The sequence below is a fragment of the Balaenoptera borealis genome (assembly GCF_965194805.1).
Source record: "Balaenoptera borealis genome assembly, chromosome: X".
NCBI lineage: Eukaryota > Metazoa > Chordata > Mammalia > Artiodactyla > Balaenopteridae > Balaenoptera > Balaenoptera borealis.
Genome location: NC_138881.1, coordinates 66,691,985 through 66,836,163, shown reverse-complemented (window position 1 = coordinate 66,836,163; position 144,179 = coordinate 66,691,985). Strand labels below are relative to the sequence as shown.

General features: G+C 34.9%; 1 protein-coding gene and 1 pseudogene across 7 annotated transcripts; one reads left to right on the top strand and one right to left on the bottom strand.

The window, feature by feature from the left end:
* Window positions 1-23,192: 23,192 nt before the first annotated feature.
* BRWD3 (bromodomain and WD repeat domain containing 3) lies at window positions 23,193-143,838 on the top strand. Of its 6 annotated transcripts, none has more exons than XM_082376965.1 (42): window positions 23,193-23,430; window positions 23,558-23,616; window positions 23,819-23,848; window positions 24,251-24,310; window positions 35,819-35,969; window positions 37,332-37,430; window positions 73,998-74,158; window positions 75,459-75,680; window positions 79,593-79,693; window positions 80,196-80,266; window positions 81,232-81,332; window positions 83,577-83,617; window positions 86,994-87,098; window positions 88,128-88,281; window positions 92,068-92,202; window positions 93,234-93,362; window positions 94,673-94,898; window positions 96,676-96,843; window positions 98,910-99,093; window positions 102,430-102,523; window positions 104,303-104,452; window positions 105,329-105,364; window positions 107,144-107,220; window positions 107,811-107,979; window positions 109,177-109,290; window positions 113,812-113,919; window positions 117,221-117,345; window positions 118,999-119,081; window positions 120,179-120,290; window positions 121,238-121,299; window positions 121,403-121,558; window positions 122,228-122,348; window positions 123,360-123,485; window positions 123,572-123,650; window positions 127,985-128,041; window positions 129,132-129,272; window positions 130,152-130,226; window positions 131,571-131,720; window positions 133,040-133,203; window positions 133,909-134,006; window positions 134,559-134,711; window positions 139,385-143,838. In XM_082376965.1, the coding sequence occupies exons 1-42, from the start codon at window positions 23,400-23,402 to the stop codon at window positions 140,137-140,139; spliced, it is 5,433 nt and encodes a 1,810-aa protein (XP_082233091.1). In that variant the 5' UTR covers window positions 23,193-23,399; the 3' UTR covers window positions 140,140-143,838. The 6 variants fall into 6 exon arrangements, with proteins under 6 accessions (XP_082233091.1, XP_082233090.1, XP_082233092.1 ...); XM_082376964.1 differs by having other exon boundaries at window positions 134,553-134,711; XM_082376966.1 differs by lacking the exon at window positions 23,819-23,848 and having other exon boundaries at window positions 134,553-134,711.
* On the bottom strand, window positions 113,927-117,275 carry LOC309620585 (tubulin alpha-1C chain pseudogene; annotated as a pseudogene). The gene has a single exon. The product of its transcript is annotated as a tubulin alpha-1C chain pseudogene (transcript).
* Window positions 143,839-144,179: the final 341 nt, after the last annotated feature.

Genomic DNA, 144,179 nt, shown 5'->3' with positions numbered 1-144,179 from the left:
GGTGTCCACTCTCACCAATTTTATTCAACATAGATTTGGAAGTCCTAGCCATGGCAATCAAAGAAGAAAAAGAAATAAAGGAATCCAAATTGGAAAAGAAGTAAAACTGTCACTGTTTGCAGATGATGTGATACTACCCATAGAAAACTCTAAAGATGCTACCAAAAAACTTCTAGAGCTCATCAATGAATTTGGTAAAGTTGCAGGATACAAAAGTAATACACAGAAATCACTTGTATTCCTATGCATTAACAATGAAAGATGAGAAAGAGAAATCAAAGAAACATCCCATTCACCATTGCATCAAAAATAATAAAATACCTAGGAATAAACCTACCTAAGGAGGCAAAAGACCAGTACTCAGAAAACTATAAGATAATGATGAAAGAAATCAAAGTTGGCACAAACAGATGGAGAGATATACCATGTTCTTGGATTGGAAGAATCAATATTGTGAAAATGACTATACTACCTAAAGCAATCTACAGAGTCACTGCAATCCCTATCAAACTACCAATGGCATTTTTCACAGAATTAGAAAAAAAACTTACAATTTGTATGGAAACACAAAAGATGACGGAGAGCCAAAGCAATCTTGGGAAAGAAAATGGAGTTGGAGGAAATAGGCTCCCTGAGTTTAGACTATACTACAAAGCTACAGTCATCAAAACAATATGGTACTGGCAAAGAAACAGAAATACAGATCAATGGAACAGGATAGAATTCCAGAGATAAACCCACACACCTATGGTCACCTAATATATGACAAAGGAGGCAAGAATATACAATGGAGATAAGACAGTCTCTTTAATAAGTGGTGCTGGGAAAATTGTACAGCTACATGTAAGAGAATAAAATTAGTACATTCCCTAACACCATACACAAAAATAAACTCAAAATGGATTAATGACTAAAATGTAGGGACTTCTCTGGCAGTCCATTGGTTAAGATTCTGTGCTTCCACTGCAGGGGCCATGGTTCAATCCCTAGTCAGGGAACTAAGAACCCATATGCCAGGTGGCGTGGCCAAAAAAAAAGGGGGGGGACACACAGTTTCTGGGGCAGGAGACCACTGTGTCCCCCTTTGCTTGCCAAAGTAAGAAAGCTATTCTATTCTACTCAAAAAAAGACCTAAATGTAAAGTAAAGCTGGATACTATAAAACTCTTAGAGGAAAACATAGGCAGAACACACTCTGACATAAATCACAGCAAGATCTTTTTCAATCCACCTCCTAGAATAACGAAAATAAAAACAAAAATAAATTAATGGGACCCATTTAAACCTAAAAGCTTTTGCACAGCAAAGGACACCATATACAAAATGAAAAGACAGCAATCAGAATGGGAGAAAATATTTGCACATGAAGCGACCAACAGAGGATTAACCTCTAAAATATACAAATAGCTCATGCAGCTCAATATCAAAAAACCAGACAACTCAATAAAAACATAGGCAGAAGATCTAAATAGAGATTTCTCCAAAGAAGACATATAGATGGCCAAAGAGCACATAAAAAAATGCTCAACATCACAGTTATTGGAGAAATGCAAATTAAAACTACAATGAGGTATCGCCTCACATCAGTCAGAATGGCCATCATCAAAAAGTCTACAAACAGTAAATGCTGGAGAGGGTGTGGAGAAAAGGGAGCCCTCCTACATTGTTAGTAGGAATGTAAATTGGTACAGTGATTATGGAGAACAATATGGAGGTTCCTTAAAAAACTGAAAATAGAGCTACCATATGATCCAGCAATCCCACTCCTGGGCATATATCCAAAGAAAACCATAATTCGAAAACATACATGCACACCAGTGTTCATTGCAGCACTATTCCCAATACCCAGGAAATGGAAGCAACCTAAATGTCCATCAATACAGAAATGGATAAAGAAGTGTTGGCACATACGTACAATGGAATATTACTCAGCCGTAAAAAAAAGAATGAAATAATGCCATTTGCAGCAACATGGATGGACCTAGAGACTGTCATACTGAGTGAAGTAAGTCAGACAGAGATAGACAAATATCATATGATATAGCTTATATGTGGACTCTAAAAAAAAGTTACAAATGAACTTATCTGCAAAACAGAAATAGAGTTAAATATGTAGAAAACAAACTTATGGTTACCAGGGGGTTAGGGGTTTAGGGATGAATTGGGAGATTGGGATTGACATATACATACTACTATATATAAAATAGACAACTAATAAGGACCTACTGTATAGCACAGGGAACTCTACTCAATACTCTGTAATGGCTTATATTGGAAAAGAATCTAAAAAAGAGTTGAGACATGTATATGTGTAACTGACTCACTTTGCTGTACACCTGAAACTAACACAACGTTGTAAATCAGTTAAAACATTTTTTTAAAATAAGTTACCTTTTTCCACTTGTGTTTAAAAAAAACATGTATCTGAAGGAAAATGTTTATGAAGATAGCATCTCAGTGTGTCAGATAACGGAGATTCAAAAGAGATAGTATGAAATTTCAGATCTCAGATTCTGATAGTTTGGCTTTTCAATGTCACGAATCAAATGCTTACTATATAGGAAAAAGAATAAAGGGGAAATTGCAGTGATAGAATATATTCTTGTTTACTCTAATCAAATAACTGGTAGGCTCAATTAAATAGAGGGTGCCTACTTTACTATTTACATAAAAATAAAGATAACCAGTAAACAATATCATACCAGAACTATACGTTTCAGAATAATTCAATTTCCAAGTAATGTCATTTGGTTCCATAGAGAGAAAACTTCCAAATTTCTGTACTCTGTAATGATGTCGGGTGTTCACATATTCATTCTAAAGCACTAGAATAACCTCAGTCATGTTTATTAAGGTGTTTTAGTATTCTGTGTTTTATTGTATTTAATTCTTGAAAATTTACATCAAATTCCACTCCAAAATTCTTGGCAACCAAAACAAGGAAAAAGGACAAACAGAATGCTAATTTAATACTTTATTTTAATTTTACTTAACTTTATTGTTTTCTCTGAACATAGTTCTTTAAAAGCATTCCATTTAATTATATTATATAACCCCTATAATAACTGCAATATAGGTACTCTTTTGTCATTGCTACTTTATTGATAAGAATGCTAAGATGCTAAGATGTTTAGAGTTTCAGCAGCATGCCCAATGTCATATACGTAGTGTGTGGCAAAAATATCCACTATGTTTTATGTTCACAAAGAATAAAAAATGAAGAAAAAGAATTTAAGAACCAGGTTTCTAATAATGTCATAAATTATTAGTTGTTCAGGTTCACACATTTTATTGTCATAAACAACCTTGTGTGAGTTTCCTTCCCAAAAAAACCTTCTAGTAAATCAGAAAGAGAAAAACAAATACCGTATGCTAACACATATATATAGGATCTAAAATAAAAATGGTTCTGAAGAACTTAGGGGCAGGACAGGAATAAAGACGCAGATGTAGAGAATGGACTTGAGGACATGGGGAGGGGGAAGGGTAAACTGGGAGGAAGTGAGAGAGTGGCATTGGCATATATACACTACCAAATGTAAAAGAGATAGTTAATGGGAAGCAGCCGCATAGCACAAGGAGATCAGCTCAGTGTTTTGTGACCACCTAGAGGGGTGGGATAGGGAGGGTGGAAGGGAGACGCAAGAGGGACGGGATATAGGGATATATGTATACGTATAGCTGATTCACTTTCTTATATAGCAGAAACTAACACAACATTGTAAAGTAATTATACTCCAATAAAAGTGTTAAAAAGAAAAAAAAAGTACCAAAATAAATTAATTAATTAAAAAAACATTTTTTGTATATTGATTTAATAGTGAATTATTGAGTGGAGACAATGTATTTCATGCTTTCACTGCTCATAGACTAATGCATTTTTAAATTTAAAATATAACTCTTGAGGAAACTCAGATAATCTTTTTACATATTGCCAAGAAAGCACAAGACACACGTAAATAATAGAAGCTCTAAACATGGGACAAATAAAAATTAGGCATAATATTGAAGGTCTGTTACTCAATGTGGAGTTGATGAGAATTCTCTAGAGTCTTACATTACAAAATAAGCCCAACTCATTTACATCTGAAGTACATAGAATCACTTAAAGTCAGTTTGTCCTTATACAGGTTTTCTAGCTGTGTGCAAAAGGGGAGGAGGGAAGGTGTTTAATTTTTTTATTGTGTGCTTGCCAAATAAAATGAGATCAATGTGTCACAAGTGAAAAAAAAACCTTCTATTTAATTTTGAAGTTTATCTTTTTACTGTTCTAATCAGAAGTTGGTCCCAGTATATGAAGTGGCTGTTCTTAACTTTTAAATTTTTAAATAATTATAGATTCACAAGAAGTTACAAAATTAATACAGAAACATCCAATTCACCCTTCAACCAGTTTCCCCCAGGGTAACTACAGTACAATCAAAACCATGACATTGACATTGGTGCAATTCACAAATCTTAATTAGATTCCACCAATTTTATATGTACTTATTTGTGTATGTGTGCGTGTGTGTACAATTTTATCATGTGTAGATGTATATAGCCATCACCAGAATCAAGATACACAACTATTCTATCACTACAAAGACATTTCACGCTATCCATTTATAGTCATACTAACCCCACTTTCTTCCTCCCCTCATCCCTAATCTCTGACAACCACTAATCTGTTCTTCATTTCTATAATTCTTCTAGTAGTTTTCTACTGCATACTCTTTTCCTCTCTTTCTGGGATCCCAATGCTACTAATAGTATATCTTTTTTGTTTGTCCCACAGGTCTCTAAGGATCTTGTCATTTATTTTTTTGTCATTTTCTCTCTGTTGTTCAGACTGGGTAAATTCTATTGTTCTACCTTCAAGTTGACTGATTACTTCCTCTGTCATATTCATTCTGTTATTGAAACCATCCAGTTTTTTTAGTTCAGTTATTGTATTTTCAGTTCTAAAATTTTCATTTGGTTCTTTTTATTTTCTATTTCTTTGGTGAGACTTTCAATTTTTTATGTGTTTCAAGTGAGTTTGTAATTGCTCACTGAAGTATTTTTCAATAGCTTTAAAATCCTTGTCAGATAATTCCATGTGTGACCTTGGTGTCAGTGTCTGTTGATTGTCTTTTCTTACTCATGTATAGTTGTCCTGATTCTTCATTTTGAGATTATGTTGTGAGACACTGGATTCTATTTATCTTATGGTTACCAGGGCATTGGGGTGTAGGGATAAATTGGAAGATTGGGATTGACATATACGCACTACTATAAATAAAATAGTTAACTAATAAGAACCTGCTGTATAGCACAGAGCACTCTACTCAATATACACTACCAAACGTAAAATAGATAGCTAGTGGGAAGCAACCACATAGCACAGGGAGATCAGCTCTGTGCTTTGTGACCACCTAGAGGGGTGAGATAGGGAGGGTGGGAGGGAGGGAGATGCAAGAGGGAAGAGATATGGGAACATATGTATATGTATAACTGATTTACTTTGTTATAAAGCAGAAACTAACACACCATTGTAAAGCAATTATACTCCAATAAAGATGTTTTAAAAAATACTTTGTAATGACCTATATAGGAAAAGAATCTAAAAAAAAAATGTAGATATATGTATATGTATAACTGATTCACTTTGTTATACACCTGAAACTAACACAACATTGTAAATCAACTATATTCCAATAAAAATTTTTTAAAAAGAAATTAATTACACTATATTTAAAATTCTCTAACAATCAATGAACACAAAATTAAAACATTCAACTTTGGTTACATTTAACATTTGCTGAATGAGTAATTCTTTAAAAATGGCAGCTAAATACAAAATCGTATCTGATAAAACCCACACATAAAATCTTCAGAGACAACTCATCTTTCAAGTTGGTACTTTCAATATGTTGAGATACCAAGGAATTTACATCATTGGCATTCAGAGTTAAAGTGAGAAGCAGAGTGATGGTAAGGGATTAGAGTTACAGAAATAATTAGTTCCTTAAAGAGAGTAGAGAACTAAAGAATGATAAAATAGTTAAGAATAAAGACATTAAATGCAACAGTAATTTTTTTTTTTAATTAAAAGACATTTATGACCCTTTTTTAAAAACAAGTCAAAAATTATCTGGTCTAAGATCTTTCCTATGTATGAAGTTTTAATACTTTTGTGAAATAATAAATATTATAATAAGAAATACATAACATATAAGTAAAACTTTGCCTTTAAAATATTCATTATGTATCTGTTGAATATGTGTAAAGAAAATTTAACTCAAAGTGTCCTATGTTTTTTTTTTGTTTTTCTTTTTGTTTTTAAAGGATAGCTTTATTGCTTTGTCAGGCAAAGGGAGACACACCGAGCTTCTGCCTCGAAAAACTATGTGTCTCCTGTCCTATGTTTCTAAAAGCTTCATTTTATTTATTTATTTATTTGGACATGCTAAGCAGCTTATGAGATCCTAGTTCCCCTACCAGGGATTGAACCCATGCCCCCTGAGTGGAAAGGTGGAGTCCTAACCACTGGACCACCAGGGAATTCCCAAAAGCTTCATTTTATAAGTGATGTACACACTATCTAGCAGATCAACAGAATACTAAACACCTAACACCAATTAATGCCTGGCTTCCATAACACAGATATGAGATCAGTACACAGCGCAACAGATGGTACTATTCCATACAGATGGTGCTTTGTGCTATATTAAATATATTTGTAAAACTTAGAAAAATATGTTTATACTTTATAGTGCTGGTATCCTGTAAATTGTGACACTGATAAAATATAATAGAGAATTTGGAGACACAGGGGAGCGTGCGCTTGACTAAGAATATTTCTTAATAGCTTCTAGCCTAAAAGGAGTGATTTTTGGTTATGGAGCACCATCTAGAGGAAATGTGAGGAGAAAAAAAAAGTCTTTAGGCAAGAATGGAGTTAAATAACAATCATATCTAAAACAATCAAATAAAAAACCCTAAGGAACGAACAACTTTAGGATAGTATATAATTTTGAATTTCTACAATCATCCCAATTCCAATTATTTTTTACTTAAACAGTGAAGCCTTAATAGTATTATATATGATATTTATGATTTCTATTTCTTTCAGAGGAGTTTTCTACAACACAGATCTTTTTAGAATGTCAGAGCTATAAAGGACCTTAGAAATCATATGGGCTACTACCCTTCCTTTTACAAGTGAGGAAGCTGAGGTCCAGAGTAGAGGAATAACTTACTCAGGGTCTTAATTACATTAAGAACCAAAACTAAAATCTCTGGAATCTCCTGATTTCCAGAATAGTACTTTCTCATTCTAGCACACTATCCTTTAAACTCTATCATAAGTAAACATACATTATTTTCAACTAGAAAAAAGATCAACAAAACCACTGAAACCTCTGTAATACTACTGAAGTGTTTACCACAGAGTAACTAGATCTTTATCCTTCTAACACCCTTGATTTATTTGCATGTAGTGGAGATCAATCTCTTTTCCCTTCTCGTTTAGAAAGCTGTTATGAGAAACTGATGAGTTTCTGGTAGTTTATATCATTAAACAACATGAAAACTGAGATGGTGGGGTGTAAATTGAGAAAGTTAATAACAGTTTCCCCCAAAGTAAGAATGGAAACTTTTTGATCCACCACCTTCTGCTGGTATTAAATTTTACTCTATAACTCATTCCTACTGGTGAATTACTCAGATGAAAGAAAGGTCAGTAAGTGTGAAAGTAAACTGGTTTTGTTGTCAGAGTTCTGGATTTGAAACTCATTTACACCATGAACTGTATAAATTTAGACAAGTTATTTGAGTTTCCTAGAGAACAAAGCAGAAGGCCTAACCCTCCCAGACTTCAGACAATACTACAAAGCTATGGTAATCAAAACACTGTAGTATTGGCACAAAACAGACATACAGATCAGTGGAACAGAATAGAGAGGCCAGAAATAAACCCACACACCTATAGTCAATTAATCTTTGACAAAGGAGGCAAGAATATAAAATGGAAAAAAAAAGAATATAAAATGGGAAAAAGTCTCTTCAATGAGTGGTGCTGGGAAAGTTGGACAGCTGCATGTAAACAAATGAAGTTAGAACACACCCTCACACCATGCACAAAAATAAACTCAAAATGGCTGAAAGACTTAGACATAAGACATGACACTATAAAACTCCTAGAAGAGAACGTAGGCAAAACATTCTCTGACATAAATTGTACCAATGTTTTCTTATATCAGTCTCCCAAGGCAATAGAAATAAAATAAATCAATAAACAAGTGGGACCTAATCAAGCTTACAAGCTTTTGCACAGCAAAGGAAACCATAAACAAAATAAAAAGACAACCTACAGAATGGGAGAAAATATTTGCAAATAATGCAACTGGCAAGGGCTTAATTTCCAAAATATACAAACAGCTCATACAACTCAACAACCAAAAAACAAACAACCCAATTGAAAAATGACAGAAGACCTAAATAGATATTTCTCCAAAGAAGACATACAGATGGCCAAAAGGCACATGAAAAGATGCTCAACATTGCTAATTATTAGAGAAATGCAAGTCAAAACTAAAGTGAGGAATCAGCACACACTGATCAGAATGGCCATCATTAAAGTTTACAAATAACAAATTCTGGAGAGGGCATGGAGGAAAGGGAACTCTCCTACACTGTTGGTGGGAATGTAAGTTGGTTCAGCCATTATGGAAAACAGTATGGAGGTTCCTCAGAAAACTAAAAATAAAATTACCATATGAACCTTCAATCCCACTCCTGTGCATATGTCAGGACAAAACTATAATTCAAAAAGACACATGCACCCCTATGTTTATAGCAGCACTATTCACACTATCCAAGACATGGAAACAATCTAGATATCCACTGATAGATGAATGGATAAAGAAGGTGTGGTACGTATGTACAATGGAATACTACTCAGCCATAAAAAGAACAAAATAATATCATTTGCAGCAACATGGATGCAACTAGAGATTATCATACTAAATGAAGTAAGTCAGAAAGAGAAAGATATCATATGTTATCAATTATATGTGGAATCTAAAATATAACACAAATGAACCTATCTACAAAACAGAAACAGACTCACAGACATAGAAAACAGACTTGTGGTTGGCAAGGGGGAGGGGGGTGGGGGGAGGAATGCACTGGGAGTTTGGGTTTAGTAGATGCAAACTATTACATATAGAATGGATGAACAACAAGGTCCTACTGTATAGCACAGGGAAATATATTCAATACCCTAGGATAAACTATAATGGAAAAGAATATTAAAAAGAATATATATATATGTGTGTATAACTGAGCCACTTTTCTGTACAGCAAAAATTAACACAACATTGTAAATTAACTATACTTCAATAAAAAAAAATTTTTAATTACTTTATTTTCCTGAACCTCAGTTTTCTCATCTGTAGATATAATACCAACTTCTCAGAGTTGTTATAGAAATTAAAGTGAGATAATACATGTAGAACACTTATCACAATGTATAGCTAATAAACGTTAGTTTTTTTCCCTGAAAGATAAGGAATACCAAAGAATGAGTAAATTCCACATTCATTTCTAAAAATATGAACATTTATTGAGTATAATATACCCTGTATAAAAAGCAACTGTGATTTGTGTGTGGGGAATCCTCAGACTTCTGCTAAAATGCAAACAGAGATCTTATTTTGAATATTGGACTGAAGGTCACCATGCAACTGTTTACCACGAATCTCAGAATAAGGTTGCAGTGTCTCTGAACCAGGGTGATTTTGCTCCCCAGGGGACATTTGGCAATATCTGGAGACATTGTTGGTTGTCACAACTAGGGTAGGAGGGGTGCTACACACATCTAGTGGGAAGAGGCCAGAGATGCTGTTAAACATTCTACAATGCACAGGCAGCCCCCACCCAACATACAAACACACAACAAAGAATTATCTGGCCCAAAATGTCAATAATGATGAGGTTGGATTAATGTAATGAAGTTAGAATTTATCATAAATTAATAGGTGAATATATGTTTAATTGATAAATGTTTAAGATATTTGCTGTGATATGCACTTGAAAAAATGAGTGATCATCTGTAAAGTATTTAAAAATTAGAATATGTTATACCCTAGATAAATGCCCCATTTTCTAGAAAATGTGTCCGTACTACCTAGGGATATTGTTAAGAATGTTACTAAGCTCAAGCGTTTCACCTGTTCATTTTGATTTTTTTTCATTTCTATTATTCTGAGCTCAGACACATTTACCACAAACTTTAGATCATAGCCCTTGACTTCAAGGAGCTTACAGTATAGCTGAAAAGGTAAGACATGCATTCAGAAAACTCTAGTATATTATAATCTCCATGAGGGCAAGAGTCCTGTCTATGTTTTTTTTTTTTTAACTTTTTATTTTATATTGGAGTATAGCTGATTAACAATGTTGTGATAGTTTCAGGTGCATTCAGCAAAGCGACTTAGCCATACGTATACATATATCCATTCTCTCCCAAACTCCCCTCCCATCAGCCATTAAAAATAATGAAATAATGCCATTTGCAGCAACATGGATGGACCTAGAGACTGTCATACTGAGTGAAGTAAGTTAGACATAGAAAGAGAAATATAGTATGATATCTCTTACATGTGGAATCTAAAAAGAAATTATACAAATGAACTTATTTACAAAACAGAAACAGACTCACAGACTTAGAGAATGAACTTATGATTACCAGGGGGGAAAGGTGAGAGGAAGGGATAGTTAGGGAGTTAGGGAGTCCTGTCTATCTTGTTCACTCTTGGGTCTCTTGTGTTCAGCACAGCACCCAGAAATATGTGAATAAAACAATCAGCGAGCAAGGTACAACAGTATATGGTTACATGAAATAAATAATTAATGATATAGGAGGGAAAAATACTACATAAGTATGATTTTGTACTGAAAATAGGTCAGGAAAATTTCCTTTAAAGAGGGAGACAATAAATAAATAATAAAATTGAGTGACTAGAGAGGATGAAAGTGGAAGTTTCAGAGTGGAGGCAATATAGTCAAAGGCAAAGGAATAGCAATGATCTTGATAGTAGAAAAAATGGCATAAAAGGGTATGATTTCTGTAGAGAAACAGAAAAATAAGAGGTTAGAAGTTGAAAGGATGAACTTTTAAGGAAAACAAAAGATGTCGAAATGTGTTTTTTATTACCCATACATAGTGAGTTTGATGTTTGCAGAACATCACAAGAAAAATGTCTAAGAAGTAGACAATTTGAATTTCTGACCTCTGCTTCATTTTAGTCACTCTCCCCTTAAACTTTATGGTCTGGCTAATTGATCTACAATTCTATGATCTGAACTAACTGAAGTCTCCCAAAAATTCTATGCTCTCTATGACACTTAGGCTTTTTCACATACTGTTCTCTCTTCCTGAAATTGTCTTTCTAACCTCTTCCTCCCTTTCAAGTCCCCTCACTTGGTTAACTCCTGCTCATCCTTCAGGTCTCTGATTACATCTTTCCTCTGGGAAGTCCTCCCTGACCTCCTCCAAGATTAGGTTGGGTGTCCTTTTATGCTCCCATAGTACTCTTTACTTCAATTGCAGCACTTATCACACTGTATAATAATATTCTGTTTATTGTTATTGCTCACCACCAGTCAATAAACCTGCTGTGTGCAGGAAATGTGCCTTGTTCACTTTTGTATGTCCAGTATCTACCAATGTCTGTCACATAGTTGGAACTCAGTAAATATCTGTTGAATAAAAGAACGAATGATATAGAATTAAAGTTAGGAGAAATGAGAGGACTACAAACATAGATTGGAATTAATTATATCAGATATGTTAGCTGAAACCATGAGAATATGAGTTATCTAAAGAAGAGAAATAAACAGAAAGTAGCCAAAGGCTAGTCAGACTTTGGTAGTGACAGTTAAGAAGTATGAGCAGAAATTGAGTAAATAAAGAAAATACAGAAGGAAAAAATGAAATTTTGGAAGACAATTCAAATAATATAATATCATGGAAGCCTAGGTAAGAGTTTCAAGAAGTTTCTGCCACAAGCAGCAAAAAGCAGGATGGAGAAAGGTGGTTGGATTTCACCATTTTTCAGTAGCAGTTGGAATAGAAGCCTGATTGCAAACAATTAAGGACTGAATTAAGCTACAAAGAAATAGAATCATCTGTATCAGTCCGGGCCCACACAGTAATTTGAACAGGGAAAGTTTAAGGTAAAGAATTATTAACTACAACTGTGAATGGGAATAAGAGGGGATTGGCTAGTAAGAAGTAAAACCTTTAAAGAATGTAAGAATAGCAGAAATAAGGAATAGCTACTACTCCTAGGGCCGAGATAGAGCACCCAAAGTAAAGCATCCCCACCCCACCCCCTGCCCAGGGCTGAGATCCAGACCTTATTGGAGTGGACACTACCATGACAGAGAAGTCACTGTGGTGTTATGCTGGTACTTGCTGGAAATTTGCCTTCCAAGATTTACCAGAAACCACCCTCTGGAGTACCTAAGACAGCTGATCATGTGGAGGTATCAGCTAGAAAAATGCCCAGGGGGTAAGTGCTCAAGGGAAGCTGTGGGATCTGAGCAGTAGAGAAGCCATCTCTGCTGAAGGAGCTAAGTACTTGGGAGGCTACACGTGCTACAGGAGCCAAGCACTGGAGAAACTGCCCTTATGCTGCAGAAGCTGGGCACTGGGGAAGCCACATGCACTGGAGTCTGCAGGTGAAATCTCCAGTGAGGAAAACTGGAGAAGTTGATGTCCTCTTGTGAGAATGAGATTTTGTTAGGCTGACAAACAGGTTTTAGAAAAAAGTGGAATTTGCCTACAAGCATCAGGGTCTCCACAAAGCACCCTGGAAGAGAGAAAAGGAAAAATGCAGGAGAATTGAGAGCACTATGGAGTAGGGTAGGGATATGTTGGATGAGTATTTGTTATCTTAAAGGAGGTAACAGAAATAAGAGACTTGCATCTTCACTGGATGGATATTGAAAACTGAAATGGATAAAGTAATGGAGTAGAAGTAAAGATTATAGTCACAGAAGTTTAGAGCTAGGAGGAATATATTCATTTTATAGTTTTGGGTTTTTTTAAGCTAAATAAGTTATATGATTTGCCTAAGTTCACACCGTTAATGATTGAGCCAGAATTAGAACAAAATTTTTCTGACACTCACACCATTCATTATTTGTGCTGCATCATGCTGGAAAGAGCTATTTTCAGAAAAATAAAACTACTAGCAAATTCATAAGAATTTCAAAGGACAAAGTGTACTTTGATATCGTTAGCTCAGGTAGAAAGCAAGTTTACTCAGAATAAGAAATTCACATCAGACACTTTTGTAGGGAGTTTTTGTTTGTGATGCACTTTGAAGAAAGAGGTGATATTTGGGGACTAGGTGATTTGACTTCAGCTGTACTATTTAAAAATGTGAAACAATAAACTGAATGAGCAATATGGACTTTAATGTATATAAAATTAATCACAGTGAATTTTCATTTTAATCAGAGAGCTGGGGGAATTAGGAATTATGGCTTATAATGCCTGATTAATCAGAATTCCCCAAAACTTAAGGTGAAAATTTTGTCTTACATTAGTAAATAAGAATGCTGAAATCAACAATATTTCTCTGAAGACTAAAAATTCTGTAGTAGGCTCTTAGATTATCACTGTGTTTTGTGGGATGCCATTCTACAGATTCACTGCATATACAGAGATTGAACTATATATGTCCTGCCTCTCAGATATTCCCTAAAATGTAAAACAAAATTACTTCTTTAAATTTTTTGCTGAAAGTAGAAAATTATATACTTTTTTTTATAATGAAAGTTCTCAGTTAGTCAGATATGAATGCAACTTTAGTATGACTTGTTCTGTTCATATTTGTTGATAACGTCTAATAGTTAAATAAGTGGACAATTTTTAAGGGAGAAATCCTTAAATTGTGACTATTAACTTTTTGAATGATGCTATATAATTTGTACCCAACTAAAGAAAAAAAATAGTCAAAATTCAAAAAAGAAATCCTCTACAGTAAGTTCCCTACATACGAACGAGTTCCGTTCCAACAGTGCATTCGTAAGTCCAATCTGTTCGTAAGTCCAACAAAGTTAGCCTAGGTACCCAACTAACACAATCGGCTATATAGTACGAATAGGTTTATAATATTTTTCACACAAATAATACATAAAAAACAAACAAAATACAAAGAAAAAATTTCTAATCTTACAGTACAGTACCTTGAGAAGTACAGTAGTATAGTACAACAGCTGGCATACAGGGGCTGGCATCAAGTGAACAGGCAAGAAGAGCTACTGACTGGAGGAGGGAGAGGAGGTGGGAGATGGTAGAGCTGAAGGATCATCAGCAATAGGAGATGGAGGGCAAGCTGCAATTTCACTCATGCCTGAGGTTGATGGCACAGTTTCTGGTTCCTTGTTGGATTCAATTCCATCTACCCTCTTGAAAAAATGATCCAGTGATGTCTGGGTAGTAGCTCTTTCCTGGGCTTGAAATAAAGATACTGTACTACTGTACTCTATACAGTACTGTACAGTAAAGTACACAAAAGCACAACCACTTGTAGAGGATGCACACACGTGACAATGTACGCCAGACACATAAACTAACTTATGTAATTGGACATACTAACGCACATTTGCATCTTTGAAAGTTCACAACTTGAAGTTTCATATGCAGGGGACTTACTGTAGTTTAAGAGGAATAGATTAAAAAAAAAAAAGAGGAGTGGAGACCATGGGCATTTGGGTCACTTCTCCATGTCACTTACTTGTGCCTCCAAAGCCCGCTTCAGCCCAATCCTGTATATACCACTTCCACTTGATAATGGTGTGTTGCTGTGCATGCCCAACTTTATGGCTTGGTGTGTCAGACAACACTCAGTTCATGATTGAAAGCTTAGGGCACATGGTAACTTGGTGGCCCACAGTGAAGCATTTAGTCTCTGTTAAGGCCCAGTAGTTGGCCAAGAACTCTTTCTCAAAAGGAAAGTAGCTATCTACAGATGATGGCAGGATCTTCTTCCAAAATCCTAAAGGTTTGTACCATAATTCACCTAGACAGGCCTCCCAAAGACTTTAAAGAGTATCCCTACCTGCTTTAAGCACCATTGAATATGCAGGATCATATGGTCCAAATGGCAGAGCAATTTGCACAGCAGCCAGGACCTGTTGCAGAGCCTTCTCTTGTTCTGGGCCCCACTGAAAGGTAGCAGCTTCTTGGGTCACTCGGTAGATAGGCTAGAGAAATACACCCAAATAGGAATATGCTACCTCTATAATACAAAGAGGCCCACTAGGTGTTGTGCCTCTTTCTTGGTTGTAGGAGGGACCAGATGCAACAACTTATCCTTCACCTTAGAAAGGAATTCTCAACATGCCCCACATCACAAGACCCCTAGAAATTTCACTGAGGTAGAAGTCACCTGAATTTTAACCAGATTTATTGCCCATTCTCTGACATGCAACTGTCTTATCAACAAGCTAGAGTAGTTGCTACCTCTTGCTTGCTAGGTCCAATCAACATAATGTCATCAGTGTAATGGAATAGTGTAATATCTTGTGGAAGGGAAAGTTGATCAAGGTCACTGAGAACTAAATTATGACATATGGCCAGAGATTCCATATACCTCTGAGGTAAGACAGTGAAAGTGTATTGTTGGCCTTCTCAGATGAAAGTAAAATGCTTCTGGTGGATTTTTATGTACAAGGATGTAGAAAAAGGCATTTGACAGATCAATAGCTGCATATCAGGTACCAGGGGATATTTTAATTTGTTCAAGCAATGAAACTACGTTTGGTATAGCAGCTACAATTGGAGTCACCACCTGATTAAGTTTATCATAATCCATTGTCATTCTCCAAAATCCGTCTGTCTTCTGCACAAGCCAAATAGGAGAGTTGAATGGGGATGTGGTGGAATTACCACCCCTATGTCTTTCAGTTCCTTGATGGTGGCACAAATCTCTTCAACCCTACCAAGAATGTGGTATTGTTTTAGATATACTGCTTTTCTAGGTAGAAGCAGTTTTAAGGGCTTCCATGTGGTCTTTCACATCATAATAACCCTCACTCCACAGATCAGAGAACCAAAGTGGGGATTCTACAACCTGCTAAGTATGTCTATTCCAATTATGCATTCTGGAACTGGGGAAATAACCACAGGATGTGTTTGGGGACCCATTGTGAGACAAATCTGAGCTAAAACTCTGTTGATCACCTGACCTCCATAAGTTCCTACTCTGACTAGAGGGCCACAGTGACATTTTGGGTCTCCTGGAATCAATGTCAGTTCAGAGCCAGAATCCAGTAGTCCCCAAAAGGTCTAATTATTTCCTTTTCCCCAGTATACAGTTACTTTGGTAAAAGGCCATAGGTCCTTTTTGGTAAAGCTGAGAGAAAGATTAACAGTATAATTTTCAGGAGTGTACCAGGTCCTTCCTTGAAGGAAGGTGCCCTCCCCTTTATTCAAGGGTTTATGGATCTGTAAACTCTCTCATCTGGGAATTGAGTGATTGTGACTCTCTGTTTCTATGATTTAGGTTCGACTTTGGTTTACTTGACTAAGAACTTTTCTGCTCATATAGATCAAGTAAGGTTTTAGTAGGCTTCCTATCTCTTTCACTTCTAAGAACACCATGATCAGTTAGCCAATGCTCTAGGTCTGGGCAAGTCATACTTTTGTAATTGCAGCTTTAACTCTGCTGTCCATTACAACAATCATGCCCACATTGCCTTTAATGGTTGAGTGCAGCCAATTGGCCTCTGTCACCTGGGGATCCAATTATTCCCACTGCACTTAGGTTTCCCAATTCAGTAACTGTAGTTTCCACTGTGAGGTCTGGCTTATAAAGAAGAGTGATCACAGAGCTCTTCAAGGATGTTGTGGCTCTCCTCACAAATATATGCCTCCCAGCATTGGTGAAATGTATGTCTTTTGGACCCTCCCAATTTGGGTGGGTTGGTCTTAAGTGACAAATCCACTCCACCATTCCAGTCTCCCTAAGCCCTAAGCCTTTGTAGCCCCTCCTCTGTTAAACCAAGGCATGCCCAGCATTTTTAATTCACTCATGCTGGTTACACTTTAGCCCTACCAAACAAACCAAACAAACAGAGTATTTTCTAACTCCCCGGGCTGCAACATTAAACACATAATTTCTGTTTAATGAGCCCATATCAATAAATTTGACCTGATTCATTATGTTCCTTCCACCATTAACCACATCCTTCATATCCATTCCCACACATGTTCCCAGGACTTCTGTTTGTATAAATTAGAAAACTCAAGTAGTTCTTTTGGAATACATACCTCCTCATGGGTCACACATTGTACCTCATCTTTAGGAGCCTGCAGGGACTTGAGTCTAGTTATAGGTCTAGAAGCAAAGAGTGGTGGTGGGGGTGGGCCCTGAGGAGAATCACCATTGTCTTACATGGCAACTGCCTTAGGGAAGGTCTTTAGTTTCCTTGGGCAATGTATGGTTAATCCACTTAGGTGGAGGTAGAAAGCCTGATACTGCTGTTGGTGGAAAAACTGATACCAATCAAGGTAGAGATGCCCCTGCCACCTCGCTGCCTCTGCTGGAGGTGAAAGGCTGCTTCTGATGGGGGTTGGGAGGCCAATTCTGCTGGGATTGAGGAGGACACTTTCCATTGGTGGTGGGGAGGTCTCTTCGACTGGTAAATAAGATTAATCAGAATTTAGGGGCCCGATGTCCTCAGCCTCATCAGGATCTTCCCACAATTTATGGGATCTCATTCTTTCTCAATCCATGCCCTCACTTTAACAGTAGACACCCTGCAAGGCTGGGAGTTCAACTTGCATTGTAACTCAACCAGTCACAGGATGGAGTTCTACATTTGAATTTTAGCAATTTCATCTCTGCAGCTACAAGCGATAAAGTCTCCTTCATGACACAAATAGAAGTTCTTAGGTCATTTTTATGCCTCTTGAATTTGTGAATTTGAATCCCTGATCTCCTTTTCTTTCACCATTAGCGACATTAGGAACAATCAACCAACATCATTATACTTATTAGTTTTTCAAAAATAGTGGAAATTATCATATACAGAGTTACCTAGCTCCTTGCTCATTAGTATCTTTGAATCTAATCGGATTAGAGAGTAAATTCCCTGAACCACTTTAGAAAACACACCCAAACCACAGCAAGATCCTTTTTGACCCAGCTCCTAGAGAAATGGAAATAAAAACAGAAATAAACAAATGGGACCTAATGAAACTTAAAAGCTTTTGCACAGCAAAGGAAAGCATAAGAAGAAAAGACAACCTTCAAAATGGGAGAAAATATTTGCAAATGAAGCAACTGACAAAGAATTAATCTCCAAAATTTACAAGCAGCTCATGCAGCTCAATATTAAAAAAACAAACAACCCAATCCAAAATTGGGCAGAAGACCTAAATAGACATTTCTCCAAAGAAGATATACAGATTGCCAACAGACACATGAAAGAATGCTCAACATCATTAATCATTAGAGAAATGCAAATCAAAACTACAATGAGATATCATCTCACACCGATCAGAATGGCCATCATCAAAAAATCTAGAAACAATAAATGCTGGAGAGGGTGTGGAGAAAAGGGAACACTCTTGCACTGTTGGTGGGAATGAAAATTGATACAACCACTATGGAGAACAGTATGGAGGTTCCTTACAAAACTAAAAATAGAGCTATCATATGACCCAGCATAAAATATATTTTTGATATGACTGAGCCTGTGCTCTAGAGCCCACGAGCCACAACTACTGAGCCTGTGTGCCACAACTACTGAAGCCTGCATGCCTAGAGCTCGTGCTCTGCAACAACAACAACAACAAAAAGCCATCGCAACGAGAAGCCCATGCACCTCAACGAAGAGTAGCCCCCCACTCACTGCAACTAGAAAAAGCCCGCACAGCAATGAAGACCCAACACAGACAAAAATAAATAAATAAATAGATAGATAGATAAATAAATAAATATTTTTAAAAAAGTTTTAGTAGATTTCTTCAACACGTGTTTTTAAAAAAAAATTTGTTTTATGACATTAGGACCATTTCCAGAAACTTTAAATGATTGTTTATATTTTATAATTTTTACTAGGTTCACTGGAGAACTGGTCTACAAAGCTCTTCATGATGTCTGTCATGCCAGAAGTGAAACCTATCCATTCACATGTAATGTTGTTATTGATATAGTTGGATTTATGTCTGCCATTTAAATTTTTGTTCTATATAGCTCATGTCTTTTTTTGTCCTATTCTTCCTTTTTTTCCCCTTTCTTTTGCATTAAGTAAATATTCCTTAGTGGAACTTTAAAATTTTTTTGTTTCGTTTTTTGAACTTTTTAATTTTTTAAATTATTTTTTCACTCTTTTTAAAGTTATTTTCTTAGTGGTTCATCTAGGGTTGATTGTATACCTCTTAACAGAATGTAGTTCGCTTTTATACTAAATCAGTTCTTTTGAGATATACAAATGTTACTCCTATATAGTTCTATTCCCTCTTCCTTCTTTTTTTTCCTATTTTTGTTATGCATATCACACCTATACAATGTATTAAAATATGTCAACATATTATAATGTATGTGATATATTTTTAATCTAAGAATACATTATTTTAATAATTACATTATATAATTTTGTTATTTTAAGAAACCGAGACAGGAAAAGAGAGCAACTATTTATTTACAGAGTTTGGTATATTAATCTTTTTTTTTAAACTGTTTTTTTGTTTTTTGGCTACTCTGAGTGGCTTGCGGGATCTTAGTTCCCTTGCGGGACTGAACCCGGGCCCACGGCAGTGAAAGCATGGAGTTCTAGCCACTGGACAGCCAGGGAAGTCCCTTAATCTTCTTATTTACTACTTCTGTCCCTCCATCTCAGAATTTCCTATTTTTTTTCTTTCTTTCTTTTCTGGCCATCCTGGGGAGAACTGTTAAATTTTCAACTTTGATCTTCCCTTAAAATGTGATTTTTAAAGAGTCAGAATAAAATAAATGATTTAGTGGGTTTAGTTATATATCTTCCAAAAGATATGTCCATGCCTTAACCCCTAGTACCTGTGAATATGACCTTATTTGAAAATAGAGTCGTTGTAGATGTAACTAAGTTAAGGTTCTCAAGATGAGATCATTCTGGATTTGGGATGGGGCCAAAATCCAATGACTGTTGTCCTTGTAAGAAAAAGGAGAGGGAGATTTAGCACAGGGACACACAAGGAAGAAGGCCATGTAAAGCTGGAGGTAGAGATTTGAGTTAGGCTACCATAATTTCCAGGAATGCCAGGAGCCATCAAAAGCTGGAAGAAGGGTTCTCCACCAGAGATTTTGAAGGAATTCTGGCCTGGCGACAGTTTGATTTCAGACTTCTGGCCTCCAGAACTGTGACAAAATAAATTTCCCTTATTTTAAGCTGCCCAGTTTGTGGTAATTTGTTATGGCAGTCCTAGGAAACTAATACCTAACAGGTAAACATTCCTGATCTTTTCTATGTAAATCCATATTTGCTTTAGCTTATAAAAATTTCCTTCCCTTCCCAATTAAGCCTTTGGCCACAGGGTTAAGACTGGTGATTTTAATTGCAACAAAATAATTCAAAGCATTTGGCTTATCCTAAAGAACAAATGAACACTTTTATGTTAACACACACATTTTAATAACTTTCCTTTTATCAACCTAGTCCTTACAGTCAAGAAAACAGTAGGGAATTTGTGCCAGTTTATTGATTTGTTGCTCATCATCTCCAAATTCTCCATTATTGACTGCTCTACGAAAATGGATCTGGGCTATCTAAATATTTTTCCTTTGGTCAGTGAGAACTGAAGCTTCGTCAGTAGAGCAAACTGGAAATACAGTATAAGAAGAAAAGGTTTTCCGTCCTGCTTCTGGAGTGCTTATGGAGTAGGCTGCTCCTGCAGCTTGTGCAGCTTTCTCTAGTGCCTGGCTCCTGTGGTGCATGCTTTTGGTAGCACCCAGCAGCCTCCCCTGGCACCTTGCCTCTGGTGGTTTTGTAGTAAAGTGCCTCTGGTGAGACATTTCCCTGTGAACATTATTTCCCAGGTACCCTAGAGGGTTGATTCCAGAAGGTAGGCTTCTAGAAAGTTCCAGAAGTTGGAGTTTCAGCAAGGTACCACAGCATCTTTCCTGCCATTGAATGAGCCTTGGTTGGCTGTGTCCTCTCCAATAAGGTCTGGATCTTAGCCCTGGGCGGGCAATAGGGATTGAGAGTACTCTCAGCTCTAGGGTTAGTGGCTATTACTATCTGCTATTATATTATATATAATGTCTTCTATTCCTATATTCTTTAGAGTTCTCTTTACCCCTTACTAGGTAATTCCTCATTACTCCAATCTTCTGTTATTGTTAATAATTCTGTACCTTAAACTTTCTCTATTCAAATTACTGTGTGCCTTTTCTCTCCTGATTGCACCCAGACTGATATTGAAGCAATCACTGAAATAACAATGCCCTATACAGTTTGAAATATGACACAAATATATTCACATGACTTTTACAGCAATTACTGTGAAGTGGTCATGGCAAGTACTATTACATTTTATAGATGAGGAATAAGGTTCACAGAATTTCAGTGAGTTGTCCAAAGTCATATAGTCATTTTTATAATTTGTAAAATGTGGATAACAATAGAAACTACCTCCTAGGGTCATTATAAAGATTAAATGAGGTAAAATATGTGAAGTGCTTAGTACATTGTAATGGCTTAATGGTAACTGTTGTATATATTATACTTGATCTGTAAAATATATTTAGTCTGGTGTTTGCTAAGCTACTTGCAATGAGTTATCTAGGGCTTATAGATCTTTTCAATATCTAATATTTTTCAGTTAATGGCATTTGTCTTATCAAGTACTACAGCATAATGACCAAAGATAGACCTATCATATCACATCTTGTGTGGTTCTTTCTTTCTGAGGGGAAAATAATGGCCAGAGTGAGAACTAACCAACCTAGGCTAAGTTTATGCCAGTATAATGCAGTTCTAGGCACACTGTGGTCAATGGCTGAACTCTGAGTGAGGAAATCAAATTCCTAAGAATCCAGCCCTAACCTTAAAAGGTGAACCTTCAAATCTGAATATTTCAATGTAAACAGTACATGCAGCTTAAACAGCATTTCTGGTCTCATCAGGTTCAGCTTCTATTAATTACTTTTTGGTCAGGGCTTGAGGTGGGAATATATTACGTGAGGGAAAGTAGGGAAGTAGACTGTTTACTATATGTGTGTCAATTACTCTACAAATCCTTTGATCACTTAAGATTTCAGTAACCAACTACTGAAAGTTGGTACTGTACTAAGAGTTAGGGGTTATATATTAAATAACGAAAGTTGCCCCAAACCTGTAGAAAACTACCTTGAATACAGATATGCAATAATACATAAAAATCCATGGTTAACGTAAAATATTTTGACAGTATTTGAAGACACAATTGAAAATTATCCTATAGGAATGGGACAGATATGGCATGTGTTAAACATTCAGAAGGGGACAAAATAAAATGCTTCATGTCTGACAGCAAATTCTTCCTGAAGATTTATCAGAATCAGGGGACGTTTTGAGAGCTGCTCTTTCTCTATAACAATATGAGCCCTGCCCTCCGGACTGCTAAGTTCACAGCATTTTCATCTGGTGCAAAAATCATTTTAAAGAGAAACAAGTGACAACGTAGTAGGGGCTCCTTTTCTTTCTCAGTCACGAGATCCTTTAGCGGCTAGCCTCCTTTCGGTGGAAGAGAGACAAAAAAACCAAAGCCTCCTCGGTGCCGGGAGGGAATTGAAGAAAGCAGCTGAAGCAAGTCGGCTCCTCACATGTTCCTCACGATCACGCCAGAGGGAAAGGTCCTCAACAGGAAAGGGCCCGATTACCCTCACAGGAAGGGTAACCACTCTGGAACTCGCCAAAGGGAACGTCACCACTGAGTTCTACGGTAGCTGCCAGAGCGTCTGCCATCAGTTAGCACCTCCCCTTCCTTCCGGGAGCGGTAGCTAGGTAACTGTCGGCTGTATTGGAGAGCTGAGGACTGGAGGATGCGTTAGTGCCTCTGGCGGTGAGCAACGAGCGCTGCAGGTCCCTCTCACAGTTTTTACCCTCCCCTCTCCCCACCCCCTTTGCCCCCGCCCACCCCTCCGCGACTTCGGCTCCTCCCTCCTCTTCTCTCCCTCTCCTTCCTCCTCCGCCTCCTCAGCTCTTGGGCTAGAATATCTATGGGTCGAAACGTGATGCGATGAATCCGAGAGAGACCGAAACTGGGACGAGGAGTGCGGCGGAAGCGGCGGGACTCCTGGGCATGGGGGCTTCACCACAATAGAGGCAGCATCCCCACCCGCCCCCGCCAGCCCCTCTGGAGCAAATCCCCCAAACCCCCTCGGGAAAAGGATGGCGGCGGCACCTACCCAGATCGAAGCCGGTGGGTAGCTGTGTCCGGGGGCTAAGAGGATGGGGGCTTAGCGCGACGGCTGTCAGTTTCTTTTGAAAAAGCTTCTATTTTTTCTTCTTTGCCTCCCTCTCAACCTCTTTCCCCCCCTCTTCCTCAGAGCTGTATTACCTGATCGCTAGATTCTTGCAGTCCGGACCCTGCAACAAATCCGCTCAGGTGAGAAGGGGAAGGAGATCTGGGAGTCTTGGGGAATGGTCCCAGTGGGGAAATCGAGGCAGTGGCGTGTGCGGTTCCGCTGTGGGTGAGGGAAAGGCCGGCCTTGAGTAGCCCTGCCGTCAGCGGCTTGGTTCAGTTTGGGGAGGGAGGAATGGGTTGATGGCCCGAGCTGCCCTCATATCCGTGTTTCCCTTTTGCTCAGGTGCTAGTGCAGGAGCTCGAGGAGCATCAGGTACGCAGCCCCTTTGGGAAGAGGTGGGGACGTTTGGGGTGAGACTGGAGGAAGGGCAAGTAAGGGGTGGAGGGCTAGGGCCGGGAGAAAGGTTTGGATCTGGGCACTCATAGCTGTTGTCACAGTGGTGAACCGGCTTCTTCCCTCAAAAGGGGCGGATATCGCTGGGGTCTTAACTCGCCCCCTCTTTATGCCTGTGGGAGGTGTTTTTTTCAGGATTTCCTCCCCCTCGGCCTCCTTCCCCCCACACTCGTCTAGCTCTGAGACAACAGCTATCAGGCCAACAGAAATAAAGACGCCCAAGGGTCGAGGACCCGGACCCAAACTGGGTCGGGTTGATGCAGAGCAGAGGCTTGGCCTTTATCGTTGCCCCCTCCCCCCTTTCTTTTCGCCGGCCCCCAGCTTATTCCGCGCCGCTTAGACTGGGAGGGGAGAGAGCACCGAAGAAGCTTCGAGGATCTGGTGAGTAAAGTTTTCATTTCAACTTAACCCAACTCTTTCTCCACTCCCTCCCCACCTTGTTCCCCCAACCCGCCCCCAACCCTTCAACCTACGCGGCTCTGGAGCTCAGTGCTGAGCCGAAGAACTGTCCCTTCCCCCCTCCCGGCGAGTCAGAGAAAGGGTACCTTGCCCTCCCCTTGGCCTCGTTTGTTTCCACCCGAAAACTTTGAAGAATGTGAACTGGTTATCAGAGATGCCGTATTGTGGATTATGAATATGTTACAAACATCGGGAAAGGCCCATTGTAGGGGGAAAAGGGAGAGAAACCAGGGGGTTATCTTGGGGCACGTACCAAGGACTGACGCTGGCCAATGACAGCGTTGGTAACAGCCCGGAGTTCCGGATTAGTGGAAGAAAACTGCTTTCTGGTTGGTCCTGGCTTGAAATACGGGAACTGAGGCCAGGCTGTTTTTTTTTTTTTTTTTTTGGTCTGGGGGCGGCGGGCCGCACGGCAGACGGGGTTCAGGAGGGGAGTTGACGGACCAGGGACTAGGGAAAATCGGCACAATTAAAAATAATAGCATCAAGCTAATTTCAAAATTTGCCGGGGGTTAGATAATCGACTACGGAATAAAAGCATAATCGTTGTATATCTGAGATTGTAGAAAATAGCTCATCAAATCATTATTAAATCGCGTTTATGCAGTTAACAATTTCACTAAATAAGAACTGTGGATTATGAGCTTTTTGAGAATTGACGAAACACGATTTTGGATTTACAAGGAAACAACAATGGTCATATTTTAAAATAGAATATACTTTAGTAAAGGACCAAAAGCATTGGATTGACTGTTGTTTGTTCAGCAAATATAATTCATAGTGTAAATGCACCTTCTGTTCGGCATTGACACACACAAAAAGGTGATCCTTTTTATTTTTGGGAGGATGTTCCCTTGTGTTAGCCACTGGCACAGTAAATTGGAAGGAAATGAAAGGAGAAAGGGGTGATGTTACTAAAATCTAAGTTCAGCTATCTTTCCTTCCAGTAAGATCCAAACAGAGGAAAATCAGACAAAGTTAAAGAAAGTTGGAGGGGTATGGTAGACTCTAAATATAAATAAAATGATTTAAAATTTGCTTTCAACAGGACTATATTTAAATTACCTTGGTGTTCATTTGATATTTTTCTGTGTATTAAATTACAAGAATGAGGCCATGCTAATTATCACCAAATCTACTGACTAAATTTTTTTAGTTTTGCAAAGCACAGAAAATGGTATAATAATTGTGATAAGGATAAACTCCAGCATCTGTAATATTAATGGTAAAAAATTCTCCGATGATAAAAAATATTTTTGAAAAACGGCATGTATTACCAGTTTAATTTGTAGTCAGACTTTTTGTTGGACTGAAGTTCTTTCAAAAAAAGGGCAAAAACAACAGTGCTTACCAATATGTTTTAATACTTTATGACTAATGTGGTTTTGAAGATAGAGTTTTATACTGAGGTGTATTGACAATATTTTTGTTTGTATTTATTTGTTTCTAAGTAGACCATTTTAAGCAAGTAACATTTTTTAAAAGGAAAAAGCTTTTTAAAAATTAACTTGACAGTGGCAAAAAGTAAATGAGCATCAAAATGATTAAAAATAGTCTCCTAACCACACACACACACACACACACACACACACTCACACAGAGAAAAACAAAAAAAACAAAGCCCAGTTTACTAGACTTCCTTTCCTTATATTGTAAAGGCATATTTTCATGTAATTGTAATCAATGTCCACTTTATGCTTTATATTTTCTTACTTAACACTTTTACATATACTTATCTATATTTGAATAGTCATTGTTATTTTAATGGCAAGGAAAGATTCAGTTGTTTTTAAGTTGCTGTGATTAGAACTCAATTGCTAGTTGAACATTTGGGTTACTTCCAGTTTTTCACTAATATCTTTGCATAGTTAAGTAGTCTTTCTGCTTTTTTCCTTTTTTTTCTTTTCTTTTTTTTCAGTTGTTTTTCTGGGCTATATTCTGAAGTGGAGTTATCAGGTCAAGGGACTCATCCATTTTATAGCTGTTGTTATATATTATAAAATTGCTCTCCAGAAGATTGTCCTAATTTATAATGTAACCATCTAGATACTTAGAATGAATTTTTAAAATATTTAAAAATCTTTTGGTGGCTTTAATAGGTGAAAATAGTACTCAGTTGACCTAATTGGTTCTTTTCCCCATTATTAGTGAGGCTTAAACTTTAACAAGTTATTTTTTTAATTGTCATTAATCCATTTGTATATCCCTACATATACTTGATTTTCACCTTTATCTTTTTAATTTATTGTTTTTATAATTCCTTATACATTTTTAATTTTTATATATACAGAATTTCTTCTATTGTTTGACTGTTATCTATGGTTTAGTGTTATCTTTTTTGTTTTTAATTTACTTTTTGTATTGTGCATATAGGTTTTTATTTTTCCACACCAGGATCCAATTTTTGTAGGGATATTACATTTTCATAGTATGGTCTTATTTTTAGTCATATGTCTGTTCTCTACCTATAGATTTCTTTGTAAGGGAAGATGAGGCAGGGCTGAGAATTGAATGGAAGGAAAAGAAGTGGCTGAGAACTGAGTGTGCAGTGTTTGATTGCTAGATTCATCAGTCGTATTGTTGATACAAATTATTTCAAATCTGACTTGAGATTTTGAGTGGCTTCATTGTAGGAGAGATGGATTTTTTTCTTGGGGTAGGTTTGTTTTGTTCTGTTTTGTTGTGTTGGCCACACCAAGGGGCGTTCAGGGTCTTAGTTCCCCACCAGGGATTGAACTTGTGCCCCTGCCGTGGAAGCACAGAGTCCTAACCACTGGACCGCCAGGGAAGTCCCGGGGTAGTATTTTTTAAAGTGCTATTAGAACAATGGATTTATACAGTGTGATCTTTGATTTAGCTACATGGTTTGGATTGAAATTTAGGGCAAAGTATTAATTAGTATAATTTTATAGCAGCACTTCAAACTGAAGATGTACTGGGATATAAAAAGGAAAGAAGACAAACGCATAATGAAGAGGTGAAGGACTATAAACAAGGATATCAAAATACTGAATTGAAGTTGCATAGTCATGTATGCTACATACTTGAAACAAAAATCCTGCCTTTCTGTCCATATGTATATTTTCATTTGAATTGTCTATACTGCTTAACTTGATTTATCCAGAAGAATATTAAGATAATAACTTAGATTTCTTCAATACTTCATTACTACTGTTACTATTGCATAGCTTAGAAATCCCTATTTTTTCTTTCTTAAATCTGATTTAGTGTTTTACTTATAATTTGGAACACACGGGAAGGTGCTTTTTTGTAAAAGCTGCTTGCAGCCAAGTATTGACATGTCAAGATCTGAAGTGCCTTTAAAAAAATGAGTCTGAACATGAAATGTTTGTCAGTTTATGTTGAACTGTAACGTTTTTGATTATGACATTCAAAAAAATTCTAAATTAATTTTCATAATTTTGTAATGATACAGGGAGAGATTTGAAGTCAGGGTGATTGTTTTTGAAGTTTGATCTGAGTATTTTTCTTTATTTCTGCTTGACTGTTATTCACAGCATAATAGAAATAGATTTGCTTCTTACATCTTAAGGTAGATAATATAAATAAATACAGATGTCCTTTCATTTGTGGTGACCCTGTTGAATTGTTGACTATTTTATTGCTTCCTCCTTGGAGCTTTATTGGGGATGACAAACAGAGCAGTGAGGGGCATGTGTGTGTGTGTGTGTGTGTGTGTAAACAAATGAACAGTTTTGTTAATATACAAATTTTATATATTGGAATGGTGAGTTGGAAACATTTTTTAAAGGCATGCTTTAACATTTTTGAATCACTGTATGGGTACTCCTATCATAAGACTGAACCAAAGACATAATTATCTTTAGGTGTGGTATATATTTTTACATTTATTCAGCATTTTTCACCTGTAGAATTGAAAGCACCAATTAGTGCTTACATTTGGAGTGACATAAATTTTATTACCTTCATTTTATATTCAAAAGACTTGAAGCAGTTTTCTGCTATTTAAAAAACTTTGATCAAGATCGTATGTTAACTGCTGTCTTTAAAAATAGTACATCTATGGTGATATATGTCATTATAAGAATTTACATCTGCATTTAACATATTTGAGTTTAAAAATGTTTTCACATTATCTCATTTGATCCTCACCAACTGCTTTAAAACACTGTATTTGAATTCCAGACATACCTGCATTTTTTTCTTACCTTACCCAGCTCTTTTTCTCTAGTTACTAGTAATAGCTTAAATTGTCTATTAGAACTGTAGAATGATCTTTGAGTGTTGGTAGCGTGGTTATTGCATCTCTAAGTGTGGAAGCAATTTAAGCATGTGTGATTTATTAACTGTTATGTGGACACACAGCCATAGTTAGGAGGAACGGAATGCATCATGGGAAACCAAAAAGCATGTGCTGCTTGACTCCTGTGTGGATATAATGCTAACTGATAGGGCTTATAGCAGGCAGCAGTCAATGTCTGGAAACTGGTATTCCTCACTACTGGTTGGCTTGAGCCACGTGTACGCTCTTGCTGTCTATGACATGTTTGTTTTACCTATTCATCTGGATTGATGACTGGCTTTTTTTTCCACACTTGGGCTCTAGAAACATACTTTCAATGATTAAAATCCTTTTGGAGATTTAGCATCAGTCCTAGGAAAACTGGTATCTCAGTACAAATAAGATGGTATTAAGGAAACGAAGAGAGCTGCTGTTGAAGAGTAAGAATTTGGATTGGGTGAATGTTTCTTATAAAATTTTGTCCAGAAAGCACCTTTGTGACATTTGAATATTAGTTTAGTTTGTGTGTTTTTGTTGAAGTTTTACTGATGTTGGTTATCGACTGATTAATACTTTTTTTGTAGGGAGCAAAATAGTAATTTAAAGTCAACTTAGTGTTTGTGTCATATTTTAGAGATGCCTTTGTTTGACATTTCTCAAATAGGATTTTGTGGGTAGTAGAAAAGGCCATAAGATTTAGTCCGGGAGATAGTCATTACTCGCTGAGCCACCCCGGGCAAGTTACTTAACCTCTCAGAGATTCAGTTTCCTCATTTATAAAATAAAAACCCCTACCTGTTTTGCAAGGTTTTTGTGTGGACCAAATGAGTTAAATATGAAAGAATGCAAATGAGTGCAAATGAGTTGGTTACTACATTTTACTACATTTTAAATATAGGACAGAGAGTTTGAATGGTTAGCATTAAAATCTGAAGAACTATGACACCAGAATTTATGTTTTCTTTGGTAATTGGCTAATTATCACCACCCAATTTTCCTAATATTTTTTATAAGGTAAGGGGAATATAAAATAGTACCATTAAAAAAGCATTTAAAAAGTGTCAGAATTGAGCCCAAAATGAGTGTCTTTGAAGTGCGTCTGTGTTAAGCAAGGAATGATCACTAGGTGAAAAGATATTTAGTGTTATTTGCATTTTTATGAATTACAGAAAAGTAATTCAATATGATACTGGTATAATATTAACTCATTTTTAAGAAGTGGGAGGTATGTTTTTCCCATGTCTTGTTGCAGGGATCCTCAACCCTTCTGACTGATCTCTTCTTATCCTAATCTTATTTTCTATACATTATTGACAATTTATTTCTTGTATTTTAAATTACCTTGTTGAAGATGTTTTCTTATGCCTTTTAGTATCTACCATGTGCTTTATAATTAGCTGGTTCTTAGTTATTACTTGTTCAATTTTCTTAACTTTTTTAGAAGTGTTTTCTTTTTTTTTCTTTTTTTTTTTATAAGTCACGGATGTTTGTAGCTTTTTTTTTTTAATTTATTAATTTATTTTTTGGCTGTGTTGGGTCTTCGTTTCTGTGCGAGGGCTTTCTCTAGTTGTGGCAAGCGGGGGCCACTCTTTATCGCCGTGCGTGGGCCTCTCACTATCGCGGCCTCTCTTGTTGCGGAGCCCACGCTCCAGACGCGCAGGCTCAGTAGTTGTGGCTCATGGGCCTAGTTGCTCCGCGACATGTGGGATCTTCCCAGACCAGGGCTCGAACCTGTGTCCTCTGCATTAGCAGGCAGATTCTCAACCACTGTGCCACCAGGGAAGCTCTTAGAAGTGTTTTCATGATATATATTTTTTAGGCTTACTAATCTGCTAGCTAGTATGGAGTTCTTTTTATTGGATCTTTCTCTACTGAGAAACTTCTAGACTGTGGGTGGGTCCCTTGTTCTTGACTTGATATCATCTGACCTCAGGGTTATAGTACTTTTAGTGCTTTGTTGAGGCAGTATAAACCAGAGAATACTTGAGCCCTAGGTGGATTGCTCTGCCTGTCTCATTCCTGAGGAAAGCTTAAAACTAATAAAAATAAAAAGAAATGCTATGAACAATGATTAATATTTTCAAAAGAAAATGATAGGAAGTCTTAACACTTTGTAGCCCACCCTGTTAACCAGTGGTATTACTACAATGGAAAGGCCTATTTTCTTTCCTTTGCTTCCCAGTTTTTCGTTTCTCCTCCTTCAAATTCAGCAAACATTAAAACTCAAATTTTAAATTGTAAAGATAATATTGGATTATTGCAGACATTTATATTTTACTGAACAGTATCAAGCAGAAAATAAACTTAATTTTTTATGTTTTCTTTCATCTTTTTTGTACAAGTATGAACATTTTTTTTTTCTTCAAAATCAGATGATACTCTGGATAGAGTTTTTTATTTTTATTTTTTTTTAACTTAATGTTGTGGAGGAGCATCTTAAACATTGAGGAGATACATGTACTAGTCACTGTGCAAAGTGTGTTTACTAGGTGGGGGTGCCTTTCTCTTTGCCTGGAATGCCTTCCCTTCCTTTTGTCTGCCTTGTTAACTTTCACTTAGAATTCAGGTGTGAAATTGGACAGGAACCCCTACCCCCAGGCTAAATTAGGTTCTGTACTTTGCTTCCTTAGCTCTCTGTACTAAACCTCTGGGCGCTTGTAGATTTGATTTGTTTCTAGCTACTAGTTTGTTTCCCCCAGTGGGATTATGGATTTTCTTAGGGCAGCAGTTTAATCTTTCCATTATATCCCTATACTTCAAATGTCTGAATGAATGAACGCATGAGTGAATGATTTTGTTTTTGTTTTACAAATAATATGAGGTGGTTATCATTACTCCCTGTTTTGCAGATGAGGAAGCTCAGGCTCAGAGAGACTGAATAACTTTGCAGGTCATATAAGTAGGATCCTGGGGATGCTGGAAAAGATTCAAATCTAAGTCTTTTCTACTGTATCATACTGCCAGAAGGAGTAACAGCTAGTAAATTTTAGAGCCTGAGTAATCCAGGCTCTTAGACTTCAAAGTACCGTGCTTATCTCTACTATACTTATATTGATATATTTAAAGCCTTGCTGTATTTTTCAAAATCTGTTTTGTTTCCTGTCCCTAAATATCAAAAAGTCATGTGACTAACTTTATGGATGTGCATTTTCTATCCCTATATTGAAATCCCAAAAAAATGTCAAATCTCAGATAAAATGTTGCATTTTACTTCTTCAGCATATGGTCTCAGTTTCATTCTTCATTTTACCTGTGTAGTGATTCTAGTTAGAAAACAAAACACACAATTCTATTTTCTTTGTTTTTTAGTTAATTGTCTGATCTTATTATTTCGAAAAGCCAAAGTAAGAATGCTATCATGGCTATCTGAAAATTAGTATTTCAAATGTAGCTCTTGGTGCAGGTCTGGTCCCCTGAGATTAGGTACCTTTTGTATTTTATTCAGTGCCCAGCTGGCTTCCTTTTAACTAATTATGAGTAGTAGGATCATCTCAGTGAGCTCTCTGGTCTTCTCAGTTGTCATAATGATTCTCAAGTGTGGTAATTTCAGTTGTTAGATTTGCTCTTTAGGTCAGCCAGTGTTCCTATCAAGAAGGTTTATAATCTAGGCTTCGTTTAATTTCTTTCAGTTTATCAAATTTATAGTTTTAATTTTTTGCAGTCTTTGTGTTACTTTCATGATTTTTCAGCTGCCTTAATGGGACAGTAATAGAAATAACAGTGGGCACAGAGACCCAGATTCCTGTCCATTCATTGTGACCATTGGACTTCACTTCTCTGGATCTGTTTTTCCTACTGTAAGATGCAGAATTAAGTTGATTGTATATAAGGATCCTTCCAGTTCAAAGGTTCTATAATTTAACTCCTTGGAGCTATTTTACAGAATAATACAAAAGTTTGTATTATGCTCTTGAACTTTGTTTTTAGAGAATGCCTTTCTTCTTCAGATTTCAAAGTGCTTGTTGTGTTACTTCTTGGCCATTATATTCCAGAAAGAAATTTGGTTAAAAAACTGAAATTAGAATATTTTGAGTTTTAATCAAAAAGAGTGGCTTTTAATAAGCCACAAATTTCATAGAATATTTTAATACATACTTTTAATATTACATTTTATTATATATTACATTATATTCACATGTAATCATGTAATTCTAATAATTTTTTAAAAACTTAGAAATGTAATTACTGAGGGTGGATAAGAGTTCTTATGCCTAAAAAGATCACCTTTAAGAAATTCCAGCTTTGGGGACTTCCCTGGTGGTCCAGTGGCTAAGACTCTGCGCTCCCAATGCAAGGGGCCCGGTTTGATCTCCCTGGTCAGGGAACTAGATCCCACATGCCCCAACTAAGAGTTTGAATGCCACAACTAAAGATCCCGCATGCCACAACTAAGACCAGGCGCAGCCAAATAAATAAATAAATACCTATTTTTTAAAAAATAAAAAAAAAAAGGAATTCCAGCTTTAGGCAAAGCAAATGGATTGAAGTAAATGTTTAATACCACTTATAAGTCCTGAAGTTTGATTTAGAAGAAACTATCATTGCCAGAACTGTGCCGATATAGTCTGGAAGCCTGTAAATATTGTTAAAAGGAAAAGAGCACGTTCAAACTCAAAAGTATTGTTATTGCCATTGTGTTGGCACGTTCAAACTCAAAAGTATTGTTATTGCCATTGTGTTGATAGACGCTCTGTTTCTCTAGTGCTGTTTTACAATCAAATTTTTATTGATTTTAGAGGAATGGATTTTTGAATGGGACTGCCTAGAAATTGAGCAATTTTCTATTGCATAGGGTGAAAAACAAACTTGTAAACTTTAATAGTTTATAATACCAATTTTCAAGGGGGAGAATTTGAGAGTAGATGAGCCCTGTTTTAGTTGCTTAATTAATGATTCTGTGTTTTTAAATGATTACTGAGGAATTGATAAAAAATTTATGTAACTAGCTGAAAATCAAACATCACTGTTTTTATAAAATGAAGTAGCCAGGGCGCCTAAGATTTCAGTTTAAGATATAATTCTGACAGGTTTCTTTAAGAGGGTAATACTAAAAATTCATATCAGAGAACTCCCATTTTCTGGATTATATGTTTCTATATATATATTGCAAGTTTGAGGGTAGTTAGATTTGTGTAACAAGTGAATAACTCTTGAGATGGTAATGAAATGAGGAAAAGAAAATTGATAAAAAAGAAAATGCCACTAAAGACATTAACTACCATTGTGTGTAAAGCCTTATAACATTTACTTGGTGAAAAAGTAATGACTGATATCAGAAGCCCAGTTTATACAAGACAGTGTTGGGGGAAAAAAGGCACAAACTATTATAGATGTTAATATGCAGTATGTTAAGGCTTTTTTCTTTGAGATATATGTTTTTAGGAGTACTAACTATATTTGCATGTAGGCCTATTTAGGAATGCCCTATTGTGGAGAGAATGAATTACAAACTAGGATTTTAGGGCATCAGTGTCTCTAGGTAACAAAAAAAAAGTTTTTAGATTGAATCATCACGTACTTTGACTTTAATATTACCTGTATATTTTAGTTCTATGTAGTTAATTGCTTGGAGAACAAAACTAGACATGTGTGAAATAACTGAAAGAATTTGCTTGATCCTTTGTCCCAATCCAGAAGCTAAACCTTGTAGATGCAAATGATCAGGTTAAGTTGCCATTCTTCCTTTTTTTTTTTTTTTTTTTTAATCTTAGTTCCCTGACCAGAGGTCGAACCCGTGCCCCCTGCAGTGGAAGCATGGAGTCTTAATCACTGTGCCAGGGAAGTCCCATTAAGTTGCCATTCTTCCTGACCATCATGACAGTTGCCAGGCCCCAGTGATTTTGGTAGATTAAAATTCGTTTTTGCAGGGACTTACGAAAGATAATTGGCAGGAAATAATTTTTAAAAATCACAATAGAATCATTTATTCCCAGATTCCTAAGTACATGTTGGATTGTAGTTCTTTGACCTGTGTTTCTTAAGAAAACAAAAAAGGCACCCTGATAGGAGAAAGATTTTTCCTCTGTGAGTTCATATGATATTGCTTATAGATAGACTTTGGTTTTTATTCATTCATTGATTCAGTGAACCAGTATTTATCAAGAACACACATAATCTCTTCTGGTGATCATTAGGGATGATTTACAAAATTATTCCTTTGTGTTATATTGTTTTTGACTTGGTGGTAATATATTGATATGTGTCCTATGTGATGGTAGGTATATATATGTATATATATATTTCTCTCTCTGTAGCACTTATAAAAATTGGCATTGTAACGGTAAGTAGATTTTAGGGCCTTTTGTCAAGATGAGAATGTAGATGTTCTTTTTATCTAAGGATTTTTAATATTCTAGTTTACTCTTTACTGTTTTAATAATTAGATATTTATGAAACACATCAGTGACTTTAACATTAGCTTAGATAAAAAATGAAAACGAGTTTCGTTGTTTTATTGTCTCATCCCTATCTACATTTGTTAATCATCTTCAGAAATTTACTTGTGTTTTAAAAATGAGTTAATGTTAAAATAAATAAATAAAGCACTTGGAGGAAAAAAATGAGTTAATGTTTCAATGAATTTTGAGTACATAGCTTGTTTAGAACATGGTATTTAAAATAAGCATTAATTTGATACTCTTTTGAAAACCAATTAACTTTTTTAGGAGAAAGAGTTCTGCTTTAATTAAGCAAATGTGTCCTGTTAATCCTAAAGGGACTTAAGTGAGAGTTTGGTGCAAGTAATACCTTTTGTTTGCATTCTTATCATTTATATAGAATCTAGATTCTCTGATTCTTGATCACTGCTGATCAAGTACTAGTAGAGTTTACCCATCATCTTTGTACTTCTTTGATTTTTAGGCATGCTCCTTTTTGCTGTTTTGTAATGCTTATTGCATTAGATTAGCAGCTAAGCAAATGATTTAATCAAGGCACGAAAAAGTAAGTTAAACTGCCATGTCATTTACATGTTATCATTTGTTTAAATGATGCTTAATTTTTGTAGCTGTTTCTTAAATTTGGTTGAAGTATTAAATATTTAAAATGTTATTTTCCTTGTGTGTTTTAAAATTGTACTTTTTTCCATGATGGAACAGTTTGGTAATGGACTAGATTAATGTTTTTAAACCAAATTTGTTTTCCTGTATTTTACTTATGCTTTTTAGGTGGCAGCCAATGCACACATTCCTCCAGACTACCTCCTTAAAATTTGTGAGCGGATTGGTCCCTTACTAGATAAGGAGATCCCTCAGAGTGTTCCTGGGGTACAGACATTACTAGGTGTTGGTCGGCAGTCTCTGTTACGGGATGCCAAAGGTAAGATTTTTACAGTTTTTAGAGGAAGGAGTCGAGAGTAGTATATTTTTATGTTAATTAAATGTTTCCATGCTTTTCTAAATACTAATTTTCTTTTAGTTTTTCTTATCTTGCCAATCTTGTTTTTATTTTCCTAGTGTACAAGTACATTTTTAGAGGCCTAAATGGAGCCCTTTTCTGTAAAACAGTGAATACTGTAGAGGTAAAGAATATAAAATCTCTTTGTAATCCTGTGGAATAGAAATCTCAAAAGATCGCTGCTCTGATTAGTACAGTATAAATACATAAAGTATTCTTTCATTGCATTTTGATGTTCTTAATCTTTGAGTCTTGATATCATCCTAATCACATTGGGCATTTCATAACAGGTAAATGAAAATTATGATATGTAACTATGTTTATAATTAAAAATATTAAAAAAAAATCAATCCATCAGCGTTCAGTAACAGTTTCTCTACTCCACTATTTTTCATTCTTTTACAGATTTCTCCCAAAGTTTTACACGGAACCACCATATGTAAATTATATAGATAGAATTTTCTGAACATAAAAATGTGAAATTAGGCGTTTAGGATGCCTTAGTGAATTAAATACTTCAGGTCTAGCAACCAATTTATTTCTATGTTTTGTTTTTTTAGCATAATGTTTTAAAAATCCTAATTTACAAATATAAATAGTTACATAAATGATATCAGTTTTTAAATATCTCATTTTATAATTTAAGGAAATTCTTCAATTCAGTTAATTTGAAACCTTTCAAGAGAGTAGTAGAATATTTTTGTTTCAAAGTTGAATTATTAGGAATATTTTGTATTTGCTTGAATTTTTTGACATAAACATTAAAGATAAATAACACAACTATTTTTACTCAATTATCATCTGATATGCAGTGTTACCTGTTATGGCACAGCTGGCAGGCGCTCCATAACATGAGCATACACGAAGTATAAATGTTTCTGAATTTTACCTGGCATACTTGTGCTGTATTCATTTCCTTGCTTATACAGTTTTATATGAGAAGATGTGTATAAGCCTAAAGATCAAGAAGGGGACCAATGTAAACTTAAAACCTTATTAATCCATGACATATTTACATAAGATTCAAATATATGTATAATAAAAGCTTTGGTTCTATATCAGCATGGAAATAAAACATCCTGATGATAATATTAAGGCATTGGTGTTTACCTATCATAATATAGATTATAACACTTTTAAGCATATGCATGTTATTTCTTATTGTGGTTTTAATAGTTAAAAATGTATTTCAATAAATAAAATTGAAAACAGACATTTGCCTCTGGGGTACAGTTAAAAAAAACTGTTCTATGCCTTGACTAACTTTTGAATCTTTTTGTATAGACTGTAAGAGTACACTATGGAATGGCTCTGCTTTTGCAGCTCTACATAGAGGCAGACCTCCAGAACTACCTGTAAATTATGTGAAACCTCCAAATGTGGGTGAGTAATGTCCATATGAGTTATAAACATATACTTAATTTGTTCCTTCCTGAACTCATTATACAGCCAAAAATACGTACCAGAATTAAATTTGAAGAATAAACAAACTGCTTACATTCTTGAAGAGTTTCATGGTTGGTCCAGATTTTTTAAAGCATTTTTATGTAAAGCAAATATAATCATGGTTTTGTAAAAGGTAACCTTTTTTAAAAATTCATTTTCTTTCTTTCCCTTCCCCTCCCCTCCTCTCCTCTCCTCCTCCCCTTCCCCTCCTCCCCCTCCCCCCTCCCCTCCTCCTCCCCTCTTCCTTCTCTCCCTTCCCGTTCCCCTCCCTCTCCCCCACTCCTCTCCTCTCCTGTCTTCCCTCCCTTTCTTTCTTTCTTCCTTCCTTCCTTTCTTTCTCTCTCTCTCTTTCTTCCTTCCTTTCTTTCTTTCTTCCTTTCTTCCTTTCTTTTCTTTCTTTCTTCCTTTCTTCCTTTCTCTCCTTCTCTCCTTTCCTCTCCTTCTCTCCTCTCCTTCTCTCTCTCTCTCTTTCTCTCCTTCTCTCTCTCTCTCTCTCTCTCTTTCTTTCTTTCTTTCTTTCCTCTTAGCAGAAGCATTTCCTTTTTTATATATTTCAGGTGTTTTTTACCATATGGATGTCTATTTACATACTTCTGTGCTGAGCTCAAAGATTTTTCAGGGAACTATGCAAAGATAGATTTCAGAAGGAAGCAAAAGTACATTATGCTTATAGCTGCTTGCCAAACTTATAATGATGTAATAAATTTTATGTCTTTATTAAAAGAAAAAAAATCACCCTTCCCACTTGTAGTTTACTGAAATTCACATGTCCCGTTCATATTATTCCTGGGTCATCTCTGGCCAGACCATTATGAAGAAATAATAGTAGTGGTTTCCGAGGAGATCTAGCTAACAAAACCATTTATACTAAAGTTAATTCTTGCAAAGAATGTATAGAACCAAGCAGCTAGATGAGTAATTGCCACTCTTTTGCTATTTTCCTATTTTCTCACTCTTCTGAAAAATTACATTATTTTATGTAGTGCCTAGTGCCTAGAGAATATGCCTTAAATTCAAATTGAAAAATAAGATTACCTTTTTTAAGAAATACTATTTTATATAATTAGCTTATAGAACTTATTTACCCAAAGAGGTTAAATAAATTTAGACTAGAAATAATTTTTTAAAATATTTAGATGAAGTCATTGATAAAGATTCATAAGTGTTATTAAGATAAATTGGATTCTTTGATATATATTTCTAACACTACTCTTCCATAGCCTGGATATTACTGGAAAAAGTAGACTACTGGGTTGGGTCTAATTGGACATGGTGTTTTTAACTTTTTTTTTTTTTCATTTTCAGGGGCAGTTTATTTACCATCCAGAATTTTCTGGTGTTCACTTTTCCCTTTAGCTTTATTCATAATTAATTTATTGAATTAAATTGAGATAGCTTTTATTTTTCATGCATTTATTTATGTTCAAAAGATATAATAGTCTTAGTCGTACTATCAACATTGTTTATATGCTTTATACTTCCTTCAGTGGTCACATGTGAAGCACAGCCTGTAGAGTATTAGGTTTTCAATATTTCTTTATTCTTTCTTTCCTTCTCTTTCTCTCTTTTTTTTTTAAATATTTATTTATTTGGCTGCACCCGGTCTTAGTTGTGGCACGTGGGATCTTCATTGCCGCTTGTGGGATCTTTAGTTGTGGCATGTGGGATCTAGTTCCCTGGCTAGGGATCGAACCCAGGCCCCCTGCATTGGGAGCATGGAGTCTTAACCACTGGACCACCAGGGAAGTCCCTCTTTCCTTCTCTTTTAAAAAATTCTTTCTACTATGCATATACATTCAAACTTCTGTTGGTTTTGTACAGTAAATGCTTTACATTCTGACTTAATCATTTTGTTATTCATAATGGTAATTGCTTAGGAATTTTAGTGTCCCTGTCACTGATGCTTTCACATTCTTAAATCTGCCATGTTATTTGGGGAGGAGCTATTGAAATAGAGATAACTCAATCATGATGTATTTTCATGTAGTATATACTAGTCAAGATACTTAAGTTCAACATATTTAGAATTCAGAATCTGATAAAAACTCAGGGGAGTTGACTATGAAAGTAAACAAGATGAGTAGAAAATCTTTTAAAATTTGTTATTTGAGACAGTTTTCTCATTGTGGGGTACAGCTTTCCATAGCTACTTTAAAATCAGTTTTATAGTTTCCCTGTATAAATAAAACTTAATCATGAAGGTAAGTCTTGAAGGTTTTATCAAAGAATCTTAGCACTAGAAAGAACTTTTAGCAACACTATTTCTTGATAAAAGGGTTCTTTGGTCAAGTAAATGTGGGAAACACTGAGTTTTAAAAAATACAGAAACAAATGAATGCATGTAGGACTGCTCAGATCCTTTCATACGCTGAAATGCATTGTGAATCACCTTAAGGGGAGCATTATCTAAGTAATTTGACAGTGGAAACCCTTCTTCCAGAACACCTGTAACATTCTGAAAGTTTCCTGGGAACAGATTTGGGAAACTGGGTTGCAAACCCCTGTTTACAGCAGAAAAATCCAAAGCCCAGAGAAGTATGTGACTGGCATACGTTACACTGCTTGCCTTCCAGTCTATTTCTAAACTATTTCATGGGGAATTCCCTGGCGGTCCAGTGATTAGGACTCCACATTCTCACTGCTGAGAGCCCAGGTTCAATCCCTGGTTGGGGAACTAAAATCCCACAAGCTGTGTGGGGCGGCCAAAGGGAAAAAAAAAAAAACATTTCATGGTCAGATGTTACCAATACTTCCTTTTATAACAGATCTACACTTAGAACTCAAAAGATAAAGGATTAGCCAGCCACATCACTTTTATTTTTTAAGTCAAGTATATTATGGTGTATGTATGATTCACATAAAAAGGTTCTCCCCCCATTTTTTTTGGCCGCGCCACATGACTTGTGGGATCTTAGTTCCCCCAACAGGGATTGAACCCGTCCTGGCAGTGAAAGCCCTGAGTCCTAACCACTGGACCACCAGGGAATTCCCAAGTTCTGCCTTTTTAAGTGTGCAGTTCAATGAGTTTTGACAAATGAATACATTTGTATAACCACCACCAACACAATAAAAATATGGAACATTTTTATCACCCCTTAAATTTCTTTCATGCCTCATTGCAGTCAATCCCCTATTCCTCAATCCCTGGAAACCACTTATCTATTACTGTACTTTTGCCTTATTTAGAATGTCATCTAAATGAAATTATATAGTATGTAGCCTTTTGTGTCTGTTTGATTTCACTTAGACCTAATTCTTTTTTGATTCATGCATATCATTTCACCAAGTTGTATTCTGTTGTATAGATACACTGGATTCTGTTTGTCCATTCATCTATTGATGGACATTTGGGTTGTTCCAGATTTTGGCTATTATAAATCAAGGCCTATAAATATTCTTGTACAGGTTGTTGCATGAACATCTGTTTTCATTTCTCTGGGTAAATAGCTAGGTAGTGTATTGTTGGATCATATGGTAAGTGCAGGTTTAACTTTAAGACACTATCAAATTATTTCAAAAGTAGCTATCCCATTTTGTATTCCTACTAGCAATGTATAATTTTAGAATTAGCTTCTCAATTTCTATAAAAAGAAGCAACTGAGATTTTGTTTGGGATTACATTGAATCTGTAGATCAATTTGGGGAAAATTAATATCTTAACATTGAGCCTTTCATTCCAGGAACATAGTAAAATTCTCCGTTTATTTAGGTCTTTTTAAATTTCTCACAGCAATGTTTTGTGAAATTTTTCCCTAAGGGTTTCTGATGCTATTTTACATTGTATATTTTTAAATTTCAGTTTCCAGTTGTTGTTAGTAAACACAAACAGTTTTGTTTTTTTTTTGTATATTGCTAAGCCAGAATTCACTAACTAGATCTAATAGGCTTTTTTTTCTTTTTTGAGATTCTTTGGTATTCTCTACATGGATGATCATGCTGTCCACAAATAAAGACAGGTTCACTTTATCCTTTGTAATCTTTTATGCCTTATAGTGCTTTTTTTTTTTTTTTTTTGCCTTGAACTGCTAGTACCTCAAGTACAATGGTGAATTGAAGTGGTAAGACTGGATGTTATTGCCTTATTCCTGATCTTAGAGGGAAAGCAGGCAATCTTTCACCATTAAGTATGATTGTAGATGCTCTTTATCAGGTTGAGGATGTTCCCTTCTATTCCTACTTCCATTTTTTAAAAAAAATTTATTTTATTTTTGGTTGCGTCGGGTCTTATTTGTGACACGCGGGATCTTTCGTTGCATTGCGTGGGCTCTCTCTAGTTGTGGTGTGCGGGCTCCAGAGCTCGGGGGCTCACTAGTTGCGGTGCACGGGCTCCAAAGCGTGTGGGCTCTGTAATTGTGGTGCGTGGGCTCAGTAGTTGCGGCACATAGGCTTAGTTGCCCCGCAGCATGTGGGATCTTAGTTCCCCAACCAGGGATCGAACCTGCATCCCCTGCATTGGAAGGTGGATTCTTAACCACTGGACCACCAGAGAAGTCCCTATTCCTACTCTGTAGAATTTTTATCGTAAATAGATATGTCCCACGTTTAAAATTTTATTCAGTATAGTTGGAATTGTACCAGTTATTTCTTGGCACTCATTTTAACTGGTATTTTATATAGTATAGTGCTACCCAATAGAAGTTTCAGTGATAATGGAAAGGTTCTATCCTGTGATATCCAAAACAGTAGCCACTAGTCACATGTGGCTATTGCATCTGAGGTCGAAGTTTTTAATTTTATGGAACTTTAAGTAATTTGACATTCAGTAACTGCATATAGCCAATGGACAGTGCAGATCTAGACCAGTGTGGGAATCCGTAAGCAGCCCTCTGGATAGGTGCATAATTTGGTAATAATATATTGCCTAATGATTCACTTTATATACTTAACCTGGAATGTTTCCAATTTTTGTACTTAGAAACTGCCTTTAGCTTTTCCTATTATGATTTTAGTAACTCACTTTAAAGATCACTTTGTGCCACTTCTTTCCAATGAAAGTTTTACAATTGTCTTTGGCCAAAACCAATAAAATTCTGACCTTATCTGGACTCTCTACTATATTGGATTATTTATTCAAATGTTCCCATCTTTTGTGCAGTTAATCAGCAATATTATTTAATAATTTAATGAAATGGAGGAGAGGGAGCATGGGAATGGAATTTGGGAGTTAATTCCCAGATTACATTCTCCAGACTAACAGCTGTAATACTTTAAATATATGTGTACTTAAATTTACCAGGAATGAATTTCCAAATTCCTATAGGGCAAGAGCAACAATGCCTATATTTACATTATTACAGGTCTAAGCTCCAGTCATGCCACCTCATTAGCTGTATGCTTGACTAATCAAGTTGGTTTTGCATTGTGTCAAATTAAATCAGAGGAAAAAAATTGAACTAAATTCAAAACAGTACTTTTCATATTAAGTCCCTGTCTTATTCTTTTTTTTAACTTTTTTAAATTGAAGTATAGTTAATTTTCAATGTTGTGTTAGTTTCAGGTGTACAGCACAGTGATTCAGTAACATATATATGTATATCTATTCTTTTTCAGATTCTTTTCCATTATAGGTTATTACAAGATATTGAATATAGCTCCCTGTGCTATACAGTAGGTCTTTGTTGTTTTTCTGTTTTATAAATAGTAGTGTGTATATGTTAATCCCAAACTCCTGATTTTTCTTCCCTCCTCCCCCCACCATCCCCTTTGGTAACCATAAGTTTTCTATGTCTGTGAGTCTTTTTCTTTCAAAACAGTATTAATACCTAATGCCACTCAAAGAAATCCTAGGGCATATGTAATTAATATTTGTAGTATTGTTTGAGATCTTGCACTATAATCACTACGTATTGTTATTTCTTCATCCCTTTAAAAATTAGTCGTTGTTTTGGAAACTTTGTAGTGGTCACATTAGAACTTGAAAATATAATTTCATACAGGTACAACTCTGCTTTGAGAGTTTGTCAGTACAGAAATAATTTTAAAAATCTGTTTCATGTCTGTTTGAAATGAATATTTAGAAGAACTAGTATTATAGTTATTACCCATCATGGTAAAAGTTTCAGAAATTGTCCTAATTGTCACATTCTAAACAATTTTCATAAAATTATCCATAGAAATGGCAGCAAGATGGCTTGTTCATTTTAGTTTGAGACTTAACATTATACCCAAGGAACAAATGTACATGCTTGTATTTCTAAACTGAGTCAAGGGCATGATGCTGTAAGACTCTAAACCTTTCTATACCCCTTTTATCTTTAGTACAATTGACATATAGCAATGTCCTGTAATTTACATAGTAGGCCTGTAATTTACAACTTATATAACTCAGGAGGCTTGTATTAACTCTGTAGCCAAATTAATATTTATCTGTTGCCATAAGCTTCCATTTAGCATTGATTGGCTCTTGACTTATTGGCCATTGTATGGTTATATGTCAACTTAAAGCCAGAATTCACTTGGAGGTGGGAAATCTACCTCTTGTTAATATGTAAATGTAAATTGAAAGAAAGTACTCTAAGGTAAACTTTATTTGGTTGAGGTTGGCTGGGTTTCTGCCAGGAATATTTGTCATCCTCCCTCTGATTTTATGTAGTTCTCATCTCTTGCCCATGCATCACACTTTGGCCAAGCCTTGCTTTTTGTTGCCTGCTTCCCTCCACTTCACCTTCCTCCTTTTTGTACTTGATAATTATGCATGAAGCAAGTTGCTTCTAAAGTTATTACTTTCTTGTATCTGGAGAGGAGCAAGGGATTCTTGTCACACCTGCAAGTAATTAGAACTGGAATATAAACTCAGAGTCTTTTGTATGTGCTACATTGTGAGTGCTCACTAAATATTAAATGAATGGAAGTGCTATGATTGCTGCCACATGGAAACAGAAGCATCCCTTTTAAAGGCATTTTTATGGTTTTATATAGCTTGTATGAGTTTCTAGCCCCTTGTATCCATTTCTGGAATCAATATTGTATTAATATTAGGATAATAATTTTAGTTCCTTTATTTGAAAGAAAGTAGATTTTGTTGTGTCTTAGTATGATCATGTAAAATATAATGAAAAAATAATTTCTGTTTAATCCTATTAAGAACACTTTTTTCCTTTCCTCATTATTCTTTGTCATTTCTTTAGCTTTTTCTTTCAACATGCACCAGAGTATTCTAAAAGGATCTTTTAGTATTTGTTCTATACATTTTACCCAGTACCTTATAGAAATAGAACTTTATAGTTCACAAAGGGAAGCTGTAAAACAGTTTAGATTTGTTTATTTGGAGGAAAAGGCAGTCTAAAATGTCTGTGTATAATAACCAAATCAAATTAAATGGTTTAGAAGAAGATAGTAAAATAAAAATTTAGGATATTTATTCCCAAATTATATTAAGTGAACTTTGCAGAAAGCCTGAATGGAGTTAGAAATATTGTTTCTTTGCCATATCTTATATGATATTATCCTAGCAATAAGACATTCAATGACCATGAATACCAATAGCCTGTAGGACTTACTAGGTTTACTTAAATTGTACTGTGGATGGGTGTTAAGGGGTGGGAATGACATCAGCCTTAAAGACTGTGAAGCTGTTACTCTGTGTGGTTAAGGTTTCAGAGATATAATTTGATTCATAGTAGCATCAAATCCATGAAAGAAATAATTCTGTTGTGCTTCTACTACAGTTTTCAGGTTTTATTAAAATTCATTTTTGCCCTTTTTTTCTGGCTTCTTTTAAGACTTTATATTAATTTGTTGTTAGAGCTATTTTGGGAAATCCCAAACCAAGTTTCACACAGAAAACACTAGTCATTTTAAATCTGGAGTTAACACTGAATTTCATGAGTCAATTTCCAACGTTCTTGACAGAGTATTTTCTTGGTCTGTTATTGTCCTCTCTACCTATAGGAGCTGATTGATATGTTCAACTGCATTTTAACCAATCATAAGGTCGTATATATGCTATTATTCTATTTTTTAATTAAAATTAAAAAATAAAACTACAAATGTTAATCAATTGACTTTTTTGTAAAAGAGAAAAGACTAATCCAAGAATATTTTAGCCCTCTTTAAATACAGCTTGTTTCCTGAAAAACTGTTTTTGAAGATGATGTTGATGGTGATGGGTGTGGTGTAAGAAGTCTGATCTGTGAACAATAATCCTTTCTGCCTTGTGTGTATAAAGCCTTAAGTCTTTTATTTGGTTAGCAATTATTGGTTGAGCCTGGTACTGTTTTGATTGTCTTAAGCTTTTGCTGAAAGCACCCCTCTCCCTGCTTCATCCTCTACCCTACCCCCACATTCCTGAGGTTTGTCTTTGAGGTAGGTATGTAGCTACTATTTCTTAGAAGGTCACAGCTTTGCTTTATTATTATGAAGTTGTTTTAGTGGATTTTAAAACATTTCTTGATGCTATAGGCATCATATTAGAACATGCTTTTGGTAATAATGTCCTTTGTCCTTCATTCCTCTCATAGGGCTGGCCTAGCAAAGGGGTTGAGATTATTCTTTAAAATAGCTAGACCTGCTATTTCCAAAGCATTACTGGTAAAGAGGCACCTTTAAACTCTCTGGGTTGTTTATGGCTTCTATGGATGTGAAGTTAGCTTGACCTATATTTAAAACAATTAATTCAGTTTATCTATCAATGCCAGTTGCAGAAGAATTGTAAATATTCTACTTTTTATATAATGTGTATTAAAGTTTAAAAATTAAAAGTTAGCAAATTACACAAAGATTTCATGAACACTTTGTATAGCATATTATTAGATTGTAGGTGACAGATAAAATTGCTCAAGAGTTACGTGACTCATTTGTGTTAAAAATCGAATAATATCACCAATTTGTACACATCTGGTTTTTATCTGGAGCTTGATGCCAAGTTGATGATATACTCTTTTTTTTTTTTTTTTAAATATGGAACGCTTCACGAATCTGCGTGTCATCCTTGTGCAGGGGCCATGCTAATCTTCTCTGTATCCTTCCAATTTTAGTATATGTGCTGCCGAAGCGAGCACGATGATATACTCTTTTTCCCAGCAGATATGGTAGTTTCCTGGCTTTGGCAGGCAAAGATATGGTAGATGCTATTATCTCTTAGCATCATTGATCAGATATTTCCTGTGATATAAGCAGTAGAAATCAGTGAGTTATTCATCCTTATTGGCAGTGAAAGTTTCTTGTGGTTAGTGATTTTCTGGTTTAGGTTCAAGTGTTTTCTGTGTTTTTAATTAATTAATTAATTTTTTTTTTGGCTGCGTTGGCTCTTCGTTGCTGCGCACAGGCTTTCTCTAGTTGTGGCAAGCAGGGGCTACTCTTTGTTGCAGTACACGGGCTTCTCATTTCAGTGGCTTCTCTTGTAGTGGAGCACGGGGTCTAGGCGCGTGGGCTTCAGTACTTGTGGTGCACGGGCTTAGTTGCTCCGGAGCATGTGGGATTTTCCCGGACCAGGGCTGGAACCCGTGTCCCCTGAATTGGCAGGCTGATTCTTAACCACTGCGCCACCAGGGAAGTCCAGTTCAAGTGTTTTTTGTTTTTGTTTTTTTTGTTTTGTAGCGGGGAGGGCTTTGGTCAGTATTAAACTGCTGAATGTGTAGGGTAATTCAAAATAACTTACCTTGTGCAAGTCTCATCAAACAAAGACCACCAGGAACAAGCCTGTAGTTTGACAAAATCAAATTTATTGACTCATAGTGAGGGAATGTACTCCTGAGGCACCGTGGAAGGCCTCTGGGCAAGAGGGAGGAGGGAAGTGTCTTTAGTAAATTTTGGCTTACCACTGAAGAATTTTGAGGAGTGTCTGAAGGAAGCCAGGATTAGTTCTGGATTGGTGGCTGATTCTGAGGTAAATTGAGAGAAGTGGGGATTAACTAAGGGTTGGGTGCGGTCATGAAGCAGGGTGGTTTAGGAATTGGGTATCTCGCTCCAGTAATAAATGAAAATGCCAAAGTGAGGATGGGAGCATCATTGGTAAGAAAGCTGTAATCACCCAAAGAAGGGGTCGCTGTGATATTTTACAATTGCTGCATGACCTTGGGAAAAACAGTGTTTCCTGTTAACATTTCAGCTGGCTTTATCTGTGTCTGTCCTCCCAGCCTGATTAATTGCAGGGCCGCTTTTTTCTTTTTCAGTCCTAACTGATATTTACTCTTTCAGTCCCAGATAGGTTTTGATTCTTTCAACATGTGTTCTTATAAATCTTTTAAAAACACATGGTCAACCTACAACAATTTGTTATTAATTGTGTTTAAGGGCTTTTCTGGATGTTCTTAGTCTGTTGAATTGAAAATCTTTTGTTTTGGTCTACAAACATTTTCTAACACCAGTTCAAAATTCCATGCCAGTGTACAATAATTTTAAAACAAACAGATTTTTGTCCACTGTAAATAGAGAATGAGTGGAGTAGAAGAGTGGTTTAACAACTGATGTGGCCATCTCAAACCAACTCTTTGATTCTTGGTGAACTTTCCAGTAAAACCCAATTTAGTAGATACCAGAGTCCCTGCCGATTTTGTTCAGTGTCTTTTGCAGGTAGAGGGAAGATTGAGGAATATAATGTAGAATTTTTGATGTTATAGTAATTTCCTATTTCAGGCTCATTATATCTTTTCTATAATGTCATTAAATAGACAGCATTGAAAAGTAGGATTGTTGAACTAGAATCAAGAGACCTGGATTGAACCAAGGGTCTGCTATGTATTGATGTTAGGCAAGACAGTTTCTTTGGACTTTAATTTCCTCATTTACAAATTGAAGAAAATGCTTGCCTTCAGATCTCACAGGATTACTGTGAACTCAAATGAGATGTCTTTGGAATTACTTTATAAGCTTTAAAATGTTATGCAAATGTAACTTGTAATTATGATATTGGATCACACATGCTGATAATAATGTTGATAGTGATAATAATGACTCATAGATTAAAGATCTGGTATTTGAGTTATCATCACAAAAAGATTATCTAGCTCACATGCAACTGTAGTGGGGTGCTTTTTTAGTATCTAAACTTAAGTTTCAGGACCTGTTCTTTGTCTCCAAATCCAGTGCCCTTTCCACAAAAGTCTCAGCAAAGTAAGTAATATATATTTCCTAGTTGCCATAATAGAACTCCTTGTATAAGCCTAGAGTTTGTGGTGGGAGATGAAACTGGAAAGGGAGGTTGGGGTCCAATTATTCTGAACTGTCCATGCCAGGAGTCAGCAAAATTTTTGGATAAAGGGCCAGATAGTCAATTTTTTTGGCCTTCTGGATCATTTGGTCTCTGTTGCAATTACTCCACTCTGTGGTAGTGTAAAAACAGCTCTAGATAATATGTAAATGAATGAGCATGGTTGTTTTCTAATAAAATTGTATTTGCAAAAATAGGTGGTGAGCTGCATTTGACCTATGAACCCAAGTTAGCCAACCTCTGTTCTACACTAATGAATTTAGATTTTATCCTATAGGTACTGAAGAACCATTGGGTAATTTTGAATGGGAAAATTATATGATTGGATTTTTATTTTGAAAAGATAGCTCAGGTAGCAGAATATAGGATAAATTGGAGAGGAGAGAGAATGGAGGAGGCAGGCAGGGAAATCAGAGGGAAGGCTCTTACTGTAGGTATAGACAGGAGATGATGAGTGTGGGGGTAGTAGCAATAGAAATGGACATAACTGGATTGATTCAAGCAAAATTTTGGAGGTGAGATGAATAATACAGTTTGGTTGGATGTGGGGCATAAAAGAGGAAGAGTAAAACTATTAGTAACAAAATTGAGGAGAGGGAGAATATAGAAAACTTGTGATGGAAGGATAATGAATGTGATTTGGGAACTCTCCATCTGTGGTACATCTAGGTAGAGGGGAAGGATGTCCATTAGGTAGTTGAAAATGTGGTCCAGGAGCTCAGGTGAAAGACGTAAGTTAGAGATAAAGATTTGGCAGTAATTAGTATATGGGTAAGTAAGATTGCAGGGACAGCATGAAAACAGAGAAGAAATCCCAGGATAGAATTTGAGTGAACTGTTAGCATTTCATCAAGGGTGAGTCAAGGTAGAAAAAACAATATAAGAAACTAAGAAGGCAAGGTTTAGAGAGGCAGTAATGATATCTTGAAATGAGAATCAGAAATGATATCTTGTAAGTCATAAGAAGAAAATTGCAGATTTGATCAATATTCCCTATCAAACTTACTATGGAATTTATATTCTCAATGGTTTTGGAAGGTTGAATACTAAAAATAATTTTTATTCAATTCAGCAAATACTTGAACACCAAATATATGCAAAACCTTTTCTAATGTTCAGGGCAGTCCTTGCTGTCAAGAATTTTACTCTTTGGGGAGGTTTAGACAGATGCTGGACTATGATTATAGTACAAGGCATTGTCTCAGTCCTTTTGGGCTGATATAACAAAATGGTATAGACGAGGTGGCTTATGAACAAAATTTATTTCTCACTGTTCTGGAGTTTGAGAAGTCAAAGATTAGGCACCAGCAGATTTGGTGTCAGGTTAGAACTGGCTTTCTGGTTCATAGATACCTCACATGGAGGAAGGGGCAAGGGAACTTTCTCAGGCCTCTTATATAAAGTCACTAGTTTACTTCCCCAAAGGTACCACATCCTAATACCATCACATTGGGTATTAGGTTTTCAATATATGAATTTGGTGGAGGAGGCACAAATGTTCTGTCTAAAGCAGACATAGACTAAGTGATTTAAGGGAAATACAGTAATGGGCATTAAGGAAGGAAGGAGAGATGAAACTGATTAAGAGAAACACTGAGAGATTTTAAGGAATAAGTGACTTTTGAGATGAACTTTGAAGGATTAATTATAACTTGAAAGGTGGAACATTACAGATGAGAGGATATCTGCATAGGACAGAAAAGAAGGCTTCTCTGATTTTAAGTGGAAAATTTATGCCCTGGAGGAGTATGAATTATGGTTGGATATTTTGGGAAAGGTGGGACCAGATTAATTAAGCAAATACTTGAGGGTCTTTTGCTTCCAAGGGACTGAGCTAGGTCAGTACATGATACATTAGATGTTAATCTCTATCCTTAAAGTGCAGAGACATGCACAGATAACTAATACAAGGACCACGATAAGAAGTGAAACAGGAGGATTTAGTTTTAGCTGAAGTGATTGAGAAAGATTTCATGAAAAAGAATGGTTTTAGGCTATGCCTCCAAGGATAAGAAGGATATTGACAAGCTGAAATGGCAGAGGTTAGGCATAAGGCTAAGGGAATAGCGTAAGCACAGGTGCTGGGTTGGTAAACTGGGAGAAGTTTAGGTTTGAAGTTTAGGTGGAAGTTCATTATTTTTTATCAATGGATATCTAGTTGCTCCAGCACCATTCGTTTAAAATGATATCCTTCCTCGATTGAATTTGATTTGTACTTTTTTCAAACATCAGTTACTATTTGTGTGGATCTACTTGGTCCTCTATTCTGTTCCATTGATCTATGTGTTTATCTCTTTACCAGGACCGCATTGTTTTGATTATTGTAGTTACATAGTAAGGCTTAAAGTTGGAAAGAGTAATCCCTCTCACTTTATTATTTGTCGAGATTGTTTTCAACATTCTAGGGCCGGTGCCATTCCATATAAATTTTAGGACAGGGTTATTAATGTCTGTAAAAGCCTTTTGAAAGGAATTGCATTAAGCCTATAAATCAATTTGGGAGAATTGACGTGTTTACTATGTCGAGACTTCAATCCATGGACATGGTATGTCTCTATTTATTGAGGTCTCCTTTGATTTCTTTCATCAGCATTTTGTAATTACAGCATACATATATTGTACATGTTTTGTTAAGTATATATCCAAGTATTTAATTTTTGGAGTGATTATAAATGTGTGTGGTTTTTTTACACTTTATTTTTTATCGAGGTATAGTTGATTTACAATATTACGTAAGTTTCAGGTGTAGAACATAGTGATTCACAATTTTCAAAGATTATGCTCCATTTGTGGTTATTATAAAATAGAGGCTATATTCCCTGTGCTGCACAATATATTCTTGTAACTTATTTATTTTATACAAAGTAGTTTGTACCTCTTAATCCCCTACCCCTTTCGATGGTATTGTGTTTTTAATTTTTGTTTCTGCATATTCATTATTAGTGTATAGAAATGCATTTGATTTGTGTGTGTTGATCTTATTTCCTGTGACCTTGCTGAGCCCACCTATTATTTCTAGGAGTTTTCAATCTCTTTTTTTTGTTTGTTTGTTTGTTTTTTTATACTGCAGGTTCTTATTAGGCATCAATTTTATACACATCAGTGTTTACATGTCAATCCCAATCGCCCAATTCAGCACACCACCATCCCCACCCCACCGCAGTTTTCCCCCCTTGGTGTCCATATGTCCATTCTCTACATCTGTGTCTCAACTTCTGCCCTGCAAGCTGGCTCATCTGTACCATTTTTCTAGGTTCCACATACATGCATTAATATACGATATTTGTTTTTCTCTTTCTGACTTACTTCACTCTGTATGACAGTCTCTAGATCCATCCACGTCTCAACAAATGACTCAATTTCGTTCCTTTTTATGGCTGAGTAATATTCCATTGTATATATGTACCACAACTTCTTTATCCATTTGTCTGTTGATGGGCATTTAGGTTGCTTCCATGACCTGGCTATTGTAAATAGTGCTGCAATGAACATTCGGGTGCATGTGTCTTTTTGAATTACGGTTTTCTCTGGGTATATGCCCAGTAGTGGGATTGCTGGATCATATGGTAATTCTATTTTTAGTTTTTTAAGGAACCTCCATATTGTTCTCCATAGTGGCTGTATCAATTTACATTCCCACCAACAGTGCAAGAGGGTTCGCTTTTCTCCACACCCTCTCCAGCATTTGTTGTTTGTAGATTTTCTGATGATGCCCATTCTAACAGGAGTGAGGTGATACCTCATTGTAGTTTTGATTTGCATTTCTCTAATAATTAGTGATGTTGAGCATCTTTTCATGTGCTTCGTGGCCGTCTGTATGTCTTCTTTGGAGAAATGTCTATTTAGGTCTTCTGCCCATTTTTGGATTGGGGTGTTTGTTTCTTTAATATTGAGCTGAATGAGCTGTTTATATATTTTGGAGATTAATCCTTTGTCCGTTGATTCATTTGCAAATATTTTCTCCCATTCTGAGGGTTGTCTTTTCGTCTTGTTTATGGTTTCCTTTGCTGTGCAAAAGCTTTGAAGTTTCATTAGGTCCCACTTGTTTATTTTTGTTTTTATTTCCATTACTCTAGGAGGTGGATCAAAAAAAATCTTGCTGTGATTTATGTCAAAGAGTGTTCTTCCTATGTTTTCCTCTAAGAATTTTATAGTGTCCAGTCTTATATTTAGGTCTCTAATCCATTTTGAGTTTATTTTTGTGTATGGTGTTAGGGAGTATTCTAATTTCATTCTTTTACATGTAGCTGTCCAGTTTTCCCAGCACCACTTATTGAAGAGACTGTCTTTTCTCCATTGTATATCTTTGCCTCCTTTGTCATAGATTAGTTGACCATAGGTGCGTGGGTTAATCTCTGGGCTTTCTATCTTGTTCCATTGATCTATGTTTCTGTTTTTGTGCCAGTACCATATTGTCTTGATTACTGTAGCTTTGTAGCATAGTCTGAAGTCAGGGAGTCTGATTCCTCCAGCTCCGCTTATTTCCCTCAAGACTGCTTTGGCTATTCAGGGTCTTTTGTGTCTCCATACAAATTTGAAGATGATTTGTTCTAGCTCCCTAAAAAATGCCATTGGTAATTTGATAAGGATTGCATTGAATCTGTAGATTGCTTTGGGTAGTATAGTCATTTTCACAATGTTGATTCTTCCAATCCAAGAACATGGTATATCTCTCCATCTGTTGGTATCATGTTTAATTTCTTTCATCAGTGTCTTATAGTTTTCTGCATACAGGTCTTTTGTCTCCCTAGGTAGGTTTATTCCTAGGTATTTTATTCTTTTTGTTGCAATGGTAAATGGGAGTGTTTCCTTAATTTCTCTTTCAGATTTTTCATCATTAGTGTATAGGAATGCAAGAGATTTCTGTGCATTAATTTTGTATCCTGCAACTTTACCATATTCATTAATTAACTCTACCAGTTTTCTGGTGGCAGTTTTAGGATTCTCTATGTATAGTATCATGTCATCCGCAAGCAGTGACAGTTTTACTTCTTCTTTTCCAATTTGTATTCCTTTTATTTCTTTTTCTTCTCTGATTGCCGTGGCTAGGACTTCCAGAACTATGTTGAATAATAGTGGTGAGAGTGGACATCCTTGTCTCGTTCCTGATCTTAGAGGAAATGCTTTCAGTTTTTCACCATTGAGAATGATGTTTGCTGTGGGTTTGTCATATATGGCCTTTATTATGTTGAGGTAGGTTCCCTCTATGCCCACTTTCTGGAGAGTTTTTATCAGAAATGGGTGTTGAATTTTGTCAAAAGCTTTTTCTGCATCTATTGAGATGATCATATGGTTTTTATTCTTCAATTTGTTAATATGGTGTATCACATTGATTGATTTGCGTATATTGATGAATCCTTGCATCCCTGGGATAAATCCCACTTGATGGTGGTGTATGATCCTTTTAATGTGTTGTTGGATTCTGTTTGCTAGTATTTTGTTGAGGATTTTTGCATCTATATTCATCAGTGATACTGGTCTGTAATTTTCTTTTTTTGTAGTGTCTTTGTCTGGTTTTGGTATCAGGGTGATGGTGGCCTCATAGAATGAGTTTGGGAGTGTTCCTTCCTCTGCAATTTTTTGGAAGAGTTTGAGAAGGATGTGTGTTAGCTCTTCTCTAAATGTTTGATAGAATTCACCTGTGAAGCCATCTGGTCCTGGACTTTTGTTTGTTGGAAGATTTTTAATCACAGTTTCAATTTCATTACTTGTGATTGGTCTGTTCATATTTTCTGTTTCTTCCTGGTTCAGTCTTGGAAGGTTATACCTTTCTAAGAATTTGTCCATTTCTTCCAGGTTGTCCATTTTATTGGCATAGAGTTGCTTGTAGTAGTCTCTTAGGATGCTTTGTATTTCTGCAGTGTCTGTTGTAACTTCTCCTTTTTCATTTCTGATTTTATTGATTTGAGTCCTCTCCCTCTTTTTCTTGATGAGTCTGGCTAATGGCTTATCAATTTTGTTTATCTTCTCAAAGAACCAGGTTTTAGTTTTATTGATCTTTGCTATTGTTTTCTTTGTTTCTATTTCATTTATTTCTGCTCTGATCTTTATGATTTCTTTCCGTCTGCTAACTTTGGGTTTTGTTTGTTCTTCTTTCTCTAGTTTCCTTAGGTGTAAGGTTAGATTGTTTACTTGAGATTTTTCTTGTTTCTTTAGGTAGGCTTGTATGGCTATAAACTTCCCTCTTAGAACTACTTTTGCTGCATCCCATAGGTTTTGGGTCGTCGTGTTTTCATTGTCATTTGTCTCTAGGTATTTTTTTATTTCCTCTTTGATTACTTCAGTGATCTCTTGGGTATTTAGTAACGTATTGTTTAGCCTCCATGTGTTTGTCTTTTTTACGTTTTTTTCCCTGTAATTCATTTCTAATCTCATAGCGTTGTGGTTAGAAAAGATGCTTGATATGATTTCAATTTTCTTAAATTTACTGAGGCTTGATTTGTGACCCAAGATGTGATCTATCCTGGAGAATGTTCCGTGTGCACTTGAGAAGAACGTGTAATCTGCTGTTTTTGGGTGGAATGTCCTATATATATCAGTTAAATCTATCTGGTCTATTGTGTCATTTAAAGCTTGTGTTTCCTTATTTATTTTCATTTTGGATGATCTGTCCATTGGTGTAAGTGAGGTGTTAAAGTCCCCCACTATTACTGTGTTACTGTCGATTTCCTCTTTTATAGCTGTTAGCAGTTGCCTTATGTATTGAGGTGCTCCTATGTTGGGTGCATATATATTTATAATTGTTATGTCTTCCTCTTGGATTGATCCCTTGATCATTATGTAGTGTCCTTCCTTGTCTCTTGTAACATTCTTTATTTTAAAGTCTATTTTATCTGATATGAGTATAGCTACTCCAGCTTTCTTTTGATTTCCATTTGCATGGAATATCTTTTTCCATCCCCTCACTTTCAGTCTGTATGTGTCCCTAGGTCTAAAGTGGGTCTCTTGTAGACAGCATATATATGGGTCTTGTTTTTGTATCCATTCAGCCAGTCTATGTCTTTTGGTTGGGGCATTTAATCCATTCACGTTTAAGGTAATTATCGATATGTATGTTCCTATGACCATTTTCTTAATTGTTTTGGGTTTGTTTTTGTAGGTCCTTTTCTTCTCTTGTGTTTCCCACTTAGAGAAGTTCCTTTAGCATTTGTTGTAGAGCTGGTTTGGTGGTGCTGAATTCTCTTAGCTTTTGCTTGTCTGTAAAGCTTTTGATTTCTCCATCAAATCTAAATGAGATCCTTGCCAGGTAGAGTAATCTTGGTTGTAGGTTCTTCCCTTTCATCACTTTAAGTATATCATGCCACTCCCTTCTGGCTTGCACAGTTTCTGCTGAGAAATCAGCTGTTAACCTTATGGGAGTTCCCTTGTATGTTATTTGTCGTTTTTCCCTTGCTGCTTTCAATAATTTTTCTTTGTCTTTAATTTTTGCCACTTTGATTACTATGTGTCTCGGCGTGTTTCTCCTTGGGTTTATTCTGTATGGGACTCTCTGCGCTTCCTGGACTTGGGTGGCTATTTCCTTTCCCATGTTAGGGAAGTTTTCGACTATAATCTCTTCAAATATTTTCTCTGGTCCTTTCTCTCTCTCTTCTCCTTTTGGGACCCCTATAATGTGAATGTTGTTGCGTTTAATGTTGTCCCAGAGGTCTCTTAGGCTGTCTTCATTTCTTTTCATTCTTTTTTTTTTAGTCTGTTCCGCAGCAGTGAATTCCACCATTCTGTCTTCCAGGTCACTTATCCGTTCTTCTGCCTCAGTTATTCTGCTATTGATTCCTTCTAGTGTAGTTTTCATTTCAGTTATTGTATTGGTCATCTCTGTTTGTTTGTTCTTTAATTCTTCTAGGTCTTTGTTAATCATTTCTTGCATCTTCTCAATCTTTGCCTCCATTCTTGTTCCGAGGTCCTGGATCATCTTCACTATCATTATTCTGAATTCTTTTTCTGGAAGGTTGCCTATCTCCACTTCATTTAGTTGTTTTTCTGGGGTTTTTTCTTGTTCCTTCATCTGGTACATAGCCCTCTGCCTTTTCATCTTCTCTATCTTTCTGTAACTGTGGTTTTTGGTCCACAGGCTGCAGGATTGTAGTTTTTCTTGCTTCTGCTGTCTGCCCTCTGGTGGTTGAGGCTATCTAAGAGGCTTGATGGGAGGCTCTCTCAATCTCTTTTTAAACATATTCTATCTTGCTTTTTTATACTATAGTTTGGGGATTAGATGATTTGGCAGAAGTAATTATGATCTGGGTTGGTTTGGGCTAGAAGGTTTGGAACACAGTTTACCTATTGGTGCAAATGATAATTTTTAAAATTTTTTCTCTCATTTTCAGAAAAACTGTTATACAATATTGGTTAAGAGATCAGCCTCTGAAGTCATATTGCCTAGATTTGAATCCTGGCTCTGTCACTTACCAGCTTGGGATCTTGGAGAAATTATTTAACCCCTTTATGCCTCAGTTTCCATGTCTTTAAAAAGTGGATGTTAATAGTACTCACTTTGTAGGGTTAAATAAGTTAAACATATAAAGTGCTTAGAATAGTGCCTGGCACATAAAAAGTATTAAATAAATGTTAAGTTTTATTATATAACAAGGGATTTTTTTGTCTACTCTGGTTGGCAAAGTATGGATAGTATAATATTTTTGTATATATTTTATTATTTTCTTTATCATAGAGATTACTATCATTAGAGTAACCAATCTAATACCAAATGTTTCCCTCTTCCGTCCACCCTACCCATTTTGGAATGTGAGAGCATTGAAATTCTAGAGAGGAAAGGAAAGGGAAGAAGAATAGGAACTAAGTTTCACAGAAACTAAGCCTACTGTGCTAGATGTTCTACAAAATTCATGTCACTTAGATAGGTGGTATTATGCCTGTTTTATAGATTTTATAGATAAGGAAGAAGCTAGGCCTCTTGTTCTTTTCTCAATACTATGTTGCCTGTTTACTCCATCATTCTGCCAAAATAGGGGGAATTGGTAGAACCCATTCTGCCAACACCTGTTGAGCTACTTGCCTGGCTCTTTGATTTTCCCACAGGATTACTACTGTATATATCCTTTGCCCCGCTCTCCTTTTCTGTCAAACACATGTCCTCATTTATATTAAATAGTGACTTGGTACCCAGAAAAGCAAGGGGGTGAGTTCACTGCTTTGACCCATCAGTATCCTTTATTTGGTGGGGGGTAAACATTGCTGATATGTTTAAACATAAAGCACTAACTGAGAGGTAGCTGTGGTATAAGAAAAAAGAACATTGGACATAAGTTCAAGCACCCTCCTTTTCTGTTAATTATCACCTGTATGACTTTGGAAAATTTGCTTCACCAACCTGGATCATAGTTTATTTATATGTAAAATGAGTGATTAGAGTAAAAATTAATCTTTAAAGTCCCTTCAAGCTCTAGCACAATTCTATAACATATACTAGTTCAAAGAGAGAAAGGTAAATCATGGTTGTGTGTAGATTACTTTCTAGGGCCTCAGAAATGGTGATTAGCCTCTCAGAATCTTCACTAGTGTTGGCTTGCATTTTTCCTTTCTATTTATTTATTTTTGACAAATACATATTGTATACATTTAAGTTATACAACTTGGTGTTTTGATATATGTCTACCATGTGAAATGATTACCACAATAAAAAATAAACCTGTCAGTTACCTATCATGTTACCATTTTTGTGTGTGTTATGAGAACTCTTAAGATTTACTTTCTTACCAAATTTCAAGTATACAGTAGATTATTATTAACTGTAGTCACTAAGCTGTATATTAGATCTCCAGAATTTTCTTATCTTTTTTTTTAACATTATTTTTTTTTAATTAATTAATTAATTTATTTATTTATTTATTTATTTTTGGCTGTGTTGGGTCTTCGTTTCTGTGCGAGGGCTTTCTCTAGTTGTGGCGAGCGGGGGCCACTCTTCATCGCGGTGTGCGGGCCTCTCACTGTCGCAGCCTCTCTTGTTGCGGAGCACAGGCTCCAGACGCGCAGGCTCAGTAGTTGTGGCTCACAGGCCTAGTTGCTCCGTGGCATGTGGGATCTTCCCAGACCAGGGCTCGAACCCGTATCCCCTGCATTGGCAAGCAGATTCTCAACCACTGCACCACCAGGGAAGCCCCCGAGAATTTTCTTATCTTAAAACCGAATGTTTGTACTCCTTAAACAGTATCTCCTCCTCCGTCTCCCCCCAGCCTCTGGCAACTACCATTCTACTTATTGTTACTATGAATTCAACTTTTTAAGAAAGATTCTACATATGAGTGAAATCATGTAATATTTGTCCTTCTCCGTCTGGTTTATTTCACTTAGCATAATGTCCACCAGGTTCATCCATGTTGTCATAGACGGCAGGTTTGCATTTTCTTATTGCCAAAGGCAGCTGTTTTTCCAGTCTCCTGCATTTTCTGTGTCTAGAATTAAAGAGCACAAAGCTCAGTTACATTTTAAATGTAAATCTCAATGAAAAATTTCATAAGATAGAAAATTATTACAAATATTAAATTTCTAATCGTACCTGTGGGCAAATGTCTCTTCCTGTGGTTGAATCAAATGCTTATTTGAGCCTATGCTTTTTACAAAAATGGGCGTTTTTAATGCACATTTTTAAAAAAATTATTTATTTATTTATTTATTTTTGGCTGTGTTGGGTCTTCGTTTCTGTGCGAGGGCTTTCTCTAGTTGCAGCAAGTGGGGCCCACTCTTCATCGCGGTGCGCGGGCCTCTCACCATCGTGGCCTCTCTTGTTGCGGAGCACAGGCTCCAGACGCGCAGGCTCAGTAATTGTGGCTCACGGGCCCAGTTGCTCCGCGGCATGTGGGATCCTCCCAGACCAGGGCTCGAACCCATGTCCCCTGCATTGGCAGGCAGACTCTCAACCACTGCGCCACCAGGAAAGGCCCCTAATGCACATTTTTAAATTGAAATATATTTGTTACACATATAACATTGTGTAAATTTAAGGGTGTACAACATATTGATACATTTACATATTTTAATATGATTGACATTGTAATGATAGTTAGCACCTCTATCACGTTACATAATCATCATTTCATTTTAGTGATTGGAATAATTAAGTTCTAATCTCAGCAAGTTTGATAATTATACAACAGTATTGTTGTCTATATTCACTATACTGTGCATTAGATCCCAAAGACTTATTTACTATTTACTAAGTTTGTACCCTTAACCATCTGTCCTATTCCCCTAGGCCCCAGCCCCTGATAACCACCATCTTACTGTCTTTATATAGTACTTGTCTTTCTCTGTCTGACTTATCACACTTAACATAAAGTCTTCAAGGTCCATACATGTTGTCAGAAATGGCAAGATGCCCTTCTTTATCATGGCTGAATAATATTCCATTGTATATATATATCACAACTGCTTTATCCATTCATCTCTTATGGGTACGTAGGTTGTTTTCATATCATGGCTATTGTGAATAATACCAGAATAAAAGTGAGAGTGAATCTCTTCAATATTTTGTTTTCATTTCGTTTGGGTATATAGTGAAAAGTGGAATTTCTGGGTAATATGGTAGTTTTTTTTTTTTTCTTTTCTTTTTTCTTTTTTTTGGCTTTGCCATGTAGCATGTGGGATCTTAGTTCCCCAACCAGGGATTGAACCCGTGACCCCTGCAGTGGAAGCGTGGAGTCCTAACCACTGGACTGCCAGGGAATTCCCTGGTAGGTCTATTTTTAATTTATTGAGGAACCTCCATATTGTTTTCCATAGTGGCTGAACCAACTTACATTCCCACCAACACTTCCCTTTTCTCCTCATCCTTGCCAGTGTGTGTTATATCTTGTCTTCTTGATGATAGCCATTCTAAAAGATGTGAGGTGATATCTCGTTGTGGCTTTGCTTTGCATTTCCCTGACAATTAGTGATGTTGAGTATCTTTTCATTTATCTGGTGGGCATTTGGATGTCTTCTTTGGAGAAATGTCTGTTTAGTTCCTCTGCCCACTTTTTTTTTTTTTGTTTTGTTTTGTTTTTGATTTTTAAATTTACTTTATTGAAGTATAGTTGATTTACAATATTGTGTTGATTAATTTCTACTGTACAGCAAAGTGATTCAGCTTTATATATATGTGTGTGTGTGTATATATATATATATACACATTATTTTTCATATTATTTTCCATTATGGTTTATCACAGGATATTGAACATAGTTCCCTATGCTATACAGTTTATCCATTCTGTGTATAATAGTTTGCATCCACTAATCCCAAACTCCCAATCCAGCCCTTCCCCACCCCATCCCACTTGACAACCACAAGTCTGTTCTCTATATCTGTGAATCTGTTTCTGTTTCATAGACAAGTTCATTTGTATCATATTTTAATTAGATTTCACATATAAGTGATATCATATGGTATTTGTCTTTCATAAGAGAGTTCCTATTGATCCACATCCTCAGCAGCATTTGATGTTGTCAGTGTTCCAGATTTTGGCCATTCTAAAAGGTATGTAGCGGTATCTCATTGTTTTAATTTTCATTTCCCTAATCACATGTGATGTGGATCATCTTTTCATATGCTTATTTGCCATCTATATATATTTTTTTCACACACACACACTGTATTTTATTTTTACAAGAGATAAATAGACTGACACCAAGCATTGTACATGGATGACCACAACAAAAGCAACAATGATTGCAATTACCAAACATGAAACACACTCATACTATGTCATAATATTGACATTCAGTCCAGTAATCCTCCACTGTAACAGCTCCTTTACTTTGCAGTGAAAATTGATTTGTATATTCTTTGCCTCTGAGTCCTTGTGGGATTTTTTTTTTTTAATTCAGACAGAAAGTCACAAAAATTATACTCATCCTCTGCCCACTTTTTAATCAGATTTTTTGTTATTGAGTTTTATGAGTTCTTTATATTTGTTGGATATTAACCCCTTATCAGATATATGGTTTGTAAAAATATTCTCCCATTCTGTAGGTTGTCTTTTCATCATTTTGATTCTTTTTCTGAGCAGGAGCTTTTAAGTTTGATGTCCCACTTGTTGATTTTTGCTTTTGTTGTTTATGCTTCTGGTGTCATATGTGAATAATCATTGCCATGACCAATGTCAAGGAGCTTCTTCCCTACATTTTCTTTTAGAAGTTTTATGGTATCAGATCTCTGGTACATTTTGAGTTAATTTTTGTGAGTGGTGTAAGATAGGGGTCCAATTTCATTTTTTTTGCCTGTGTTTATCTAGTTTTCTCAGCACCATTTGTTGAAGAGACTATCCTTTCCCCATTGAGTGTTCTTGGTTCCCTTGACTCTGTTTTTGAATATTAGTTGACCATATATGGAGGGTTATTTCTGGACTCTCAATATGTTCCATTGGTCTGTGGGTCTGTGGTTATACCAATACCATACTGCTTTAATTACTATAGCTTTGTAGTATAGTTTGAAATCAGAAAGTGTGGTATATCTGGCTTTGTTCTTTCTCAGGATTGCTTTGGCTATTCTGGGTTTTTTTGTGGTTCCATACAAATTTTAGAATTGCTTTTTCTATTTATTTGAATTATGCCATTGGAATTGTTTTTTCTGAATTTTGAATTTTCTTTTGAATTATGCCATTGGAATTTTGATAGGGATTGTGTTGAATCTACAGATAGATATGGGTGGCATGGACATTTTAACAATCTTTGCATCCATGAACATGGGATTTCTTTCCATTTGTTTGTATCTTCAATTTCTTTCAACAAAGTCTTGTAGTTATTTATTTATTTATTTTTGTACAGATCTTTTACTTCCTTGGTTAAATTAACTCCTAGGTATTTTATTGTTTTTGATGCTATTGTGAATGGGATAGTTTTGTTTTCAGATGTTTTATTATTAGTGTATAGAAATGCAACTCATATCTTTATGTTGATTTTATATCCTGCAACTTTACTGAATGTGTTGATTCCTTATAACATATTTTACTTGAGTCTTTGGGATTTTCTATATATAAAATCATATCATCTGCTAATAACAACAATTATGCTTCTTCCTTCTCAACTTGGATGTCTTGTATTTCTTTGTCTTACCTAACTGCTCTATCTAGGACTTTTAGTACTAAACTGAATGAGAGTGGTGAGAGTGGGCATCCTTGTCTTGTTCCTGGTCTTAGAGGAAAAGCTTTCGATTTTTCACCATTGAATATAATGTTAGCTATGAGTTTGTTGCATATGGCCTTTATTATGTTGGTATGCTCTTTCTATACCCAATATGTTGAAAGTTTTTATCATGAAAGGATGTTGTATTTTGTCAAATGCTTTTTCTTCATCTATTGAAATGATTATGTGATTTCTATGCTTCATTCTATTAATGTTATATACTATATTTATTGATTTGCGTATGTTCAACCATCCTTGCATCCTAGGGATAAATTCCACTTGGTCATTTTCTTTTTTTAATTAATTAATTAATTTGTTTTATTTTTGGCTGTGTTGGGTCTTTGTTGCTGCATGCGGGCTTTCCTTTCTTTAGTTGTGGGGAGTGGGGGCTACTTTTTGTTGCCCTGCACGGGCTTCTCATTGCAGTGGCTTCTCTTGTTTTGGAGCACAGGCTCTAGGCACTCAGGCTTCAGTAGTTGTGGCGTGTGGGCTCAGTAGCTGTGGCTCACAGGCTCTAGAGCGTAGGCTCAGTAGTTGTGGCACACAGGCTTAGCTGCTCCGCAGCATGTGGGATCTTCCCGGACCAGGGCTCAAACCCATGTCCCCTTCCTTGGCAGGTGGATTCTTAACCACTGTGCCACCAGGGAAGCCCTGGTCATTTTCTATGATTCTTTGAATGTGTTCTTGAGTTCCGTTTGCTAATATTTTGTTGAGAATTTTTTACATCTGTGTTCATCAAGGATATTGATCTGTAGTTTTCTTTTCCTGTGGTGCTCTTATCTGCCTTTGGTATCAGAGTAATGCTGGCCTCATAGAATGAGTTTGGAAGTGTTCCCTCCTCTACAGTTTGAAAGAATTTGAGAAGGACTGTCATTAATTCTTCTTGAAATTTTTGGTGGAATTTCCCTGTGAAACCACCTGTCCTGGGGTTTTCTGTGTTGGGAGGTGTTTGATTACTGATTTAGTCTCTTTACTTGTTATTGATCTGTTCAGATTTTCTATTTTTTCCTGCATCAGTGTTCATAGTTTATGTGTTTCTAGGAACTTATCCATTTCTTCTAGGTTATCTATTTGTTGGCATATAATAGTTTATAGTAGTTTCTTATGAACCTGTGTATTTCTGCAGTATCAGTTGTAATGTCTCTCATTTCTAATATTGTTTTGAGTCTTCACTTTTTTTTTTCTTAGCCTAGCTAAAGTTGTCAATTTTGTTTATCTTTTTGAAGAACCAGCTCCTAATTTTGTTGAACCTTTCTATTGTTTTTCTGGTCTCTATTTCATTTATTTTCACTCTGATATCTATTATTTCCTTCCTTCTGTTAACTTGGGGCTTACTTTGTTCTTCTCTCTAGTTTCTTGAAGTGATGTTGTTTATTTCCAGTATTTCTAATTTTTTTAATACATGAATTTATCACTATAAGCTTTCCTCTCAGAACTGCTTTTGCAGCATCTCATAGGATTTGATATGTTGTGTTTCCATTTTCATTTGTTTCAGATAGTTTTTTTGTGTCCTTTTTGATTTTATCTTTTACCATTGGCTTTTCAGAAGTGTGTTGGTTAGTTTCCACATGTTTGTAGACTTTCCAGGTTTCCTCTTGTTGTTGATTTGTAGTTTCATACGATTATGGTCAGAAAAGATAGTTGGAATGATTTCAGTCTTAAATTTGCTAAGACTTGTTTTGTGTCCTATCATATGATCTATTTAGGAAAATGTTTCATGTTCACTTGAGAAGATTGTTTATTCTGCTGCCATTGGATGGAATGTTCTATATATCTGTTAAGTCTATTTGATCTAAAGTATGTTCAATTCCAACCGTTCCTTATTGATTTTCTGTCTGGGTGATCTATCCATTGCTGACAGAGGGGTATTAAAGTCCTCTAGTATTGTTGTTTTGTTGTCTGTTTCTCCCTTCAGACCTGTTAGTATTTGCTTAATATATTTAGGTGCTCTTATTTTGGCTGCACATATATTTACAATTGTTATACCTTCTTGATGTAATGACTCCTTTTATCATTATATAATGACAGTCTTTGTCTTTGTTATCATTTTTGGCTTGAAGGTCTTACTTTGCCTGATAAATATGGCTATCCCCACTTTCTTTTGGTTTCCACTTGCCAGTAGTATCTTCTTCCATCCCTTTAATTTGAGCCTATATGTCTTTAGAGCTGAACCGATTTGCCTGTAAATGGCATGTAGTTGGGTCTTGTTTTTTTACCTATCCAACCACTCTATGCCATTTGATTGGTGAATTCAACCATTTACATTTAGAGTGATTATTGATATGTAAGGCCTTACAACTGCCATTTTATTGTTTGCCTTGTGGTTGTTTTATGTCTCCATTGTTTCTTTTTCCCATTGTTTCTGCCTGCCTTGTAAATTGTTGGTTTTCCATGGTGGAATGCTCTGTCTCTCCTATTTTTAGTTTAATGCATCTATTCCAGATTTTTGCTTTGTGGTTACCATGAGGCTTACATAAAACATCTTAAAGATAAGAAAAAACAGTCCATTTTATTCTGATAGCAACTTATCTTCATTCACCTTTAAAGATTTCCACCCCTTTTCTCCTCCACTTTTCTTTCTTTCTTTCTTTCTTTTTTTTTTTTTTTTTTGGCCGTGCCATGCAGCATGTGGAATCTTAGTTCCCCAACCAGGGATTGAACCCATGCCCCCTGCAATGGAAGCACAGAGTCTTAACCACTGGACCACCAGGGGAGTCCTTCTCCTCCACTTTTCTATTTTCAATTTCACTATTTACCTCTTTTTATGCTGTGTATTCATTATCAAATTATAGTGGTTATAGTTATTTTTAATAGTCTTTCCATTTAACCTGTATCTAAAGTTAAGTGGTTAACATACCATTCTAATATGGAATTACAGTTTTCTAATTCTGTCCATTTTTCTCCTTTACCAGAGTGTTTCATATGTCATCATCTCGCTTTTTAGTTCTTTCATTTCAGTTGGAGAACTCCTTTTAGTGTTTCTTTACAAAGCAAGTCTAGTGGTGCTGAACTCCCTCAGCTTTCGTTTGGCTGAGAAAACCTTTATTTCTCCTTCACTTTTGAAGGATAACTTTGCCAGATAAAGTATTCTTGGCTGGCAATTTTTCTCTTTCAATAATTGGAATATGTCAGTCCACACTCTCCTGGCCTATAGAATTTCTGCTGAAAAATCTGCTGATAGGCTAATGGGGTTTCCTTTGTAGGTTACTTTCTCTTTTACTGTTGCTGGCTTTAATATTCTTTATCATTGATTTCTGAAATTTTCATTTTAATGTGTCTTACAGAACGTCTTTTTGCATTGCGGTAATAAGGTTTTCTATTAGCTTCATGTACTTGTATGTCCAAGTCCTTTCCCATGATTGGGATGTTCTCAGCTATTATTGCCCAGTTAGTTGTTCATCAGAGGGGAGAGAAAAAAAGAAAAACTAAACTGTCATGATGCTGACATCATTCCCCTAATGCACTTTAAATTTGGATTCTGCTATTGATAGCTGTGTCTTAGCAAGAAATCATGTGGAGTATGAAATTCTATAAGAAATACTCATTTTAATTCAACATTTTCTTTATTAAGTATATAAAATATAAAACCTTAAATTTAGTATAAAATAACAAATATTTTATACTTTATTACAACTTTCCCTAATTTTAAACTTATTTACTACTTTACAGTTTTTGTCCTCTACCTGTTATATAATTGTTTCAGTATGTTTTAGCATAGGCTTCCTAATCATTTTTTGGTCTAATAATGTTCTATCTTTCATGTATGAAGATAATAGAAGGAAATGTGCTTTGAGGTATTTTTTCACAGAATTTATGCACTTGCAATGATCCTTCTATTTCTTTTTGCTTACTGACCTAAGTGTGTTGATGTGATTGACTGAATTTAGGAGAACAAACTGTGTGGTCTTGAACTATTGTAGGAATAAGCTGATGTACTAATACAGTTTTTTTTGTACAACAACCCTGTAATAAGTCCTCAATTTGGATGTACTGTGGTTAAGTGTCCTTGTTATTGATTCTTCTAATTTTTTTAAGTTTTTTTTTTAAATCACCCTTCAATATTTGAGGGTCTAGTGCTAACCTTTGAAGTCAAGAGAATAAATAGTATATCTTGTGCCACACTCAACAAATGTTCTAAAATACACACACTTTTTTCTAACACTAGAATTTTATAGGTTATTGGTAGATTTTACTTTTTTTCCTATACAATGGTGGGATGGATAACTAATGGAGAGGACAGTGAAAAAAAGAGTAACGTAAGAAAAGAAGCACATCCTTATAATTCAGGATGCCAAAAAGTGAGGAAGGCAAAGCTGTTATTGAAGACTAGATGAAAAAAGTCAGTCTGATTCTAACCTTATTAATTTGGGACACAGTGTTCCATATTGTAATTTTGAAACAAATAGAATTTGATTACATAAAATGGTGCATTAATATCCAACATACACTAGAATATTATACACTTCAAATTATGATATTATTCTATTCCTTTTTTCAAAGACCATTCAGTATTATTAATTTCTAAAGGTAATTAAATAGCATTTAAAATATTAATAGAAAAAATAGATTTCAGGAGAATCTTTATGTGCATTTTATTCAGTTTTAATTAATTCTTTAATATGTTCTTCATAAAATTTGAGTCTTCTTGTGGGATAACTGTGACCTTGTATTCTCTCCCTTTTACTGTTCATTACCACTTCTAACTGATGTGGCGAAAGCACAGGAAATTAAGCCAAAATAAGTTAATTTTACCGTTTGTTACTGGCACTAGTAAAATTACCCATAAGAAAAAAAAGTGATATGATGAAGTATAGCAGGTATAACATAGGGAAAAGATCCATAAAGGAGGAAGTGACCAGTAATTCATGATAGAAAACATACAGGTTAGGCAGAATATTTACAAATATTAGATATAACGCAACAAAGTGAACTAGAAAATTTAACATAAAGACATTCAAAACTTGTAATGGTATTAGTTCTTAAAATGTGATGAGTGGCGATACTTGGTCCTAAACAAACATATCTAATAGGAAGGTAAGGAGTAGCAGTGCATGTTAAATGTATTTACAAATCCATAGGCCAAAATGTGGCTGTGCTATGAAAAACAGTGTGTAGAGACTGAGTGAGAAATTTATATTGGATTATATTACAGACTGTACAGTATGGATGATGCTTTCCTAATGGAGAGGTAAAAAAGCAGGATATCTATATCAAACTAATAATGAATGTCCTTTTATTCCTCCCCACTCCAATTTAGTTATTATGTTGAGCCATTTAAAATTACTACTTCTATTTGTAGAAAATGGTTGAATATCAACAATTTCATATGGTTCAATCCATATAAGAATACCCCCAAAACACCTTTAAAGTTCTAATTAGCATATGGGGAAGGAACCTATAGATTTATTAAAAAGGAATAGATGGAATAAATTTATAACTAAAATGTAAGTGCTGGGGATAATTATATTTTGCTTTAGTCTTCTCTATCAAAGAGGAAGATCTCTAAACTGTAAAGGATAGAGCTAGCATGGTTAAAAGAGAAGAAAACCCAACATGCATGAGTACCTAGCTGCTTTAAGAGTCCCAAATGAATTAAGTCACAGTATACTGAACTAGTTTTCACTGGCAGGTATTCTTTGTGAAATCAGAGTAGACAAGAGAAATGGAAATGACCAATGGACAAGTATACAATAAGGGAACAAAGAACAGATCTTTAAATTATTGATTGGTGAACTTAGCTTTAACCCCAAGAAAATTTTAGACAGGCTTATTTAATAAGTGGTTTGTGTACTTTTAGAAAAGAAGGAGGTGATCACTAGGACCTTAAATACATTTACTAGAAAAGAATGTCAAACTAACTTTAATCTGACTATTAGATAGTGTAAGGCAGCTGTTTTAGAAAACTAGTGTAGTCTTTGCAATCTTAAATTACATTTATAGAGGCATAGCTGGAAATAATCCCCTGTACTCTGTGCTGATCAGACCACTGGGGATATTTTGCTCAGTTGTTTTTTTTGTTTTTTTTTTTTTTTTTTTGGCCGTACCATGCGGCATGTGGGATCTTAGTTCCCTGACCAGGGATTGAACCCGCACCCCCTGCATTGTACGTGTGAAATCTTAACCACTGGACCATCAGGGAAGTCCTCGTATTGTTTTAAGAGGCTCAGACATTGATGAACTAGAGACTTACCAGAAAAAAGCAACCACAGTAGCGTTTATGGTGAAAGAATGTTTTTTTCTATAGGGAATGATAGGAAAGAAAGGTGTTTGTAAATTATGGCTGTGAGTAATATAGAGGGGACTTCACATGTTGAGAGAAGACTTAAGGCACAAATGATTTAAATATTTCATGGGTTACCATATAACAAAGGGATTTGACTTTTTTTTTTAAGTGTAGCTCTCAAGGGCTAAACCTGTATGATTCTCTGGAACTTGCAGGGAAAGAAATTGAGCTCAGTTAAAGGTAGAGTCTCTGCAAAATTAGAGCAGCTCAACATATAAATCATTCATTTTTGAGAAATAATCTTCTCTTTACTAGAAGTGTATAGGCAGAGGCTGAATGGCTATCTACCAGATACATTATAGAAAGGATAATTTTGTGGGAAGGGAAGCTGGACTAGAATTGGTAGTTCACAAATTTGGCACAGTATCAGCATCACTTGCAGAACTTATTAGAAAAACACATTTTGAGAGATATATATTTCTGCAGATCACTTCATTAAAGTATCTTATTCATTCCTGCAATTGAGTAAATGATGAAAGCTTTTGCCCAGTGGAATAATGTAAATTCCACAAGGATGGGAATCTTGTTTGACTCGTTTATAAGTTGTATTCTAGTATTTGTCACAGTGCTTTAGCTCATAGTAGGTTGTCAACAAATACCTTTTAAAGAGAGAAAGCAATTATTCCATTTGTAGCTGTTTATTAATCTCTGTGACTTAAAAAGTTTATAAAATACACTGAATAAGTCTTATCTTGTTATTACTTGAATCTTTAAGCATTTTGGTCTCTTGTTGGGTTAGTTCATATATCATTTTTTAGAGAACAGTTTGGAAGCTTATCCTACAAAGATTTAAAGAAAAAACTTAGGAGACATAGTGGATTCTGAATGTAATATTTTGTATTTAAATACATTTTATATGTATGTATATTTGACTAATTTATCTACTAATTGAATTTGTCAGCATTGCTAAATACAAAGAAATTATTGTGACATCAAAGATGTTTTTCTCAAAAGTTCTTAATGTATTTCAAGACAAGGTTGGCATGTTCACATCAGTACTCAAGAGAAAATGCTCTGTAGTTGATTGTTCGAACCTGACTATAACCATATCAGCTCCCCAGATAGAAAGGTGTCATAAGTAAGGTGTACTATTTTTCAAGGTTGCCAGATCCTTAACAACAGTGGATGGAGAAGCAGGCATTTTGTTCTGACTAAAATTATGTTGATTGATTGCCCCGTTCTAACCAGTGTTTTGAGGGTTGTATTGTCATTTCACTTTTGTAACTTTGAGAGCTACATTCCTTAGTAAATTGAAGCTGAGATAACATTTACTCTTTATAGTGTTTTTGAAATACTTAAATAAGTAATCAAGGTAATTAATTATATATACTAAAACTTATTACATACCTTTGAAATACAGTAGATTTTAGAAGGCTTAATATTGAGAATGCAATAATGAATAGTGGATATATTGGCATAGGATTGTGGGATTTTTCTTTTTTTATTTATTTGTAGTTGTTTCTCATTAATACTTCATTCTACTTTGTTAGGGTGAAAGTTTAAATTGCTCATCTCTAATCTTGCATTCTGCTTATAATAGAAGAAGAAACAATGCATTCAAATAGTACATTTGATAGATATTTATTTTTTAAATTTTTTTAAAAAAGGGTATATATTTTATTTATTTATTTATTTATTTGCTGTGTTGGGTCTTTGTTGCTGCGTGCAGGCTTTCTCTAGTTGTGGCGAGCAGGGGCTACTCTTCATTGTGGTGCATGGGCTCAGTAGTTGTGGCTTGCAGGCTCTAGAGCACAGGCTCAGTAGTTGTGGTGCACAGGCTTAGTTGCTCCGTGGCATGTGGGATCTTCCCTGACCAGGGATCAAACCCATGTCCCCTGCATTGGCAGGTGAATTCTTAACCACTGCGCCACCAGGGAAGTCCCTTATTTTATTTTTGACTGTTTTATTTTTATTTATTTATTTTTTAATTGAGGTATAGTTGATTTACAATATTAGTTTCAGGTGTATAACTGATTCAAACATTTTTTATAGATTATACTCCATTTATAGTTATTATAAAATATTGGCTATGTTTCCCTTTGCTGTACAATATATCCTTGTAGCTTATTTATTTTATACATTGTAGTTTGTACCTCTTAATCCCCTATCCCTAACTTGCCCCTTCCCCCTTTCCTTTCCCCACTGGTAACCACTAGATTGGTTACCAATGGTCTATTCATATTTTCTATTTCTTCCTGGTTTAGTTTTAGGAGATTGTACATTTCTAGGAATTTGTCAATTTCTTCTACGTTGTCCACTTTATTGGCATATAGTTTTTCATAGTAATCTTGACAGAGATATTTAAATACAACACAGTGATAATTGTGTGTGTGTGTCCCTTTATTTTATTACTACTTTTGAGGAAAGGAATAAGGACTCTAAGCATCCCTCTCCCCCGAAGGAGCTATATAATATTTATGCTAGAAGAATGAGATCTACTTTCTAGTAAAATACTCAAGGATTGGTCAAAAGTGAACTCTTTTTAATTGTATTTTTATAGTCAGTTATCAGCCATTACAAATTTCAGAAAATGTTCTTGATAAAGGATTCTTTAGAGATGTAAGAAAAGCAAAAAGCATCAGTGCTGAAAAATAGTGGCTAAATGGAGAATACATGCAAAAGAGTGTTGACAGAACTCCTTATTGTATATAGAGCCTAAGGCCTGTTGACATTACCAAATGACTGAGAAAAATGTATAAATATTATCATCTCAGGTGCTATATGAATAAACAAAAATCGCTGAGATAGGAAAGAAGGAATATTTGATGATCCTGCTGTCGAATATGTGATATACCTTATATAGGAATTTTTTGAATAGCTGTTAATGGACTAGAGAACCTAATAGAAAACTTGTGTTTAAGATAAAAATGTATTATTAGAAGAGTGTTAAGTGAAACTTAAAAAAATCTATACTTTTATCACAAAGCAGTTGGTTTCATTTTTCTTTTTCTTTCTAGTCTTTATACATATATGTATGTGTTTTTTGTATAATTTAAATCATCACCTACTTACAAGTTCATATTTTATATTTTTTGCTTTGTAGTTCCTAAATTGTTCCACATTGATGGAGTTTTCATATTTTAATTATTAATTTTTACAGAATAGTCCATCATATATTCTGTAATTCTGATTCTTTCTCTATCTCTGCTTTTCTGATTTTTTTCTTCATGTTGATGGTGTTTTTTGTTTTTAAACTTCAAATTGGTTTTCAACCAGGGGCAGTTTTTTCCCCAGGAGATGTTTGGCAATGTCTGGAGATATTTTTGCTTGTCACAAGTTGTTGTTAGTGGGGTGTTAATAGCATCTGGTGGGTAGAGGCCAGGTATGCTGCTAAACATTCTACAGTAGACAGACAGCCCCCCACAACAAAGAATCCTCAGTCCCAAAGTTCCAAAGGCCAATAGTTCCAAGGTTGAGAAATCCTTCCTTAAAAGTAACACACCTTTTCTTCTATTTATTTACAGACTATGAATGTAAAAAAGCAAAGCAGAAGTAATGGTTGATTGTTTAAAGGAACTCAGAGCAGTAAGAAATGTTTGACTGGAGAGGGAAGATTGCTAAAGTACGAAAGTTACGGTGCCTGCTCTTCCCATCTTAGAGTTGTGGCCATTTCTAGAGGTTGGCATGGGAAGCAACTGCCAAAAAGGAAACCTCTTACCTAGTACTGATGCTTATGGATTTTCCACCATTATTTATTCAGCATCTCGACATAAATACTCAGATTTCTAATGTGTTCTTATGATTTGCATTCAAAGTTGGATTTTGCTATTCATCATTCAATTTTTGTCATTTTGTCAGTTTAAGGTGGCCAGTAGATTGACCATTGCCTGAAAAAGACTTCATTGCTCTTAAGATTGAGATGTTGAAAGGTTTCTTATTTTTGATTGTGGCATGCTTCTAATTGTACTAATCTAGCTACAACCCAATTCTTGCCTTAATTTTGCCTTGTTTCAACATAAAGCTATTATTATTTATACTATATTATTATGAAGTATGGTAAAATTTTGCCTTGCCTCAAGGTCACTTTAACCTTTAAGACTTATATGTTTTGATTAAAATATAATATGTGGGATGCTGAATACTTTCAGTGTATAAGGGAAGACTGGTGGAATGTCACAGAGCAAGTAGGTGCTTGTATATCCTTACATAGGGAACAAGATCTTCATTTTAGGGAAGTGAGTAGAATCCAGGTGGTATTTGGAGGAGAATTTTGCAGATTTATGCTTTATTCTGGCTGCTTTTTAAGAAAATCAGAACACAAAACAAACAAACAAAAAAGGAGACAGGATCTAAGATGACCTTATAAGAGATGAATTCTCAAAAGTTCATTGATTAGAGGGAGAGTCAATAGTTTCTGAAACCAAAAAGGGGGAGAACCTATAGACAAGTCTAGAAAGGATTGTTTGTTACTGAAAACCTATGTGGTGTTATAGCTTCCTTCCTCTTTTTACTGTGTACATCTCTTGTATTACTCTTGAATTTTTAGGTGCAGCTGTTTACAGGGTGGATGGGTGTGAGGAGGTAGGACAGGAGTTCATAAAATTTCCTATATACATTTTAAGATGTGTTATACTTAAACAAATACCGTTTTTATTCTAAAATTCTTTCATGTTATGGTAAGATTTACCTATATATATTTAAAGTTACAGTGTCTTTGTCTGAAGTATACCAAGAAAGGCAAAAGGGGATTGTACTTGGGAAACCATAGTAAGGTAAACAGAAAATCAGACTTCTGGGATTTGAAAGAAGAGTATTCTTAGTGCTTTGTGGTAGTGAACTTGAGTTCATAAAATCGTGAAATGTGTGATGGAATTTAGACTTCTCACAGTGTAGAATTGCCGTGGGTGTGTGTACCCTGTTTTGTTTCATCATAATACTGATGATTTAACTTCATGTTAAATGTAGTTTTCACTTTTAGGTTTTAAGAAGTGAATCCCGTGTTTTCTGTTTTTCAGTGAATATCACCTCTGCCAGGCAATTAACCGGATGTAGTCGCTTCAGCCATATTTTCCCTTCATCTGCTTACCAGCACATTAAGATGCATAAGAGAATTCTGGGGCACTTGTCATCTGTCTACTGTGTAGCATTTGACCGAAGTGGGAGAAGAATTTTTACAGTGAGTTTAAAATTAATGATACTATAGCATATTAGAGATTTACAACAATGGAAGCTAGGCTTCATGGCATTGAATTATGCTTTGTAAGCAGTTCTTCCTTTTTAGACGCATGCATGCAAGAAAAGATGAGTGGAAATTGAAAATCTTTTCTCTTTCTATATAAGTAAATGGATGAACTATAATGACCTCTATCATTTGGGAAATCTAATTTAAAAAAATTAAATCTTCAGAAGGCCTTATATTCTAGAGGTGGTTAATTTATGTGAAACAAGTTTATCTACTCAATTGGTTTCATTCCATTTTAGCAAACATTTATTAAAATGCATTTTCCATTGGTGCCAGTTCTGCTTAGTTAATGATTACATCATCCTTATAGTTGAATAGTTGAACTACATGTTTAGTAATGAAGATTACAGTTATTATATATATCTCTCTTTGAATTTAATACTAATTATTTTTAAAATTGGATTTTTATTAACCAGATCATATTGTGTGCTTTTGAGTACAAAATTATAGCACACTAATATTTCCAAGTAAAGGCTTAGTCTTATTGTTTCAGTACTAAGTTAATGTAGAAGTGTAGGTAATGGCATAATTTTCTTTTTAAATTCCTAGGCTACAACAAAGGAAGTGGTTTGTATTTTAAGAAGTTCGACTTCTTGGAGTTCATTACAGACTCTTCCATTGATGTTTTCATGACTCCAAAATGCATCACCTAAGTATATGGGTGTTGATGAAGATGAGGATGATGATTTTCATCTTTTTATAAACAGATAATTATTAAATAGCTTATCTACCACAGTAGAATTGCTTTTTACTATTTAAAGCTCTTTTGAAATTCTCAGTAGGAAGTTCCACATAATATTTTCCCCAGAGATTATTAACAAAGTCTCATGTTTGCATGTAGATTTTAGGTTAAAGTTTTAAGTATTTGTAGAGAAAAAAAATATTCAAGCAATTAAGAAAAAAGGCTGTCAGGTGTAAGGAAAGAAATAATGGCAGAGATAGTTAATGCCAAATCACTTAAAAGTAAAAAATATTTTGAGTTGTCAGGATTGGTAGTAGTTTTGAGGAGTTATTCACATATGCCATTATCAGTTTGGACAGTGCTTTGTCAGTGCTATCATTTGGACATATTTTATATTTTCTACTCACTCCATGTTATATGAAGAAAAGAGACTAAAAAGTAAAGGCTTAGAAGTAACTTAATAAAATTCTCCTTTGTTTTTGCTTTTTTTGTGCGGGGAGGGAGCGAATTTCTGCTTTATTGTAAATCTTCTGTCCTTTTGTGTTGCTATAGGGTTCAGATGACTGTTTGGTGAAAATTTGGGCAACAGATGATGGGCGCCTTCTTGCTACACTTCGAGGGCACTCTGCTGAAATTTCTGACATGGCTGTTAACTATGAAAACACTCTCATTGCCGCAGGCAGCTGTGATAAAGTTGTAAGAGTGTGGTGTCTTCGAACTTGTGCACCAGTTGCAGTCCTTCAGGGACATTCAGCTTCTATTACTTCCATACAGGTAAGAAAAATAAAAAGATACCTCTAGTATATGTAATAAGAATGAGAATTCTCTTGTTTTTTGTTACATCATGTGGATTATACAAAGAATGGCAACAGAAAAATATTGATCTCTTAAGGGCTTTGTCCCTACCTTGCAGACAGGTATTTTTTAAAGTTTCCTTTTCATATAAATCTGTTCCCTTTAGAAATAAGTAAAAAGGTCATTGAAAAGGTTTTTCAAATGCAGTGTAAGACATCTTCTTTATCTCATTTGTATTTGTGAAGAAGGGAAGAGACTTGGAATTGCCTTAAGGAACAACACCAGTACCTTTTAGGTAGGATGTAAGTAGCTTCTAATTTGAATATTGGCATACTTTGTGTTAATATTTAATGCAAAATGTTTATCAGTTCAGATTTAGTGTGTGTGTGTGTGTGTGTATGCATAGTTTAATATTAGGGAAATTTTTATTCTTAGTTTCAGTCATTTCTTATTTCAACTTGATGTTTGACATACAATACATTGAGTTTTTAAATATTTGTCCATATAGTGTTTTTACCAGATGTTGGTAGTGAAAGTCCTGGATACTCCCCAAAGAACTTTGTTCTCTTCTTTGTGTTGACAGCAAAACAGAGGAATCCTTCTGACACTGTCTTTTATTTTTGGTCAAGGAGATTACTTTTGCGGATGAGATAATTACTCCCATTCACTTTTCTTTGTTCTTTAATCACTAATAAATATGCCAGTCAATTTTTTGTGTGTTATTTAAATAATATATCACCTGTTTATGAGGCCCTAGCAAGAATTGGATTCAACATATATTAGATTTGAACACTTTTATGTCAAAGTTTTAATTAGTTGAAATTATTTTTTGGATTTTGTTTTGGGATATTACTAGTTACTTGTGTTCCCACCATCCTGTCTGACAGACTGTTTCTGGAATTTGGAGATAGTCTCATACAACATAAAAAAATATGAATATTTGTTTATACTGGAAATGTTTATGGAACTGTTTGGCTCCTTCATAGTTTCATTTGCTAGTTTCTGTCTCATTTGATTTATGTGTGTAAGTGCCCTAGAGATCCATGGACCTCTTTGTTTTTGTTTTTTGTTTTGGTTTGTTTTTGTATGGACCTCTTTTCTATAACATTCTTTCCCTTACTGATCTCATCAACTCTCATGGCTTTAAATTTCATCTTGTATGCTGATGACTCCAAACTTGTATTTCCATCTTGGGGCCTATCTTTTAGCTCCATACTTGTACATTCAACTACCTACTTGGCATCATCACATGAATGTCTACGAGGCATTTCAAACTCAACATCTTCAAAATTGAACCCCTGTCTTCCTTCTTCAGATTTGCTCCTCCCAAAGCTTTCCCCATCTAAACAAATGACAATTTCATCCTTCCAATTGCTCAGAGTAGTCATCCCTGACTTTTTGTTTCTCATAGCCCATATCTAACTTGTTAGCAAACCATGTTGGCTCTACCCTCAAAATATATCCAGAATCTGAACAAATTCTCATGACCTCTATCATTACTACCCTATTTCAAATTACTATCATCTGTGACCTAGATTTTGGAACAGACTTCTAACTGATCTTCCTGCTTCTTCCCATCCCTCTTTCCTGTCCCAGTCTAGCCTCTGCATAGCTGCATGAGTGATTTTAAGATGGAAGTTTAAAAAAAGGAAGTTAAGTCATGTCACTGGTGCTCAGAACCTTTAATAGCCTCCAAACTCAGAGTTAAAGCTGAAGGTTTTACAATGACCCACAAGGTCTTACATACTCAGCCCCTTGCTCTCTTTGACCTTATCTCCTACTACTCATTTCCTGTTCTCATTCTGCTTTAGCTGCTTTTTTAGACCACTCTAGCTACACTCCTGTCTTTGCTCTTGCTGTTTCATGTCTCTGAAATGGTCCTCTTTGGATAGTCACATGGTTTGTTCCCTTACTTTCTAAGTGATGGAAATGTCTGTCACTTTTCCAGGGAGACCTTCTCTGACAAACTTACCACTCTAAAATTGTAAATCATTACCCCCCCAGCACTCTTTCATTTTTGTTCATAGTAATGATCATCATTTAGCATGCATTCTATATGCTTTATTCTTTGCTAATTGACTATCTCTGTTAACATCATAGTGTATTTTTATTCTTTCAGTTTCTTTCTTTCTTTCTTTTTAATAAAATTGAGGTAAAATGGTATGATGTTAATAGTGGTTGCCTCTGGGTAGTGGAATTATAAATAGCTTTTTTTCTGTTTTTCTATATTTTCTAACTTTTCTTCAATAACTGTGTATTAATTTGTATTCAGAAATGCACATATGTGTTTTTATAATCTTAAACATGATTTCTCATTTAAAAACAATCCAGTTAAGGTACATTAATGTACTGAATTCCCCTTTGTGATTGAAACATTTTAAATATGAGCATAATAAAGGTTTTAGTGTTTCTTCAAACTTAATAAAATCATTATATTTCATATTTTATTGTCTCATTCCTATAGATCCTAGATCAGCAAATTTACAGGCCAGATAGTAAATATATTAGGCTTTGAAGGCCATATGGTCTCTGTTGCAGCTACTTAACTCTGCCTTTGCAATGCAGAAGCAACCATAGACAGTGTAAGGTGACTGTGTTCCAATAAAACTTTATTTACAGAAACGGGCAGCAAGCTGGATTTGGTGTGTGGGCCTTAATTTGCAGACCCCTACTATAGATTGTGGATTAAGCTTTCTATTGCACACTTCTCTATGTCAGAAATGAAAATATAAGCATGCTACCTCAGTACTGATTTCTTTACTATTCATCAACTATTAATGGATAATATTAATTGATATTTTTTGTTTGATTTAAACTCTGTAGTCTTTAGAAGTTCTGTGCTTCCAAACAAGAAAACTAAATAAATGACTTCTAATATCTATAATGATAATTTTCTTTTGATTTGAATTTAAAATTTATTCAAATCCAGTGATCCTTAATTTTCATCTCATTGGAAGGTATTCATTATGTTTATTTGGAATTTTTTTTAATTTATTTTTTATTTAATTTTTGTTTATTTATTTGGCCATGCTGAGTGGCTTGCAGGATCTTAGTTCCCCGACCAAGAATTGAACCTGGGCCATGGCAGTGAAAGCTCTGAGTCCTAACCACTGGACTGCCAGGGAATTCCCTATTTGGGATTTTTAAAGCTCATGAGCATGCTAGAGACCCTGGTTTGATTTTCAGCCTTTTCCTATGTCCCAGGTATCAGGATCCTAGTGGCTTTTCCCTTCTCTGATTCTCTTCTGAGGACCTGTAAGATACTGAGAGTTAGAGCCTGAGAATCCTACATGATAAAGACCATCAGATAGTAGTCATACTTTAAATTGGCAACTCAAGTGTATTTTTTTAATCTCTTTTTTCCACAATGATACATACAGACATTTGACCTATTTTATGTTATCCATTAAAACACATGAAGATGATTTAAATTTAAGAATGGTGAAATTTCTATCATACTTCATTGAAATTAGAGTTTAAAGTAAAATGTTAAAACCCAAATACTTAGACATTAACTTCCTTATCACTGTTTTAGACTTACTTCTGATGCATGCCTTTTTCATGTGAACTATAAAAATTTTATATGGTTGCTATATAAGCGTGTATTCAGCAGATTTGTAATGGTTTAACTAGTAATGACTTTGTTTTTTTCCTCCATTAAAAGTAGGAAAATAATAATATTAAAGTATGATGTTGAATAATTTTAAAATAATTATCTTTAGAGCTAAAATATTTTATCCTAAATTCAATGAATGACTTTTCTAGTTTTTTGATATTTTGAATTTTTATAAGGTATTCATTAATCTAGGAAATTTAAATAACTAATTTCTTGAAACTGAAATTAAGCTTGAACATGAAAGGTTTCTATTTTAATTAAAATTTTTTTTCCAGTTTTGTCCATCAACTAAAGGCACAACCAGATACCTCACTTCTACTGGTGCTGACGGAACTATCTGTTTCTGGCAATGGCATGTAAAAACAATGAAGTTTAAGTAAGTTTAGAATTGGGTTAGAAATTTTTCTTTATCACCTTGAGAGATTCTTGATAGTCCATGTATGTAAGTATATAAATTTATATATGTATGAGTGTGTATGTACATATCCATACCTACTTCAATTTGATGTTAGAGATTTTAGAATAAATTTTTTATGAAACCAATGTTGAAGAGACTATTTAATTTATACACAAAATTTTGATAAGGAGTATTTGTTTCATTTCTTACTCTGGTAAGAACACTTTGAACCTTTCTTCATGATGGTAGTAAGTAACATGGTAATTTGTTTGTAAAGCTAACATAATAATACTGATAGCATAAAGTATATTTGTAAGTTTAAATGTATTTTTAACTTCAATAATGGGAATAGTACTTACTACTTCAGTTTTGTGGTTTCTATAATATTGATGATAAATCTGTCACTATCTAGCAGTGTGCTAAAATTCTTGCACATTAAATGAACATGATGAAAAATAAAAACATCTTACTTTTCTCTTAGAGATCGCCCCGTGAAATTTACTGAGAGATCTAGACCTGGAGTTCAGATATCTTGTTCATCTTTCAGTTCTGGTATGTGTAAAAATTGAATGTTTTGAGTATCTAAAATATTGAATAATCCAGTTATAAAAGATTTTTCAATTGTAAAATATTTTTTAATTTTGTGGAGAAAAAATGCATATGTTTGAGAATTAATGGAAGCATACTAAAAATGCGAACCATATGTTATAATAGACAGACCTTTGTAGTCTCTAATTAACATGTAATAGATTTTGAGTTGTTTTCTTATTTACAATTAATATGTTTTTATATAATGCAGAATTTAGTTGGTAAAAAGTAAAGCCTTCACCCAATACTCATACACAATTCAACACTAAAATCCTGCCCTGACTTTTCAGAAAACATTTACAGTGGCTCCATGTAGAAGACATGTTCACAGTATGTAAACAGTGCTTTTCTACTGCTAAGAATTATGTGCTGGTTAACCTTTTCTTTTTTGTTGTGGTAAAATAGAACATGAAATTTACCATTTTAAGAACATTTTTTAAGTGTACAGTTCTGTGGCATTAAGTATATTCACATTGTTCTACATACATTACCACCATCCATCTCTAGAATTTTTTTCATCATCCCAAAAGCTGCTGAGTTTTCACACTCAACCACTATAGCCACTATACAGAGAATTGTAGATATAGGTTATTTTATAAATAATTTTGGAACATTATGTTTTTACATAAAATATGAAGAAATGAATTCCTCAATGCCTTTAATGTTTATGATCCAAAGGCCTGTATTTAGTGTATAGTTGGTGGATTTTTGTTGGGTGAATGGTATAGTTGTTCTTTAAATATTCCTCTTGTTTTTCTTGAATTTTACTTACTTTTCCTCAGAAATGTTAATATGTCTTTAATGGTTAGAAAATAACCTTATGTTTTTTGAAGGCTTTTTAATTAACAAGGTAACGTATAACTAAGGAAGCTATCAGAGGGTTTTTAAAATTCTTTGGTACAATGTTTGTTTGTTTTTTAATCCTCTAGGTGGTATGTTCATTACAACAGGTAGCACTGACCATGTGATTAGAATATATTATTTGGGTTCTGAGATCCCTGAGAAAATTGCTGAATTAGAGTCACATACGGTAAGAACAAAATGAGAAACTTAAATATGTTGCTTTCTTTTTAAACACCCCTGGAAAATTGGTTTTATTTCTTTTCTGATCTCTACCCTAATTTAATATAGATTGGTACTGAAACCTATATGGTAAGATGTCTCTTTAGTAATGAAGATCAGTGTGAAATTCTGGATTTAGTATGGTTGTAGTATTTAAGACAATTTTTGTCCGACTGTATGGGAAGGGAAAAATATATATTACAGTAATAATTTATAAAAATCCTCTTCTAGCTTGCTTTATTTTATTAATTATATGAGTGTTTGTTACTTTGAAGTCTATACACTTATTAAAAGACACATTAAAGTGTGTCTTAGGAAAAAAATTCTTTTTACTGAATTTAGCTCATTGATCTTAGTTTGATTATTTTCAGAATGCCATCAGACTCCTGAAATCTAATCCCACTTAGTTACAATTTTATGCTGGGGTGACAGCCATTGGTGCCTGGCATTTTTCCTCCCAAGCTCTTTCCACTCTCCTGTGACATTTTCAGGAATCTTGGAGCCACTACTGTTTATTCATATCCCTGTGTACCTTTCACTTCTTCCTTCTGTTTATTTCCTTACCTTCTCCAGGTAATTATTTACTGTTGAATATGGGAGTATTTCTGTTTCAGCTCACTGTATATCTCATGTTCCTCATTGTCAAAGCTGTATAGTCAGCATTTGAAAGTACTCAGCTTTACAAGTCTTACTGTTACTGTTCCTACTACTATTGACCCTTTATTTAGAATAGTATTAGTACATATCAATAAAACACACATAACTTCCCTGAAAGATGACTTTTAAAAAAAGATACTTTGTGAGTTCCAGAATCAATCATGTTCCCGAAATTTGTAGTAAAAGAGACCCCTGTTAGAAACCTTTTCCTTGAGCTTTTGGAAACAGCCTCCTGCTTTTGTCTTACCATATAAACATAATTGGATATTCTCCTTATGAAAAGTTACTGAACCTAGCTGAGCTCTCACCTTGCTGTTACTTATTCCTAGATACTAAAATCCTGGAATATTATGTAAATTGTGAAAGAGAAAAACTTAGGAAATATATAAAGATCTCAATCTGAGACTATCCAGTGGGAAAAATCCACTTGTGCTAGAGCACACAAAGGAGGCATCTTTACAGTTACCACCCAAGCAAGGTGTGTATACAGTGCAGTCAAATTTATTGAGAGCTGAGAGAGGAGGAGATAATAAATGAATGGGAAATAATTGAGGGGGGAAAAGATGAAGAAAAACTGATTGGTAGGGGTTTTTTGGCAAGGGCCTAGCTAAGAAAAAGTCAGAAAACTTAAACATTCCTTGTTGAAATCAGTGGTGGCTGTTAGTCATTGAAAGTAAGATGTCCTTCCAGAACATCTAAAACCAGTTATTGCAACTGGCAGTGAGAATCCCGAATCTGTCAGATAAATACTCAGTGAAATCATGGAACAGTGTGAATCACAGATACGTCTGAACATATGAAGACGGTTTAATACGTTTTTAAAATGAAAAAATAATTAAATACGAAGACATTTAGTATCTGAGCTTTTTATTAAAAATTAAGTTCAAATAAAAAAAGAAAATTAATTAAAAAATTACGTTCAAATGTAGTTCAATAATTGTGGTTTGTGAAAATGTTTCCAACATTTGAAGGTACATTACTATAATATAATCACTACAATGCACATTATATTTGTAAAAGTATAGTTTAGTCATTGTAAAGAAAGGTTCAAACAACAGTATCTAAATTATAGAACCTAAAGATGGTCAAATGAATTCATTGTAAAATAATTAAATAAACCATGTAAGAAACAGGAAATCATTGATTTGTTTTCTAAAATTAAAAAAAAAAAACGTTAAGTGAGGAATTTAATTCAACTACTATTAAATGAATTATTTTAAGTTGGCATTTTAGATTAGTGTGCTGTCTTATTATGGGGAATATAATAAACTATCACCTATTCAGAACTATCTGTCTCTTGAGATTATGGTTTAGAAACAGGTTTGCTTATGTCTGGTTTATCTCAAATTACTGCTGATAAGTATTCCTCCTTAGTTAATGTATTGTTTCAGCCTTCATTAATTTTTAAAAGAAAATTAGAGGGTTTTTTTTAAAGAAAATTATAGCATTAAAATATCTACTCCATGATACTTTCATATGTGAATATGGCGGGAAGAGTACTTTATTCGTTTTAAAAATAAATTAATTCTAACCAAAAATCTGTTTTATGTTTTAGGACAAGGTTGTTGCTGTTCAGTTCTGTAACAATGGAGACAGGTAACTATGTAGTACATATCTGTATAAACAGATGTTTCACATATTTTACCTGTATTTCTTCAGAAAACACTACTTCTACTACATTTTTTTTTCTGTCCAGTCACTTAGGCTGAAAGCCCTTGTCTGTCTTTGATGACATTCTTACCCCAGCTCTTCTAAGCTCCCATCCAAGTAGTAGCCATAGTCTATCAGTTCCTCCTTTATTAGTGATTTTCCTTTTTCCATTTCTGTTATCACCCATTTTAGTCAAGAATTCCATTATTTGACCCATTACCTTCAGTTTTCTTTTCCCTTCTAAATGTATCTAGTCCATCTCTGTCAGATTAACATTGCCCTGTTCAGAAATCTTTAGTGTTTTCTCTTTGTTTATAATTCAAATGTTTTAGCCTGGCATTCAGAATTCTCTTCAACTTGACTTATACCTACATTCTTTTCTTATCTACTATTCCCCATTTAAATACTTAGATCCAGCCCAATTGATTTAGTCATCATTATTATTACATCCCATATACATTCTCTTATCCATTCTTTCACTTATACTTTACCTCACACCAGAAATAATCATAGCCTACTTCCTTTCACTCCTTTTCTATACCGCCTATGTCCTCCCTCTCCCTTTTGCTCTCCTTCCTTTTATTTTCCTTCTGCCTCCTGTTTCTTTTTCTTCTCTAAGTTCTATCTTCCTTTTAAGGTTCATACCCTACCTGAAGCCTTTCCTGACTGCTTGAGATATTAGCTGTCTTGTCTTCCTTTGAGCATCTGTATTGCTTACTGTCTCTACTACTCGTATGATACACAATTTCCTATGTCTGTAAACTCAGAAATTATATACAGGTATTCATGTACCCTCTCAAATGCCTGGTCCCCAGAAGGTGATAATCTTCTGCCCTGGCCTACAAATTGACCTAGAATAGATTTAAAAATTCAACCACTTAGCATAAATTTGTATCCTTATCTGTCTATAAAGACTTTATGTGGGTGACCATGTTTTATTATTAAATACTTTTCAAACACTGGGTGATTACTATGATGAATGTGTTAATCTTTGTTAAATGCGAGAGTAAATAATGATGGTCCACAAAGAGTGATGTTTTTATTAGGAATGAAAAATCCTTAAAATAATTTTTAAGTTGGTTTATTGCACCCTACTGAGCTATACACTGGAAGGTTTGTACAGCTACTATTCTTTCATTCTAGGAGTATATGAATTTTTTAATTCTTTGCCTTTTTCCTTAAATGAGAAATATTATTTTATCTTAATTAGTTATGTGGCCAGTAAATACATCAAAAGATGTCCAATTTTACTAATAATCAGAGAAATGCAATTTAGAATAACAGTAACAATTTTTTTCTTTCAGAATGACAAGATATTGAAAAATGATAACACCCAATATTGACAAGGGTTTAGGGAAAATAGACACTCCCCCACAACCTTGATGATACTGTAAATTGTTTTTAAAAAAACTTTTCAGGGAAATAATTTGGCAGTATGTCAAAAGCTTTCAAAATGTGCCTACCCTGAAGGGGGAATATAAGGGAGAAAAGATTCAGGAAGAGAGTATAAATTCTTCATGAAAGAGTCCATTATACTGTTATACTAGGAAAATGTCATTGATTTGACAGCTCCCAGTGTGTGCATCTGTGGCCAAACCTGAAGCTGAGACAGAATAAAGCTTTTCTTTCTTTAAAAAAAAAAATGTGCCTACCCTTTGACTCAGTAAAGATATATATAAGGTTTTACAAAGATGTGTATAGAGATATTCATCACAACATTATTTATAATGGCGAAGACTAGAAACAGTAAAAATATTCATCATTAGGAGGTTGATTAAATAAATTTTGATATATCCATATTGTTGAACATTTATTGAAAGTGATGGTAGTTTTTATATTTGTAAACATAGAAATATATCTACAAAATACAGTTGACCCTTGAAAAGCATAGGTTTGAACTGTGCAGGTCCACTTATGCAGATTGTTTTTCAATGAATACATTAGAAAAAGTTTTGGAGATTTGTGACAATTTGAAAAAACTCAGACAAACCATGTAGCCTAGAAATATCAAAAAAATTAAGAGAAAGGTATGTCATGAATGTATAAAATATATGTAGATACACATATAACACACAAAATAAGTGTTAGTCAAGTGTTTATGTTATTGGTAATTCTGGTCAACAGTAGGCTAATAGTATTTAACTTTGGGGGAGTCAAAATATACACGCAAAGTTTTGATTGTGTGGCAGTGTGGGGGTCGGTGCCTCTAATCCCTACATTGTTCAGGGTTCAAACTGTACACTTAAATTAAAGAAAAACATTATAAAACATTATATGTAGTGTAATTCTATTTTCTGTAGGGGGAATATCTAAATATATATATATATATATATATATATCTTTAATAAAGTCTGAAAGAATAGAAACTAAATTATGAACAGTGATAGATTTATAGGTTAATGAATGTATTTTTATAACAGTTTTATTGAGATACATTCCACATAAAATTCAATGTTTTTAGTATATTCACAGGGTTGTGCAGCCTTCACTACGATCAATTTTATTTTATTATTTTTTAATTGAAGTATATTTAATTTATAATACTATATTAGTTTCAGGTGTACAACATAGTGATTCAATGTTTTTATAGATTATACTCCATTTAAGTTTATTATAAAATAATGGCTATATTTCTCCATGCTGTACACTATATCCTTGTTGCTTATCTGTTTTATACATAGTAGTTTGTATCTCTTAATCCATATCCCTAGAACATTGTCATCACCCTAAAAAGAATTCCCATATCATACCCTTTAGCTTTCAATCCCCAATCTTTTTACACCTCCACCCTCAGCTCTGAACAACCATTAATCCACTTTTTTGTTTTTATAGATTTGCCTATTCTGGATGTTTCATATTAACGGAATCATACAATATTTGGTCTTTTGTGACTTTTTCCACTTATAATGTTTTCAAGATTCATCCATGTTGGAGCATGTATAAGAATTGGATTCCTTTTTGTGGCTGTCAAGCATTCGATTGTATGGATATACGACAATTTGTTTATCCATTTATCAGTTGATCGACACTTGGGTTGTCACCACTTTTTGGCGTATAATGAATAATGTCATGGATATTCGTGTACAAGTTTTTGTGTGGACTTATGTTTTCATTGCTCTTGTATATTTATGGGGGAGTAGAATTGCTGAGTCATATGGTACTGTTTATCATTTTGAGGAACTGCCAAACTGTTTTACAAAGTGTACCATTTTTATTCTCCGCAGAAATATATGAGGATGAATGTATTACTTTTATAATTAGAAAAATAGTGATTTCCATTTTAGAGGAAGGTAATAAGGATATTTTAACTGTTTCTTTGCAGTTTAAGATTTGTTAGTGGAAGTAGAGATGGAACGGCAAGAATCTGGCAATATCAGCAACAAGAGTGGAAGAGTATAGTGCTAGATATGGCTACTAAAATGACTGGGTAAGATTGGATGTTAGATGTTTTAGTGGTTCTCATATGGTATAGTATGTTTTACATTATTGAATTCTATTTAATAATGAAAATAAATATCTTTTTAATTTGTAGTTAATTGGTAGATGTGAAGTTTGCATCTGTATATAGTCTCTAAGCACTATTGCCTTTTGCTGTTGATGGACAGATTGGATGATAGGAACATAGCTGACTTATTGAAAATTCTGGTCTCTTGTGATCCAAAGATCTCTGTGCTTTACTAATGCCCATATAATCATTCTCTGCCCTGATTTTCTATTAAGTCATTTTTTATATCTATTTATACTATTTTCTACTTTGAGGATTGTCCCTATTAAGTGTCATCGTATGTTTAGATATTTCTCTGACTTACTGAGGATACCTTTATATTTCATATTGCTAACATTCCTACTTGACATTATAAATACAATTAATCAGAATTCTGTTTCATCATCTTCACTGTTCATTGGAAGATATATAATTCCTCTTTAGGATACTGCAATTCCTTTAGGGTATGACCCGGAAATTAATTATCTTCCCATTAATAACAATATAGAACCAACTTTGTGGTCATAGCTACTGATAACGTCATTCAATTAAAACAAAAGTTACTGAATTTCTTACTGCTTTTTTATAAGACCTATTAGTTTCAAAAATGAATATTTAAGAATAAAGTGTCCATTATATGTTTTCTTCATATTTTCTGGTAGCCAATCTAACCTTGTACTTTATTTTTCAAGGTATCTGCAGATTACTTTCTAATTTCACTTTTTTGTTGTTGTTCTCATGTAACTAACAATAAAATTTTTGTCATATTGTGTTTTTTTTCCTCCCTAAAATAAGCTTATGGGTATTGCCCTATGTGTTACTCGTATTATTTTATTTCATGAATAGTTAAAAGTATAGTTTAGGAGTTTTTAATTTAAAAAGTTGCATGCTCCTGGAGAGATTTTTGCCATAATTTGCTATGTTAGATGCACCTTTGTTCAAAATTTATGAACCTGAAATCATTTTGTTTAGGAATAATTTGCCATCTGGAGAAGACAAGGTCACTAAACTTAAGGTGACTATGGTGGCCTGGGATCGCTATGATACCACAGTTATTACTGCAGTGAACAATTTCCTTTTGAAAGTATGGAATTCTATCACAGGCCAACTTCTTCATACTTTATCCGTAAGTATTCTATTTTTGGAATAATTAAAATGGTCAAAAAGGGCATTATTCTAGAAGACAGGAAATTTAAGTGTTCTAATTTACTTTCTATGGCTTACTGTCCTTTGGAGAAGTAATTATTCAAGGTACCTCTGTTGACATATCTACAAAATAAGGATGGCACATGGTGTAGCTGCTAAAAGCAAGTATGAAAACTTATTAAGATCCTTTCCAAGTCTGATATTTATTTATGCATTATGTTATCATATGTGGTCAAGGGTATGTAAGTTATTTTGTTTTTAGCATGAGTTGGGATTTTTTGTTGTTAATGTTTTAAGGGTAGAGCTGACTTTATTTTAACAAGGGTATCTTGTATTCTACCTTTGGGGATTAGTTTATGCAAGAAGTAGAGGTAAGAGGAAGAAGTAGGAGAAAATGGTGTCTTTCCTTCTTTCTTTTAAAAAAAGGAATTTGTCATAGTTGAACTCTACTTAAAAGCCTATTTCCTATCTGCTTCAATTATCGATTCATAAGTACTTTCAGAAGGGCCAAGAGATTGCCATATGGTTTACACAGTAGTAAATGATAGGGACTAGATAGCAATTCTCATGACTCATTTCTTTGTTGTATGCCATAGTATCATCCTTATTTGATGCCTATGTGAGATAATCTTTTCTAAGGCCTCTGAGATTTCTAAAGATTTTTTTAATTTTGGGAGGATTTGCAGTTGATCTTTCATATACCTCCCAAGTCCTCCTTCCTAAGTAAAACCCTAACACTGTGTTAGGGGAGTTTTAGATTCTTCCTTTTTTCTGTTAAATCAATGCTTATCTCATTCTGGCTTTCCCTGTTCCTTGATACAAGTTTCTATTAATATGTGTGGAAAAACCTATACTGTTTGCTTTATTACTTACTAGGAAATGTTTGTCTATGTCAGCACAGTCCAATAAAAAGATAATATGAGCCATGTATATAATATTAATTTTCCTAGTAGCCACAATAAAAAAGTAAAATGTAACAGGTAAAATTAATTTTAATAATATATTTTATTTAACCTAGTATATCTAAAATAGTAACATTTCAACATGTAATTAATATGACATATTAATGAAATTGTTCACATTTTTTCATACTAAATCTTTGAAATCTAGTGTGTATTTTACAATTATAGAACATCTCAATTTTCACTAGCCACATTTCAGATGCTTAGTAGCCACATGTGGCCAGTGGCTACAGGTCTTTATCTCTAAAAATCACAGCGTCAAAGGCCATGTTGTAGCCATTGGTTTTATAAAATTCTGTCTTAATAAATATCTTAATTTAGAGTTCTCTTTAGTGGTACACTTCCCATGGGCTGACTCATGGGTCATCTGTTTCCAGTGAATTTTAATGAAGAAATTTTAGAACAGACTATTTTTAGTACTTGTAACAGTCAAATCTGCTTAGTTTTGGTATAGAATTTATATTTTATGTGTTAACAATTTGTATGTCAGGGTCTTAACTAGGGCGTAAAGTTCTTCCATTCAGCAAATACTTACTGAGTATCCACTGTGCCAACCATTGAGTTAGGAGTAAATGTTAAATTAAAGGGTCCCCATCCTCCTGGAGTTTACAGCTTATAAATAAATTTAAAAAAAAAGAAACAAGCATTTAAGAAATAAATGCTAAGAAAGAAAAGTGCAAAGCAAGTTTCCAATAGGATGACCAAACCTGGTCTGGAAGGGTCAGAAAAAGCTTCCTGAGGAAGTGAAGTTTGGGTTAAGATTTGTAGCTCTTAGCCTAGATGTCACCTCCTTGACAAGGCCTTCCCTGATCAAACAATCTAGAGTAGCCTCCCAGTCACTGTCTTGCTTTATTTTCATCATAGTGTTTATCACTATCTGATATTTTCTTATTGTATTTTTTTGTTTATTTTCTGTCTCAGTGTGGTCAATAAATATTTGGTAAATTACATATGTGAGAAGGTTGAAAGGTCCCTCTAAGAAGAGGGAAAAGCATGTACAAAGGTCTTGAGGTAGAAAGGAGGAGAAAGAAAGCCAATTTTTGGCTAGAGCACAGAGAGCAGAAAGAGTGTCACCCCATAGGACTGGAGAAATGGACAGGGGCCTGACCATACAAGGTCTTGCAGGATCTATCCTGAGACCAACAGGACACCATGAAAAGGTTTAAAAGCAAAGGAATAGCATGTGAATTTTGCTTTTGAAAAATACCCAGTAATTCTAGCAATAGAGTAGAGAGAATAGATTGGAATGAGATAAGAATGACTCTGGGTATACTGTAGGATTCTGTGATAGGATGGGCCATGATGATAATTTGGATTCTGTGGTAGTGGTGGAAATAGAGGTGTGCTTGATAAATAAAAATAGGGCAGATGATAAATCTTAAGACATTACTGAAGCTGACTAGGTTTTGTTTCCCATGACCCAGTGACTATGTCATTTTGGCCAAAAATGCAACCCCCTACTTAAAAGCCTCTCTTTCCTAATGTACACTAATGTAGTTGTATCACTATCATTTGAGTTTAACAGAGTAATTTTATTATTTACTGGTTAGGAAACTGAGGAAGTATTTACTATATCAAATTAGATATTCAGCAAGAGATTTTGTTGTGATAAATAAATAATTTTTTTGGTAGTCATTGGGAAAAAAGTTTTCTGATGATATTTATTGTAATCGATTTTACCTCCTCATCTTCCACTTTTCATTTTGAGCCATTCTAAAGTTACTTTTAAATTTTTGTCCATAATGGTAATATGGTAGGATACTCTATTTTTGTATACAGTGATTTGGGATAAAATGCACTTTTTAGGTTCACAATATATGATCATTTCTAGAAGCCCCTGATGTGTAATATGCTGACGTGTTCCTAAGTGAAATCCAATTTCAGGATGTCCTGCATGCTTTTCTAAGACTTTGAGCCTGTTGTTAATGATGCACTCTCTAGTCAGGAGTTTAGGAAAATCAACAATGATCTAAATCAGGTTTTGGCAAACTTTTTCTTTAAGAGGCCAGATAGTAAATATTTTAGGCTTTGCAGGCCACATATAGTCTCTGTTGCATATTCTTTCATTTTTTACCTGTTAAAAAAATGTAAAAACCATTTTTAGCTCTCAGGCTGTATGTCCAGAAATATCCGGGGGCTAGATTTGGCTTGAAGTTTATAGTTTGCAGACTCATGATCTAAGGTCTATAGAGATACTGATATTACTTGATTTATTGTCAGGGAAACATGAGCATTGGTTTTCAAACTTATTTTTTTTTTAGCAGCAAACCCATTTTTCAGATAGCATATTAGATGAAACCTTCAACTTTAAAGTAGATAAAGATAAAAAAGACAAACTATAGCTTGTTTGAATATACCATGGGGCCTCCCACAATACAATATGAATACCAGTGATAGAGAGTGCTGGATGAAGAATAATGAAGGTTTGTCTGTTATCACTGTGTTAGAATTGGGTGTTAATAAAAGATTCTGTTTGTCACATATTTTGTAACCTTTTAATAGCAGAGTCCTAGAAATAAGAATTCCACTTCAGGGACCTGGTTAATGAACTGTAACTGATTTGGACTGTCTTTATTTTAAACATCTTTTCAGGTCTTCTCTCTATTGAATATTTTATGAAATCAGCATTTAAATATATAAGGAACTCTAAACTATTTCTTATAGCGTGCATGTAGTAAATGCTGTTAAATTTGTGTACATGAATTCATCTGAATCAGATTTGATAGCACACTCCCGAGATCTTTTAACCAAATAAGCCAGATACTCAGTGTTGCTTTTCATTTTTAATATTGATTTTGTCACAGGGACATGATGATGAAGTATTTGTTTTGGAAGCACATCCATTTGACCAAAAGATCATACTTTCGGCAGGTCATGATGGGAACATTTTTATTTGGGACCTTGACCGGGGGACCAAAATTCGGAATTATTTTAACATGGTAAGGGAAATCTATGCTTAGTTGATATTAAAACAGACTTCTCTTATGTGACAACTTGGTAATTAAAGTATACTTAGTGCCAAGGAACCTCTTGTCATCTGTTTAAATCCATGTAATAACTTAGAGAATGACTCAAGACCCAAGAGTAAGGCCAGTTGAGAATTATGCCTTTCAGGGTGTCTCTGTTATTGTGGTGTTAGCACTTTCCAAATTCTTGTTCCCAGCTCTTAATTCTAGAAACTCAAATTTAATAAGCATTTGGAGCTAACACTAACCAAAATCACAAAAAAGTTAATGTTTAAACTATAATCCTAATTAATGAATCACAACAGTGACTGTATTGTATCTGTCTCTGGTAAACCCCATATAGCTTAGTTAGTAATCAGAAAGCTGTTTGGCACACATGGAATTGGACATATGGATACTTCTAAGATATATTTCGTACAAACTATGGAAAAATATGGTGAGCCATCTCTTCTTCCAGTAGAACACCCTCCTGTGGTGATGGGAATACTCATATTCACCATATTTAGTGTTCCTTTCTGAAGAATAGTTCTGACTAAACGTTTCTAAATTGTTGGCCTTTGAGCTCCCTTTTATAGGCTTTATACAGATTCAGGGTGTGAATAATAACCCTCTGCCTTGTGTTAGTGAGATTGATTTGTGTACTTTAATTTTAGGATGGTTCTTTTAAAACTTGCATTACAATTTAAATATGAAGATAATATCTTGACTTTGCTGAGATAGCGCCTTTGTCAATTTGGTTGTGTTTAGGTCTTTTTTATTCTCCTCAGTCATTCATGCAGTTCTTCTTCAGATATGACATTGCTAGTAATGTTTGATGTGAAATTCTCCCTAATTTCTTTTAGAGCTTTACTATTACAGTAGGGTTCTGACTACAGAAGTCAGAGAGTACATTGGAATGTTTATGCATCACATAATCCAAGATATTAGCAAGCAGAAGCTATTGACCACTTATTATTTGAAAATTACCTCTTAAGATGACTTAAAGTGACTCTTTTAAATTTCAGATTGAAGGTCAAGGCCATGGTGCAGTGTTTGACTGTAAATTTTCACCAGATGGAAACAATTTTGCTTGTACTGATTCTCATGGGCATTTGCTGCTTTTTGGATTTGGATGCAGTAGATACTATGAAAAGGTTAGTATATTTAATTTTTGTTGTAGATTGCAATTTTTTATTGTATCATTCATAAATTTTATTTGAAGTATTCCAGTTAATAAGGGTCACTCTGTGTCAATAGATATAATATAACAAAGTCACCTTTTTTGGTAAAATTTTTCATCACTGACAGAACATAAAGCTTGGCAGTTCAAATTACTATTAAGATATAGGATGATGTAGATATAAAAATTCATTAGGAGGGACTTCCCTGGTGGCGCAGTGGTTAAGAATCCGCCTGCCAATGCAGGGGACACGGGTTCGAACCCTGGTCCGGGAAGATCCCACATGCTGCAGAGCAACTAAGCCCGTGCACCACAACTACTGAAGCCTGTGCTCTAGAGCCCATGAGCCACAACTACTGAGCCTGCGTGCTACAACTACTGAAGCCCGCGCGCCTAGAGCCCATGCTTCGCAACGAGAGAAGCCACCGCAATGAGAAGCCCGCACACTGCAACGAAGAGTAGCCCCCGCTTGCCACAACTAGAGAAAGCCCACACACAGCAATGAAGACCCAACGCAGCCAAAAATAAATAAATAAAATTTTTTTTAAAATTTAAAAAAAAATTCATTAGGAAATCCTTTTGCTTAGAACATATTCTCTGTATTGCCTTTCAGGTGTAATAAGAGAACAATTTTACCAGATTACATCCTCTACTTATCCTAAATTGGGAATAAACAGCTGGTGACTGAATGCTTATTTTCTTTCTTGGCTACTTTACCTATTATTGATCTTGTTAAAATACTTTGGAAGCTAACTTAATTGGTTTCTTATATTTTAGTAGCTGTGACTTTAGGGTAGATTATAGAATCTTGGAGTTGGAAAAGAGCTTAGAATCTTTGAGTTCAGCTCAATACTTGTATCACCTTTGAGTGTCTTTCATGCAATTAATATTTACCTGCCTCACCATTTATATTATACTCCATCTATTCTTATTTGAATAAAAATAAGCAAGAAAAATAGTTATAAAAGTTTGTATTTTTTTTTACAACTTAAAAAATAACTAACTTTATCTACTGTGTTGTTGCTTTGCTTCTTCTTATCCTAATTGGAAAAATACTATATTGGAGGGCCAGAAAGTAATATAGATTGTAGAGTTTTGTGGGGAAAAGATAGGATTATGATCTAGGTGATTCACTTCTACCTAGAGGGAACATATGACTATAGAGGACTATAAAGATAATGCAGAAATTGTCTGATTTGAAAAACACATGCGCTCTAGGAATGAAAATAAATGCTTATTTATAAATTTCCTGTGCATATTAAGTACTAAAAATCTGTCATAAAGATTCCAGATCAGATGTTCTTCCATACGGATTATCGACCTCTTATCCGTGATGCCAACAACTATGTATTGGATGAACAAACCCAACAAGCTCCTCATCTCATGCCTCCCCCATTCTTGGTGGATGTTGATGGAAATCCTCATCCCACAAAATTCCAAAGGCTAGTACCAGGACGGGAAAATTGTAAAGATGAACAGCTTATACCACAGCTGGGATATGTGGCTAATGGTATGTTCTCTACAAAATTAAATTTAAAACATTTTGCAAAATGTTATACTTGCTCCTGTTCTCTCTATAATATATCCCCATGCTAAACTCTGTAGTAGGTTATACTATATTTTACCTAATACTTTATTAATTTTCAGTTGCATAGAACTTTTTATCTTACCAGAGTACTTTTACACTGTTTATCTCACCTGGACACAGATAAATGGACTAGGACAAACAAGAGTACACTCAAACAGAGAATGTGTTGACCTGCTTTCTTAGAACCCTGAACATGTGTATGATCCTGTTGTTTATCGTATTGACTTCTAGTGATGATTAAATGTACTAACTTTAATGTGTCAAGCTTTTATAATTGGTGAAATTCCACTGCTCATAGTATTAGCATTTTAATTTGAGAGTACATAGTTAATGGACTGAAGAAGAGGAAATTTCAATAACTACAAACTGGGAAGTGGCTGTTTACCCATCCTCATGTTTGAAATGTAAAGAATTATTGAGTTTTGGGGTGGGGGATGCTGAGTGTTTAAATAGCACTCAATCTTGGAGGATATTGAAGAAGCAGTGATGAGTGTGATGCATGATGGGAACGTAGTAGAAAAAGACATTGAAATAAGCTATTCTCTATTAAAGCAACTCTTCTGGTTGGCATATTTCCCTTAGGTATACTGCCTCCACACCACCTCCCACACCAGAATGGCTTCATACCTTAGTTTGTTATTTGTAGGTTTTCTTCCAAGTATGAGGCAATGAGTTATTTATTTGCAAATGGAATTTTTTTTCTTTTTTTTTTTTTTTGTATTTTGGCTGTGCCATGCGGCATGCGGGATGTTTCCCTGACCAGGGGTCGAACCCAGGCCTCCACAGTGAAAGCACTGAATCCTAACCACTAGGCCACCAGGGAACTCCTGCAAATGGAATTTTATATCCTTACTAGGGAATTAAGACTTGACCTTTCTAGAATGAAATGTTGCATATCCTTTTTTATGTTCTCTCTCATAAAGATTTGTAGAGCAATGAAATGGTGTTACACATGTGCCAATAGTTACTTCTTTGATGTCATATTTATTAAATAAGGGGGGAAAGCATGAATATTAATAGGAGATAAAACTGAAAGCATATGAATAAAAAAACCTGTAATTCATATTTTACTTCCTATAAGACCTGATCATTTGGCTACTCTACCAGATGCCATTTAATCTGACTAGAGGACAAGATGAAAAATAGGTCTAAGATGTATTTAAGAAAGAAAAAGATCATAGAAGTAAATAAGTTTTTATTCAGATGTAATCGTTGAATTTCATTATAAGAAATAATTTCTATACTCATCAATATACTGAGGTATTATCAAAAGAGACAATATTTGAAAGACCATAATTGATTTCTTTCCGAAAGGAAATTCTCACGAAAGATGCAAAGCATTTTCGGTATTTTCAGTTGAACTTATTAAAACCTTACTCAAATCTCTACTCCCAACTTTTAGCTTGGAATATTCTATAGAGAAAATTCATTTTTAAGTTAATAACTTAATAATTTTTCTTTAAGGTGAGAAGGCTCTCATAATAATGTCTAGTTTTGGGATATTGGTTAAGTTAAACACACAAGCTGACATATGTAATAGTTCTTTAGAAAATATTTTGTTTGCTATACGTTTTATTTTCATTTTAATCCCTTTAAAATTATTTGTCTAGAAACTTATAGATTAAGCTTGATTTTACTATATTTACGGTACACTGAAATGTAAATAATTTTGTGGCTTTATATCTTTGGTCTAATTAAGGTGATGGTGAAGTAGTAGAACAGGTAATTGGGCAACAAACCAATGACCAGGATGAGAGCATTCTTGATGGAATAATCAGGGAGTTACAAAGAGAACAAGATCTGAGGCTAATTAATGAAGGAGATGTTCCACATTTTCCAATTAATAGATCATATTCTGCTAATGGTGGTAAGTATGTGTATATTTGTAAAAGGTATGATGAATGTACTTTAATTATTTTACTTGTACCAAGTAATTACATGTGAGGAGCATTTTAGGTTTTTAAATAAAAGCAACATTTTTGTTAATTTACAGTTGTGATATGATACACTAAAGTGCCATAATCTCATTATCATTTGGGGCTAAAGTGATTTAGCATCTCCTAAGGAATACAGATGGTGTATTTTATTTTATTTTGTTTTTATAAATTTATTTCATTTATTTATTTTTGGCTGCGTTGGGTTGCTGCGTGCAGGTTTTCTCTAGTTGCAGTGAGCTGGGGCTACTCTTCGTTGCAGTGCACGGGCTTCTCACTGTGGTGGCTTCTCGTGTTTCGGAGCACGGGGTCTAGGCACGCGGTCCTCAGTAGTTGTGGCACGCGGCCTCAGCAGCTGTGGCTCACGGGCTCTAGAGCGCTGGCTCAGCAGTTGTGGGCTTAGTTGCTCCGTGGCATGTGGGATCCTCCTGGACCAGGGCTCGAACATGCGTCCCCTGCATTGGCAGGCGGATTCCTAACCACTGCGCCACCAGGGAAGCCCACAGATGGTGTATTTTAATATACTGTTTTCTGTTAACTCAGTTATGTATTTGCAGTCTTTACTTTTGTTGTAATAAGCAAGGTGCTACAATAAGTCCAGCCCCTTCTAGGGGAACCAACCTAAAAGTTTTCAAAATTAAAGCCACTTTAAGTTTAAAAATTAATACCAAAAAAAATTTGCCCTCCTTTGTTGAAAAGGAAGCAACATATCATCTGTCTCTCGAGTTTACAAAAATATACTGGAAGACAAGAAGCCCTCTTCTTAGGGAATACAGATACAACTTTTTAATTGACTTTGACAAGTTTGATTCTAATTACCAGTATTATTCCAATCTATTGTATGTCTTCCTTCACTTTACATGAAATGTGTCTATGCATCTGAGTTTTATATAATCTTAGCCTATGTCAGTTTTACTTTTTTCAAGAACTATTAGTTCTGTTTAAAATGCAGTCCTCGTGCGGGATTTTGGCAAATGTGTTTCTTTTTATATTTACATAATTGAGGTCATTTATTTGGGTATTGTGACATTTTGGAGTCCACAGAAATGAATAAGGTGATTTAAATTTGAGGTGATTCACATGGTCTTTTACTCATTTCCTGATTTCTTTAGTATCCCATAAAATTAAAATAAAAACATTCTTTGTTCATGTCATTTGGAGCACCTAGCTCAGATAAGCTTTCCTTAACCTGGAACAAGATAAGAAGTGGGCTGATAATCCTATATATCCAGGCCTTTTGTTCCTAAGACATAAAAATTTCTTAGAACCCTGATTTAGAGGTCAGCAATTCAATACTAGGTTTCTGTGGTTAGATTTGAAATGCTGTTAGTCAAAGGGACCCCACTGACTTCTCTTTGCAATGTTCATTTGTTTTTTTTTCTTTCTGGTGCTTATCTTAACAGTTTAATGTTTCAGTTTCCATTTTTGTTTTATTCGCAATTACAAAAAAAATAAACAGGGACCTTACTGGAGGATTAAAAACAAAAGTAAAATTTCTATTGCTTATTTCCCCTTTCTTTCATTCCTTATCAATTTTGAAAATGAAATTTTGATAGTTTAAAAATTTTTTTAAATAATTTTTTTCTTACTATTTTTGAAAGCTTTATTGGAGTTCTATTCAAAAACCTTTTAATGGGCTAAATAAAGGTAGAATTTAGATTAAAAAGCTGCTTTCTGAACTAGTACTAATAACATTTATGAATCTACCAAATATGTTAAATACACCTTTTGTATTTACTGAGCATTTAGTAGATGACAGTTGTGAAAGTCCTCTGAAAAATATTAAAAGAGCTATAGAGACAGTAAACATTTATTGAGTGCCTGCTTTATCTATAAGACTGTAAAAACCATAAAGGGGGTACAGAAAATGTATAAAAAAGGGATAGCAATATTGTCCAGCAGTACTGTCTTTGAATCTCCTATTTTATTTAGAGCTCTGATCTGGAAGAGTTTGGTGCCTTTGCTAAGAGAGTGGTGCCTTCCTTTGTTTTTGTTTTAGCTCTGAGAAATCCAAATATGGACATATCTTCTTCCCCAAACATTGGACTCCGACGTAGTGGTCAAATTGAAGGTGTCCGACAAATGCATAACAATGCTCCTAGAAGCCAGATGGCCACTGAAAGAGATCTCATGGCATGGAGCAGAAGAGTGGTGGTCAATGAACTAAATAATGGGGTTAGTAGGTGAGTCAATATGGTAACGTTCTTTCTGAGTAAGTAAATTAAAATGTACTCTTTTTGACCCACCTCCTAGAGAAATGGAAATAAAACCAAAAATAAACAAATGGGACCTAATGAAACTTAAAAGCTTTTGCACAGCAAAGGGAACCATAAACAAGATGAAAAGACAACCCTCAGAATGGGAGAAAATATTTGCAAATGACGGAACTGACAAAGGATTAATCTCCAAAATTTACAAGCAGCTCATGCAGCTCAATATCAAAAAAACAAACAACCCAATCCAAAAATGGGCAGAAGACCTAAATAGACATTTGTCCAAAGAAGATATACGGATTGCCAACAAACACATGAAAGAATGCTCAACATCACTAATCATTAGAGAAACAAAAATCAAAACTACAGTGAGGTATCATCTCACACCAGTCAGAATGGCCATCATCAAAAAATCTACAAACAATAAATGCTGGAGAGTGTGTGGAGAAAAAGGAACCCTCTTGCACTGTTGGTGGGAATGTAAATTGATACAGCCACTATTGAGAACAGTATGGAGGTTCCTTAGAAAACTAAAAATAGAACTACCATATGACCCAGCAATCCCACTACTGGGCATATACCCTGAGAAAACCATAGTTCAAAAAGAGTCATGTACCACAATGTTCATTGCAGCTCTATTTACAGTAGCCAGGACATGGAAGCAACCTAAGTGTCCACCGACAGATGAATGGATGAAGAAGATGTGGCACATATATACAATGGAATATTACTCAGCCATAAAAAGAAACAAAACTGAGTTATTTGTAGTGAGGTGGATGGACCTAGAGTCTGTCATACAGAGTGAAGTAAGTCAGAAAGAGAAAAACAAATACCATATGTTAACACATATATATGGAATCTAAAAAAAACCCCACAAAAATGGTTCTGAAGGACCTAGGGGCAAGACAGGAATAAAGACACAGATGTAGAGAATGGACTTGACATGGGGAGGGGGACGGGTAAGCTGGGACGAAGTGAGAGAGTGGCATCGACTTATATACACTACCAAATGTAAAATAGATAGCTAGTGGGAAGCAACCGCATAGCACAGGGAGATCAGCTGGGTGCTTTGTGACCACCTAGAGGGGTGGGATAGGGAGGGTGGGAGGGAGACACAAGAGGGAGGAGATATGGGGATATATGTATACATATAGCTGATTCACTTTGTTATAAAGCAGAAACCAACACACCGTTGTAAAGCAATTATACTCCAATAAAGATGTTAAAAAAAATGAAATGTACTATGTTAGGCTAATAACTAAGGTATTTTTCTTTAATTTAGCTGAGCCATGCATTAGTTTTTCCACATTATTTCATTAGTTTATTCCATAACAACTATTTAAAGATTATCTTAAATTTGCTTAGCTTTGTGGTAAATGTTTTGGGGAATACTGAAAAATGAAAAAACATAATCTCTGTCTTCTTTGAATTTATAGTCTAGGTTAGAAGATATGAAAAAATACTATTAAATAAGAACATGAGGCCATATGTGATTAAATGTCAGTGATACATGGACCCAATATTCAACAGTGGTTCTGAGGAAACTCAGAATTGGAGCAGTTTGGGAGTGCAGTATAGGTATGTAGTAGACCCAGTGCTTAGCGTATATTTAGAAATATCATTTAAGTAGACTTCTTTGGATGAAAGGATTTCATTAGGATGAATTTCAAACTTAGAATCCCTATCCTTATTTGTAAACCTTAACATTTACTGTAATATTGACTCCAGATGATGCACAGCAACTAGAAATAGATTTGGAAAAGAGAAAGGACATTGACAGAGAACATAGAAAATCCATTCAAATCCTAATATCTTCCTAGCGAAACCTTTTTACCAGCTGAGCCAACAAGTAGCAAAATTAATTTGGTTTCACCTTTTCTTTCTTTAGCAGTAATAAGAAAAGGGAGACATAGCTAATATATGAACTGAATGCTACCCCCTGGCAGTAGAACAATATGAAATAATTCTCTGTTCAAAACGTTAGAAGTAGAATTGAAAGCAGGGACTCAGATACTTGTATGCCAATGTTTATTGTAGCATTATTCATAATAGCTGAATTGTAGAAACAATTCAAGTGCCTGTCAACAGATGAATGGACAAATGAAGTGTGATATATACATACACTGGAATATAATTCAGCCATAAAAACTTCTGATACTTGCTATAACATGGATAAACATGGAAAATATAATGCTTAGTGAAATCAGCCAGACACAAAAGGACAAATAGGGTATAATTACACTTATATGAAATATCTAGAGTAGGCAAATTCATAGAGACATAAAGTAGATTAGAGGTTAGCAGGGACTGGTGAAAGGAGAAATAAAGAGTTATTGCTTAATGGTTACAAAGTTTATGTTTGGAGTGATGAAAAAGTTTTGGAAATAGTGATGATGGTTACACAACATTGTAAATGTCATTAACACCACTCAATTACATACCTAAAATGGTTAAAATGTCCAATTTTATATTTAAAGGTGTTTTTGTTATCTAATTTTTATTTTTTTTGAATTTTTGAATTTTATTTATTTTTTTATACAGCAGGTTCTTACTAGTCATCAATTTTATACACATCAGTGTATACATGTCAATCCCAATCTCCCAATTCATCACACCACCACCCCCACCCCCCCGCCGCTTCCCCCCTTGGTGTCCATATGTTTGTTCCCTACATCTGTGTCTCAATTTCTGCCCTGCAAACCAGTTCATCTGTACCATTTTTCTAGGTTCCACATATATGCCTTAATATATGATATTTGTTTTTCTCTTTCTGACTTACTTCACTCTGTATGACAGTCTCTAGATCCATCCATGTCTCAACAAATGACCCAATTTCGTTCCTTTTTATAGCTGAGTAATATTCCATTGTATATATGTACCACATCTTTATCCATTCGTTGTCGATGGGCATTTAGGTTGCTTCCATGACCTGGCTATTGTAAATAGTGCTGCAATGAACATTCGGGTGCATGTGTCTTTTTGAATTATGGTTTTCTCTGGGTATATGCCCAGTAGTGGGATTGCTGGATCATATGGTAATTCTATTTTTAGTTTATTAAGAAACCTCCATAGTGTTCTCCATAGTGGCTGTATCAATTTACATTCCCACCAACAGTGCAAGAGGGTTCTCTTTTCTCCACACCCTCTCCAGCATTTGTTGTTTGTAGATTTTCTGATGATGCCCATTCTAACTGGTGTGAGGTGATACCTCATTGTAGTTTTGATTTGCATTTCTCTAATAATAAATAAACCATTGGTTTGCTCTTTGATGATTTTCTGTTACTTTGACCTTTGATTTGTTATTAGGGTTCAGGAAGAATGTCGAACTGCTAAAGGTGACTTAGAAATCAGTCTTTATACAGTCGAAAAGAAGAAGAAGCCATCTTATGCTACCCAAAGGGTAAGTTTAGCTTTACAGTACTTTGCAATACACTATTTGTAAATATTTGCAGATACCAGGTTTTTGAAAGGTGGCAGTTATGTATTAAGGGATTATTTCGATAGGTGTCTGTATATAGGGAAACTATTTTTTTGAAACCCCAAATGGAGATATATGGTTATTATTAATAAGGATAAAATTACACAAAGTTAGAACTATCCCCCCAAATCTAGGATATATGGTCATTGTAGGTATAGGATATTTGTATTAAAATACCATTTTCATATGGTTAAAGTAGAACTTTAAAATTAATGCTGGATCACTAATCACAATGTAAAACAAATGTTCAGATACCCTAGGGCAGAGGTTGACAAACTGCCCATGGACTAAATCTGGTCTACTGCCTATTCCTATTAATAAAGTTTTATTGGAGCACAGCCATACCTATTCATTTATATATTGTCTATGATTGCTTTCATGCTCTATGGAGTTGAGTAGTTGCCACAGAGATCATATGACCTGCAAAGCCAAAATATTTGTACTCTGGCCCTTTACAGAAAAAGTTTGCTGACCCCTGCCCTAGGCTTACTCCTGGCCTACCTAATTAGACAGGAGTAAAATCTGTTCTATATACATTAGGAAGATTCATATTCCCAGTAGAAACTGCTAATCAGGGAATAAGATTCCTGTACTCCATTAGGTGCATTTTAAACCCCTGACTAGTACTCTGAGGTTGAACAAACTAGTGGCATAAGAATATAGTTTTGTTCCCAGAACTAATAACTGTAACTCCTGAAGAGTTTGGTAAATTGGAAAGTCTAGGTTGATTTTAATCTTATTAAGGAAATATAAGCAATGGGTACTGAATTTTAAGTGTCTTTTCAGTATTGATAAATACAATTTCAGGTAATTATTATATGAATATCTCTAAATATTCTTAGATCATTTTGATACCCACTTTCTTAATTTCTGTTCAGATTTTATTAGCGTATATGATGTTCTGTGATAAGATTATTTTCTTAGAGATTTTGAATGACTCACATCCATGATTTATATTCTTTTTTCCTGCTAAGCTGATTTGTCAAACATCAGACTTGTCTGAGACTAATAAACAGGGTAGTTGGATCTGTAAACATTTTTATTTATATTGAAAATGAGAAACATTTACATGTAAGATAAGAAACTGGCCCTTGATACTGATTTAGAAGACCTTTAAGCTTGTTTACTCCTGATGACATATTAGGGTTATAGTTTTGACATATGGTATATCAGTAAGAATATTTTATACTTGTAAAGGGTAGAATAAAACAGTTTTTACTTTACATTTTTGTTATTAAAAATTAAATTTTTATTTTGACTCGTTTACTAAATGTAGTTTTTTATAGAACTAAAGAAATACATGTTATATTAAGAATTATATATACACATACATATGATATAGATATCTTGCTTCATCCTGTAATAAATTGTAGATAATATGGTATATGTAAATTCTGAGTGGGCAGATTCTTGCAGCTTAGAATTTCAGTACTATCTTTAATTTGATCACAAAGTTTTCAAAATACGGAAAGTAATCTGTATTAATGGAAGTGGGTTAAATATATAAAAATGAAGTATATTTTTTATGTAAAAACATAGTATAAAAATATATCTTGGGTTTTCTTTTTGGGACTTTATTCCTATCTCTCACCTCCACCCTCACTCCAAATCAAGCCCAATTGATTTGCTTTATATATGTTCTTTTGTGTATATTCACTGAGCCTTTCATTTTTTAAAATTTATTTTCCTTCTGTTTTATAGAATGATTATCCGCCTAGCTGTGGGCGGTCTTTACGAAGGACGCAACGCAAACGCCAGCATACTTACCAAACAAGATCCAACATAGAGCATAATTCACAAGCATCATGTCAAAATTCAGGTGTACAGGAAGACTCAGATAGCTCCTCAGAGGTTAGATATCTGCTATTATTTACTCAATGTAATTTTTTGTTTCCCAGTTAGTGTCATCACTTTGGGTTTACTTTTTTTTTAAATTTTTCAACTAGGTTTAATAACATGAGACTATCAATGAGGTCAATATCCGAGACCTTGTAAAATCACAAAGAAGTTAAGGCATATCTGATACCTAGATTCCTTTTCAAAGTTCTTTTTTTCTATGAAAGGCTGAAAATCGACATATCACGAAAGAAATAGCAATTTGATAAACTTTGGGTTTACTTTTAAGGGTAAATTTAACAGAAAATTATTTTAATGACTTTCTTATGAGTATTATTTATTAATAAGGCATTTAATAGGCAAATTTGAGCATTATATTGAATTCCTTTAGATATCTTCTCTTATTTGTACCGAAGATATTATCTTCATTGAGGGTATCAAACATGCCAGGAAAAGTTTGGCTTTGGGACAGTAAGAAAAGAGAGTGAGAGCAAATCTGCCTAGAAATGGAAAGAAATGGAATATTAACTGAGATAACTAGTTATACAGTTCCAGAACTTGTTGACTGTGTAATCATAATATACATGTTTTCTGTTATTGTTGACTTTACCAATCATGGAGATTACTGAGTGATGATTTTTTTCAGACCTACCTTTTCCATGGTAATGAAATAAAGACTATAGCAGTTCTTTTCCTCATGTTCCTCTCTTCTCCAGTCCTTTCCTTTTGTTCTCTTAATAACTATAGTATTTAAGTGAATAATGAGGGTTTAATTATGCATTGATAATGTATGGTACCCTCATTCTTCTCCCACCATTCACAATTCTTTAACTCTTATCAATAATATCACTCCTTCTCTCCCCCCACCCATGAAAATCTTGATCTGAAAAGAATGATCACGTATTCAAGACTATCATACAGAGTGAAGTAAGTCAGAAAGAGAAAAACAAATATTGTATATTAACACATATATGTGGAATCTGAAAAAATTGGTATCGACAATCTTATTTACAAAGCAGAAATAGAGACAGACATAGTGAACAAACGTATGGATAACAAGGGGGGGGTGGGATGAATTGGGAGATTGGGACTGACATATAAACACTATTGATATGTATGGAATAGATGGCTAAGGAGGACCTACTGTATAGCATGGGGAACTCTACTCAGTGCTCTGTGGTGACCTGGATGGGAAGGAAATCCAGAGGGGAGGGGATGTGTGTGTGTGTATGGCTGGTTCACTTTGCTGTACAGTAGAGGCTAGCACAACATTGTAAAGCAACTATACCCCAATAAAAATTTTAAAAAAACCCTGTTGCCTCTGAGCCATGGACTTAAAAGAATTAAAACAAAAAGACATTGAATGTAGATGGATTAAAGAGTCCTGTTGCATGAGTGTCACTAAGACAGATAGGCAAGGAGAAATTCAGGGCAACGTAGCAATTTGAGATGGTTAAGAAAATTAAAAATACATGAAAAAGAAGAAGAGAGAAGAAAAACAAAGATTACTTGGTACAGATTTTGTTGTTCAAAGTATGGGGTACTTTGACAAGAGTACCAAGACCAAAAGTAGATTGGTGGCTTCCAGGGGCTTGAGGTAGTGGGGAGTGAGGGGTCCTTGCTAATGGGTTTAGGGATTCTTTTTGGGGTGATGAAAGTGTTCTAAAATTAGTGGTGATGGTTGAACAGCTCTGAATATACTAAAAACCATTGAACTGTATACTCTGAAGGGGTGAAGTTTATGGTATGTGAGTTCTATCTCAATAAAGCTGTTATTAAAAAAGAAAAAAAAGAATTGTTATATTTTAATGTAATAATTGTGTTGTGGTTATGTTTTAAAAAAGAATCCTAATCTTAATAAATATTTATAGTGTAAATGCTTTTTTTTCACAATAATACCTGGGGTATGAGGCAGTTGGTAAGGGTATATATACAAGATAGGCTGTGAGTTATTGTCTAAACTGGAGATTGTGTACACAAGGATGTTATCTATTTCCTCTACCTTGGTACATTTGAGAGCTTACATAATAAAAAGATGATTAACTTTTTTATGGAGAGTAATTATATTAACTTGGTAGAGGCATATAGGTATTTTTATCATTTTTGGGTAGGTATTTTTTAAAACAATGGCTTTCTATAAGGGAAAAGAATCTGGAAAAGAATATATATATTCATATAAATTCATATTTTTTTATGTATATATATACATATAAAACTGAATCAAGAAGGAGGGGATATATGTATACATATAGTTGATTCACTTTGTTGTACAGCAGAAACTAACACAACATTGTAAAGCAACTGTACCCCAATGAAAAACAAACAAAAACCGAATCACTGTGCTGTATATCTGAAACTAACACCGCATTGTAAATCAACTATACTTCAATTAAAAAAAGAAAACAGTGGTTTTAACAAAATTTAAGAGGGTTATATTTGTGTTTCTTAAGGAGTCTATTGTGTCTTTGAAATAAGAAAAGGTGTCTCATATCAGTAAGATAGTAGATGCTAGAAATCTTTAAATACTTGGTAGGCTTAGTTATGAGTTACAAGTATATATAGAAAAATGATTACATACATTTTTAACTAGAACTTTTTTTTGGAGGGGGGAATACAAAAAGTGTTATAAAACAGGTAATATATGCTAATTAATAATATGCTAGTTAATAATAACCATATATCTCAATTGCTGGCTCTTTGTTGCAGGAAGATGAAACAGTTGGCACAAGTGATGCTTCTATAGAGGATCCTGTTATTGAATGGCAAAGTGAAAGTTCCTCCAGGTAGTTTTAATGGTTTTGATTTGGTCAAAATCATTTGACAGTTTTAATGTGAAATTATGTTCTTGTAGGAATTTGGTAAAGCCAGAGTTAAAATAGTATTTTATAGTAGAAAGAGTACTGGGTTGGAAGCCCAGAGACCTGTTGTTTTATCCTAGCTCTACCAATATCTTTTTGCGCATGTCATCATGGGCTTTAGTTCCCTAAAATAGTTCCATCTGTAAAATAAGATTCTTTGTAAATCCAAGATTCTACACCTTGGCAGGCTATGTGTATTTATTTCAGGTTTAAATCAACTATATTTAACCATTTCCAGGGATAAGGAACATCTTTATTTAAAGAAGCTTTTGTGATTTGGACAGGAATTTTGAATTTTAAATCCTGTTATGGGAAACTAAGCATTATACTTTATCCAAGAAGCATTTCACTAAAATCACTTAGGTAATGATCAAAATTCTATATTTGATATTTTTTAATCTTTGGTTAGAAGAAAATCAAACCATGTCATTTATAATGCTGTTTGATTACAAAATGATCATCTTTCAATCATGACGCAAAACTATTCCTTTTCTGAACTTATGTATTATATACAGTGATTCATCAAGTGAATATTCTGATTGGACAGCAGATGCTGGAATAAATTTGCAACCTCCAAAAAGGCAAACGAGACAGGCAACACGGAAAATATGCAGCAGCTCTGAGGAGGAGAATTTGAAGTCACTTGAAGAACGGCAAAAGAAACCTAAACAGACTAGAAAGAAGGTTTGTAAGTTTACAGGTTGTTTTTCTTTTTTTTTTTGTTGTTGGTTTTGGTTTTTGCCTTTGATACTTGAATACTTAACAGTAACACTTCACTTTTCTCTAAAAATAATATTCCGTCTGAGAAACTAAGTAAAATTGTATAAAAGATGTAAAGATTTTTTGAAATTTTTCTGTTGTCAAAAGTAGAGGCTAGAATATTTTCATTATTATTTTAACATTAAATAAAAACACTTTGACAGTTGTTTGTTAAAATGTAGTAGAGTTTTTTTGGGTTTTTTAAATTAATTAATTAATTAATTAATTAATTTTGATTTATGGTTGTGTTGGGTCTTCGTCTCTGTGCGAGGGCTTTCTCCAGTTGCGGCAAGCGGGGGCCACTCTTCATCGCGGTGCGCGGGCCTCTCACTATCGCGGCCTCTCTTGCGGAGCACAGGCTCCAGACGCGCAGGCTCAGCAATTGTGGCTCACGGGCCCAGCCGGTTCGCGGCATGTGGGATCTTCCCAGACCAGGGCTCGAACCCGTGTCCCCTGCATTAGCAGGCAGACTCTCAACCACTATGCCACCAGGGAAGCCCCTGTAGTAGAGTTTTTAAATAAGCCACTGTAGTATAAAAGGATTATTCTTGTCATGTCACCAGTCATAAATTTCTATATCTTTTTGACTTGTAAAATGGAAGGATATGATAAATCATGTAGGGCTTCTTCTATTTCTTTATGTTTTTATTTCATCCCAATGATGGGGGTTTTTTTCCCACTATAATTTCATTTGAATGATGTAAAAACTTAATCCACACAGTTCCTTGAATATTAATTTAAAAATGGATTCTGTATTCATTCTGTAACCTCTTGCTTTAGTAGACAGAATTATCTTCTTGATGGTCATCATTTAATTGGCAAAAAGTTATTGTGTTACTTGTATTGAATTCCTTTGATATACTAGGGACATAAAGAGTAAAATTTGTGGTTTTTAGATAGTATATAGTGTCATATTATCTGTCAGCCAACATTGAACATGTTACTCACTTGATTGTTTTATTGGTACAAAAGTTATGCATAATTAATCGGTAAAAGAAAATGTTTAAAATTTGTATATTTTGTGTTTTATTATAACCTGATGTTTTTAACATTTTCTACCTGCTATTTTTTCTACAACTGTTCATATATTTATAGTTTATATGTTTGTGAACTATATTTTAGAAAGGAGGACTGGTTTCTATGGCAGGTGAGCCCAATGAAGAATGGTTTGCCCCTCAGTGGATCTTGGATACCATACCACGACGTTCCCCGTTTGTCCCACAGATGGGAGATGAGGTAATTGTTTTCTGTTAACTAACGTTTTTCTCTTGGAACCTCAAGAGTACTCACTTTAATATCAGTCTTAGGGCATTTATATTCTCAATTCTATTATAGTTATATGTTCACAGTCTTAACTGTGCTGCTCAATTATATATTTATTGTGGACGGTGACTGAATCTTACTAATTTTTGTGTCCTTTGTAGGGCCTGACACAGAGTCTTTAGTATAGTAGATGCTCAATGAACATTGAGATAAATTGATTGGCTTGTGAAGCCATGAAAATAATTGTCTTTATTTTTATCTTAATTGCCACATAGTAGAATTGAGTAGTATTTTGTTTTTTTTTTAATTTTTATTTATGTATTTATGGCTGTGTTAGGTCTCCGTTTCTGTGTGAGGGCTTTCTCTAGTTGCAGCAAGTGGGGGCCACTCTTCATCACGGTGCGCGGGCCTCTCACTATTGTGGCCTCTCCTGTTGCGGAGCACAGGCTCCAGACCCGCAGGCTCAGTAATTGTGGCTCACGGGCCTAGTTGCTCCACGGCATGTGGGATATTCCCAGACCAGGGCTTGAACCCGTGTCCCCTGCATTAGCAGGCAGATTCTCAACCACTGCGCCACCAGGGAAGCCCAATTGAGTGGTATTTTGAATCCTAATCAAGTCCTAATACTGTTTTTGTTTTGTTTTGTTTTGTTTTTTTAAAAGAAGCCCATGCTCAACCTGATAGAAAATATTCTAGAGGATGATCACCCCTTTCAATGCTTATGGGAAAGTCATTTCACAAACAAGGCCTTCCTACTGAACCTGTGATTGAATAACAGCCATATTTATGATTGGTCAGTCAAAAATTGATTTAAATTCTATACAGTGAAAAATTTTTATTTGATTTTCTTATGAAAGTTATGGTAGCATTGTTATATTTTGAGCCCTAGTTGGCTTGTATAGTCTCTGACATATTGACTAATCATTCATTTTTGAATGATTAAATGCTTACCCACAGTTTTCAACTTAAGACCCATAGTAGGAATGTAATATTATCATCATAATAAAGAAGGAGCAAAACCTTGGAAATGGTTCTAAAAATCTTGGAACCAATAAAAGTTTTACCAAACTTTTCTATAATTGTCTTCTATAGATATTTTGTACCAGAGATAGCTACCAAGTAGCCTTACAATTAAGCTATTACTTATTATTATAATATCTTTTGATATTATTAAAATGTTTCCTTTCCTAAGTGTGTCTTCTTATAAGTGTCAGACTTTTGAGCAATGCTCGTTTGTGTGGTTATTTTAGTAAAACATACTCTGGATGAATGCTGTATGAAAAAACTTAGAAGAGCTTTCTTAGGGGTATATCCAAAATCACTATTTCTTGTATTTATTGCCTTTTTTTATGGAGGCTTAAGAGAAATAATTTTGGATTAATCTTAGAACAGGGAGACTTCCTGGTGGTCCAGTGGTTAAGAATCCGCCTTCCAATGCAGGGAACGCAGGTTCGATCCCTGGTTAGGGAAATAAGATCCTGCATGCCAAGGGGCAACTAAGCCTGCTTGCCACAACTACTGAGCCCGCATGCCACAACTAGAGAGCCCATGCACTGCAACTAGAGAGAAGCCCATGCGCCACAGCAAAAGATCCCATGTGCTGCAACTAAGACCCGACACAGCCAAAAATAAATAAATAAATAAATAAATAAGCAAATAAATATTTAAAAAAAAATCTTAGAACAGAATAAGGATCTGTATACTCTATGATCTGAGACTACTCTCTATTTTATAGGACCATATTTACCTTTCCCTTTATTTTGTTAAACTTAGTGCATGATTATATGCTTCAAGACTAATGTGTATTAGCTAATGACAGTTGTTCAGGTAATGGAAAAGGTGTATAAGTGAATCAGACAGTGAAATACGTGAATTAAAGAATGTTTTTAAAGAACCCATAAAGGCAGAAACATACTTTTATATAATCAGTCTCTTAATGACAGCATTACTTTTTACTTTTAAGTGTTAAGCCTTCATTATTTTGCCTGGAATACCCCTACCCACTGGTCATTGCCTCTCAAAATGCTCATTTTTCAAGGTTTAACTTAAATGCCAACTTCTTCTGCATGTTATCCCTACTTACCATTTGCTTGCCACTCCTTCTTCATGTGCTTTCCCATCTAAATTATTTCTCTCTTATGATACATACTACATTCTGCCTTGTATCATACTCATATATCTACATGTCTGTCCATATCCTTGAGGGAAAGGATTTTATTTTGATGTGTTATCATAGCACCCAGTGCCTTGTACATACATATTTGATCAATATTTGTTGAGTACAGGAATAAATATTTAATAAAGGATATCTGAATAACATGCTTATCATGTTATTGGTAAGCATGGTAATGACTTTTTTTACCACTACAGTTGTGTTTATATACTAATATTTAAACCTTTAAAAAAATTTTACTTGTATTTTTAACTATTAGAAATTCTGACTTAGTGTTGATTGGTAGAATATGTCAGTGTATTTTTAAAATCTCCATAGTATGGTATTTTTTACGTTACTTTCTTCTATTTATCTCTACCACCCCTTTAAAAGTATTATAGGAAATATAAGTTTTTTTTTCTTTTTTAAAAAATTTTTATTGGAGTATAGTTGATTTACAATGTTGTGTTAGTTTCGGGTGTACAGCAAAGTGAGTCAGTTATACATATACATATATCCACTCTTTTTTTTTTCTTTTTTGATTCTTTTCCCATATACGCCATTACAGAGTACTGAGTAGAGTTCCCTGTGCTATACAGCAGATTCTTATTAGTTATCTATTTTATATGTAGTAGTGTGTACATGTCAATCCCAATCTCCTAATTTATTCCTTCCCCCCTTTCTCCCTGATAACCATAAGTTTGTTTTCTACATCCATGACTCTACTTCTATTTTGTAAATAAGTTCATTTGTACCCTTTTTTTTTTTAGATTCCACATATAAGTGGTATCATAATGATATTTGTCTTTCTCTTTCTGACTTACTTCATTCAGTATGACAAATCTAGGTCCATCCATGTTGCTGCAAATGGCATTACTTTGTTCTTTTTTATTGCTGAGTAATATTCCATTATATATATGTACCACATCTTCTTTATCCATTCCTCTGTTGATGAACATTTAGGTTGCTTCCATGTTGCTTCTGGCTATTGTAAATAGTGCTGCAATGGACATTGGAGTGCATGAAACCTAATAAGATTTTGACAAATTACTTCTCTGTGCCCTAGTTTCCTCAACTGCACAGTGGGGATAAAGGTATCTACCTTATAGGGCTCTGGGAAGGATTAAATTAAAGGATATTTGTAGGGCACTTAGGATAGTACCTGAAGCATGCTAGTCTCTCTGTCCTTTGTTATTGTTATTAATCTTTTGAACACCCCTGCCAGCAGAGTGTCCTCTTCATTTGACAGGTGAGCATGTGGAAGGCCAGAGTCACATGGCCTGTAAGGGTAGCACCAACAGCAGTCAGGTCTCCTGACTTCTTCCCTGTCCCCATGGTTGCCTTTGTGTAATGATTGTGGGGTATTTGGATTAATAATAAATAAAGGAAGCAGAGTGGGAAAAACGCCTACAAAGCAGGCCTGCTGTTTGGAAGAAGCTACATGTACAAGAAGGGTGGCATTACTTACATATTCTACTTGCAATCTGATCTTAAGCTTCTCAGGTACAGAGTGCACCCAGGGATATTTAGGAAATATTACTGCAAGGCCATTCACACTGGCATTGTTCTACCCTGGTGGGCACAGGTTTGGGACAATAAGCTGTATCCAGGGTTGGCATTCACTTTAGAAATGTTTGCTGATTGTTTAATCAGATCCAGTATTCTGAACCTTAAAGGAGGCTAAGATTTTTGTGGTTGGGAGGTGATTTGAACCTGTCAGTATGGTGTGAGGACGAAAAAAAATTATTGTGGGAAAGAAACTTTTTTTAATGAATCAGAATATGGTAGTGAATGCTGTCTTAAAGAGGTGAACAGTTTTATCAAGCACTTGGATTCATTTTCCTTCCATACCATGCTAGTTCTGATATTATTTCTTACAAAAGAAAAATTTTAATCTGTCTAGAAATTACTGTATTTAGTAGCCTGTGGTTAGAAATATATATATATATATATATATATATATATATATATATATAATGTGTAGGCTATTAAAATGTTGATGCTTTAGAATGTCAATTACAGTTTGAAAAATATTACTTTAAAATATGACCACTTTTGTGTACATTTGTCATTAGTCTGTTTCTTCAGAAATTTATGAAGGTGCTAAGGAGAAGAAGGACTGTGTGTGTTTTTATTATGCAATATTTAGCGCAGAGCTACATAGGCATGAGTACTGAATGAACATTATTTGATTATAAGTACCTTTATTGTATAAATTTTTTCAAAATTATAATTATTTATATTCTTTGTAAAGAGAAGAGGACATTTGTAGGAATATATTGGGACATATAGAGGTGTTAAATGGTATGCTGCTGTTTAATACCTCATGTTTTTTGTTTTAGCTTATATATTTTAGGCAAGGACATGAAGCTTATGTACGGGCTGTAAGAAAATCAAAAATATACAGCGTTAACCTACAAAAACAGCCATGGAATAAAATGGATCTCAGGGTAAGTTCACCAAATTAATAAGCTATGCAATTGAAGTATCTTGGGAATTAAGTTATTAGCCTGTAGGCTTATTCTCAGTTTCTGGATATTTCACTGTTGATTGTTCATCCAGGATAAAGTGATGTACCATACTCTTGTACAGCTGAGTGTTATGGGTCACATTTTATGGTTCCCAAAATTTGTATGCCACCTGTTGTCTTGATTATTTGACCTAATTTCCTTCAAGCTTCAGATCCTGTAGTGTATACAATTCTATTGATATAATTGGAGCAAAGCAGTAGTTCCATGGTGTGGATATTTTCCTCAGCAGCTTTGTATGTTCTAGAGGCTCTATAAACTGTGACTGCATATGTGGACCACAAACACGCTTGAGATTCTGGCAGATTTAGGATATTGTAAATATCATAAATCCTAAGAAACTCATGACTTTGTGGTGCTTTATTTATTATTTCTTTTGATATAGTACCTATGTAGCTACATGTCATTGAATAAAACAGATATGTTTATTTTTTAGAGAAGGATTTTCTCACTGTAAATACATATTCATTCATTCATTCATACTTATATAAATACAGACAAAGAGACACAGAGATACATACACCATCATTTCTACTTAGGTTTACATTTGTTTTTGTCGTTTTGTTTTTTCGACTCTGAGAACAAGAGACTAAAGGGCAATTTTATGATAGTTTTCCAGGTAAATGAAGGGTTGTTGTGTAATGATGCTTCAAAGGAAGGATGCAAGAGAGAATATGTATATTTATTGAAATAAAGATTTGACACTTGTAAAAATTGTATCAAGGTTGTAAGGTGCTAAAATTTCTTATCAAGTGAGCTTTACATAATCATCTCCTGGGAAACAGGAATGCTACCATCTGTTCTGAATCAGGTGAAAATTGAGGTTTTTGTTCTTGTTTTTTTTTAGAATCAAAGGAATAAATAAACCATATGATTTCCTACTTTAAATTCTAACCCTGTGGTTATAGGAAATTTTAGGAGGCAACATATATGTGGTATAAGAGCCTGGGCTTTGGAATAAGACCTGAATTTCAATCCCAGCTCTGCTATATACTAGTGTATAACTTGAAACAAGTCACTGCACCCATGAGGCTCAGTTTTGTCATCTGTTAAGTGTGACTAATAACAATGTATAAGGATGGTATTATAAAATAATATTGTAGGCACTCATAAATGTAAGTCCTTTTCCCAAACATATACATAACATGTCCACCTGCCTACTTACAAACTGTATTTCTGCTAGAGGAGTGATTCTTTTCTTTTTTTAAATAGAAATATCACTTTTATTGACAAGATAGGGCCACAATGGGCAGCTTCACAGAACACAAATAAGATAGTCCCAAGACAATAGTGTAAAATTGCAGCAGACAGGTTAATACTCTTTACCCTCATCCTCTCCCTCAGCACTATCTGCTCCAGCCTCCTCACTCCTTCTCAAGGGCAGCCATGTCCTCACGGGCCTCAGAAAACTCTCTTTCCTCCATGCCCTCACCCACGTACCAGTGAACAAAGGCACTCTTGACATACATCAGGTCAAACTTGTGGTCCAGGTGAGCCCAGGCCTCAGCAATGGCTGTGGTGCTGCTCAGCATGCACACAGCTCACTGTACTTTGGCCAAGAATCCACCAGGTACCACAGTGGGAAGCTGGAATTAATGCCAACTTTGAAGACGGGGGGCACCAGTCCACAAACTGGATGGTACGCTTGGTCTTGATGGTGGCAATGACAGCAATGACATCTTTGGGAACCACGTCGCCATGGTACAACAGGCAGAAAGCCATGTATTTACCATGGCAAGGGTCACATTTCACCATCTGGTTGGCTGGCTCAAAGCAAGCATTGGCGATCTCTGCTACAGTAAGCTGTTCATGATAGGCTTTCTCAGCAGAAATGACAGGGGCATATGTGTCCAGAGGCCAGTGGATGTGGGGATGGGGCACCAGGTTTGTCTGGACTTCTGTCAGATCAACATTCAGGGCTCCATCACACCTCAGGGAAGCAGTGATGGAGGACACTATTTGGCTCATGAGGCGATTAAGATTAGTGTAGGTTGGGCCCTCAATATCAAGGTTTCTATAACAGATGTCATCGATGGCCTCATTGTCTACCACGAAGGCACAGTCAGAGTGCTCCAGTATGGTGTGTGGGTGGTGAGGATGGAGTTGTAGGGCTTACCTACAGCTGTGGAAACCTGGGTGGCTGGGTAAATGGAGAACTCCAGCTTGGACTTCCTGCCATAATCGACAGAGAGACGTTCCATCAGCAGGGAGGTGAACCCAAAACCAGTCCCCCACCAAAGCTGTGGAAAACCAGGAAGCCCTGAAGGCCTGTGCACTGGTCAGCCAGTTTCCGAATTTGGTCCAAGACAAGGTCAATGATCTCCTTGCCAATGGTGTAGTGACCTTGGGAATAGTTATTGGCAGCATCTTCCTTGCCTGTGACGATCTGCTCAGGGTGGAAGAGCTGGTGGTAGGTGTCAGTGCGAACTTCATCAATGATTGTGGGTTCCAGGTCTACAAGCGCTGCCCTGGGCACATGCTTGCCAGCACCTGTCTCACTGAAGAAGGTGCTGAAGGAGTCATCTCCTCCCCCAATGGTCTTGTCACTTAGCATCTGGTCATCGGGCTGGATGCCATGTTCCAGGCGGTAGAGCTCCCAGCAGAAATTGCTGATCTGGACACCAGCCTGGCCAACATGGCTGGAGATGCACTCACGCATGACTGAGACTTGTAGGGTTCTGTGGGGCTGGAGGAGGCAAGAGGACGGCCACAAAAATCTCCCACTGACAGACTGTCAAGGAGTTCAGGGGAGAAGTAGTGACAAGAGGAGTGATTCTTAACCAGCAGAGCAATTCTTAACTCCCCAGAGAAAAACCTGGGGAGGTTTTTTCAAAATATGTATGACTGAGCTTTACCCCAGACATAGTGAACTCAATTCCATAGTAATAGGTTTAGGAACATGAATTTTAAAAAGGTTCCCAAGGGGATTCTGCTGTTTATCATTGGTTTATAGCCCTGCACTAAACTACAAATTGCTATTAAGGGGTCAAGAGCCATGTCTTATTACTTTTAACACTTAGTGGAGTGCCTAGTATCTGGTGGGTATTAGGATAATTTTTATTTATTTTTTTATTTTTATTTTTAAAGTTTTATTGGAGTATAGTTGATTTACAATGTTGTTTCAGATAATTTTTAAATTGTTCAAATAATAATGAAATAATATGCAAATGTTAGGCAATTATTTATATTGAAAGTAATAATTTATTGGTATTCTCATGAATAGGAACAAGAATTTGTTAAGATTGTAGGAATCAAATATGAGGTTGGACCACCTACACTATGCTGCTTGAAGCTTGCATTTCTGGACCCCATTTCAGGCAAAATGACTGGAGAATCTTTTTCCATTAAGTGAGTATCTATCTTGGATCTTGTGTGTGTGTGTGTGTGTGTGTGTGTGTGTGTATTTTAATCCCTATCATGTATTCTGCAGAGTACAAGTCTTAATGGGAAAGAAAACATGACAGCACTACAGGCTTTAGAGTTTAAAGACCAAGGTTTAATGTTGAATTCTTGCTTTGTTTCTCCACTTAATAGCTCTCTATCTATCTATCTATCTATCTATCTATCTATCTATCTATAACTCAACTGAAAAACGTACAATGTGAGAGTTGTGGGTTTCACTTTTATTTGGGGACTTACTGAGGACTATAGTCTAGGAGACAGCCTCTCAGATAGCTCTGACAAACTGCTCTCAAGAGGTAGGAGGGAATGAGCCAGCGTATATATGATTTTTTGGCGGCTGGGAAATACATGTAGTCAAGCATACATCCTGCTAGTTATTGCTAGTCACAAGGATCAGATATCTCAGTTAATGATTTTAGTGCTTTTCTATATATGGGAAGATGCAAGAATCTGGGGTCATTGAAATTCTTCATTACATATGCATCTTAACTATCTAGGGGCCCATATATCCAAAACACAGAATATTTCATCTTGAATTCCTTTCAGGGTGTGCTGTAGGTCAGCAACTACAGTGGCTAATGACTTGATCCTTGTAGAACTGGAGTGGCAGGCAACATATTTTTGTTTACAGTACCCCCTGTTGGTCATAAATTCAACCAAGGTTTGGGAAGAATGTCATGACCCATTTGTCCCATGGCATTACGAAGGCTTATTCTTAGGTCAGGCAAGGACTTTGTTGATAGGCCACTCAATGTCCTATTTCTGGATTAGGCTTGGGATCATTTGTTTTACTAGACTCTTATAATCCAGGAAATATTCTCCCTTGTTGCTTCTTCTCATATCTAGAGTTGCGCTATTACAATGAATTTTATATGGAACTATGTATGTGATCAATTGCCTCAAGACATTTAAGCATCATTAGTTTTGTTGAAGACCTGGTTACACAATTGGGTAATGTAAGAAACAACAATCTTATAAAATAGACAGGATAAAAGTAATATAGATAGTGATATAGGGCTTCCCTGATGGCACAGTGGTTAAGAATCCACCTGCCAATGCAGGGGACATGGGTTCCAGCCCTGGCCTGGGAAGATCCCACATGCCGTGGAGCAACTAAGCCCGTGAGCCACAACTACTGAGCCTGCACTGTAGAGCCCGTGAGCCACAACTACTGAGCCTGCGTGCCACAACTACTGAAGCCCACGCGCCTAGAGCCCGTGCTCCACAACAAGAGAAGCCACCGCAATGAGAAACCTGCACACCACATTGAAGAGTAACCCCCGCTCACCGCAACTAGAGAAAGCCCGCACACAGCAACGAAGACCCAAGGCAGCCAAAAATAAATAAATAATAAATAAATAAATAAGTAAGTAAATAAGTAATATAGCTAGTGATATAAATAATGTCATAAGTAAATATTTAAGCCAAACAGATCAAACAGATGGGCTTTAATTTAAGTAAAGGCATTCACAGGGACCTTGAGATTTGCAACATTTTGCTCAATACCTCCACATTAAGCATATATTCCTGGATGTTTAGAAAGTAACATATACTGTTATATCAGTATACTGAATCATATGTACTTTACTTTCTCCTCAGGTATCATGACATGCCAGATGTCATTGACTTCCTTGTGCTACATCAGTTTTATAATGAAGCCAAAGAAAGGAACTGGCAGATTGGTAAGTATAGAATTCTCACTGAATAATTATTGTTTGAAGTAGAGTAAGTAACTTTTAAACCGATTTAACAGAAAGAAACCGGTAGACTGAAAAAGCTGTTAGCCAAATTAGAAAAATTAAATTAAATTTTTCTTTTCAGTTACGTTTAGGTGATTTTATGAACATTGTATGTGGCATAAAACATTTTCTGTGAATACCTACTCTATTAGAATACAAATCTGTATTAAAAAGAAAATCTTGAAATGTCAATGGCCATGAAATGGAGTACTTAACACTTGGGCTTTTAACAGACCTTTACTGATTGTGGGTTTCTCTCTCCTTTGTCTCTCTCTCTCTCTCTTTCTCCCCCCCCACCCCCTCTCCCGCTCCCTCTTCATCCTCTTCTACCTCTTTCCATCTACCCCTCTGCCCTCCTCCTCTCTCCCTCTCCCCCTCTCCCTTTTTCTCCCTTTCTCTCTTTCCCCTTCTTATTCTCTCCCCCTCTATTCCTCCCCCTTCACTAGCTGTTTAATCTTGGGCAAGATTTTAACCTCTCTCTGCCTCAATTCCATTATCTGTAAAATGGGAATCACATCAGAACATACCTATAAGGTCGATATGAATAAAATGGTACCTGACACAGAGCAAACACTATGTTATTATCTGCTATTAGTACTTTTAAATTCTCCTTTCTTATGTGGGAGAAACATTTTTGTCCATGTGGTTGGTTTCGTATTCCTTAGCCATTTACAGGTACAAAACTAGCATGAAGAGATTTTTAAAAACAAAATGGTGAAACAAAAAATAGAAGAAACAACTGTAGTATCATATGTGCAGTACAAAAAGCAGTATGTCTAATGATGATCCCAAGTAATTGATAAACGTTAAATTATATGCGGTAATATGTGATTTATTTCAGAATAATTATTAGCATTTGGAAATCAAAATCCTTGAAGAGGGTAAAATGTAAAATTCACATATATGGAAAACTCAGATTGAAACTTCTAATAATGCTGGATACAATGCTGCTTCTGTATTCAACAAAAACTAGCAGTTTAGAGTGGGAACAGAGTGATTATTCTCAAGAGCACTCTTAAGAATTTCTAAAAACATTGTAGGTGATAGATTCCGCAGTATAATAGATGACGCCTGGTGGTTTGGGACCGTGGAGAGTCAGCAGCCTTTTCAACCAGAGTATCCTGATAGTTCTTTCCAGTGTTACAGTGTTCAGTAAGTATATTTATGGTCTTTTACACCTGATATAATACTTTAGTACTACATGGACTTTCTATAAACCCTACCTTACCTAGTCTTATAAGACTTGTACCTGTAAGGAAGTAATCATAATACCTTTAAGGAAGGAATTTGGTGATAAACCTTTTGGTCCAGTATGCATGCTAACACAAAGCAGGAACTGAAGACTTATTTCTGCCTCCCTTATTCCTGTATTTTCTCTTAAGTATTTCTATTTTAGACAAGAATTACAATTATTATTTCATGAAGAATACTGAAATTAATTCAGTGTTTAAATTAATTGTTACAGCTGGAATATAATACTAAATATTTACATAGTCTTTTATTTAATGGTATGAATTCTAGACAGGAGTGACTGCATTATGTTTGGATATACTGTTTGTCTACAATTTACTTTTGTTCTTCATGAAATACCAGAGTTGTAAGATTCCTGATAAATAAAGCTTTCTTCCCAAGAATGATAGAACAAATGTTTATTCCGTGAAGATTGACTTTTAGCCTCCATATTGTAGATCAAAAGGGAATAATAAACTTTTGGAGAAGCTATAATACTCAACCTGTTAGAATAAAGTAGGTTATCTCATAGAAAGAAGTGATCTATTAAATCGACTTTTTTAACCTGAATGGAATTTTCCAAAGAGATCTTTTTATTCCGTACCCTGGCTTAACATTGAATGTATGCTTGGTTGGAATTTAAAAAAAAAAGGGCCAGCAGAACTAAGAGTAAGCTTATGACTCTCTTTCATATTGATGGACCATGTTTTCTCTATTAGAGGCTTATTATTATATTTGTGTAAGCAAAGTTGTACTTCAAGGAAACTGTATTGTCCCTTTACAAATTTCACCCCCAAGAAGTAATGCAAATGATGCTAGTATATAAAGTGTCATCTGAATTTGATTTGTATCTTGTTATTTTTTAATAGCTGGGACAATAACGAGAGAGAAAAGATGAGTCCCTGGGATATGGAGCCAATTCCAGAAGGAAGTAAATATGCTTTTAAAAAATGAATTATAATTTTTCTAAAAGAAAAATGGCAATATCATGATTCTAGAAACTAATTATTTCTGATTTTTCACTTTATGCATAGCTGCCTTTCCAGATGAAGTTGGTGCTGGTGTTCCTGTGTCCCAGGAGGAATTGACTGCTTTGCTATACAAACCTCAGGAAGGAGAGTGGGGGGCTCATTCCAGAGATGAGGAATGTGAACGAGTTATTCAGGGCATCAACCACCTTCTTTCCCTGGGTATGGTGAATGTGAAAGAATATTAGGAAGATGGGAAGGAATAAGGAAAACCAGCAGAATTATAAGTTTTGTAAAAGGAAATGCATTTTCTCACGGTATACTTTTAACTCAAGAGGCACGGTGATTCTAGTTTTAATAATAACATTTTTATTTGCTTGGCCAAAGTAATGACTGGCAAACTTTTTCAGTTCTGGGGCTGTAATAGTGAAGGCAGCCATATAGGGTGTCTTTTACTTTCTTGAGTCATTTTGGCTCTCTAGCTATTCCCTGAGCCTAACTTTGGATCGATTTTTTGGTAAAGACAGTGGGTGCAGTAATATATTTTACTCCATGACTACTTATATTTTCTGAAGTATATCACGAGACATTTGACATTTATCCAGAAAAGACATAAATTTGAAGTTAAACACAGTTCTCCTTTAATTCTGTCTTGTTTTTACCTGATTTGAACCAGTGTATCATGCATGATTGATTCATAGATAGAATGCCCAAATAAAAAGAATAACATTATAATAGTATTGGTCTAGTTTTTGCATAATTGAATCATCAGCATTTTAGAAATGTAGTATTATATTGCCCACCCTTCTTGTTTATATGTGTTTTTGTTTGTTAACATGAAATGTTAGTGTTCTTTATAATTGTCTTTTTTTTATTTTGTAAATGTTGTAGATTTTGCCAGCCCTTTTGCTGTTCCAGTGGATCTCAGTGCCTATCCCTTGTATTGTACTGTAGTTGCTTATCCAACTGACCTCAACACCATCAGGCGGAGACTTGAAAATCGCTTTTACAGGTCTGTTTAGTTTTTATCATTCCTAAAAGCTTGTATAGTTTTATATCTTTTGCTTTCCTTTTTGCATAATGATACACTGAGATCTTTGTTTTCATAGTGTAAAATAACCGTTCAGAAGACCCACTCCAAAATTTCTCCTGAAAATTTGGAACACTGATTTCCCTTTATTCAGTAGATTTTCACTCTTCCAGGGTAAGAAGGGGTATGGACAGGGAAGAAATTATGACTAGCACAAGTCACATATGAAACAAAAACTACAGTTAATTTTAGCTTATTAAAGGCAGATTAAGTAGTTTGTGGATTCATCCTGATTATGGTGCTCCAGGGACTTGGAGCATGTTTTAAATCCCCTGTTGGGGAATTAGGCAGCAGTTAATTAGATTTAATTACCAGCCCCAAAGTGTGTATAGAAAAAGCCAAGTTATTTTTTCCTTGGTTTTGGTTGGGAGTGGGGTGATTATGGGAAGGCAGTGGAGGGCAGCTTTTGCTACCTCTCTCACCCTAGAGTCTACTGTGTCCTAACCACAATTATTCCATGAGATGGTTATAAATATAACCAGTTGGGTGTATTTTATATCTTTACCTATAATTTCATTCAATAGTATATATCATAAAAGCAATGAGATAAAAATCTGTCCTTTTTGTTTTTTGCTTTTCTCTGAAAATGAAACATTCTTCTGTTGACTTTATCAAAGCACTATTTGTTTGTTTTTGTTACTTTGACCTTGGTCAAATCACTATTTACCCACAATGCCGTAGGTCAGTTCTTTTCCAAGTTTTCATATCCAAGTTTATAGTCCAGTGGTTCTGAACTCTTGCCTGTGATTCAAATACTCTAACTGTATACCTTTATTAGTGCACATTAGTCACACACATATATTGAGTCACATACATATATTTGAACACCTTTGACATATCATGTTTAAATGCCTAGTTGTTCTATGTTGTCTAATCCTAGAATAGACTTTAAATGTATCAACCAAGAGTAACAGGGTATTTTTTCTTTCATAGGAGAATATCAGCATTAATGTGGGAAGTACGCTACATTGAGCATAATGCTAGGACTTTCAATGAGCCAGACAGTCCTATAGTTAAAGCAGCCAAAATTGTAACTGATGTCTTACTTCGATTTATTGGGTAAGAAGCAGTTTTATCTCCCATAGAGGCTGACTTCTGACTTCTAAAATTTATTGAAATGTATTTTAACTTATTTGTCTTCTCAGGGATCAGAGCTGTACTGATATACTGGATACTTATAATAAAATTAAAGCAGAAGAGCTAAACAGTACTGATGCAGAGGAGGTAAGAATCACAGCATGATTAGTAGGCATGAATTCCTTTTCTGTCATTTAAAGTACAATAAGTATTATATGTAAGTGTTAAAACTGGCTATGAGCAGTGAAGCTGATTTCTGAAAGCTGGCTGAACACCTGCATCTTTTTGTATTAAACTCTTTAACCTATATGTAGATAATATATACCAAAAATGTAGTGGTGCTACAGTCAGAGAGAGGTGGTCAGTCATCCTTTTTGACATAGTGGGTTTCAGTGATGAGAAATCAATACTTTATTTTCCAGCCCTTGAAAACAGGACAAGGCACTAAACAGTGTTTTAAAAGAATGGTTAGTTGATGGAAGTTTTAGTAGGGATTAATTTTCTACACAGTATATATAAAATTTTTAAGTATTTTATAATTTTAAACTTGAAAGTCTACATTTTTAGTAGTTTCATGGAATTGCTATTTGATTTCCTTTATGAAAATTTGCAAACATAAACCAGTTTTTCTTAATGAAATGGAATTAGTATTGTCAGTAGACCCTCATGTATCTTATTTCCCCACACAGTCATATCCCTAATTTACATTAAGCTATTTGTGACTAGAGTCTATGATAGAGAGAAGCAAAAACCAAGATAAGAGGCTTAAACAGTAATGAAAAGTGATAATTCAAAAATATTTAATGGAAAACAATTCATCCCAGGGATGAGTGACTCAAATATGCTGGATTTTATTGCAGTGGCTATTATTGTACAGAGGTATTTTACATGTTTATATTTTCTGTACTATTAATTCCCAGAATGGTAAATCTCCAGTGTTTTTAAAAATCACAAAAATGTATTTGACTATAAAATGTTGTAAGTATTATTGAAGTTAAATGTTATTTACCTATTAAGGAAAACTCAGATATGCCAATTAGATATTATCCTCCTGAAACTAATGAAAAATGTATCATTCTTACTCCTGATATTTTCTCTGACCTTTCATATAAATGCGTTTTGATTCAGAATTTGATGTAGCAAGAATACCTCCTCAAAGTAGCATTACTTGGATTAGAATAGGAAATTAAAGTAAAATGTAATTCAGCAACCTTATTTTTCCTTTCTTCCTCCCTCCCTCCCTCTCTCCCTTCCTCCCTCCCTCCCTCCCTTCCTTCCTTTCTTTCAACATTTAAGTTCTACTCTTTAAGTAAATTGTAGTTATACAATACAGTGTTATCAATTATAGTCACCATGGTTTACATTAGATCCTTATATCCTCAGACCTTATTCATCTTCTAGCTGGGAGTTTGTATCCTTTTACCACCCTCTCCATATTCCCCCCCACCATCTGGACCACCACCCAACCGCTTTTCTGTACTCTGTTTCTATGAGTTTGTCTTTATTTTTTTAAAGATTCTACATATGAGTGATACCATGCAGTATTTGTCTTTCTTTGTCTGACTTATTTCACTTAGCATAATGCCCTCAAGGTCCATCTGCATTGTCACAAATGGCAGAATTACCTTCTTTCTTAAGGCTGAATAATATTCCATTGTGTATACATATACACCATATCTTCTCTGTCCATTCATCTGTTGACAGACAGATTGTTTCCATATCTTAGCTATTGTGAATAATACTGCAATGAACATGGGAGTACAACTTTATATCTTTGATATCTTGTTTTGATTTCCTTTAGATATATGCCCAGAAGTGAGATTGCTGGATCATATGGTAGTTCTGTTTTTAATTTTTTGAGGAACCTCCATACTGTTTTCCATAGTGGCTGTACCGATTTACATTCCTACCAACAGTGCACAAGGACTCTCTTTTCTCCACATCCTCGCCAGCACTTGTTATTTCTTTGTCTATTTGATAATAACCATTCTAACAGGTGTGAGGTGATATTTCACTGTGGTTTTCATTTGCTTTTCCTTGATGATTAGTGATGTTGAGTGCCTTTTCATGTACTCGTTGGCCGTTTGGATGTCTCCTTTGGAAAAATGTCTATTCAGTTTCTCTGCCCATTTTTTAATTGGATTCTTTGTTCTTTTGCTATCAAGTTGTTTATATCTTTTGGATATTAACCCCCTATCAAATATATGATTTGCAAATATTTTCTCCCATTTGGTACATTGCCTTTCATTTTGTTGATGGTTTTCTTTACTGTGCAGAAGCTTTTTAGTTTGATGTAGTCCCACTTGTTTATTTTTGCTTTTGTTGCCTTTTATTACCTTTGGATTTTGTCACATCCAAAAACATCATTGTCAAGACCAATGTCAAGCAGCTTACCCCCCTGTGTTTTCTCTTAGGAGTTTTATGGTTTTATGTCTTACATCCAAGTCCTTAATCCATTTTGAGTTGTGTTTAATGTATGGTGTAAGATAGGTGTCCCGTTCCATTCTTTTGCAGGTGGATATCCAGTTTTCCCAGCACAATTTATTGAAGAAACTATCCTTTCCCTATTTTATATTCTTGTCTCCTCTGTTGTAAATTAATTGACCAATATGCATGGGTTTATTTCTGTGTTCTATTCTGTTCCATTGATCTGTGTGTTTTATGTCAATACCATACTCTTGTGATTACTATATCTTTGTAATATAGTTTGGTATCAGGAGGTGTGATGCCTCCAGCTTGTTCTTCTTTCTCAAGATTGATATTAGAATTCTTTTATATGGTTCCATATGAATTTTAAGATTATTTTCTATTTCTGCAAAAAATGCTGTTGGAAATTGTGTTGAATCTGTATATTGCTTTGAATAGTACAAACATTTTAACGATATTAATTTTTCCATTCCATGAGCATGGACTATCTTTCCATTCATTTGTGTATTCTTCTGTTTCATCAAGGTCTTATAGTTTTCAGTGTCCAGATCTTTCAACTCCTTGGTTAAATTTATTCCTAGGTATTTTATTCTTTTTGATGCAATTATAAATGGCATTATTTTCTTAATTTCTCTTTCTGATAGCCCATTATTAGTATATAGAAGCACAACTTATTTTTGTATATTGATTTTGTATCCTGCAACTTTACTGAATTTGTTGATTAGTTCTAGCAGTTTTTTGGTGGAGTATTTAGAGTTTTCTATATGTAATATTATGTCATCTGCTAACAGACAGTATTACTTCTTCCTTTTTAATTTGGATGTCTTTGTTTTTCTTGACTAATTGCTCTAGCTAGGACTTCCAATACTATGTTAAATAAAATAAGAGTGGGCATCCTTGTCTCGTTCCTGATCTTAGAGGAAAAGCTTTTGGGTTTTTTCCATTGACCATGAAGTTAGCTGTGAGTTTGTCATATATGGCCTTTATTATGTTGAAATAAAATCTATACCTATTTTGTTATATCTTTTGGATGTTAACCCCCCAGGGAGTTTTTATCATGGATGGATGTTGCTCACCTCAGAATGGAACTCTGGGTTAGAATAGAAAATTAAAGTAAAATGTAATTCAGCAATTTTAGAAAGGGAAGCCAATGGCTCATGAGCTACTTTGCTTTCTTTTTTAAAAAAAATTTTATTGGGGTATAGTTGATTTACAATGTTGTGTTAGTTTCAGGTGTACAGCAAAGTGAATCTGTTATACATATACATATATCCACTCTTTTTTAGATTCTTTTCCCATATAGGCCATTACAGGGTACTGAGTACAGTTCCCTGTGCTAGACAGTAGGTCCTTATTAGTTATCTATTTTATATATAGTAGTGTGTATACGTCAATCCCAATCTTCCAATTTATCCCTCCCCCACCCTTACCCGCCTAGTAACCATAAGTTTATTTTCTACATCTGTAACTCTATTTCTGTTTTGTAGATAAGTTCATTTGTAGCCTTTTTCTAGATTCTCCGAGGCATTACCAGTGTGCTTCACCATCACCAAGTTAATAGTGGTGTGTGGGCCTTGCCTCTTTGTATTAAAAAACTAACCCTCAGAGGGATACTTAACTGAATCTTATGTTTTAATAAACATTCATATTTTCCCTATAGAAAAGAGATGTATTTCTTGAAGTAGCAAAAGATTAATCATGAGTAATTCATGATTATAGTATATTAAATTAGCATGTCATATAAAATAAGTTTTCTTAAAAAATACTAACATTTAGGTACAACTTTAGATACCAATGATTGTATTTTCCCCCTCATTTCCTATTCTGATTTAAAGAGAAACCTCATTTACTCTTCTTCTCCCAGTATATTTTCCAACTTGTATATAGCATGTAGGTGAAGTTTGGAGTGAGTCTCCCTCCCACCTTTGTTCTGTTGCCTGCTCCAATGAGGGAGTTAATTTTGATTATATTTGCCATTTCTTTGTAAATTTTATCTAATTTGTAAGACTGAATATAACTTAATATCTTCTCCCATTCTTCCTTTTTAATTTTAGGATACAGAAATGGTTGATTTAGATTCAGATGGTCCTGGTACTTCATCTGGAAGAAGGGTAAGTGAATAAATGAACTGCTGATAAGAAAAAATTCAGGCTTCCTGTGTCAGGGATCCCTAAGACCAACTCCACATATTTGGAGAGTTGCTAGAAAGACTTAATGGAACTCAGTATATATACTTGTTAACTCATCGCTAAGGTTTATGACAGTGACACAGTAAGGATACACAGCTGGATCACAGGGAAAAAGATACAGGCAGAGTCTGGAGGAATCCATGTGCAGGTTTCTTTATGTTCTCTCTCTCCTCTGAAGGGCCACACAGAGTACATTCTTTCCCCACAATGAAAATGTAGCAACATGTGTGTGATTAGAGACTGAGCTCCCAAAGAATTTATTGGGAGCTTGCTATGTAGACCCCATCTAGCTAGCACCTGCCAAGATTCCAGACTCCCAGAAAGCAGGAAAGCATAGGAAATGTACAGGAAAGTGAATGTTCAGCACAAGTGACATTCTTTGTACAAACAGTGTGGGCACAGTAAACCACCTTTATTATTTAGGAAAGAGTTCAAGTATCAAGTTCCTAGACGCCAGTCAAGGGCCAACCTTATAAGCAAGCCCTGCTAAAGATAGCCTCAGGTCTGTTATGTTAACTCTGTTCTGCACACTTCTCCTCTATGATAATTAGACAAACATTTGTTGTATATAAGGAAAATGTTTCCTTTCAAATACTGAAACAGATTGTGTAAAAAAGGCATCAAATAGTAAAGGCAAGAATATATTATGACCACAAAGGGTTTACTTAAGAATATATATATTGTTCAAGTGTTATTTTGAGAAAATTATGGTGCCATTGTCAAATATTCTTAACTAGCAGCAAAGACTAAGGTATTAAAATTATTGACCTTGTAGATTTTCTTAAAATGAGAATTCAGAATACTAGAATTCTTGCTGTTTCTAAGAATATAATATCCAGTTTTTATTTGTTTATATTTTTGCCAGGGAGAATGATGTTTAATCTAAACTAAGAAACTTTTAAATAGCAGCTGCTCTATCTTATATAGATATATATTAACATAGGAAGACAGGAGAAAATCAATGAAGACTTAAGGAAAGAGCTTTTAGATATAATTATTTTAAAATCTACAGGTCAAATGCCGAGGCAAAAGACTGTCTTTAAAGTGTGATCCTGATGCTTGGAGAAAACAATGCACAGAACTGTTGGGCCTCATTTATGAACGTGAAGACTCAGAGCCATTTCGACAGCCATCTGATCCTCTTTCCTACCCAGTAAGTATAGTTATTTAAATAATTACCAATACGTAATTTCCCATAAATGTCCATGCTAAGTTCTAGTTAAGAGCCCTTTCCCCCCTTTCTTCCTTCCTTCCTTCTTCCTTCTTTGTTTGTGTATCTTTGAATTGTGAAAGTGGGTAGTGTGATTAGTCATGACTTTTTAAAATGCCTGACATGTACTTTGTAAATTACACAGTTGTAAACCAAATTTTAATCTAAACATCTTTGCATTTCCTTCCTGCTTTTATTTTGCATATTTGTTTAATGCATTTTATTAACTTCTAATAAACTTCTACATACTGGAGACCCTTGATAACATATGTCAGCCCTATTTAATTTATAATAAATAAGTTATTCAATATGATCACTTAGAGTAATCAATATACCATATTACTTTTCATCAAAGATAAAAGCATGAGAACTTAAATTACAGGATTCCTTTTCTAGGAGTATATCTATTTATATGTTGAATAACCTTTTAGTATAGATAGCAAATCTGTTTTAGCTTTTTCAGAAAAAAGGTACAGCAATATTTCAGAAATACATCAAACCATCCTCTGAAATTAGTAAACATCGGTATTCTCTGCATACACAGGTTTCAGTTGGGAAAAAATATTATTCAAATAAGGAACAAAATTACGTTCAACAAAACTTGATTTGTTTTTGTAGGGGGTTTAGGTAGAATAAATTAGTTTTGTGTTTTTCATGGTAGAGGAGAATGGTAAATGTAGAATTCCTTCATCTTAAATTATAGTCAGTAAACACATAATTCCTATTTATGGATCTTTGAGCTTTAAATCATAATTGCATTGCAAGTCTTGATATTTTGTTGTGGTGGTCTGGAAATACAATATATCTTCTTTACCCTAATAGGGCCATCAAGAGCAAGAGGGCGAATCCTCTGAGTCAGTTATTCCAGAACGACAACAAGATCCATCTCTTTGTGAGGTAGGCCTAGTAGTCTCTTAAAAGGCATATATGTTCTGGTTGTTTTTGTGTTGTTTTACTTTTTTAAATCCCAATACTGTAAACAAACCTTTTATAATTTGTAAAGCTATTTTTCAACTTTGCTCACTATCTTTTTACCTTTGAGTTTTTGGTTGTTTATTTTTTGTCTTTTAAACAACACATGCTCTGGAGAGTTCTTTGTAGCATCTGGGTAGATGTTTGTTTGTTTCTATAGGCCTAAAGCTACTGTAGCAGAGTAGAAAACATCAATTACACAACATAATTATGTCTGTAATTGCAGCTGATTGTTCCCAGTGGGACTTTATTCAGCAGGCTGACTGGGTCTTTTGAGTTTTGGTCATTGTATTACATGAAGTGCCAATATTTTTTCTCTATGAAAATCTTTGTTTCATAAGCCATATTATGTTGGAATATACTTTGGTTTTTATGATTTAAGCAAAAAAATTTAAGAAGATACATTAAGATCAACTGTGGTTCCTCATACTTTGAAAAATATTTTCTCTTTTTATAATACCTTTCTTCTGCCCCTTCATCTGGCCCTTTGGCTTCTCCTTTGAGAGAAATGTTGTGCTTTTATTTCTTAATGATTCTAAGTAGGATGAAGGATCTAATATTGACTATGGTTTTCACTCCAGAACATGTTTATTATTGGTGGTTGTGGTATACATAAGTATAAATTTCAGATATAATTCCATATGATAACCCTAGGAATATCTTAACTAGACTTGAAAGATTTAGGTTAAAATAGAAAGAATATTCTCCTACCCCTAACTAATAAAAATCAAACTAATTATGAATCTGAGACTGAAGACTTTAGATGAAGCACAAGTGTCACATTTATTAAAAAACAAAAAGATAGGAGAAAGGCACAAACATGACCAATTTGATTTTGACCTTCAACTAATGACAGTTTAGGTAGAATGCCCTCATGCCAACTCCCTGGCACATTGCTCAATGAAAGTAGAAGATGGGATTATTCACACAGAATTAAATAGTTCCATGTCACAAATTAGCTACCTATTTCCAAGATATTCCCATCTATGTAGAGATGAAGCCAGTGGCTGTGGATTTTCTATTCTGTCCCTTGAGAGAGTCATATGGTTTTCCATTGAAGGGTGAGGGCTAAGACCCTCCCACAGACCCCTGCTGTTTCCCTGAGCCACCAAAAGACTTCTATTAAATGGATGGTTTGGGACTAGGAAGAGGTAACTGGCAGATTGAAGAGCAGTGTGTTTGTTTCATGATGATGCAAATTTCAGTCCCATTGTATTATGTAGTGTTGTTACCCAGCCTGTGTGTTTAATAACACATTCTTCTTTGTAGGATTATCATGTTATAGACACTCCTATGGACTTCAGCACTGTGAAAGAAACTTTGGAAGCAGGAAACTATGGTAGTCCTCTGGAATTTTATAAGGATGTTCGCCAAATATTCAGCAACTCCAAAGCTTATACCTCTAATAAAAAGTCAAGGGTATGAAAAAACCAATATTAGGTGGATTAATTACCTAAGTGTTTAGTTATATATATCAGGCAATTTTCTTTCACCAGTTTTAAAATTGCTAAACAAGTATGTACTACCATTCTGACATAGTTTCTAAAGTTTGATTCTCAGTACTTTCTCTGAAACAGTTTATTAAGCATGCATTAAAGATACATTTAGCATAGTCATTCTGAAATTAAGCCCTTCTTCCTTTCTCCTACCTGCCTCTTCTTTACTCTTAAGTAATACCTATATTTGCCAGAGAGAAGTCAAGGAAAGGAGTGGTAGAAATTTGAGTACTCTTTAATATGTCCAATAAATAATTTGATAAATAAAAGTGGTTGACAGGATTAATTTATATGAAATATTTAGATTAGCTCTGAATATTTATGTTCCCTTTATTATAACAAATTAGTGAACTATATTGGGAAATTATAACTGTTTATTCATACTCACATTTAATACTTTCTCTGTGTTTTGTCAGTACTTAAACATCTTGAGAACAAAAAAGTAATAATTTTTGTGTTTTCTAATCACTAGTATCTGATTAACTTTTAAATCAATTGCACAGTAGGTATATACATGCTCACTTCCACCTCATATGAAATGAATTTTCACGGATTTCTGTACACATAATTTTTCACACTTGATTTATTTTCTACATTTACATGTGTACTCATAAATGTTTGTATAATCTTTAAACAGTAGGTTTTATATTTTGAAGCCTTTTTAAAAATATATATTATGAACATTTTTCCATCTTATTATTACTCTTTGAAAACAGAAGAGTAGGTGGTTTTGTGTAGGTGGTTTTGTGTTGTTTAACCAGCGTCCTGGTGCTAGAGATTTAGGTTGTTTTTAGTTTTTCACTTTAAATGGATGATGCTGTGGCTAACATCTTTAACATCCTTGAACATAATTATTTTGTGTGTGTAATTCTCTGATATTTCCTTAGGATAAATTCCTAAAGATGAAATTATTAGCCAAAGGATGTATATATTTTAAGGTTTTTGGCAAATATTGCAGATTGTCCTTAGAATGTTGTTCAGATTAAAATACCCACTGGCAATGTATAAGAATGTTTTTTCCTTCCCTTCCCAACACTGGATATTATCTTTTAAAAATCTTTATTAATTTGTAGGTGAAAATGGTATTTTGTTTTAATTCTTCAGGAAGAATTTTTCAAGTGTAAGAAGCACATATATTATGTCTGAAAGGATGATGTTGATATTGTTCAGGCATGTTTATAACCTGTTATTTTTATATAATTAAAGTAGTTGGTAAAACAAGACTAATTTCTACCTTTTCAGATCTATAGCATGACATTGCGATTATCTGCCTTATTTGAAAGTCATATTAAAAATATCATCTCTGAATATAAGTCAGCAATCCAGAGTCAGAAGAGGAGAAGGCCACGGTACAGAAAACGTCTAAGAAGCAGCAGCAGTTCATTATCTAGTAGCAGAGCTCCTAGGTATATTACATTGACATAGCAGTTTAGTTTTCAAAGCATCTTGTATGTATTACCTCACTTCTTAAAGTTTATTGACTACTTTGAGGGAATCCAAGAGATTTTTTTTGGTTTTTTTTAGAAATTCTTTTTTTTTTAAATTTATTTATTTTTATTTATTATTTATTTTTGGCTGTGTTGGGTCTTCGTTTCTGTGCGAGGGCCTTCTCTAGTTGCGGCAAGCGGGGGCCACTCTTCATCACGGTGCGCAGGCCTCTCACTATCGCGGCCTCTCTTGTTGCGGAGCACAGGCTCCAGACGCGCAGGCTCAGTAGTTGTGGCTCACGGGCCTAGTTGCTCCGCGGCATGTGGGATCTTCCCAGACCAGGGCTCGACCCCGTGTCCCTTACATTGGCAGGCAGATTCTCAACCACTGCGCCACCGGGGAAGCCGGAGATTTTTGTTGTTGTTGTTAGAACTCTTATACCTGTGTAAAGGTGGAGCTGGTAACCCAAAGCTTTGCTTATATGGCTTTTACTATACCAAAACCTTTTTTTTTTATATTTTAATGATTGAAATTTAACTTTGTCTTATTACCAATTTGAATTATTTCACTTAAATTATATTGCATTTCTTCTTTGCTTAGCTTAAGCATTTTGTATCATACTGTCTATCATAATATATTGCTAATAGAAAAATTTGTTCATTATTATATATTTTTACTTATAGTCCAAAAGGGAAACAGAAACAAATGAAGTTACAGCCTAAAAATGACCAGAATACCTCAGTGTCTTATGCCAGGACTAGCTCTCCTTTCTCATCTCCTGGTAAATATGCCTTTTGTTTTTGGTGTTCTGTATTTTAGTTTAACTAAAGAATATAGAAGAAGCAGTATGGTTTATAATGCAAGGAGCAGTGGATTTGGATGTATCAATAGAAAAGTTGCATTTTATCCCCAGTTCTCTGCGGCCCTGGGTAAGACATTAGGTCATAGGACTTAGTTTCTTCATTTTTAAAGTGAGGGTGTTAAGACTAGATGAATTTTAAAGTCACTTAGTTTTAAAATTATATGACTTTATGATTTTTAACATCTGTAATATCTCAGACCACTCATCTATAATATATTTGCCAACCTAAGAATTGAAGATTCATAATGTGGGGAGGTGGTTTCCTTGGACAAGTTTTTCTGACAAACTGTGCTTGAAAGCTTAATGATGTAATAAAACATTTGTTCTCAAAATATTCATATTTTCTTTAAACAATTTGTAATTTTTATGTTAGAGTGAAATAACTGAGATATAGTTTTAAAAAGAGCCTGTTTAATTTTTCTGAAAACATAATTATGTTAACATTACAATCTTTTTAAATGTAAGTTTCAGATGCTGCTGAAGGGCTGTCACTGTATTTACTTGATGATGAACTGGATGGACCATTTTCTTCATCAAGCTTCAGTGGATATAGCCGAAGTGGAAATAGCCATGACCCAGGGAAAGCCAAATCATTTCGAAATAAAGTTTTGCCGATTAAACAAGGTAAGAAATAAATATGGACAGGGAATTTATTCTTTGTTCCTTTATGATGGCAGACAAATCATTTAAAAGCTGATGTATTTAAGTAGTAAAAATTAGCATGTTCTTATAGTTAATGAGGATTTCAATATTGTCAGACTGGAGTCAGATAGGATTTCATATGCAGATTTCCAAACATATCTTAGTCTTTTAAAATAAAATTTAAAATGAGTAGGGAGAAAAAACTAAATGAAAAGATCTTTCCCCAAGCACATAAAAACTAGGCTGTTTGACACATTTAGGGTTTTTCATATTATTAAACCGTATTAATAAGAAAGGAAAAAAAATCCAAAATCACCTTTAAATAGGCCTCATATTTTTAAGGGCTACCCCAATTTTACAAAAGGGCTTGTGTTGAAAAGTGAGCCTTCTTTCAGTCAACATCCACTTCTAAAACCTTCCTTTGGTTTTCCAGTTATGTTACTCAGATATTCTCTTCCTTCAGGGGCCTGCTGTCTCAATAATTCAGGGGTTTTCAGACTGCTCTACCTATTTCTGGGTAATCCAAAGAGGTACTTTAGAAATACTCAGAAGAGCTTTCTCCTTTCAACCAGAACAACTCTGTTTTTTATTTCGTGTGATGAGCTTTCATATAACTTTTATTTGAAGACTAATTTTCACCGCTTAAAAAGAAATCACTGACCTAATAATTCATTATCAGGTACATCCATTTTGGACCATGTCTGAGGGCATCAGTTATAAATACTGGAAGGTTATTGTTGCTATGCAGACTTTCTTCTTATACTTAGTCCTATGTTATGGACCCTGAGCATGTTCAAAGAAAGTTCTAATATGTTCATCTATTTGAATTTTGTGAAGAATGATTAATATGCTCTTATAAATATCTTTATTGGAATATATATTTCTATTTTATATAAATTTTTAATGAAAGATTAAGTAGCTTATCCATTGTTATTGAAGTATCAAATAACATAAAAATAGATGTTCTAAAGATATATTTTATATCAGTTATGTGAGAAATATTGAAACTTCAGATTACTTTAAAATAATTAGTGCCTTTATTTTTCCAGTTTATATCTTTACCCTCTCCTCTGATCCTGCTGCACATTGCATACTAATGCCACTTCTCTTTTTGCCCTTTCCTTCACTGTCAAGCTTTTAGAAAGAATAGCTTATACTTCCTACCTCTATTCTCTTTCCATCTAAACATTCCTTTATGCTTTGTAGTCTGGCCTCTGCCCATACCACTCTCCAAAAGCTTTTCTCCCCAGAATCACCAGTAATCTCCAGTGACCAACCAGTGTCCTTTTCTTAGTCCCCATCTCCTCGATCTCTCTATATCGTTGCATGCTATTGACTACCCCCTCTAGGAACTCCACTGCCTGGCTTCTATACTCTACTGATCCTATATCTCTGTTTCTCCTATATTTCTATATTTTGTCTTTTCTTTAGCCTTTCATGCCTCCTATTTGAAGTTTCTCACTTTTTTGTCTTCTACAAATAAAGGAATTTAATAACTACATCTATCATCTTTATGCTGATGACTCCAAATTCATATATCTAGCCCTAACATCTCTTTATTCTACCAGTCTCATTTCCAGTACTTCTTAAAAAAATTTCCCTTGAGTGCTTATCATCCATTTTTATGTTTCAAGCTTGCTTCTTTTTTTGCACTCACTATTTTAGTTAATGGTACCATCATCTTCTGAGTCATCCAACTTAAAATCTTACAGTGTTCTTTGACTCACCTTTTATCCCTCATAAGTGTCAGTTGCTAAGTTTTGTGAATTCTACAACTTTTTAGTATCACTCAAATCTCTTGCTACAGTTTGTATTGCTATCCCCATAGTCTCTAGCCTAGTATAGTAGTCAACATGGGCTGTCACAGCAAGATACCACAGATTGGCTTAAACAACAGATATTCATTTTTTAGCAGCCATATTGAGATACCATTTGACATATAAAAATTGTATATATTTAAAGTGTACAATTTGATATATTGATATACGTATACACCATGAAATGGTCACCACAATCAAACTAATTAACATATCCATCACCTCTACATAGTTACCGAGTTTGTGTGTATGTGTGTGTGTGTGTTGAGGAGATTTAAGGTCTATCCTCTTAGCAAATTTCAGGTATACAATACAGTATTGTTAACTGTAGTCACCATGCTGTACATTTGATACCCAGAATAACTGAATCTTTGTACTTTTAACCAACACCTCCCCATTTTTCCTCCCTCCAGCCCCTGGCAACCTCCATCCTACTCTCTCCCTCTATGAGAATGACTATTTTAGATTATAGATATAAGTGATATCATACAATATTTCTCTTTCTGTATCTTGCATATTTTGCTTAGCATAATGTCCTCCAGCTCCATGCATGTTGTCATAAATGGCAATATTTCCTTCTTTTATCCATTCATCTGTAGAAAGACATACAGGTTGTTTCCATGTCTTGGCTGTTGTGAATAATGCTACACTGAACATGGGAATACAGATATCTCTTCAAGATGCTGATTTCAATTTCTTTGGGTATATATCCAGAAGTGGGTTTGCTGGATCAAATGGTAGTTCTATTTTTAGTTTTTTTAGGGAACCTCCGTACTGTACCGTACCTCCTCCATAATGGCTGTACTAATTTACTTTCTCACCAACAGTGTACAAGGGTTCCCTTTTCTCCACATCGTTGCCAACACTTGTTATCTTTTATCTTTTTGATATTAGCCACCCTAACAGGTGTGAGGTGATATCTGATTGTGGTTTTGATTTACATTTCCCTGATGATTAGAGATGTTGAGCACCTTTTCATATACCTACAACAGACATTTATTTTCTCACAGTTGTGGAGGCTCAAAATCCAAGATCAAGGCGCCAGCAGGGTTGGTGTCTGGTAAGGGCTTTCTTCCTGGCTTGCTCATGGCTACCTTCTCCTTGTGTCCTCGTGTGAGTTTTTTCTTTGCATACACAGACAGGGAGAGCAAGTGAGCACTGGTGTGTCTTTCTCTTATAAGGACACAGGCAAGTCCTGGTGCATTAGGGCCCACCTACCCTTATGATTTCATTTAATTTTAATTACTTCCTTAAAGGCTCTACATACAGTCATATTGGGGGTTAGGGCTTCAACATATGTATTTGGCGGGGTGGGGGGAGTGGGCACACAAAATTCAGTCCATGACACCTAGACTATTAGACTAATATTGTAATTGTGGTTACCATACAACCCTACTCTGCTCTCTCCAATTTTTCCAGTCCACTCTCCTGTTTTCCTCCTACCTCGCTTATCTTTGCCATTGTTCTTTATCTTTAAATGTTGGAATATACCAAGTCTCAGTCCTCAGCCACCTTCTCTCTCTTTACTTGCTCTCTCGTGAGCTTTCTTATTTCTCTTTACCCTAAATGTTATCTCATTACTGAAAATTTCCAAAATTATATCTCCAACTCTATCCAAGTCTCCCCTGAGTTCTGGACTGGTATATCCACTTGCTTTTTTTCTTTTTATTTTTAAAATGTCTTGACTTGGATTTCTAGTAGTATTTCTATCTTGAATCTTGATTTTTTCTTTCCACCAGATTGCCCAAACCTATTCTCCTTCATTGTTCTCTAACCTAGCAAAATATCTCTACCATTCACCAAGTTAACTCAGGCATAAAACCTAGGAGTTGATCTTCATTTTGTGCTTAACACTTGACATCCAATCCATCAGCAATTCCTGTCAGTTTGAACTTTAAAGGTTGGTTCTGGTAGCTCCCCCAGAAGGAGATATTCTAAATCTAATCACTTATCATCACCTCTATTGATACATCTCTCATCATCTCTTACCTAGACCACTGCAATGTACTCCCAACTGATCTCTGCTTTCAAACTTGCCCCTCCTATATTCCATTCTCTATACAGCAACCATAGCACTCTTAAAAATGTAAATCAGATCCTGTCATTCTCTAGCTTTAAAACTCTCCACTGGCAGTCATCTCCTACTACTTCTTATTTTTCTCTTCTACTCTAATTATACTGGGTTCCTGTTTCCTTCAGTGGAATGTTCTTTCCCCAGATCTCACTTCATTCAGTTCTTTTCTCAAATACTGCCTCAGCAGAAAAGTCTTCCCTATCTAATATACCCCCCATACATACATTCACACTCTTTTTTTTAACCACTTTTCTTTTTCTTTATAACCCATATTAGTACTTGAAGTTATATTATCTATTTGTTTACTTCATAGTCTATCAGGGTTTCCACACTAAAATATAAATTCAAAGATCAAGGACTTTGTCTCATCATTGCCATATTCCAAAATCCATACAATGCCTGGCAGATAGTAGGTAATCAATAATATTTGTTGAATGAATGAATAAAATTATTCTGATACATGTTCCCAGATTATTCCTTCTAGAGTTCAAGCCCTTAAAATTTCTACCTAGCTACCTCACCACCCATCATCCCTCCACACTCCCCCCATCCCCTGCAAAAAGGAATCAGATAAAAATTAAAACCTTAGTATCTTTCATTTCAAACAGATTTAAATTCATACTCCAGCACTCTCCATGATTTTACCCCATCTATCTTTGGGCACCAAATATATTTTGATAGACTTTTTATTTTACTTTTGAACCTAAATAACCATCTTATCAATGTCAAAGCTTAACTTTAAAAAATTATTCATCTTGATTTAGATCACTCCCTTGATGGACCCCTTACAAATGGTGATGGCAGAGAACCCCGGGCAGGAATCAAGAGAAAACTACTTAGTGCATCAGAAGAAGATGAGAGCATGGGAAGAGAAGAGAAAGAGAAAAAAGAAACAAAAGAGAAATCACATTTATCTTCCTCAGAGAGTGGAGAGTTAGGATCCAGTTTAAGTTCTGAAAGTACCTGTGGTTCTGATTCTGACTCTGAATCAACTTCCAGAACAGATCAAGATTATGTAGATGGAGACCATGACTATAGCAAATTCATACAAACTAGGCCTAAAAGAAAACTCAGAAAGCAATATGCCAATGGAAAAAGAAACTGGAAGACGAGAGGCACGGGAGGAAGAGGCAGATGGGGCAGATGGGGTAGATGGAGTAGAGGAGGCAGAGGAAGAGGAGGCAGGGGACGAGGCAGTCGAGGAAGAGGTGGAGGTGGCACGAGAGGGAGAGGGAGAGGGAGAGGAGGAAGAGGTGCTTCTAGAGGAGCCACCAGAGCCAAACGTGCACGTATTGCAGATGATGAATTTGATACTATGTTTTCAGGACGTTTCAGTAGACTGCCTCGAATTAAAACAAGAAACCAAGGCAGGAGGACTGTTTTATATAATGATGATTCTGATAATGACAATTTTGTGTCCACTGAAGATCCTCTAAATCTTGGTACATCCAGATCAGGCAGAGTCCGTAAAATGACAGAAAAAGCCAGGGTTAGCCATCTCATGGGATGGAATTATTAACAGTTAATAAATTTAGAATAATTTTAAAAATTTAATGGCCTTCTACTGCAGGGAATTTACCAGGAAATCTACAAAGCAAGTTGTGTGGGGACTTCTGCTTCCTTTCACATTGGTGCTTTTCCATTATGCCAGTATACATTTGTTTCAAGACTTTTGATCTCCACACTTCATTTGTTCAAACAAGCCTTACTCATTAGGCCTTAAATTTTAAAAAATTCTACACACACACACACACACACACACACACACACACACACACACACACACCACAGACACACTACAGATTTACTACATGAAGGGAGCATTCAGCTTCTTAAGAGTAGCATGACATTTTTATCTCAATGGAATATCCCTCTTTTGCTTTTGTATCACAGAAGTATAGCACCTTCTTACAGAGTTTTATATAGTTTGTTTTTGCCATTTTGATTCCTGTACCAGTAATAATAACTTTTGCACAATACACCAATCCTAAAGGCAGCTATTAAATGTTTACAGTTTCTATATTGTAAGAACGATCTGGATTATTTTACTCTTCCCAGGCCAAACTTTCATGAATTGTACTGAACTGAAGTATATATTTATACTACAGTTTTTTTGGGGGGTGGGGGGTTCTTAATATGCTTTTCATTGATTTGCTTAATTCATGTTAAAGGTGAGAAAGGGTTGGTGCCTTGTAAATATGTAGCAAATCTTTGTGGTGTGTCCTGATGTGTGCATTAACTTTATTAAAAAAAGAATACTTGAGGTATCAATCTAGACAAGGTGCCAAATGCAAAAGTTTCTTGCATCCATTTTCTTTTTCCTATTATATTTTATTGCATTAATAGAACTTGTGTAGCTTAAAAAATAACTTAAACATTTGAAAAATCCTCATCCACAAAGAATAACTTAATAGTAGCTCAGCTACCTCTATTAACTACAACTACTGGAAACATTAAGAAAAATAGATGCTGTTATTCATTACTAAGGAGAAATAGAACAAGCTTGGTAGGAATGAATACTCATAAGTTATAAGCTGAGAGGTTGTTAATAATTGTATTGGCTCTCAAATTAATAGTTTTAATTAACTTTCTTTAGTATGCTCTACCTTATTAGGCTTTTCTAAGAACATATTTGTATAAGTAGACTTGATCTACTACTTATATATCTCTGCTACCACTTACTATTTAACAGCTGTGAGTGACTAGTTTTGAATTTTAAAATGTAACACAGCACCTAGTTTGAGTTGGAATGTTTTGGCTAGCTAATATTTTGAATCAACTTTAATAGGGTTCTGCTTATACCATTCCAAAGGGTTCTTCTGTGATAATCTTTCAGAATAGAACCTGGTTGCACTGCACACTGATATTTTGAGTCATTATTTTATAGATTAAAAAAACTTTAAACCGTATGGTCTTGTTTACAGAAGTAGAGTGCACATGGTTCCATAAGTGAGCTTGAGTTCCAAGATCAATTTTACTCCTCAAATTTGAGAGATTGCAAATTTGCTAATTCATTAGATTCTTAGATTTTTGAGGTGAGAAGGATAATATTGATCTCTGTTTTTGTAACAACCGATTTGTTGTGCATAGATCAGACTTGTGGGATAAAAGAAACGTTTTAATGTATGCTTAGTAATCCCAGGATATTTCCTAAGCTAATGTATTTGTCTCATGCTTTCAATCATTTCATGCGTCTGAAAATCCTTAAGTGCAGAGGAAGGAGTACACACATAACTTTGCTTTTTTGGTTGGGTTGGGTGGGGGGTATTCTCAGAGTAACATCTTTAAGCAATTTTCACTTGCAGTAGAAATGATGTTCAGGCTTTAAGAAAGTATTGTGAATTATTAATGGAACTAACTTCTGTTACTGGACAGTAGATCAAGCTAATTTTTTTTGTTGTTGTAGTCTACTTTTCACTAAACCAAAATTACTTCTGGTTGTAACTCAGCTGCCACTTTTAACCATAATATAGATTCAAAAACATTCATGTTTAAAACTCTACATTTGATTTTTACTAAAATGTACTATTTTAGTTATTCATATCTTAGACATTTAGACTAAATTTGTGCCTGTGTTTTCCTGGAATCGATAACACTTTGGCCTACCCTATTCAAAGTAACATAGTTACTTAAATTCATGGATATACTCAAATGTGTATCATGTGTATTGTTTTAGTGTGAAAAAAATTTTTTGACATTCTTCTATGAAGAGCCGACCTCTTGAAATGTAGAAGAATTGCCATTTGTGTGATTTAGCTATCTCAAGCTTTATTTATAATTTATTTTGAAAAATAAAAATGGCACATTTATTTCCCAAACGTCAAGATTTTCTAGGTTTAGATAATTAGAATAATAAGGCTGAAGACATTTTTAAGCATATTTTATATGTAGTGAGATACTGTGAAAATACTAGTGAACAGCATTTTGCTGTAATATTGATTTCAGTTATTAGGATTTAAAGTTAGTCACCAGGGTATGTTAGATGAGCATAGTTATCATTTATTACAAAACAAACAGATTGTTTTCTGTTTGCATGCAAATTATTTTAATAAGTGTGAAAATAAAAGTTTGGAAGACAGTATTTTTACTTTTATATCTGGACTCCCTCCCTCCCCATTTATACTTTCCTTTTTTTTTTGTAATACCACCTCCTGTGAATGTATTGTAATTTATATTGCATTGATATTTTATCACTTTAATTTTTTAGAGGTCCTTAAAACCTAAGTAAGATCTGGGTTTAGCCATAGCAAGGCAAGTAGGAAATGAGCTAAGAATTTTGAAGAAAAGTCTAAATCTTAAATGAATTGCTAAGAAAAAAACAGTTACATTTAGGCCCATGAGACCATATACATGTACAAGCCTATTCCTATGCTAGATATTAACAGTCAATGAATTGTAATATTTCTCATGAATGCTAATAATGTTCTTAATTCCCAGCTTTAAGATCCTAGCATATGTATCTGTTTATGAAAACAGAATTGTGTGTTTCTTCTATGGCTTGCTGTGTGTATCTCTTCCAGCAATAGGATGCTCTCCAAAACATTCACTAGCCTATTAATGTAATGACTAGATATGTTTGTGTGTGTGCGTGCGGGCGCTCGCGCCCGCGCGCACACACACACATGCATAGGTCTATATGTAGATTTTTTTCCCCAACTTGACACGCTTTATCTCAGACATTAAAAAAAAGTTTGTATGGAAGACAGCTGTTTTCACTGTCTACCAATTTATTGCCTCTGTTGTAAAGCGCTTAGCCTGTATATATACTGCTTGATCATCCATATTATTATGCCTTCTAGATAAACAATCTAGGTTTTGTCGTGTACATGTGTCCTATTTTTTTAAATATAATTTGCCCTTCTTTCATGTGTTACTTTGTCTGTTTCCCTTCCCAGAGATCAGGCTTGTGCTGGAATTCTTCCATACAGCACTTTGTTTCACCCAGAGGCTAAGAAACTGAGTAAAATTAATAAATCTTATTCTGCACAACTGTGTGCTCAGATACCTAACTCAGCCTTCCAGTACTTTGAAGTAAATTTGAGTCATTTATCTTTGTTGTTGTTTTTGTTGTAATCCTAAGTTGTCCTCAGACAATAACAGAATGATTAAAAGAGAAAGATGTGAATGCTACTTCTAGCTTTTTGATAAAAACTTTTTTGAGCATTTTTCAAAATTTGTATGTTGTGGTAGTGATAAAATTAAACACCTTATTACTTGCTCATATATCTCGGGAATTATTTTATGCACATTTACCAACTGGTACTTATCTTTAAAGTTGGAATTTTCTTTTTTTTTTTAAGCTGGAATTTTCACATCCACAAAAAGACTTACATCCTGTATAATTTTCAGTATACTTTGATATCCAGCCTTTTAAACAATTACCAACATTTCAAGTTCTGAAATAAATAGTTTACTTCTGGGGGAAGGAATGGAACTTTCAACATTTAAAGTTCATTGTTTTAAATGTTAACTCCATCCCCAACATCTTTGTGTTACATGAGGGTATATGAAAGTTATATTGAAAATAGAATATTCTAACATGGTTTTTAAGGCTTGTTT

Bases quoted from the DNA above. Each gene is read 5' to 3' on its own strand.
- BRWD3 (XM_082376964.1), top strand. From the start codon at position 23,400: ATGGCGGCGGCACCTACCCAGATCGAAGCCG. The intron at 120,291-121,237 runs GTAAGTATATTT...ATTTTTTAATAG, and splicing joins TTCCAGTGTTACAGTGTTCA to CTGGGACAATAACGAGAGAG. The intron at 123,486-123,571 runs GTAAGAAGCAGT...TTGTCTTCTCAG, and splicing joins GTCTTACTTCGATTTATTGG to GGATCAGAGCTGTACTGATA.